The 144,179-nt window shown below is 45.2% G+C and overlaps 3 protein-coding genes and 1 long non-coding RNA gene across 6 annotated transcripts; 2 read left to right on the plus strand and 2 right to left on the minus strand.

Moving 5' to 3' along the window:
- The first annotated feature begins 10,292 nt into the window (after window positions 1-10,292).
- Window positions 10,293-23,654, plus strand: LOC119394356 (origin recognition complex subunit 4). The gene is made up of 12 exons (XM_037661656.2): window positions 10,293-10,555; window positions 10,674-10,764; window positions 11,303-11,378; window positions 11,484-11,569; window positions 11,673-11,721; window positions 12,093-12,241; window positions 14,560-14,733; window positions 17,209-17,295; window positions 19,895-20,003; window positions 21,423-21,518; window positions 22,075-22,136; window positions 23,225-23,654. The coding sequence occupies exons 1-12, from the start codon at window positions 10,386-10,388 to the stop codon at window positions 23,408-23,410; spliced, it is 1,335 nt and encodes a 444-aa protein (XP_037517584.1). The 5' UTR covers window positions 10,293-10,385; the 3' UTR covers window positions 23,411-23,654.
- Window positions 23,655-31,576: 7,922 nt separating this feature from the next.
- LOC119394357 (uncharacterized) lies at window positions 31,577-41,279 on the minus strand. The gene is made up of 2 exons (XR_005184116.2): window positions 40,255-41,279; window positions 31,577-40,075 (listed from the first exon to the last, which is right to left on the minus strand). It is a non-coding gene; the product is annotated as an uncharacterized LOC119394357 (long non-coding RNA).
- A 3,010-nt stretch (window positions 41,280-44,289) lies between these two features.
- On the minus strand, window positions 44,290-87,258 carry LOC119394358 (activin receptor type-2B). 2 transcript variants are annotated; one of them, XM_037661659.2, is made up of 10 exons: window positions 86,669-87,258; window positions 77,035-77,241; window positions 73,122-73,277; window positions 71,395-71,714; window positions 69,816-69,983; window positions 60,594-60,833; window positions 57,787-57,949; window positions 49,497-49,627; window positions 47,630-47,756; window positions 44,290-45,188 (listed from the first exon to the last, which is right to left on the minus strand). In XM_037661659.2, exons 1-10 carry the CDS (start codon window positions 86,787-86,789, stop codon window positions 45,064-45,066), a joined length of 1,758 nt encoding a protein of 585 aa, XP_037517587.1. In that variant the 5' UTR covers window positions 86,790-87,258; the 3' UTR covers window positions 44,290-45,063. The 2 variants fall into 2 exon arrangements, with proteins under 2 accessions (XP_037517587.1, XP_037517588.1); XM_037661660.2 differs by having other exon boundaries at window positions 57,787-57,925; window positions 86,669-87,251.
- An 852-nt stretch (window positions 87,259-88,110) lies between these two features.
- LOC119394361 (D site-binding protein) lies at window positions 88,111-91,487 on the plus strand. Of its 2 annotated transcripts, XM_037661661.2 has the most exons (5): window positions 88,111-88,222; window positions 88,338-88,428; window positions 88,615-88,791; window positions 89,331-89,644; window positions 90,058-91,487. In XM_037661661.2, the coding sequence occupies exons 3-5, from the start codon at window positions 88,632-88,634 to the stop codon at window positions 90,565-90,567; spliced, it is 984 nt and encodes a 327-aa protein (XP_037517589.1). In that variant the 5' UTR covers window positions 88,111-88,222; window positions 88,338-88,428; window positions 88,615-88,631; the 3' UTR covers window positions 90,568-91,487. The 2 variants fall into 2 exon arrangements, with proteins under 2 accessions (XP_037517589.1, XP_037517590.1); XM_037661662.2 differs by having other exon boundaries at window positions 88,141-88,428; window positions 89,472-89,644.
- The last annotated feature ends 52,692 nt before the right edge of the window (window positions 91,488-144,179 follow it).

The following is a 144,179-nucleotide window of genomic DNA, read 5'->3' on the forward strand; positions in this document are numbered from 1 at the left end:
CTAAAATTTTTTTTCGTGACCGTAAAGTGACAAAAAAATCAGTTTTGTTGCTACATACATATGGTTTATTCGTAGTAAAATCAAGCAGAATCCTAAAAAAAGAAGCTTCACAGTTTTTTATGAATAAAAATTATGCATTGTATTAAACATAGCTCACAAACATACAAAAATAAGCGTACCAGACTACGTTTCCGGTTAAAAACCCTCGTGCTCAAACACTAAAAACTTTTCAGCGTGTGATAGTCTTTGAAGCATGGCTCCCCGCGCACGCGTTTCAGATGTCGCTCCTTGATCGTCATCGGAGTCTGAACTCGTCAAAACTCCTCGTCTGACGAACTGAAATCCAATGAATCAGATTCTGATCGGCAATTGGGGAATAGTCCGCATCGGAAGAATCGCTGCTCGACTCACCGGCAGCAGCGCAACCGACGCGCGCTTCCATAGCGTGAGCGAACTGCGTTAGTGAGCGCACGGAAGAAAACTCTATGGTTCTGCGCCCGTCCGGAAAGCAAAACGAGTGAAAAAGCTACAGTAATACTTCGTCTTATCGCCAACAAGACGTAGTTAGTTTTTCCGAGAACCCAAAACAGGAAACGCAATCACGGCGGCGTCGTTTGTGTAATTTAGCGCCGCGCGGAAACAGATGTAATCACGCGCCGGGGTGCAATAAATGAGAGAGTAACAAGCGGTCACCCTTTGAGAGATTAGAAACCAAACAGCCATCCGCTCTGCGGGCGCAAGAAGCGAAAACCACCCGAAGGACGAAACCGAAACGAGCCGGACCGCGTGCGCGCGTGCTGATGCGAGACTACAAGCCGCCGCGCCTCTTTGGAAAGAAAACAAAAAAAGACGGAGAGACATTGGCGCATTAAAAAAAATTACACGAATTCCCGAAGCGTGGCAGCACATTCCAAGCAAGAGAAAAGGGAGAAGGCGCGCGTTTGAAACCAAACCGCGCCGCGGGCGCTCTCGGTTGCGCAAGCGATAGCCGGCGCGCGGCGCGCCATTTTGCGAAGCATAAAAAAAGCAACAACGGAGAGACATCGGCGCATGAAAAAAATTCCACGTATTCCCGAAGCGTGGCAGCACATGCCAAGCAAGAGAAATCATCGAAAAAGGCGCGCACTTTAAACCAGCTGCACCGCGAACGCGCTCGGATGGGCAAGCGATTGGCGGCGCGCCGTTTTGGGAAGCGAAAAAAAAATACAACGGAGAGACATCGGCGCATGAAAAAAATTCCACATATTCCCGAAGTGTTGAAGCACAGGCCAAACAAGAGAAATGATCGAAAAAGGCGCGCGTTTTAAAAATAAACGCTATGCCGTACATGTACGACGAAAACCCTTTGGTACCAGGAAGCTTCTGCCGTACATGTACGGCGAAAACCCTGAAGGGGTTAAATGACAATGAACCTTCTCCTGCTACCTGCAGCGATATGTGAAGCACAGTACAATTAAAGCACAGCACATATCTTTTACTTTCAGTTCAATACATGTGGCAAGCCAGCTTTCAGAATTGAGTCATTGTAAGACATTGATTTCATATATTAAGCACTCTCGTGCAAAGCAAATAGAAGTAGAAATGGGCCAAGCATGCAGCACTGAGACTCTCCAGCCACTCATCAGGAGGCACGCATGTGGAACAAAAAATAATATGTGCATTTTAAAGACACCCTTCTTTGTGCTGGAATTTCATGCATGTAACTATTTTTTTGTTGGTGAGCTAATACTCTTCGTAGGAATCTGGCGGGCAGAGGTAAGGTGGAGCTAACGTTCCTATTTTGCGTGCAACTTTAGTACTCTGTGGGATTTCCTCCTCAAAGGTGGTTGAATACGAGGCTGAGCCAACGCTCGTGCACTTTGGCTGACATAATTTCTTTCTTAAAGGAAGAATCTAGCTTGTCATCTTGCTTTTTCCTCATGGTGTTGACACACTCTGTCTTTCTCACAATTTCTTTTACAGGATGATACCTATAACGTGAACTCAAGGAAACGACACAAGGCACACAAAGAGGAGCGTCCTTGTCCTGAATTCGCGCTACATCATGACATACTAACTAGCCCATACCTCCACCTTTCTTTTACAGCTCACAAAATTGCCCACATTACATCATGCCATCATCTTCATGCATGTCACAGCACACCAGACATTTCGAGACAGAAGTTTCTCGGTGAGGTAGCATTCGAATCCACATACCAATGATTTGAAGATGTGTGTCGTAACCACTCAGCTATCCAGGCATGCTAGTAGAGCATACCATAGCCTTTTATAGTACAGTGTAGGAAGAGGGCGGGAAAGGGAAGTGAGGAACAGGGAAAGAAGGAGGGGAGAGGGTAAAGCATAGCATAGAAAGAATTATAGAGAAGTGCTGAAAGAGAAAGATTCAAGAAGAGAGAGAGAAAGGCGAAGAGAAAAAATTTATGAAAAAAAGACAGGAAAAACAGAGAGAAGAGAGAAAAAGAAATAAAGAAAGGAAGGAAAAAAAGTGAAAACTGAAGAGAAACAAAGAAGGCCGCCCAGTTCCGCACTTCCTTCTGGCTTGGCACTACTAGTGCAAATATGCCTCAATTTTTTGTAACCTTGTTTTGATCTTTGAGGGTGCACAATTCTGCTGTGGATGATGTGAAAACAACACATGGGCACTGGTCACAGGGGTCTCAAACACGTGTCCCATGGACGTTTCTTGAGCGACTCAGCCCGCACATGACTGTCTTCATCCTCATCATAAAACAGCTCACACACAAAAGAAGAAGGAAGAACTGTAGAAACAGCGCTAAAAGACGGGACGAAGAAAGGACACAAACCAAGTCGCTGACTAACAACCAAAAAATTTTTTTGGTTGTTTTTTTTTGTTGTTGTTGTTAGTCAGCACCGTGGTTTGTGTCCTTTCTTCGTCCCGTCTTTTAGCGCTGTTTCTACAGTTAGTCTTGAACGAACCAGGCCAAATGCGTACCTCATTGAAGGAAGAACTCATGACGCGAGTGCTTCCTTCTTTTGTATTTGTGTGTGTGTGCACTGTTTTATGATGAAGTTCGACCAACTCGCCCAGATAGCTACCTTGCTCTTGTCTTCATCTGATATTTTACCCTAATTAAAAAGTCAGCTCTCTGATTGAGGATGACTGATGAGCACCTGTGATTGACCACGAGGATCGTCTCTACACGAGAAGTTAATGTGGACACTTCTTCTCGCATCACAGCTAAGCTTTGCAAGGTATCAAGCCAGCGTGTTTAGAACTTCAGCAGTTATTTTGTATTTCGCAAGGACGAAAGTTGTGTGACCTTGCTAAATGGTACTCACACAATTTTCTCGCCTGTTGCACCTAATAACGCTTTGTTTGGGTAAGCTACACAGACGTGACTGGTCTCAAGCATTTGTTCCTGGAGCACTCCATGCAGACAAAACAACAACGTGGAGTAAAAGCTTTTTATTTTGTAGTTTTAGCCATTCTGAAAGTCGATATCGTCATCTTTCTCGAATCTTGATGACAAATCTCCTTCAGAGATGACCCATATATGAGATATGGGAAAAGGCTTGCTACTACTACTAGTTGTTCTTGGGGGACAAAGGAAAAGGGCGCTAATTTCTGTCTGCCCATTGGCGACACGGCTAAGCGCCCTGTAGGGGTAGGGGTAAGGTGGGAATAAAAGAAAAGCAGAAAAAAATAGGAAAGGTAGTGATCAGAAGTCGACAGGCGCGATGAAGAGAGGAGAGGACAGGAAAGATTGGGGAGCAGGTCACAGGAGTTCACGGACGGGTCCACGATTCAGCCAGGGGCACAATGCACGTCGGTGACGAGGCGGCGAAGGCCCCGCCGATGAGAGGCGCACGGCATGACAGTCGAGGTAGCCGTCACGGTGCGCCGACGGCGAGAGGCACGAGCGCGTCCTTTCAGGGCGAGCGGGGCATCGCGGGCGACACGTCCGTCTCTCGTGAAATCCTCCGAGCAACTTAAGGCTTGCTTTTAAGTGACAATACTTGACATTTTGCCTCCCCCCCTCCAAACGAAGTGTTGAAGTTTATACAGATGAAGTAAATACAGATCGATTGCAAACACTGCATGGTCCCTTAGCCGAAGGCTAGTATTGGGGCCATTTACAGACATGTAATTACCGAAATGTAAATTTACAGACATGTAATTGATAGTTTCGATCGTCAATGACAATACAAAAAATTAGCAATAGCAGCAAAAAAAGGAAAAAAAAACAACAAAAAATATAACAGACAGAATATATAGTAGAACAAAGAGACAGGTCATTTTTAACTTAAGTGTGGTAAGCATAACAGTGAGAGAGAGAAAAAGCAAGAAAAAAAATCATATGTATGTATCTACAGGTTGTGCCCGTGACATGTGTCTATACATGCCCGGATGACATCTGCTGTGAGTGAGTGAGTGAATAAACTTTATTAAAAGTCCGGACGAGGCGGGGGGAAGAGGGGATTAACCCCTGTCCCGTCCCACTCTCCGTCGATGATGGCGTCAGGTGACGGCTTGAAGCCCTTGCACCCGGGCGGCATCCTCGGCTTGCCGGACGGCCCAAAGTTGGTCGGTCAGCTTGTCGCTGGTGAGTGCCGCCTCCCAGCGGCAGCGACGCCGACGCAGCCGATCCTCAGCAGTGACCACAGCCGCGGCGGCGGTCGGCCCCTGCCCTCGCGCGGTGGTAGCAATTCGCCCCTGTCTAACATGCGTCGCGAAGTGAGCGGCGGCAGCGACATTAACTCTCCCGGCACATTCCCAAAGCATGTGCCGCAGTGTGGGCTCTTTCCCCGCACGCTTTACACGCGTCCGTCGGGTACAAGCTCGGATAACAGATGCGTAGGATCGCCGGGCTGGGGTAAGTGTCTGTTTGTAGTAATCTCCAAGTTACGGCCTGTCTTTTGTTTAATTTGTCGTGTGGTGGAGGGTATTTGCGTCTGTTTAGTCTGTAATGTTGTGTGATGTCGCTGAATGTGGTCAGGCGATCGCCCCACGACCATTCCGGTTGCTGTTGTGTTCTTACTCTCTCTGGGATGGAGTCAGCCGCGGCTCGGTGAGTGAGACCTCGAGCCGCGGTATGGGCCGCCTGGTTGCCTGCAAGCGGGACGCTGGTGTGAGCCGGGGTCCACAGGAGAAAGACCGTCGCATTTTCGGTTTTTGAATGCGAGGACGGTGACGTCGGGGCCATCGTTCCTCGAAAGTCGCCGCCGTCCCTGCTTCCATAGCGAGTCTGAAGTATGCGGGCCGCCTGCCACGAGATGCGGCCGCGCGCGAAGCCACGGACGGCAGCCTGCGAGTCGCTGATCACGACCGCAGCTTCCGGTGCCGCGACCAGTGCTAGAGCGATCGCCGCCTCTTCGGCCGCCTCTATGTGTTTCGTACGCACCGTGGCGCTCGCGATGCATTTGCCCGTGTGATTCACAACTGCGATCGCGTGAGCACACCTTCCCTCTGGGTATCGCGCGGCGTCCACGTACACCGCCTCCTCGCTGTTGCCATACATTCTTTGCAGGTCGCTCGCCCTTTTGTTGCGGCGCCCGACGTGGTGCGTCGGGTGCATGTTCTTGGGGAGCGGCGGGACGGTGAGACGGTCGCGGACTGTGATCGGAACCATTGTCTTCTCCCCGCACTGTGCGTGGTATATCTGCTGTAAACATCTGCTGTAAACTGAATTTTTTTAACCAGAGTGAAACGTTCTTGCTTTGTTTTCTCTCAAGTGGTACGTCGTTCCGTATTTTTATACCAACAATAACTTCCACTAGTCTCTAGCCATATAAATTTCTAGCCAATGGTATATTAAAGTTGCCAATTTTTTTGTTTCTTGTTGGACGATTGGGCACATGCAATATTGGTATGTTCAAGAGACAGTTGTCCTTAATTATACTACTAATGCACTTCGCCATACTTATTTTGCGTAAGAAATAGAATGGTATGATTTGTAGTTTAGCAAAGATTGGTTTACTTGCTTCACTTCCCCGTGAGAAATTATTAGATCGGATGGCTCGTTTCTGTAGACGTTGAATAGGTTCTAGGTACGCATTGAATGTCCATGCCCATGACTCAATACAGTACGTTAGGTGAGATTGGAAAAATGAAAAATACAAGGTGCGGAGAATGTTCCTTGGAAAATGTTCCCGTGCCTGAAAGAGCAAAACAACCAGATGCCAACTTTGAACAAAGCGCTTTCATGTGACGTTGCCAATTTAGATGGTGATCGAGAATAACGCCAAGATAGGTATATCAGTAAGTGAGTTCGAGTGGGCAGTGATTTATATGCAGTGGGACAGAGCCATTACAGATAATTTTTGAACGTGAGTGGAAAGCGGTATATTTAGTTTTTGTAGTATTAATGGTTAGTTTATTGGCAACGAACCATTCGGAAACAATAGCAAGCTTGATTTGGGCTTCTTCCTACAGTTCCTTCATGTTGTCACCTGTAATTATCAAAGCGGTGTCATCAGCGTACATTGATATATCAGCGAATTGTAAAGTTTGGGGCAAGTCATTTGTATAAACTGTGAAAAACAGGGGACCAAGTACTGAACCCTGCGGTACTCTTGTACTAAGATGCTGAGGGCATGACATTATGTTATATGTACGATTTGATTTCGATTACCAAAATAACTGGGAAAAAAATCAAGTTCACTGTTGCAAAACCCATAAGCACAACTTATTTAGTGAGATGCCATGATCGACAGTGTGGAAAGCCTTTTTTAAATCAAGAAAAATAACTGCCACTAGTTGGTTATTATGAAGAGCAGTGTTTATTGTCTGTGCTAATGAATGTCTGCACTGGCCCGGCCTTTGCAGGACTAAATTTTGTAACTGCGGCCCGCTAGCTCAGACGAGTTTGAGACTTCTGGTTTGCTTCTAATGGTGAGCTTTCTTATAAAGTTGGTTGCAAGATGGTGCTGTGGTATGTATTTCTTCTTGTGTTCTCGTTTTTTCGTGCTGTCCATTTTAACATGTATAAAATGCATCCATGTGCAGACTTAAAACTGCTCAGCATGACAGTTGATAAGCAACACAGGTGACACGAGGACAAGCGCAGACTTCCAACTGAAATTTAACACAACACAATATATAGCCTACACCCAAGATAAGAACAACATGCTTATGCTAGAAACAAATAACATGAAGTGAAGGATGATAGTGCAGTGTAAATATAAAAAAACAACTAAGGCAGAATACCACATGACAATGAATCCAGGTAAGCGAGTTCTTTATCAGATAGGAATATTGAAGGTTTACTGACACAGCTTCCTTTAGCTATTCTTACAACATCAATGCCATCATGAAGGTGAGCTGCAAAAGCTTGTTTTCTTAAACAGAGACTGGCAACTACATTCTGAACAATGAGAAGCCAAAAAAACCATCCCTATCCACGTTTTTTACTTTTTGAAAATGTTTCTGTAATGGTATATTTAGGCATCTACCTCTTTGACCAATGTAGCTGTGTTCACAGGACAAAGACACGCTGTAAACGACGCCTATTACGCAGTCAACAAACTTTTTACAGTGCATAACTTGGCAATGGCTTGAAGGTCCTTCTACGGCTCTAGTTCGAACACATAACTGAGATTGCTTATTCGGTGCTTTGGTCAAACAGGCAGCTTCCTAAGCATATGATTACAGTGGCAAAAAGTAAAAAATATGGGTAGCAACGTTATGGATAGAGAAGTTTTTATGGCTTCTCATTATTACAAATACGGTTGCCAGCCTCTGTTCGAGAAAACACGAGTTCTTGTGGCTCACCCTCATGATGGCACCAGCAACCTTCATTATTCTTATCTGATAAAGAACTGGCTTATCTGGATTCATTAGCATGTGCTGTACCGCCTTTGTTGTTTTTTTTACGGTCTCACTGTGCTTTCATGCTTGACCTCTTTTTTTTTTTTTTAGCATAAGCATGTTGTTTTATACCCCTGTCACACGGCCACCACCGAACTTCGTTAAACTCCATCAATGTAAAACTCCATGATGGAGTTCGACGGAGATGGAGTTGTGCCCATGTCACACTGCAGTTTTACGAGCTTCGGACAGAATCCGCAAGGGGTCCATTAGGCGCTGCTGCACCTACGTCTGCATGCAAGATTTCGCGTCTAATCACGCTGAAAACATTCTCAATGGTATGTGTGATTATAAAAGTATAAATTAATCACACCGATACAAATTTTTTTTGTCTTTATCACATAAACGTGTACCTGCAAGTATGTTGGCAGTGATTTTGACAGGAGTGCTGGCAACCCTGCACGCTTGTTTTGGTACGCGTCTTTTCTACGCGTACCGATTGTCAAACACACTGCAAGTTGTCGCCGAGCTCTTTGAAGTGGCGCTACCAGCCAGATCACGTTGTCCTTTCCAATTTCGGTTGAGCACAGGTCTAACGTCCAGTCCACGAAGCCTTTGCTGCGTATGGCTCCCACAACAGTCTGCATGTACTGCCAGCACGAGTGCCGGCGTCGACGAAGAAGGAAGAAAACCGGCGTCACTCACTGTTATGACTATTGGTAGTGTTGAAGTAGAATGAAGGGCAGTGCAATAAGAAGGGAACGAGATGCACAGACGTAAACAAGACGATGCACACGGACTCGGAGACACTTATTCAAAATGGCGGCACGACGATTTTTCTCGAGGCATGGTGCAGAGAGTATGTGCACTTATATGCGTATTTCTTTTCTTTAAACGCACGTTATGAATGGATTAGGCAGTGAAATATCTTTCAAAATAAATAAAATTCATTATTGTGTTGACTGCGGCTGTTTTGTGTTTGCGGTTTTTTCCGTAACTACAGATTACTGGGGGCGAGAGTACTCCATTCGGCCGCTAATGGAGATCGCCGAACTCCCTTGGCGAAACGACCCGTTTAACTTCCTTGGCGTAAGGGAGACCGTGTGACACGGACCGCATCTCCGTTGACGTAACGACGAGGGAGTTACACGGAGTTAGCGGGTGCCCGTGTGACAGGGGTATTAATCTTGGGTGTAGGCAATATATTTGAGAGTTGTGATAAATTTCAGTTGGATGTCAGCGCTAGTGCTCGCCTCACCAGCGTTGCTGTCTACTTTCGCGTTGAGCAGTTTTAAGTATGGAATACCAACTAGCCCGCTACCACACGTTGCTCCATGCGTAGAACCCGTGGGGTGCGAGCCGCATGCTCTTACGAGCAACGTGATGGTGACGAAGTCGAACGTATTGACACATAGAACTATCGATCGTGTAGCCGTGGATGTGAATAGTGAGGCTTGCGCATGCAGTGATCAATACGGGTGTCACATAGGCACTTTCTATTGAAATCGAAATTCTGGACCGTGACTGACTCGCCTCCGCATCTAGCGCAAATAAGAAAATCGCGATTAGGAAACTTGGACTGGATCGACATCGAAATTACATCGTGTGATGCCCGTACTATGAAATCGAGGCTGGTCAGTGGCTTTTCTGAACGACGAAGTGGTTCAAGTACCGTGCATTTAACAGCTAAACCACGGCGAGTTCGATGCCATTACGCCTATAAAATTAAGCTTTCGACGAATATGCGCAAAAGCACAACGCGAAGCAGGTTGCCGAGCGGGTAAGAACGGCCGTGCAACGCACAAAACAAACTTCCCTTTGTGCAACGCACAAAACAAACGGACTACCACAATGCTACCACAGTCCACGTACCGCACGAAAACAGATCAAATATGAATCGCAAAGAACACCGAAACAGGTTCATGAGAGCCCTAGACATCGTAGTGACCACGCAAGCTCAGGCGAACCACAGCACCGGTTCCAAACACACTGATGCGAACACAATCCAACTATTCACGTTCAAAAAGCACACTGGCAAACGACAAGCACAATCACAGCGTCCGCGCCCACCACACAAACACCGCGCCGATCACAAATACGCAAGAAAACATCCCCAAGCGCCCACAGGTTGCCTGAACCGGCGATGTAAACTTTCAACGAAAAGCCACAATCTTTCACAAATCCAAGCCAAGTTGCGTGAAAATAGCGTTTTCTTATTCTGACCCGGGTCAGAATAACGAAACGCTATTTTCACGAGGGTCGCAGTAGGGCCGGCCGTAAACATATTTAAAGTCGATACGAGTCGGTCGTAGCCATGGAGTGGTCGTAGCCAATATTTAATGATGCTGATAATGGCTTTGTGCAAAATAGTAAGACTTCATTGAATTGCAAATATATGTTCGTTACAGTAATTTATTATTTGTATAATAGTGTAAAATAGTTGTACTAACAGATTTTAAAATGCCGGCTTTCATTTTGTGTGCTGCAAACGCCATTTTGAGAGCCAAATTACGTGACACGCTGTCAATCCAAGTCTAGCCAAGTCAGCAAGTAGCGGAAGCGCGGGAGCAGCGAACGAAGCAGACAAATTTTGCCGATTCCCAGTGGTTTTCTCTGTATGAGCTTACAGTACACATTACAAATGACGTCAGGCCGCGATGCCGCTCGTAAAGGTGTTTCGTCGAGTGGCGTTGGGACGTGGATCTCTGAAGTGAAAAAGTGTCTCTTGAGAAACCTCGACACGCAAGCAAAACCCGACCTCTTGAGGTCCTACGGCGAGCAAAAGCGGTGAGCAAGTTTAGAACGATATGTCGAGTCGCATGCGCCGATTCGATACGACATAAATACTGCAGTAAAGAAATCCACTGTGTTAATCGATTACGTTGCTGTATTTTTTCGCCTGCAGTGTACTGGAAGAATTGTTGTCAAGAGCGGTCAAGCTAGGCGAGAGCAACTCCGTTTTGGTAGTTGGGCCCAGAGGATGCGGGAAGACATCGGTGTGTTCGAAGATTTCGCTTCTGTGTTAACGCTCGCTATGCACCATTGCATGTGTAATGGCTAGCCCATCCCCTACATGAAATACGTGCAATACCTCTGTTATTCAATCAAGTCACTTTATTTATTCCGCATACAGTTTTGGAATGGATGCTTGTGCGAAAAGCTGATCAAGGATATAGCAATCGTGATGAGGCAGCTTCGTAAAGGAATGCAGTTTATAAAAATATAAGGGAATAACAGAAGGTTCAGCAATTTACAAGCTAATACGGCAATTGCGCAATAGCCATACATTTATAGTCTTTGCAGTGCAGATAGGAATGACGAAACTGTCAATACAAAAAATTTACAACACAATAACAATGTATACTGCTCTAATAAAATACTGTTATTACGCAAGTGTTAACATGTACAACAATTGTGATAAAGTGACAAAAATGATATAAAAAGAAATTTAAGACATACTTGAAATATCCTAAAAAAATAAATAGTTAAAGGACGGTATTTCATTATGGGCATCTTGACGTGTTTATTTTTCAGTTGATTCTAGCCGTTTTGGACAGTGTGTCCGAGCGCAAGGACATCGCTTCAAACTGTCTTCTCGTAAAGTTGAACGGTCAGTGATTTTCATACTTTTTTGTCGCCACTGTTCTTTGATACAAGCTGTGCAACTGTGTCAGCATCGAGACCTACAAATTGACACATATGTGTACCCACACAGGTTTCACTCACACAGACGACAAAATTGCTCTGAAAGACATTACGCGCCAAATGCATTTGGAGAATGTCGTTGGTGACAGAGTATTTGTGAGTATTTGCACAAAGTCATTTTTTCGTCTGCTGTTTTGTTGTGTTGAAAGTGTTCGGGCCATGAGTGAATCGATGTGCTTTTCACCGACCATCTTTTCAGGGCAGTTTCTCCGAGAACCTTACATTTCTGCTAGAGTGCCTGAAATCAGGTATGTCATGTGGAACTTGAATTCATATGGCTGCTACTTCACGTATTGATATCACTACCAACATCCAATTGCAGGCATCCGTTTGTGGAAACATTTTGCCACAACTTTGCCACGTTGCGGTATTCGTGTCAAATGCATCATTTCAGCACACACTATTTCGTGTACCTGAGAATACACTCTGTCGTATTGCTATATCTACATAGCAATACCAAACAAATCTGTTTTGTTTTATGTCTTTGTGTTCGTGTCTTCACACTACGCCGTGACTATCAGCAAACATTAAATAGCCCAAGAACAAGTTGTCTTGCTATATAGCAAGCTTTTGTTCTTAGTTTTATGACGCACACTGTCTTATTTGTGTCTTCTTTTAGGTGACGAGCAAAGCAAAACAATTGTTTTTGTTGTTGACGAGTTCGACATGTTTTGCTACCATAAAAACCAAACGCTTCTTTACAATTTGTTTGATGTGGCACAATCGGCTCAAGCACCCATTTTGGTTATTGGAATCACCTGCCGGCTGGTAAGTAACACTCGTTCTTATTTTCTTGCTCCAGGTCTTTCAGTAATGCGATGAAAGGAGCTAGTTGGTTCATGCTGGCTTGGCGATGCACTTACGGTAGGGAGACACTACGAAGGACAGACTACAAAGAACACAGGACACAGTTTTACCGAACGTGCGCAAAATTTGCGCTCGTTTTGTTAAACTGTGTCATGTGTTCTTTGTACGAGCGCATCACCAAGCCAGGTCTTTCAGGTTAGTCAAATTTTAACCAAGCACATAATTTGGTAACTAAAAAAAAGGAAACTGTGAAATGTGCCTGGTACTGAAAGGTTCTGGTTTACTGTGCAGTAACTCACATCTCGAACTTGTTACAGTGTGGCAAATAATTGGAAGTAACAATCAAGGGGGTCCAAGAAAAAAGAAAGAGAAGTTGATGCTCTTTTCTTCCTTCTTTGGCTCCTTGGGCCATTTCCTCCAATCCGCTGCCACACCTTAACAAGTACAAGCTTTCCCAATCTTAAACACCAGTCTTAAACACAAGTAGCTTCTGTATCTGCTAATTGACCATGAGTGGTGCTGGATAGCACCCTTAGGTGTAAAGTTTACGTGTAGGTATTCGCATTATGGCAGGTAAGACTTGTGAGAATGCTGAATTCTTCATTAGTCAGGGGGCATACCGTGTACCAGTTTTTGCAAGCTACACACTCATCTCTTAAATTACGTAGTTTCATCCATTGATATAGCAGGAATTCGTGTTTGCAGTGGAGCTTATGTTCCATAATCGTTTCTCACTGGCTGCACATAAATGCCCATGAAAATTGCAGAGACAGTTGCCATGGCTCAATTGGAAGAGCATCACACGTGTTACATAGGTTGTGGTTGTGGCTCCCATTGGCCACAGTGTTTCTTTCAATCCATTTTGACAGTTTCTTTTACTTGAACATCGACATGGAGTCCACTGCCTGCAGTTGAAGCTCATTACCATAAAATCCCGAGCAAGTGCCCCCTTCCCCTTTTTGGGAGATCTGAAATATGCGACAATGACCGAGCATGCGCCCCCCCTCCCCTCTCACCATTTTTTTTCACCCTGTTCTCTGCTACAGAATCCTGCAGCAGCGGTTCCTAGGAACCCATGTTCTGAGTCTTTAGATACCTGCACGATTTCCTAGTACTTCTACAGTGTGATGCCTTGAGGTTGCATTCTGAGTTGTCCCAAATTGTCGGAACATTTGAAGCACGTCTTTCCCCCTTGGTCATAACACATGAAATTTCACACGAGGATTCCTTCCGGTTCAGTAAAAACAGTAAATGCATGCGTATTCAATAAAGCATTTCAGTGGAAGCTCATGTGTGCATTCTTCTTAGAGGCTCTTCTGTCGCCATCTTGAATATTGGTCCGCGACTGAGCAAGGGCCCCCCTCCAAACCTTGTCGAATTATCTTTCGCCGTAAGGGGGGCGCTTGCTCAGCATTTTATGGTATGTGAAATATTCTTTATGGGCAGTGAGGTTTGTGATTGCTGCACAACCTGTCTGCGCTGTGAAAAACTTCAGAATTTTTATTTGCATGTTTTCGTTGCAAAGTGTGGTACTATATTGGTGTGTGTGTTGAAAATGCAGCTGTCAGTGACTTCCTGTGAGTGTGTTTTGCATCCAAGTATTAGCTATACTGCATAGGTAGTATTTTTACAGTGAAAGCTGTTATGAGATCACAACAACAGCCGATTTTGGTGGCGTTGTTCGCCGCCGCCGCCAGTGTCTGTAACCGCTATCGTGCAAAATGAGAACCCGGGCCCCTTGCGTGGCGAGCGAGTTTTCTACCACAGAGCCAGGCCGCTGCTTGAAACTCCTTTGGAAAAAGACTATACAAGTGTCATGTCGGGCAAGAAATTACGTTAATATGTGTAATATAGTGTAAATATGTGTAATATAGTGCAGAAGAGTAAAATAACAACCAGGCATCACACAATGCAAATTGCCTAATGACTGGGTCATTTGATGCTTCGAACGCATTAAAAAGGGCTCAGCCATAATTCTTTGTTGTCATGAGCGACAGTATCAACAAAGTGCACATAATACCTTACAGATGTGTAGCGGGTACCTTGCTTCTCCACAGAATGATGAATAATGGCATAGTGGATGCTTTCCTACTTCACAAAAATTATTATGATTTATGGCATAGTGGCTACCTAAGGCCTCTCTTCCCAGCTTTCACTGTCAGTGTGCTGCGTGTTCCGCGCAGGCCTGGCGTTTTTTTCTTCTTTCACTTTTTGCACAGATTACATGTGCGTCAAGACTCTTAGTAGTTACGAGTTAAACCGCATGTGACACTTTTCAGGATGCCGTTGAACTCCTCGAGAAGAGAGTGAAGTCTCGTTTCTCGCATCGCCAGCTTCACCTGTTTCCCAACTTCAGCTTCGAAGAATACCTTGGCATCATGGTTGATCACCTGTCCTTGCCTACCAACTTTCCAAATAAGAAGCTCAGAGAGGAATGGAACGCCTCTGTCAAGGTGATAACGAGGTGTCTTTTGATTGATCGTATTTGATTGATCACATTGCGACACTCGTAGTTCAGCATAGCCCTATTCACCGCGAGATCAGGCTATAGGTGGCAGCACCATCGTCGCGTTTGAGTGGATAGGTGGTCGGTGTCGCGTATACAAGTGTACGCAGTGGCGCTTTGCAGTAGGCGGTTTGAGTCAATTGTCGACGAATAAAGCGCGTTGACTGCAGGTGATGTATACGCCCTCCATTGCCAATGCCCGAAACCAGCCTAAGGTTCTATTACGTGTGAGAGAAGCGCAATGTGCCAATCAGTGGGGTACTGGCCTTCGGTCACATTTGTGTTTTGCACTGTGCTCAATGTTTTTTCTTTGCTTTATTTGCATGTGTTTAAATTGTGTTTTGCCTATACCACAGTATAGTGTTGCGTGGCTGAGCCAATTAAGTATTTACTTCTTGCTCTAGCAGCTACAAAAAAAGGGAGCCTGTATTTCTGCGTAATTAGATGAAGTAGAACATTGTGCACTTTGCTTTTCTGTTTGCATGAATACATGTACTGCTATAGAAATGCCTGGCTTCAGGTGTTTCTTACCTCTAATCGGCCTTTGCAGACGCTAGTTCATGCTTTGCGCTATCACAAGGATTTCCAAGTCGCCAACACTTCACGAGATTGTGTCGCTAAATTTCTGCATTCACACCTCGACATTTAGTACCTTTCTTTTTTCCGTTTAGGACGACGTCAAATGCACTATGTGATGTGCTTGAACGACAAAGTGGTACCCACTAGAGCACTGCACGGGCCGGATTTTACAGCCCGGGCCTGGCCCGGGCCCGCTTTATGAAGCCCGTGCCCAGCCCGGGCCCGTGGCTCCAAGCGCGGGCCCGGGCGTACTTGACTGTACCCAGCCCGAGCCCGGCCTGGGCCCGGGCGTTCATTACTAAACTAATCCAGGGCGCGCTTGTTCATGACCAAGTCTGACCCGGGCCCGCTAGAGGATATTAGTTGTTGATGATGATGATTAATGATGCCGTGCGCTTTGTAGCGGGCGATCGGACGGAAAATTCGGTGTGTACATGCATCAAAATGTTGCTTTGCCCGCGGTGGTAGCTCAGCGGTTAAGCTGTTTCGCTGTTAAGTCCTAGGACACGGGTGCGATTCCCGCTGCGACAGCGGCCGCAATTTGATGGGGGCGAAATGCAAGAACACCCGTGTATATACTTACCTTTAGGTGCACGTTAGAGAACTCGAGGTGGTCGAAATTGATCCGGTGCCATTACGGCGGTGCCACTACTTTGACAAAGCCTGGTCCCGCAGACGAAACGTTAGTGAAAATATACAGTGCCAATCTATATCTACACTGGTGAAAAAAAATAGCACTTCAACTGTTTTTCTATTTTTATTGCTAAGCTTTACTAAGAGCCAGCTCTTTGCATGTGTCACTTCAGCTTGGCGCAGTATACCTTAGACCATGCAATGCATAACGTTCGTGTGTGCTCGAAGGCCCGACTTACGCCTTTTAATGAGCGGGTCCGAGACCGCTCATTTTAATAAGCGGGTCCGAGTCAGCCTCAAGCCCGGGCCCGGCCCAGGCCCGCAGCTTCAAGCCCTGGCCCGGCCCAAGCCTGCGGCTTCAAGCCCGGCCCGGGCCCGCACTTTCAAGCCCGAGCCCAGCCCGGGCCCACCAAAAAACGCTTCGGACGGCCCGGCCCGGGCCCGTGCAGTGCTCTAGTACCCACACTGAAATGATTTTGGCCATTGAATGGTACAATGGTTAGACCTAGCGCCATACCGACACGTGCATGCTCTCACTTTTATTAGAGTGCATACAAGTCTCGTAAGGCGAAATGCTTATGTATATCGTGTAAGCATACGTACAAGCATTCGATAGTGTCCTAGCGCAACAGAATAAGCTGTAATCTGAGGACCTGCATGACGTACGCACACATGCGAACACGGTGTGGCTAGCAGACGACACAAGGAGCCATCCACACCACGAGGTTTCGTTCGCTCGCCTCTAGGTGCCGACTCTGCTCGATCTCGCGGGCAATAGCAGTGGGAGGTAGAAACCTTTTCTCTCTTGAAGTTGTATTTTTCCACCGACAGATAGGCACTGCAGGTAACGTACTGACGTGCGTGTGCTAGTTCATCTAATCGATCGTGCCTAGCAATTGTGCCATAAAAATGCCCCGTCTAATGAGTGCATTCTAAAAGAATACATCCCATGTAAAGGGTGCATATCTTACACTGTGCCCTATTGCTTAAAAAATTTAACTGAAGATTTGTGACTAGACACAGTGAAACAACAATACACTTCAAATGCCGAAAGGGAGCCAAGTCTGAGTGGACTTTGAACACGCCCACAGAACTGTTGGTGTGATTGAGCAGTGGTAGATGCCGTCAACGTAGACAAAACACTTGTCACAATACAGAGCCTTGTGCTTTCTTTCGTGTTTTGTTTTTTGAAAGTTAGTTTACTGTGCAGGATTTTGCCCAAGAGAGTGCTGTGAGAACAGCCTTGCAACGGCTGTACTCGACCAACAAGGACATTCGAGCTATGCAGTATCTGTTGGTATGATTTATCTTCATCATTTATCTTCTTTTTGCGAATGCTTCTGGCCATGCTTGTCCGGCTCATATCGAACAAAATTTTTGCCGCCGAGATTTTCAGCCAAATTGAAAGATCTAGTGCTGAAATCTGTAGGCCCAACCTTTATTTCAGGCAGAAACTAGCGCAAAATAATGAATTTTATGCATTTTTCACAAACTGCCGTGTCTAACGGCCGCACTGTGAACTAAAGGAGGTGATGTTTAACGTGCCAGCCATTACAGGCGTCTCTAAACTGGCTCCGCTCCCACTAGAACCAGCACGATCGGCACCGGCAGCGAACAATGCTCGCAGGCGGGGTAAAGCCCCTAAAGGGTGGACCCTTGTGAAAGGGGGAGAGTTGGATGTAAAGGTAAAGGCGAGTGGCCGGAGAGGAAAACGTGCACCCTGCATCCGCCATGGGGACATTCGACGTCATGGCCGTCGACGCGCAGCCTCTCCCGCACTGGCGTGCAGCCGCGGCATGCTGACAATCCTCTAAAAATATAGCCAACTGTTCAAAAATATGTGAAATCAGCTATTAATTGGAACAGTTGTGCCTTCTGAGTGGTATTTTGATGTTCTCGTCATTTTTTTCCTATTTTTGTTCAGTGTGCCTTTAAAAAACCTCCTGACAAAGGTGTATGCAGAACCATCTCTGCATTGAAACTTGGTGTGCTTTGGGTGTGTCGTTGGAAGGCCAAAAATTTTCTTGCTCAATTTCGTATCCATTGATGAAATATTTATTGACAGTGACTAATTACAAAACACATGCAGAATTCCCAGAACTCTCCCCGAGTTGCATAACATTAATGGGTCTATATAGATTAATTTTTAAAATGTTACCACAGTGCGTTACAATCTCATAGAGCAGGTTCCTATATAAAGCAATAATTGAAAATGGGACCTTATAAAAAAATATGTGCCATAGAAAATAGCAAATTACCGTTGCAATCCTTGTGCTTAAAGGGGTGGTGCCACCAAATTTGTGGCTTGCGCGTTCTTTGCTGTAAGCATTTCCTATAGCTCAAGGAAGCATGATGCACGCACCAAGATTCATGTATTCTCGCTAAATAATTTAATATCGCCTTTTGATGTGGACAACTTTCGGTTTCGGTTTCTGGGCGCCGAGGTTCGGCAGTGACGTAGAAGTGTAGGAGGCGTGGTCACGTGACCACACGAGGCTGTGACGCACTTAGCCAGGAAGCGATCGAAACTCGGCGAGTGATGCAGCAACCGATGCTTTGTCAGTACTATAGTCAACTAGAATATATTTTAGTTCACTGCAGCCGGTACGTACGTTGCGGAAGTGGCGGAGGTCCGGAGGTCACTCACGTTACTACAGCAGATTTTGGTGTGACGTCACTACAACTTTCGTTGTCCATCCTACAGATCTACGTCAGTGTTGGCGCGCTAGCGATGGGTTTCGATCGGGAAAATGGGCATTTAGGTACACTTTGGAAGTGAATTAAAATATATTCTAAACGTTTGCTGTGTCCGACCCTTCGTGTGGAATGTACTTGCATACAGAGGAAACCCACAACAGGCTTGTTATAGCCTCGAAATTTGATGGCACCACCCCTTTAACACATGAACCATTTTGTTATGTGCAGCTGTTTATTTATACTGTGGCACATAACAAAGCGTTTCATATCCTAAATGTGTTTGGCAGAATGATTAGTGATTTTATATATCGTAGCATATGCAACGAAACTGTTCTCGTTTATGATAGATTTGTTAGACACAATAGGACAAAGCTCCCTAGGACGGTGCTGAAACACCCCATTGCGGTCTGATTCTTAACGCAGCATTTGCAGATGAAACAGCAATATCTATAAGTATCAGGTCCGACCCATTGTGTTGAACCATAGGTAGCAACACTGGCCATGGGGGCCACATTTTCAATGGAGGTGAAAATGCTTGAGGCCCGTGTACTTAGATTTATGTGCACGTTAAAGAACCCCAGAAATTTCTGGAGCCCTCCACTACGCTGTCCCTCATAGTCCTATCACGGTTTTGGGATGTTATACCTCAACAATTAAAAAAATTAGGCAGTAGTTATGTGCCATTGTGGCTTGCTCGTAGTTATATGTGATACAATGCTTAGTTTTTGTAAAGAAGCTTATTTTGTGCTAATTATGGCTAACAATGTTCAGGTAGTGTGTAATCCACTGTGCCAGAGTATTTCGTAATTAGCCTTAACTAGAAATTTCCAAACAAGGTACAAAAAGCAAACCTAAATGACCCAAATCAGTTGTTGCCAAATGAATTGCATACGGTCTGTAATTGCCAAATGTTATTATGATTAAAAATGAAGTGTGTGACGCTGCATTGTCATAGCAAACCACAAATTTCTGTCTCGGCCTTCTTGTGTGTCTTGTTAGGGGACTGTTCACACTGAATGACAATAACTTTCCAACAGGCTGCCGCAATTGGTCTAATGCATGTTTCTACAAGTAAAGACATCCACTTCAGTCTATTAGCTGCCTGTTAATAGGATGGATGTGTTTAGCTCTGTCTGTGTCTAATTTTCTGTGGCACGGCGTTTAAAAGTGGAGCTTTTTTGTGTGATATGAATTTCCAGCTGCCACCTGTTATGCGCCTCTCGGAAGAGAGTCCGAAGCTGGACGCTGTCCACCTCCTTGAGTCTCAGAGGCAGCAACTTGAAGACTCCAATGTTGCCCTTCTGAAAGGTATGTTGACATGCAAGCACATGCACACACACACACGTGCACCACATCACTATATCCTACTGAGACTACGTTCACTCTCTTGTATTAGTTTTTTGTTACCACTTGTAATTGTTGCTCACGTTACAGGGGTGAGGAACCATCAAGCTGCCTAGATTGTGGCTTTTATTTCTCACTTCTTCATGCACTTCGTGACATGAGTAAACATTGACTGCTTGATTGATCAATGTATTCGTGAGATTCTATCACATTGGTGCATGTTGCCAAACATTTAACAAGGAATAGACGCATGCTTTTCTCAGTATAGTTCTGTGTAGCAGGGTAAAGGTTATGAGGTCTGCAAATGCAGGTACAGTCGCCCAAATCTTTAAACTAGTGTGCGCGAGCAGCAATTTTTTCTGCATGTCTTCGCATTATGACTGAACTAAGTTTCAAAAAGGGTGTGGGAAAGTGCATGCCCACAAAACAGTTTTGCGTAACTTCGTTGCATCATGAGGCGCTGACACACAGAAAAGTCGCTGCTGCGTATGCTAGTTAAAGATTTGGGCAGCTGTACTTGTGGGGGCAGCAAAGAGCAAGGTGACAGATTGCAGGCAGATATACTTTTAGATGTGTTTGTCCTCCCGATTTGTTGAGACGTTTATAGCTTCTACAGGAGTGCACGGAACTACTGAGAGAGTATAGGTTGAAGTGTGGGGTGCATGGTGCACTTGGAACAGGCTTCTAAATCAACATGTGGTGAGCCTCTTTTGTGTTTCGTCATAAAGTGCCTAGGGGCAGCCATATTAGGAAAAATCTCATCCTTTAAAGGGACCCTGCAACACTTTTTGAGCATGGTCAGAAAACGAACAAGCAAGCCAAACATCATAGCGCAGCATGCGGACTGGAATTTACAATTAATTCTCAAAGTCGGCTAGAAATCGCTCCCTCTTCTCTCTACAAATGATGCCATATACCCAAAGTCCGCAGTTGTAGGCTGATTTGAGCATTATGAGCTGCATAGTTACCGTGACCACCGTAGGATGCCACCACGTGCCCGCGCGCGCGCTTGCGATCACTCTGAAAGTGAGCTGCACGTTCAAAGAAAAAAAGAAAGAAAAGAAAGTACTCACGGTCATGACATGTGCTCACAAAGGAACACATCTTCTTGCCCCTTTGTCATCCCCCTTCATGCGTAGTTTTCAGCACGCTCACTGGTACGAAGGGAGACAGAAAGCGTTTAAGCATGCGACAAATCCCTGCAACTCCGCTCGTACTGGACGAATTCTACAAATTTTTTGTGGCATGCGATTCATGAAGCGCCATGCACTAATAGGGAGACTATCCGATTATAATCCAGGAAAGTGTTGCAGAGCCCCTTTAATGGTTCACTAATTCGCCTCAGTTAGGTGTGTATATCTTACGTGCATCATTGGATTCCAGGGTTGTCGATGCTAGAGCTGTCGCTGGTCATCGCAATGGTGCACTTGACAAAAATTTACGACGGAGAGCCCTTCAACTTCGAGATGGTTTATAAAGGTAAGGAAGAACTTCCTGGTAGTTATTGAAAGAAAATAATTTATTTTGCGCTTCCATTTAGAAGAAGAAAAAAATCCGTTGTTGAAGGAGCAGTACAAAATTGTACACACAGTACAGACCGCAAGGAACACAGTTCATAGGCCTGCTCCCCCCCCCATCTAAATAAAATGCTTCAGCAACTTGACTTATTACAATAACAGGAGGCTCCCACTGTGGAAACAACCACATTGCTAGCTTGCACGCTTTCTCCGCGAATATTGGCACCAGCTTCTCAAAAACATTGTGGCAGTGTCCTCGGCTGATGAAATACATTGCTTGTTTTTCGAGATATGGGCACCCACTTTCAGTCTAAATAGTGCACACAACCTTCCAAGAGTTGCAAAGCACTAAAGTTGTGCTCAGTGACTAGTGCACCATAATTCCGCCTGAACATTGTCGCAAGAGCGTGAGCTCAATCTCTAGTGATATTTATGGACAAGCATCTTTTTCTCCCTATGGCACTGGCAAAGCCTGGCATAAAGGAAACTTTTTTTTTTTCTTTCTTTTTCCATTGCAGAGTTTTTAAAATTTGCAACTGGAAAGTCATCTCTGGAAACCAGCAAGCCCGTGGTAATGAAGGTATCGCAACTTATGTTACTTTTTCTAATCATAGAGTGAGCCTGAATTCTTAAACTTAACACACAAAAAAAGAGAAAGTTTGGGAGATAAGAAATCATTACATTGCTTTGAAAATTCCTTGTCTTACAGATTTATTGTGTTGCTGTTGCCAAAGTCATTGAAGTGTCTGAGGCTGTTCGGTTGCCGGCGTACCCTCACATGTTTCACTTGATTGCAGCACTACAATGCCACAGTGCTGTAATCTATAGATAGAGGCCTACATTGTGTTTATCATGTGTTCTGTATTCCAAAACTGAGCAAGCTTCACTTATATGGACATACATCAGGGATGCGTTCTGCATAATCTTTTGTATACCGACAGTACTGATCCATATGATTTGAAATATGTATGAATGTTATTGTGATGTAGCTATAATGCTAAGATAGCATGTGCAGTGTTCCAGAGTGGTGTTTCTACAAATAAACTTTGAAAAACCACAAGTTTTGGCTGCACATGGCTGCATATTAAAAAAAAACAAAAACGCAAAGCCTTTCACGGCAATGTCCGTGACATCTGCTGCATTCTTGTTTGCAATATCAGACGCAGTTGGTCATTTGCTCAAGCGAAGTTGTCTTTAATAAGCGCAGCGCTAATTCTTTCTTCCTGGCCGACACCGCATCATGTGACCACTGCGGCAGTGATGAAACTATTCAACACGTTCTGTGCGACTGCCCACAGTACTGTTCACAGAGACAGTCACTTTGCAACGCGCTCGACAAATTGGACGACCGCACTCTGTCGGAAGAAAGAATCCTGCGCCATCGAGCGAACCCAACGTCACAGAAAATGGTTGTGCAAGCGCTACTGCGCTTTCTGCATTCAACCGGTGTTCTCAGAACACCTCTGACTGGAACATCTTGCGTGTGTGTGCATGTGTGCGTGTTTTTTTTTTTTTTCGTTTTCATTTATCTCCCTCTCTTTCTGTCCTCTTTCTTACCCCTATTTCCCCACCCCTGTACAGGGTAGCGAACCGGTCACTTGCGCCAAGTTAACCTCCCTGCGTTTCCTTTTCATCTATTTTTCTCTCTCTCTTCCTTGATCTTCTCAGGCATTCCAGCAGTTGGAGGCATCGGAGTTTGTGCAGCCCGTGTCTCGGAGCCTCGCCAGTGTGCAGTACGAATTCCGGCTCATGCAGCTACTAGTTGACCCATCACAGGTGCACGAGGTGGTGCACAGGTCGTCGTCCCTGCCTACGGAACTTGCCCATTGGGCAGTGTCTGTCGTAGGAAGCTAACAGCTGCTTAGCATCGCTACTTGGAACTCGTGCATAATGGTGTTGCTACCGATGTCGAAGCCCAGGTGTTGTGCTGGTGTTCAATGTCCTTTCTCGAAGATGTTCCAAGCTTCGGAGAATGCCGCCAAGTTACGAGTGCTGGAGGATCTCTGTGCTATTGCCCTCTCCTCAACTGAATGTGTTTGCATACATTCATGGCGTTTGTTTGCAAGGGTTTGCTGTACATAAATAAAATCAATGAAGAAGTGCATTGGTGTCATGAGTTGCATGTGCGAGTGACCACTGTCAGTCACAAGCTAAGGATCCAGAAAATATTTATCTGCACCTGAGCCAGGTAGTTGGATGACACCTGGATCACAACAAGGGAGCTTTTAAACAAGTAAAAATGCGTTGGAGTGTACAGTCGCACTCAAAATGACTTGCAACGCGGGAGCGTGTGGCCTCACGAGTTAGAAGATTGCGCATGGCTTCAACTTGTTTCTCTTTCAACAACTAAATGATATTTTCTTATTTGAGGTCACACCCAAGTGAGGGAACAGTGTTTAGTTATGAAAATAACGGCTAGCAGAAGCCACGCACAGTCACGCACGAGCGTACGTGACCCGCACTGTCGAGTCGTTACTGGCAGCTTACCAATACCCTTGAATACAAAAATATGCAGTGCTATTCCCAACTCCAGTGGCCACATTCTGATAAGCCTTGGAGCACGGACACTCCTAATTTTTTTTCCCTTTTCCTCGTGTATGCTTGTGGTATGCTTCGGATTTTGCTTGAAGTTTGAGAAATCTCGGGATGGGGGGGGGATTGACTGTTGGGCTAGGTAGTCTTCCATTATCACTGTGTAGGTAATGTCAGCCTTGTTCTTTTGCGTTGATTTAATTTGCGTTAAATCGATGTAGTGATATTTGAGGAAGTTGTTGAGGCACATGTAGTATCAGTGCTTGTCAGCAGGCAGTGTATTTGGGACTGGCAGCTATGCGTTTGTGCGTTGAATGTGGTAGATCACCCAAGGTCGGTCCAAATAGGTCGAGAAGCTTCGAGCGAAAAGCGGTTCAGAACCCATTGCCAGCAACATCAACAAGGGAGTTATGGGTGCAGCGATTGAAGCGTGACTATGTGTGGACGGAACAAACACTAATAGCGAAAAACCAAGCTTTATTCAAGGACGAAGCAATCTTAATGTTTTACAAGTGACATATTTTTTCCCGAACAATATTATGTAGGATTAATGTGAAAATATTTTATGACAGTGTCTAATTACGAGAAACCTTTTTCTTAGTGCCCTCTGAAGAGACGTGCATGCCATTATTGTTCAGTGCAGCCCTTACTGAGTCTGAAAAGGCCTGCTCGTAAAGTTCATCCACACTTGTACGCGTTCTCTGAATTATTGTAGTGACAATTTCATTTTTGCTGTACGCGGAGTCGTGAAGTGCATTTCATCGTTGGTGAACGTGTTCAGGACGGTGCCCAACGGGCAATGGGACGATGCGAATAACACTTAACGCCGAGTGCTTGCTTCGGTACCCGCGGGAACCACCATGTGCTGTGCAAGGATGCAATAGGAACACACGTATGCCTGGTGACCCATGTCTTCTAGATAAGAAACCGTTAAGGTTCGGAGTACTGTGCTCGCTCGATTTTCGTGAATCAGTATTCCCGCAGCCCGTCTTCCTTCATTAACACGCAGTGCCTCGGTGAGCATATCGCCAACTTATGTATTGCGCTACGATTCGCATGCCTGCATACGTTATAACAGTAATTTATCGGAACATAAGGCAAAATATAGTGCACGTAATGTCCGGTCACTTTTTGTACATATTGCGACACTTGGTGCTCATTGTGTGCAGTGTAATAAAATTATTATTATTGAGGTTATTGAATAAAACTGAAATGTCATAATTTTGGCGTGACTAGGCGTCATTTTTTCTTGATAGAACTGAAGCACACAAGCAATGTGCACTTTAAGAAACCTGCGTATGTGCGAAGCAAATAAGCAACGCTGCAAATATGAGGGGTACACTGCTGGTTGCTTTAATCCGACTGCGGAAAATGCCATGGATGCCGAATGAAAGTTTCAAGAATAAGTTTCCTAGTAAAACCAAGACGAATTAAACAGCAGTACACTTAAACACCACTGTCTAGTCATGAGTCGATATTAGTTTAGCTGGCATTGACTTGAAACGCACTAGTCATGGACTCGTCAGTTTGCCTTAATGCGACTCCTTAGCGATCAGGGGCCTACGAAAACAATTTTTAGATCAAATTTAGCGCTAGGGCCAACAAAATGACGTCACTTAAATAACTGATGATGCGTCACATCCGCTTTATTTTTCGTTCCGCCGGAAGTGTTCCCTCCTCACACAGATGGCGCTAAGCCCCATGAGCCGCCATTTTCTGAACGTATGGGTTTCTATGGAAGCTTCGCTACCAGTTATATTTACCTTGGATCAGCATTCTGTAGTGATTGCCATTTTCAACAGCAGAGCGGTTCAAATTAAGCATGAGGTTAGGCCGTGTAGAGTGAACGTAAACTATCATTATCATGATCGGCCTCTACCTACTAGTGCGTTGCACGGCCAGCGCGTACTCCCTTCGTCGTCTTCTTCATCCTATTAAGACCTTGCCAATTAAGCTAATTGTTAATTAAGACATTGCTAATTAGTCGCTCATTTCACGATTGCACTTTGCCAAGAAATATAGTTCTACGCTCCGCATAGCGAAGCCTTGCAATGCCTAGCCAAACCTAGCGATGACTTATTTGAGCTTGCAGAAGCCAACAGAAGCTAGGTTGGCTTTAAGCTCCACTGTTAGTCTAACCTTGCACCACTTGTCTGCATAATCCACGACATTGATAGGCCCATGTCGACAATTTGACTGTGAACAGTGTATGATTCTGTATGAACAACTAAATGGATCATGAGAAAATACCACACCCAAGCTTTCCAGTAAAAAAAAGATAGTATGTCAAACAAAACAGGTATGGACAAGTATGTGTGAAAAATATGTTGCCAAACTGTGTGTGCAGTGAACCATATGAATGTGGTGCCGGCAACAGATGCAAAAGGAGAAATTCTATGAAGGCTTCCCTGAAATGTTTCGTGATGGTGGATTCAAATCCCTCTCTAGGACAACATGTAAAGCCAACGTAGAGCATTGTACACCCTAGGAAAATTGCAACTTTGCGAAAACTTAATGCTGCACAAGCGTTTCGGTGATCGCTGCATGCGTCTTCCACTGGGCCATTCCAGACGCTAACAAACAGCTAGGAAGAAGACAGAAGATGCCGCACCGATGCTGCTAGATAACACTGTCCAAGGAAAGGCATTAATTTGATGCGAAGCAATCAGCAAAGAGCAGCCTATGACATATTTTTCGTTTTGAGTAAAGCGTTACGGAGTGGATCGACGTCTGTGCCAATTTAGTAGTTGTGCGCACATCATGGGCTTGCCAGGCACATTGATTACAGTGGCGTGTAAAGGGTAGCTCATGGTCCGACATAATATTGTCACTCACGTTACAGCAGAGATGTCAGTTTTATCACAATGAAGTGCACGCTGCAGTGCATTAATCAGGGTGTCAACCGACCGGGAAAACCGGGAATTCTCGGGGATTTTGGGTAGTCTAGAAATTCTCAGGGAAAACTCAGGGAAACTGTGCTCCCATCAGGGAAAATCCACAGTAACTTTATTGAAAGGCAACGAAAGTCGCGGTAGCGCTGGCTCGATATTTTGTGAACGCATTTTTCAAATCAAACGGCCGCTGCGGCTGCGGCGAAGTGGCGCACCTCGATGCTGTCATCGCCTTCGGAGCGGTGGAGTGGGAGAGAATCAGGCTAATGCGCGGCATGCGGGAACCATGAATCACGACACATCGTATCGCGCAATGTTGTCAGGGTGTTCTGTGACTACGCGGTGTAGTTCTGTATGCTTTCTCGCGCGTGCTGTGCGTTAGCGCCCGATATGGTGTTTTTGTTATCGCCGCGTGTCAAGTAACAAGCATGATTAGTTGTAGAAGCGGTAGCAGTAGATGTAACGAGCTTGAGTTATCTTGCAAGCTATCGCGATCGTTCAGGAAGCGGATATCTTCGACATGCTGGTATCTGGCAAGCCATCCCGATCGGCGAGAAAAAAGACGACGCTTGTTGGCTGTTATCGGAGAGCTCACTCGCTCGGATCCCGAGCTTCAAAGATGCTATTTAGGACTCCGTGAAGAATAGAATAAATTTCCAGGCAAGAGCTAGCGTAACTCACAGCAAGTGAAAGCTTTTTTTTTTCTTTTTTTCCCGATGACGGCACATGCCGAAACAAGTTTTAGGCAGTCGACCGATATTTTGGGGGGCTGCAGCTCGCAATTGCCAGCCACACCACGTGGATGTTTGCTACAAAGCCGAATTACAAAACTTTTCAGAGCCAAGACATAGCGGCGACCGAAATTCGCGACACCAGCACGGGTCCCATTGGCTCGATTCGGCACGCGATGTCGGAAAACAGTAACGTTTCCACCATAATCGGATGTGCCGTAATTCAGGCTGTTGCCGTGCTTTCATGAGATCTTAGCCCATGTTGCTTTTTTTTTTTTTGCGACAGCAATTGTATAGACACTCCGACGTGAATTTTATGCCTTCGCCATGACCTTCCTTATCAAGTCCAAATCGCGATTACATCACCTCGCGCGTCGTATGCTCCATGCGCGAGTGAAAGCGCGCGAGCGCTGCCGACGAACGGGGCTTATGAAACGAGCCGACCGCAAGCGCCTGTCGGGCAGATGGAGATAGGAGCCGGCGGGTTGGTGGGGGGGGGGGAGGTGGCTGCGTGAGTCGGACAGGAAGTGCGTACTTTGTACCAGCGGGCGTGGTCACGTGTGCCGCGGTATCTTTAGCGGGGATCAGCAGACGGCTCATACCTTTGCAGGTGTTGTGCTCTAATTGCAAAACTTCCGTTGAAGCCATAGCAGTGGCGGACCCAAGGGGGGGGGGACAGTGCCTGTCGTCCACCTCCTTTGTCAGGCTGCCTGTTGAGTTTGCCCCCTTTTTCAGGTTGCTTTGCCTGCTACTGCCCAAAAGGGGCAAAGAGAATGTTGTCCCTGCTCTCTACCTCTCTCATCGCTCTACCTTTTCCTGCTTCCCTATGCACATTTACAACGAAGGCTTCTTACGCACCGCCATAATCCCCTCTGGGCTGTTGTAAATATGCGTGACCCACCTAAAATGCACTGCTGAGCGGGGGCTTCAGCTTTTGTAACCCCCCCCCCCCCCCCTATTAGGTACCTGAATCCGCCCCTGAGCCATAGATAGGGCACTTCTCTCAGTGCAGCGGCTGCGTTTTCTGAAGGAGCGAGCTGCCAGCCTATATTCATATAAAATTCCTCTTTGTTGCTATCGGATTTACTGTTTTGCTCTCGCGGTGTAACTGTGCCTCTTTTTTTCTAACGTGGGATGGTTTTCGATGTTTTGCGTTCGTGGAGAGCAAATGGTTCGGCTGGGCAACATGGTAGCAAAGGCGTTGCATTGCTCCGGGCAACGCGCGAGAATTTTACAACCCGCAGCAGCAGAACAAGCGCAATTCCACAGTGCACTGCATTTGTTTCGTATATATACGTGACACTCGGCAAGGCATTTAACTGTGATTGCTGCACTTCAGGCTCAACAAAATTGTTTTTTTTTTCACGCAAAAAAATAAAAAAAGTTTTTTCATGTAGCCATATTAGTTGAGCATTCTTGTGGCATTTTCAGTTTAAGATTCAGTAACTATGCCTTGCATGAAAGGTCGAATTTCAGTTTAACGAAGTTTCGATATAACGAAGCGAGTTGCCGCTTTTACCAACTTCGCTATATTGAGGTTTAACTGTTCTATGTACTATTCAAATGGGATTAAGTCGTTTTATTTTCTAACGTGTGTATTAGAGAGTGACATCACCGAGCGATATGGTCTCTACCCATCTTGACATAAAACAAAGTTCTGCAATTCACTCAGGGAACTTTAGCAAAAACACTCAGGGAAAACCTGGAAAACTCAGGGAATTTAGAAAAGTCACCTCGGTAGACACCCTCATTAATGTGTATATCATAAGTGTCAATTGTCGGCATATTCGAGCGATGCTTGACAATAGCTTGTGTAGTCAATGTTTATTACATTGTTTTAAAAGTGGATAGCCAACACTGCAACCACAATTGGTGTAACCACAATCGGTGTGGCTCGGTGGTAGAATACTTGACTTTAAAGCAGAATGCCAGGGTTTCGACATTGGCTCAAACCATGCTTTATATTATTTGTTTCTATCATGACTTTTCACTCATCGACAACGGCTTCAATGGCGGCACCGGATTTTCTACGACACGAGCTCCTTAACGCTTTCGCGTAAGGATTGCCAAAGTGTATTCTTGCTGTTCCCTGGGTTGACATAGACCGAGTTTTCTGTTTGGGCCATCATTTTGTTACAAATATTGCTGTAAATAAAAGCTCCTATACCAAGCTGTCAATTCTCTCTAACTCTAATAAATCACTATTATACTATTATGCACACCGCACCTATTGCGTTACCTGCTAAGACATCTAAACAAGACAGAAATCTTATGGCTTTTTAGGGAGGTCGTCTGAGAGCACTGTGACCGTGTTTGAAAGTGGCAAGTTCAAAGTCTTTAAAGCTCTACAAGAACAAGCAGGTATGCAAGTCGCATTTCTCTTTCCTTATCATAAATTGGCACGATTATTTCAGTAGTAACGGTTAGTTGCTATTTTACATAAATTTTTCAGAGCCTCCGGAGCGCTAAAAAATGACAAGTCAAATGTAGCATTAGTGTTGAGCAATTATTCAACAGCAAATGTTGCTGGAGCCAGTGTTTCAACAAAGCGATTTATCATCAGTGCAGCAACTGCCTAAACACAACTTCAGATATGTATTTTATTGATGAAGTTTACTGTTTAACATATTGATGTTCAGTAACCCTTCCACACTGCTAGTACTTTACTAATCCAAACATTTTTATCTAGCCTATGTGTTACCATCACACTCCAGTATGGGCAGAATGCAAAAATTAATGTCCATGTTGATATTTCTGTCTGTTGTGTTTGCACAACTCATATTTCTGAAGTGCTGGTCCTACGTTGCTTCCATAGGGTAGCTTAAATGTAAGTCAGCACTGTTTGTGTCCTTTTTTCAGGTGCTCCGTCTTTTGTGCCATTTTCTTTCTGCTGTGCCATACCAACACACCCAAGCATCCACTTTAGTTACAATAGTGCTTGTCATAATGAGGCTTCACCATAATTTGCAACATTATTACCTAAACCTTTGTTGAGATACAAGGGGATGACACGCAGCAAGAACGGGGGGGGGGGAGTCCCGGCTGCCTACAAGGCATCTCAGAATGTTGGCATGTCAAGGAGGTGTCACACCTCAGGAAGGCACGAGGCGAGAACAACAGAAGCCAGCGTTTGTTCCTCAGCAGGACCGCAAATGTTTGTATGCATGACATTCATCCCGTAGTGGAAGGCAGAAAACGGGAGTCTATTTGCACTTCAACAGCTCGCGGTCACGTGACCAAAGCATAAGCATAACGTATGGCATCGATGGTAGAGCAGTTGCTATTTTGCCAGTGTCGGTGGTTGGCCTGTGTCGCAGGGGGCCCGGTAACCTACTCCATGCTGCTTTGCAGTTCACCGACTCGCAGCGTCTCCGCTGCCAGAGCCAGGGTCGACAGAGACGTCCCACTGACACCAACGCAATTATTTCCTGTAAGCAACAGACTCAACCGCTCTACGAACGACGTCATACGTGACTTTTCTGCTAAGATCACATGAGCACAAGCTGTTGAGGTGTAAATAGACGCTCCCCCTGAACACTGCCCCATATCTACTGCAGAGCCGATTGAGAAAAGCACATGTCGAACACTTTGTTGTTCTTGAAGCCAAACGTACTTCACATTTTGCGAGACCTCGCAAACCTCCCACGTGTCGGCCGTGTATGCACTGCCTATACAGCAGAGTGCCAACACTGCAAAATGTCGATATTATCATTTGCTGTTGCGACAAAATAAGAACAATATTAAAGCAATTCCATAGTTTTTATGCCTTTATATGCGAAAATGCAAAGTCGAGACGCAAGGTTTGTGATGCGATGTTTCAAGTGAGTGAAAAAAAAAAAAAAATCACGAGACCAGAGCAAACTGTCTTTAGGTCATCTTTCTTTTATTGTAAATCTGCTCGGGCAAATAGACAAAGCATGCAAATTATTTTGGTCTTTAAACAGAGTAAACACAGTATGCAGCAACAACAAAACAGAAAAAAAAACGGTCAGAGAGGAAGAAGTTTTGTAGGAGGCAATATACAACAGGGAAATGTGATGAATGAGCACATGTAAATGAGTGAAATCTGTACACTGCAATGTGGTATGCTTGTAGCAGCACCTTCCGTTTTCTGTTGTTTTTCTTTCGAGACGCGTGCTCCAGGCGCCATCGTTTGTTGTTGTTTTTTCTTTACAGGGTGAGGGTGTGTTACTTCTCATCGACGGTTGAAGCAGCAACTACCACAGCAGTTTTCGACAGCAAAGCTCGCCTCGCCGGCAACTACAACAACCGGGCAAACCAAGGTTCGAGTGTGAAAAGCCTCGGCCATTAGGGTGTGCGTGGGCAGGTGTTGAAAAGCTCGGAACACTCGCTGCTTTCAGGCAGACCTTAAGGACGCGGGGCCAAAAACACTGCAGTGTCTTCCACGTGCACTCTCTCGACTGAACTACAGGGGGGGGAAAGCCAAAAACTGGCACCCTTTCTCACGAAGTTGGGGGAAAAAAACAGACTATTCGGTAAATAAGTCGCAATACGCTAGATTACACGCACCACAAAGCAACCTGCTCTAGGTGTACAAGTCAAAACTCTTCCACTCGCAACAGTGTCTCACTTCGTGTGCGGGGGGAATCGCCAGACACCAAAGTACAACAGGTTTACACCGGAGGTGAATGAGAATACGTGCCTTTGCTGCCTTGAGGGAATGTGGATTTGCCTCGCACTAACTAAGTGTATTTGCCAAGCGCGACATCCGACTCCTTCCACACTTCATACACCTTGACACAGTTGAGTTTACACGACGAAAAGGCCTCTCAAACATGTGCAGTCTACACTCCAAACCAAGGGAGATATTCTCAATTTGTCCCCCCCAAGGCGTGCCTTTAGGTTTACACGAAGAAATGTTTAGCAATTGTATCTGGAAGAAAATATTACCAATTAACAGTGCCTTGATGACGACAACAGTTCACTGCCAAGCACGATCTGATGGATTTGGTTCCCCGTCATACCAGCTGAACTACGATCGGGGTGGAATGCAATTAAGATTGTGTGCCCAACATTGCACATGCATTGAGGATCCTTAAGTTGTCGAAGTTAATGAAAAGCCATCTACAAGGCATGGATGATGCCCAGTTATGCAAAACCACCAGTCGACGTGAACAGAAGTGATATCTTTACGAGTGATCAATTGAGAGTATGGCCTCAGATTTGACAAAACACGACATAAGACAGCTGCTGGCAATTGGGAAACGCAGCGAACATTCCATACCGAAAACAGTACAAAAGACCACAAGACGACATAAGTGCTCGTCCCATGTTTTCAGAGCTGGTCATGGCATGGAAGCTACACAGCTAGAACTCGTGCAAGCATCCAGCGCAGCGTGTGAGCAAGTTGTTCACAGGCCTATCTACGATGCAAACTGGGCCAATTGGATCCCTGGGCAGCTCCACTAACAATGCCCTTGAAAGGCAACAAAAGTCCGAAACGAAGCCACAGAGGTGCCCCGATTTACTGTACAGTTTACTTTGGGTGTCTGGGAATCCATGGCACTTCACGCCCACTTCTAGTGTACATCAGTCAAACATTCAGTGACAAAGCCTTGATTTTAAAAAGAAGAAGAAAGAAAAAAAAAACTGCAACAAGATGGGATGACTGCAAGAAAAAAAAAGTTAAGCACGCTACCAACACAATGACAAACCTATATGCTCTCACCTAAGATAATGCACACCTCTACAGATGTCAATCACAAGACTTACAAAAATCTACAGTATTAAAAATAAAATTTTGCATCTCTAGAGCAATGATTACAATGCATTTTTGCTTTGTGAGTGTTCTAGGAGCAGCGCCAAACTAGCCTCTCTCAAGAAATGTCCTTTCTCAGTCTAAGCTATTCCTTTCCTCGTGCAGGAAAGCCAAGTCTGGCGTCTGTGTTGCCAACCTAGAGCTTTTATATTTTTTTTGTGTGTGTTGTTTTTCCCCCCTTTCAAGCACAATAGTGCGCTTGCCCAGCGGAACGCAACTGTCAAAGAACACAAAAGGCACTTATCGTAACCTGGTTTTTCGTCTACAAGTGTTTCTTTACCTTTTCGATTTCGTTCGCATGAAACATTGTTGCGACAATACCTGCCTGTCGCACGTCCCGATAAGAACTATTAGTAAAAAAAAAAATTAAAAAGAGAAACGCAAGAGAGCAAGCCTTTTCGCTTGGCTTTCGTATAGCGATGCACATTGAGACACCATTCACGGGGACAGGTAACAAGAGAACACTGTGTAGCCTGGACACCCCCCTTAATATCCACATATACAGCACGCACATACAAACAAAACACTTGCACTAATTTCCTATTACGACAGGGCACAGGCTTGACTGCGAGATACTGTCTTAATGAAGGACGCCAGGACTCGTGCAAGCCATTTCTTCCAGAGCTGTCTTAATGATTTATGCAAAAACTTGCGTTCGAAGAGCACAAAGAGAGCATCGGTATGCATATTATCTACAGCCGGGAAATAATTTGTACTTGAGCTGCCGCAACATGGAAGAAACAGGCTGACGTCTAAAGTTCTTTTTTTTTTTCTGCCTCTCTCCACGAGAAGGAGGTCGACTAATCTGTAGTCCATAGACAGTCTCTCTTCAGCCTGTAGTATGTACACTGAGAACCGAGGAGGGGAGAAAAATGAAAAACGGAATCTCACGCGAAGTGATTTCCGACTCGTCACTCTAGTGTGCCCGTCTAAGTGCAGACTATTCCCCCTCCAGAAACACCACCGAGAACAACACGCATCTCTAGTCCTCCGCCCGACGCCGGACATCTTGAGAACGTTGCACGTGAAAGAATCCGGTGAGCAAAAGTCTTTCCCGTCACCAGACGCAGCTGCCTTTCGTCGTGACGTCTTCGACTCGTGTTTTGTTTCTATACCGCCACGAGACACAAGAAACGCGTCGCACTTTAAATCACTCATCCACACCACACATCCAATCTCTTTTTAAGTAGTGATCAACAAACACTGGCTTGTGTTGCAGTGCTTGGAAACATGTACATGTAAGAGCACGCATTCACACACTTTTTTCTTTCTCTCTCTCTCTCAACAAGCGACAAAGAGCTGCAAAGAGTCCAACCACCACAATCGCGCCATCTCCGGTCGCGGGAGGACGTTACCGGTCGTCTAAACATGGAACGTAAACACAAACGTGATGGCCATACGTGCACAAAAGGAGAGAAAAATACGGCGGCCATGGGCGAGAACGGCGAAACCATCAAAATAGGAACTGTGGTTCAACATCCATTTGCACGACCACCACATTTTTTTTTTTTTTTTACAGTGTGCCCAATGAGGATACCCGTCGGGCTTCAAGAGATGATGCCATGGTCAACAAAAAAGAGGCGGAGGGGGAAACAAAGTTCCATTTGGCACATTCGGAAACAGCAGAAGGTTCTTTTTCAACAAAATGCTGGGTTCAGAGAAAAAGGTACACACTCGAGACTGCAGACAGTTTGACTGTCGAGGGAAGTTAGCAAAATGAGGTGTGTTCAGAGTTCTTTTTTTTTTCTTTAGGGAATGGCTATAAGAGAAAAAAAAAAGTAAAAATTAGAAGAAAGCTCGCCTCCACAGTGCATTAGAGCCCAGCTGCATGAACACTCAAAGTTCAACTATTGAAGTGTTCTGTTGACCAACACTGCTTAAATTTAAAGGAGACAAGAAGCAACAACACACTTTCTAGTCAGCCGAGAAGGTTTCTCTTTGAGAAATCCGTACGGATTTCCTTCGCAGCTTCATGCCACAATTTTTTTTTTCACAAACCTTACTCCACTTTGAGTGCTTCGGAAGAACAGATTTTCCTGTTAGCGTTTAAAGACGCAATGCAGGCGATGGCCAGGAGCCGGTTAAATTGTTTCTGTCCAATAGACTGAATGGCCCTTTCAGCTTGACATAAAAGATTGCCAATCAAAGCATTGATCTAGGGTATTTGCCTGCTAGTAAGTAAACTAATAAGCGCGAATTCAAGGAACCATGCCAAGCTGTCTGATAAAAGTGTTCTGGAAGCGTTCATCATCATCATCGTCAACCGATCTATTGTCCAATGCAAGACAAAGGCCTCTACCAATGATCTTCCTGCGCAGCCAACTCCTCTTTCTTACTTACTGAAAAATGTAAAAAAAAAAAAAAAATCTTTAGTTGATTACTCACTCCCCTTTACGTCAGCGCAGCATCGTTTGAGGTCAGTGAAATGGAACTAACGTCCTAAGCAAATGTACTTTAAACTTATCTGCACTGAAGAGACCGGCAAATAACAGAAAAAAAGAAGTTACTACAAGTGACACAAAAGCCTGTGCAACATTCCGACTCTGCCTTCCAATAGAACTGCAACATTTCATCTCCATCAAAATGCGATCGTTATGGCTGGGACTGAACCTGTGTCTTTCAAGTCAGCAGTTGAAGGGTTACATAAAACTGCACTAATCGATAATATAATGTACGAAGACCTTTACTGCTTGTACTTCAGCAGCTACACACCTTCGTTTTGTAGAGAAGAAAAGCCCCCTATTTTGAAGCCGACTTCATAGCTAACTGCAACAGATAAGGACACGCCCGCTAAAATGATAACCTACTGAATAGCAACAGGTCTAGCTACACCACTCGACTTTGTGACCATTATAAAAAGTTCCTGCACTTACAAAAAAGCAAGATCTACAAGTGGCGCCTAACATTTCTACGCTAAATGGGCCATAGCCCGAGTAACCTTGCAAAAAAGCCAGAAAACTACTAAATTAAGGGTGCCAGGTTCCCAATGAATTTTGTGCTAGATTCCCTATCAATTTTGACAAGTTTCCAGACTTTTCATTTCTCTTAAGTCATGGCACATCAAAGAGGTAACAAGAAATTGTGAGCACAGTTGAACACTTCAAGTTCTTACAGATGCCAATAAAATAAGCATGTACATCTCAGCAGTATGCGTCACCCCCATACGAGTCGCTTCGATGCTTCATGCAGCTGAGCTGGGGCAACTGTTTCAGCAGCATTTATTATTTTTTTAAATGTTCAACCACCTTTTACAGTTTTAAGTAGCACACACAATGACTCCATCGTAAAACTTAAAAAAGTACAGGTAGTTTGTACACACAGGAATGTTGGCAGTGATTGTGTGTTTGTTTTTTTTTCAATCTTTTTTTTTCTTGTCTTTTGTACCCCAACAAAATGATCGCCTTTTCCTGAAGGTTTGTCCCAGAAGCTGGGTTCCACCAACAGCGCATGCTAAGCCAACTTGGGACGTCAAACATAACCTGACAAAGGACCTCATATTTTCGCACGAAACATCCCAAGTATAGCTGGATGCTCTGTGAAAGCTGCCTTCCAGAATACCTGTACCACATGGAAAGCTACTAAATAGCGAGACCTGTGCATTCGATGACAGTACCACACACATTTTTTGTTGTTGTTGTTGTTGTTTCATCGTCAACCAGAGTGAGCAAGTGATTTCTATGTTGACACGGCGACATCGACAGTCCACCAGAAGTCATGGTGCGTTTCGTCTGCCGGCGGTAGCAGACGAAATGCAGATCGAGGTGCCGTTGGCAGACGAAGTACGCTTTGGCTCCCACTGTGTGCATTTCCCGACACTGCCTCTTGGCAGGAGAATCGCACTCTCACGAAACCAATGCCAGCTCCGAGAGCAGAGATGAGAACAAAATACTAAAAGACCGATTGGAAACTCGGGAGTGAAGAGGAAGAAGAGTGAAAGACGGAACACGAGAGAAACGGAATCCGAAAACGAAGAAAACTGCGATCAAGTTTGTCGCTACCCGTAGACACAGGTTACTCCCGGCTCACTCACGCTTTCGAAGACGGGAAAAAAAAAAAAAAAAATGAACCGAGAGAAACCTAGAAATTTGTTTTCAAAAATGTGTGCCTGTGCTGGGAGGAAAACAAAAAGCAAAGCAACTATCCTAAGCAGCTGTTTTGTCTTGCCTCCCCACAATGCCTGCCGTGTTGAAATCGAGTTGGCACTACAGTCCTTCGAAACACAAAATTAAATACATGTACAGTATTGTAACAGAAAAGTCGTCAGCACAAAGAATGACAAAACAAGCATAATCGAGGTATGTGTCAATGAAAAATATGTCTCCTTCAACGCAAACAAACAAAGTAAGAAAAAAAAAAACACGGCACAATCTACCTTCTGCTGGGATCACGTCTTAACACAGTTGTCAATAAAAAGAGAGAAAAACTATACTATATATAAAAAGAAGCATACTCTGTCCTTATCTAAACAAAGTTGTCACATTTTAAAAAGTTTATGCAATGCATTAATGAAAACGTACAATTTGATATCAACTTATACATAACGTGAGGAGGAGCAACACTTGTACTTTTCTCGAGGGGCACCAACGCCACGGACACATACACACCAGTCACACACACTCACACACACGGATTCTTTTGCTCATTTTTCCTGGCCGCTGTCTTGGCCCGAGAGAATGAACTGACAGCACCTTTTGACCACACGATGTTAGTCTTTTAACCGCAAAAAAAAGGGAGTGTTTGGCTACATACTCGTCAAACGCGCTTTTCAGTACAGATTTCTGGAGACACATTTCGTTGAGCCTCTCATCAGCTAAGAAAACTGTCACTTTACTGAAGCTGCTGTAATACAGCCCTTAATCCGGCGTGGCTTGGCCCAAAGCAAGCCAACAAAAACGGCACTCTTACAAAGACGTAATTGAAGCAATACTCGAAGAGTACACAGACTGCACGTCAAATCAGCGTTTATGCCAGCCTAGTATTACATACACCGTTGTATATTTTTTAGCAGGTACGGGCAAGCCTTTAGTGAATCATAGCAGTACACTTGCAGCAAAATGCCTCTCAAGTTTTTTTTTTCTCTTTTTTGTCGCAACGTTAAGCCTTGAATAGATCCTTGCTCGGGGCCATATCTTCTTCCCTCTGTGTTTACACACTACGAGAAATGTGAGGAGTTGTTTCCTGCCGTGGTTTTTGTAAAAGAGAGTTGACGATGCGCCAGCGCTGGCGCTGCAACGTGCGCGAGGAAGTTTTGCCAACTATTTTTCCAACTGCGCCTACCGATTTGTCACGTAAGCGAGGCTGGTCTCTCATAACCGTCCCAGTGGCTCATCTGTGATTGAGATTCGCAACATTCTTGGTGCATTTCGTCTAGTACAAACGAGTCTTGACATTCCCATTTGGATGAAAGTTTAGTTTGCTGCACCCAAAATTGGTCATAAGGTGAAGACGATAACAACAAAATTAAGTTACAATTAACAACTGTGTTCGAGAAACACCTGAGCAGTTACTCACAAAAAGACGCAATGAGCCGCTATTATACAGCAAACCGACCCAAGTCAAGCTTTAGGACAGCGGAAATATATTTTTGTACACCACCACTGGAGTCTACGCATACTTCGTAAGTTATTTTGAACGAAGCAGTAGACAGGTTCTGCATTGAAGCAGGATACCAAACAAAATGCACCACGAACTGCCACCTCTAAAAATTTCACAGTGAGCGAGTCGGTATTTGGGACACCAGCTTGCGTCATTGTCCCTTACACGAGCTGACTAACGATCAACTTGATGTAGGCTTTGAAGACGACGAAGAAAAGAGCACCAAGAGCAGAGACGGAGTAATTCTTGAACTATCCCGGAGGCACAGTGCAACACGCGGCGTATTTCAGCCTTCGCCGTAATTACAATACCACGGGCAGTAGTATCGCTACGCCTCGCTTTAGAAGTTTGACACAGTGTCTTTAACAGGCTGGTTAGCCATACCATCAAACGTGAGCCGTCCTCACAAATCGTAACGAGTCGCATCAGAAAGTATTAACGAGGTTTGAGCTTTAATAGTGGCACCTCAACTACACGCTACACCAGTTTCAGTACAGCGTATGCAAAGATGTTCAACTGGGTATAAAATAGTACTGTACTCAATTGTTCTCGCAAAAAAAAAATGAAATGGGAAGAAGTTTACGCGTTGTTTTCTTTGGGGGGAGATTCTGCATTACAGGCTTTGCGCAACTCGCAAAGCTTCTGTGAAGGCGCATTGGCAACAAGGATTATTTTTACAAGCTGAATTGAATGTTGCTACTGTTGCATTAGCAAGTCATTAATAAAATTAGGTTCTCAATTTATTGCAAGAATATTTCACAATGATCACCTGTCACGTCTCTGAAGCTAGCAGCCATTTGAGTGAACGCTGCTAGGCCTAGAAAAATGCGCCACCATAGTTGCAGGTAGCTTACATTTCTGTCTACCAGATTGTGCCAAAATATTTAGCGTTGTTTTATGCTACATGCTATGCAAAAGCAGTTATATGTTGCCCACTTCGAATCTGGAGCAAGCCAATTTACCAGCAATGCCTGTTGCATGAGCTAATCACCTACGAGAACGGAAATCTGGGCGAGTTTGTAAGAATGCATCATTGAGCAGGTAGCGCGAAAGCTATGTTGACACAAGCCAGGAACATAAACATGAGACGAGGTAGCGCTCGTCTCCTGTTTATCTTCCTGGCTTGTGTCAACATATTTTTTGAGCTACCTGCTCTATGGAGCTAATCACCGAATTTTGAAAAGCTCATTTACAGTGAGCTCCTGTAGAAAACATCTCGTAGCTGTAAATGCGGTCACCTCTCTCTCGTTAAGGATCTACTGCTGCAAAGTGCATTAGAATGGGCACAGCACTAACAGAGCGGCACAACTAGCAGGCCGTACTCTGAAATGACTGCTTTGCTGCGACGCGGCGCATGGTTGCCATCTCTATGTAGTCTTTGATGTGGCATCCCTGCCGGTACGATGACTTACCCAAGTGTCATCGCCACTCAAAAATGCTGCCAGAACACTGCACCAAGTGTGCCACTACACTACGGCCATCAGAGCGTCCATCTTACCCATGAGACACTGCATCAGCACTGTACTGCCGTGTGTGAAGAAGTGCATTTACAAGGACTCAAAGGAAACACAAAAGAAAACATGACACTCGCAGCACTCACAACTATTTCATTCAGAACAAGCACTTCATATTTATGTACCAGTGCAAGCTTGATGTTAAACATATGCAACAAGATAAAGGCACTTTTTTAGGCTTGTGCGAATAGTAAACTTGAAGTTCGAAGCGAACTTGAAGCGAATAGTGATTTAGTCGAATAATTTTGAATCAAATTTGAATAGTATCTATGACATATAAAGAAAATTGAGCATGTTTGTCATGACCCAATTAACCTGCGCAATATTTTTTTAAAATTGAAACAAGGCATGTGCAAATGTCATTCTTTTTGGTTCAAAGGAAAGTGGAAGCAACATTGAATAGTAGCAGGATTTGACTTTTGGTAGAATGCAAGTGATAACCTGTAAAATATGTAACGTTTTAAACTTTACTATATTAGAGCATATAAGCTGGTATGTATAACAAGCTTTTAAACTTAAATAATGATGAATCAATGCGAGGGTAATATGTTCATTTAACCTTGAAGTAGGGCTTCGCTGCAGTGGAACCACCTTTACAGGGTGTTACATTCTGTTTATACAGTCAACGTCCGATTTTTCGGACTCCCTAGGGACCGCTAAATCGCCCGAAAAATTGGGCAGTCTGAAAAAACGAATTCATGCCTTTTTATTCCGCTCAACGGTCAAATCGCCACAGCCACGTCTGAAGTAGCTTTAATGCCTCCCAGTACAATTAACAGGCATTTTGGTGCGCGCCCAGGCTGTCGCAAATACATTGGCACCTGCCGCGAACCGCGCTTGTGTGCCAACCGCCACTTGCAAGTTTGCATCTCGTGATGAGCGCCGCTGATACCAGCAAAGCGCAGGGATCTCTCGCATGCAGCGTTTGGAAACGATGACGCGGAACACAAAGACTGGCGGGAGAGCGGACGACTCGTTCGGCTTTCCCCTATGCGTGTGCGCACGAAAACGATGCATACACACATCGCCGAATCTCCGACGATACACAGCATCTGCTGCCGTGCGAAGCCAATCGTTTCTAGTTGTGTGCAGCACATCGCCAACTAAGCTGACGCCATCACTGTACTGTTGCTGTATCGTACGCACGCATTTATCATGAAAGTGTTCGTGATGCGCACTTTGTTCCTGACCGCACACGGGCGCGGCAATGGCGAGCTGGTTTCGTCCGTGAAGGCAACGCGTCCGTGCCGTGCACTTAGCAGTCTTGCACAGAGGCAGCATGAATGGTGGCGCGGGGCGTTTGGGTTCTCGCCTATTAAATGCGTGCAGTATGCATACAACTGCGCTAGGCCACATGCACTACCGGGCAGTTAACTGAAGATGCTTATCGTAAGCGTTGTCAGAGATTAAGCCGTACTGGCGCGTTTGCCAGTTGCTGCCATCACGCCTCTGTGCATTTCCGCTGCTTATCCGTAAAGACATCGCCGCACGGCAACGTGATAGTGGCACCTTTGAATTTTTGGACTGCTTCACCCCATAACGCTTTGGCATTGCGGCAAAGCTGACTTTCGGATTCTGCTACTGTAGCAAACAGATTGACTCGCGAAAGCGCTGGTTCGAACCTACGAGATGATAAGACGCGGCAGAGGTGGGGGCTTCAAATAATGCCTTTCGGACCTGCAATTTGGGCAGAAAGTCCGAAAAATCGGTTGCGGAAGAGTTTCAGCGCGCGCAATTTCGGACGTTCTAATACATTGACGTCTATGGGGCTGGTGACGGTGCCGCGAAAGCGTCCGAAAAATCGGCAGTTGACTGTATATGCCAATTTGTTCATTTCGAATAATTTACATTCGTTTCGAAGCGAATTTGAATACCGTAGTATATGTTAGAATATTTGAACTGCTCGAATATTCGCACAAGCCCACATTTTTTACATCTTATGTAAAACGCTTCAATGCTTGAGTGTCTATGAACATACAATCTAAAAAATGCCTTCATCTTGTCGTTGCGTATCTTTGATGTCCAAGCTTGCAGTGGTATATAGATATGAAGCGTTCATTCTGAGCTGAAACAGTTGCTTGTGCAGCAAGTGTTGTGTTTTGTCGAGTCTTTCCACTTAGTCCTTGTTAATTCACTGATTCGCACACCCTGATGTGATTATCAATAACCAACTCACCCAACTATCCACTTAACTCAATTGCATGAGCACTGTTTTGGCAACGTAGCGAGAAAACTGCTCAACTCAAGAGTTTCTGGTCAACCTAACCTTAGAGCCATGGCAAATTTTTTTGATGCCGTTTCAGTGACGCTTATAGCCTGCGAGTTGCCCTGGTAAAACTCCTTAAGAGACTGACCGAGCTGAAACCCGTTTTGTGCATTCCACTTCGCTTCGGTATTCCTTGAAAGAAAAGTCCATTGACTGCCAAGTTTCGCTAATGCTAGGCTTTGAACTACACAGCTTCCACGAGAAAACGCTGTGGGATGTCGGGAAGTACGCCTCCTAATACAATCATTTCAGAATACGGCCCTTGGAACTAAGTGTGCTTCGCTAAGGTGCATCCATTTGCGCCAGGTATTTTTGAAAAAGAGAGAGAGAGATTATCCGATGGACTTTTGCACTGCACCCCGACATGGAACCCGAATTGTCACCTACGGCCCACAAATGCCGTGTAACAAACCTACAAAAGTTTAGCTCCAGACAAAAAGACTAGCCCCGTCTCAAGTTATGGACTGAAGCATTGTTAGGCTGTGCTCTGGAGTAGCTGGACATTTTGCTTTAAAAACGATTACCGCCTTTGCAGAAAAAAAAAAAATATCGAAGCAAAGTACTGCCTGGGCCCCCTCCGTTTCAAAACATTTTTTTTTTTAAGGACCCTGTTTAAAGCTTCTCTATAGAAAAGCAAGCAGTCGAGAGGTATTTTGTACAGTTGCATGTTGAAAGCGAAAACAATAACAAAAAAAATAGAAGGCTTCACTAACGTCAATAGAAGCATATCTAGGGGCGAAATTTTCTCATTCATCCCGTAAAGAGGCAGCAAAGTGTTCAGTGCCGGTCTCCCCTATGGAGGGAGCATTAAATATATAACATCTGCGAATCTTTTGCGATACATAGAAGTATATATATATAATATATATCTTTCCATCTTAAAAAAACTGACAAACAGAGAACAGAACGAGCGAGAGAGAATGTGGAGTAGCCTCTTCTCGTTTGCTCGACGCGGCGAGGCCAACCCCTTTTCCGAGCGACGTTTCCCCAACTGAGCAGTAGAACACTGCAGTCAATGTGGGGAAGGCTCGTTTTGTTACGCCTCGTTTAAGGTATGTCACCACCTTTTTAAAAATCTTTGTAAATTCTGATCCAAAATCAATTACACTGTGCCTGCCATAGGAAGGATAACTTAGACACTTCAAGCGTGTTGAGTAAAAAACAACTTTAAACTAATTATAATATAATTACCAAAGTTACCCAGAATACGGCCATCATGCTAACAGTCATAACTACCAATGCTACCACACAAAAATGAAATGGCTTGGTAGCAGTATAGCTGTGTATGTAGGCTGTGCAATGAACGAGGATCTTTGCACTGTCATCAATATAAAATATAATATAGCCTAAAAACAAAAATTGAGTCATTTTAGGATGTTACATTCGCATAACATCAAAACTTATTCATCCTATTATCCTAGTTCATTGCACACGGTCATGTCTCAGCAAGAATCCTGAAAAGTTTCATCACAAAATATCGATTTGTTCAAAAGCTACGAGCTATTGCACAACAAAAAACAACAGAGAATCAGGTTTTGAGAAAAATGGGAATTAAGTTTTCCGAACGTGTCATTTTCGGTTTAAGGGCATTCACAAAAATGATCATAACTTCTGAACAGAACCACATAGAGAGGTAATTTTTAGTGCACTACAATTCTGAATGTCTGTACATATTTCGAATGTCAAAAATAAAAATTCACTTTTTTTATTGAAAAAAGAAAATGTAATTTTAGAGGGTGGTGACATAGCTTAATCGGTTTTCGTTTTAGGCTTTTTTGTTTGTTTTCAGTTGATCCAACATGCTCACACTGCCTGCTTGACTAGATGTTAAGACACCCGTGGAATTTTTTTTTTCTTTTTTACAATCACTCGCACACCCAGACGCACACACACTTCTACGCAAACACACACACACACACACACACATTTGAACACTCACACGTTCACACAAACACGTGCAGAAAGGCATTGCTCATCCAGTAGACCGGCGGCGTGAGGCCGGTCGTGTCGTGGCTGTCCGCGGGAAACACTAGTTTTCTCGATTGCGTGGCCGGTTGCAGTCGGAAAAAAAAGAAACCGAGCATTGTCTCTTGGCAAGCCAAGCCGGCCTCGTTGTCGTGGTGGCCTCCGAGGAAGCACACGACGACACTGCACTCGCCCGATGGCAGCGTAGGAAGAAGGCTAGTCGTCATCGGTGCCTTAGATGCTAGACTCCTTGGGTGGCAAAAGCACGGCCGTTTCAAGCGCGCTCTTGATGTTCACCACTGGCACGTAAAAATCGTCCATGCCCTTCTGGTCCCCTGATGGCAGCAACGACAGGACATCTGGAAGAGGATGATGAAACGATTAGCAGACGATGAAGATGACAATTGGCAGTCAATGAAACAAATGGCTGTCCTTGCAATGAAAACAGAAAAAAGTAATAATCTGTGGGATTTTATGCACCAAAACCACGATTATGGATTCAGGGTTCTGGAAATTTTGCCAATCTGGTGTTCTTTAATGTGCACCGACATCGCACAGTACATGGGCCTTTAACATTTCGCCTACATTCAAAATGTGATTACTGCAGCCGAGGTCGAACCCACAACGTTCAAGTCGGCAGCTGAGCACCGTAGCCACCGTACCACCACGACAGGCATTTTGGAAAAGGGAACTGGGCAACTGCCATGAACATTTTCCATCACCTGTGCACCCTCCTGGTGAAACACCATCAGTATTATCATCACTGTGCCAGTAAGAATTATAATAATAATAATTGCTGGGGCCTTACGTGCCAAAAACCACGATGTATTTTCGAGGCACACCATAGTGGAGGACGCTGAATTAATTCCAGACACCTGGGGTTGTGCACCTAAATGCAAGCACATTTCGCCCCATTGAAATGTCGCCGTCGCGGCCAGGAATCGAACGCACCCCCTCGAGTTTGGCAGCACGACACCTCACGAGCTAAGCTATCAGTGATGATTATCAGCATGCCAGTGTTGCCTTCAGTATAACGCTAAACATTGCCATAGCTTTCAATGCTTTGCCTTTTATGCGAAAGTGACAGTTCTTTTAATTGCAAAGATTTTTTCGGCGAGATTATTCTGGCCAATTTCTCCTGCCACTGTGCAAGATGTCAATATACCGTATAAACGCGTGTAAGGGCCGCACCCGTGTAAGGGCCGCACCCCGTTTTTTTGAAGTGCATATTCTAAAAAAAAAAATCCGCGTAAGAGCCGCACCCACACTTTCCTCAACCAATACGTATTCAAAATGCGTGCGCGCATAAGCTTGTAGGCGTAGTCAATAGATGGCGCGAGGAAACGCAACCATCATCATCATCACCAGAGTATATAGATATATATTTTTGGATTTTATTCGTGTTAAGATGTTCGTGAAGTGGGCTAAAAATTTTAACTTTTTATTAGTATCCATAGGCTTGCCAACTAAAGGTTAAAGCAGGATTTTATCTTTAGCTTCTCACATCTCTATACAAACGCGCTATCGGCGCTATCCATATCGGCATTAGCATCACCAACTTTGGCATGGCGTTCGCGTTGTTCGGTTTTTGCAGTTCAGCTCCAGCCGTTTGCTGTAGTTTTCTGCACTGTTCGATGACCTTCGTGCTAGCTTGTTTTCTACTCGGCGTTCACGTTTTGGCAAGATGGGCGAGTACCTGAATAGCTACACTGCTGGCTATAAGTTGAAGGTGATCGAGTATGCTCTCGAGCATGGGAAACGTGCCGCCGGCAGAAAATTCGACGTTGACGAGAAATGTGTTCGACGTTGGTGTGCTCAAAAAGAAGCCTTGCGAAACACCAACAGCACTAAGCGCGCTTTCCGAGAAGAGCAGTGCAAGTTTCCCGATTTGGAAGAAGACTTGCTCCGCTATGTGACTGAAATGCGGAATGATGGTCTTGCACTCACAACGGACATGCTGCGTGTGAAGGGACTAGCCTTGGCGACTGTACTTGGGTGGATCCCATCTGCGTGGAGCTCGGTGTCGACGGACATTGTGTCCCGAAGTTTTAAAGTCGCCGGGATATCTAACAGCTTGGATGGCACGGAAGATGACTGCATGTGGGGTGACGGCGCTTCGCAGCACACCATCTCATCTCAGACTCCAGGTCTGAGGACTCACCGAGTGACGATGATTGAGCACGTATGTCGCAAGAAATGTCGTATACTGCAATAAACGCTCTTCGTTCACTAACTGGTGCGTTTTTACTTAAAAAAATGTCGCGTGTATGGGCCGCACCCTGAAAATTGGCCCTCATTTCTTGAAAAAAAAGTGCGGCCCTTACACGCGTTTATACGGTATGCTTACTTGAAGCAAGTGTTTGAGATGTACGTTTAGCATTTTGCATTGCAAAAAAGAAAAAGAAGAAAGAAAGAAAAAGAGGCTACCATCAGAATTTTCTTTTGTAGCATCCTTTCTTCTCCTTCCATACAAGCGTTAGCTCCCAAACTTTTGTTCTTAACGAGCATTGACGAGTAGCTTATGATCACAATGGGATTGACAAAGCAATGGTGGATCGACAATCTTTTCGCAAAAAGGCTTAGCAGGCGAGAACTTCGCTGGTAATACTGAAACAAGCTTCCATGGCAGCAGCCAGTGGAAAGGTTTCTGTGACGGTGAAAACAATTTACATAGAGTGCATAAATTGATCTGTCAATGACCGAAAGGACCTACGGTACAGGTTTTGCAAGATATCATCGAAACCATTTTCAGTGTCCCTTTTAACAGAAGGGAACAGCGTCGCAGCACGAGCCAACGCACCAGTGGGAGTGGGCGGAACGGTCTTGTAGAGACAGGAGATCCTCTCTTCCACGCAGTTAGCAGACAGTCTGGCCTCGGCGTCATGGTCCCAGCACTCCTCTATGGTGTCGATGATCACTGCTAAGCCCTGGAATAAAAAACAGCAGAACAGAAAGAGTTTAACCCTCCACTGTATAAAGGCCTCAAAGAATAACCAGAGTTGCACTTCTGTCGGGGAAGCACGTTCTGTCGTAGCTCAATCAAGTAGAGCATCAGACGTGTAATTCGAAGCTGTGGGTTCTGATCCCACTGACGGAAAGGGTGATGTTTCATCCACTTCAATTCATTTCAGTTTATGTCACAGTCAGTACACTACAGTTAAACACAGCAATTAGCGTCCTCTATACTCTCCCTGGCCTAAATGTCCGTTCGATTGATTTGGTTGTGTTTAACACACAAATGAGCTTCTCGGAAAAAATTCCCCATCTTTCATACTTTCATACAAGTGGCTTAGAAAGCAGGGGTGGAACTTGTGTCTTGGAACAGCTCAGGAGCAGCGAGAATGCCATTCCAAAGCAAGTAGAGGGCGTGTTAGACTACATTACATTAAAATTAACGGGACTGTCGAAATACTGATGAAACGCATCAGACCATGGTCTTCGAGCTAGCACTCCAGTCCTGCACGATAACACTTATCTTTGCAACAATGCAAAGCCTCTGTGCGTAAGCACCTCAACGTCGCACCTCAAAGAGCTAACAAGACACTCTTGAACGCACGTTTGCAGGATTGAAACCCGAAATGGCAGCAAGGAAAGAAAAAAAGCGAGTCACTGAGCCAACATCCGGCACAGTATTGAAGTACAAGTCAGCGACATTGTTGTGGAGAAGAGAAGCAACGGGCAAAACTGATAAGTGATAAGCCCGTGCGACAAGTCGTTGGGTTACAAAGGGACCGATTGAAACTCTGTCGTCTGTCTATTTGCTGCTGACGACACATGGTGTTGGCTCAACATGCACTTACAGCCGCAGAACATTTTTTCTCGCCTTCATTTTTTAGTGCCTTACAAGAGAAAATCCATAAAAGGTAACACGTGCACAAGTTCATTATATTTTCAAACACAACGCACAATTTTTCGAGCAGCCTGCAATCAAAAGGTGACTGACTAAATGAAAAAAACAAAAGGGTGCCCTTGAATTGAATGCTAAAAAACTAGCACTTCTGATGAGCCCGCTTAAGAAATATGTGCAGCTACTCACAGTGTAGGGAGTATGGCAATCTCCCTTCATTGCTTTTACAGTGGCTTTCAATAACAAATTCTGACTTGGATAGATGAAGTGAGCATTGACTCCATTTTTCGGTTGGGCTACACCCCATTACTTCACTCTAAAAACAGTTGCACCCCTTTGGGGCATCTTCCTGTCAGACAACAGTGACCGTGGTCAACCTCATGCATACTTTTTCTCGCTTGAATGCCGTGCCCGGTACTTTCGGGTCACGAATGATGTACGTGCCGTCAATGCGACCCGGTGTACTTCATGGGGAAAGTAGCAAATGCAAAATTGTCAAGACAAAAAAAAAAAAAGCAAGCAAGCTGGATGACAATTATTGCGAGACAAAAGGACACACCAAGGCATGCAATTATTTTAACTAAAATTTTGGCGCTTTGTGGCACAGGAAGGGTGGTGATGGGAGCAGCTAAACCCATTTAGATGGAGCCAACCATTATGCCATCATAACGATGCACTGAGACGACAGAAATAAATCCTAGTACGCTGCTACGACATTTTCATTTCTCAGTCGTCCCTGTGCACTGATACGCTGGCCGAACCCGTCGACAGACCGCGCACGACAAAACGTTCCTCCCGAGGGCTCTGCCCAAAGACTGACCGGGTGCTTCCTCCAGTGGTCACGCATGCGTGGTCGCAGCTTCTTGTGTGCCACAGCTTCCTGCATGTCTTCCAGGGACGGGTGCTGGCCCACTTCCTCTTCGAACGGGAGCATGTACTCCTCCACAGGACCTGCACGCCATCCCCGTCACACACTGTAGCTACAGACCTCATTTAAAGGGACACTAAAGTGAAGCAGTGAATCGTTTTTGATTGATTAGTTTTACTCTAAAATCTCTAATGCCATTACCTTCACCTTCTCGTTATAGAGGAGAAAATCATGGTCAAAGTCTCATTTTTAAATTTCGCGGCAAAATCTCCGCGTGTGACGTCACGGATTTCAAAGCGCATTTTTCATATTTTGGAGACACTGGCCCAACAAAATTTCCTGAAACTTGGTATGCTAGGTCTCTGGCCCCCTCAGAGGACAATGTATTTCGTTTTTACCGATTAGGAATGGCTTAGGTCTTAGCAGATGCCGTCGAAATTTATGACGACATGGCAATTAGTGCGGGAACTTCAAGGTGGCGTCACCACCCGCATTTTCTTTTCGCGCGTTTCCTCGCTTACCAAGCGTCTTCTTGCGGTAAGCGTGGCTATTTTGGTATTGCGAAAGAGTAATTTATTAATACGAGCAAAATCGGTTTTCTCTTTAGTGTCCCTTTAAGGGGAGACACTGGTCTGGGAGGCAGAAAAATTTCAAAAAAAAAAAAAAACAATTTTCTAAAATATTTTTTTTTGATAATCTAGAAGGTCTAAAAAAGCCATTTCTAAAATATTACAGACATGTAATGCATACCTGTCGAGTTATTTGGTCTTGAAGTCAGTTTCATGACAATTTTTGCTCACCAAAGCACCTCACAAAGTCCCATTCAATAGCCCACTGTGCAGGAACCACATTAAGTAGCACAGCCATTTTGGTCTCATTTGAAACACACACTTTTCTATTAGCTGTTCTTAGCACAAGAACGCTTTTTATCAAGCAGAGGCGAAGCCATTGCGCTTAAAAAAAAAAGTGCTCGCACAGCATTGGTGCATTTCTATCACACGGGGTAAATTATTCCTTCCATCTTGGATGTTTGAGGATGCATCTGCTAGACAGTGGTGCATCGTCGCATTGTCCGCCATCTTGCGGAGCTGCCCAACTGATGACAGTGCAATGGCAGGCAGTCGTTACAAGTTCAGAATTGCTCATGCATCCGGGAGGAAGTGGTATCGGAGGCTGCAAGAATGTAGCATATCACCAGCAAGACCAGAGTGAAAAGAAATCCTACTAAGAAGAAAAATGATGACTATGTTCCTGGTGGCTTCTACTATCCTAAGAACACCAATTCAGGCCTTTTCCAGTTCAAAATAAGTGCCCACCATGTTTCTAAACTTCTTTTCTCATTTTCTCAAAACCAAATTTTTCATCACATTATAGGCTGTTGCCCACAATATCTTTTGATGTAGTGGTCAGATTTTGATAATTTTTGCGGTATTTGAAAGCTTCTGCATTGATTAGTGCAAGAAAACCAAGAAATTACAACATTTTTATTTATAACTATGATTTAATTAGCATTAAAATTAAGCAACAGTTTCTGATTTCTCATGAGTGTACTTGTTAAGGCCATAGCTTTTGAATGGATACAGCTAAAAATTAAGTAATGGTTATGTTGCACTCTCTGGTCTTTATAGGATGCGGTGATATCAAATTCACAAAGGTATTTTGTGAGAAAGCTGTCAAAAGTCTGGGCAGAATGCAATTGTATGGAACATTCAATATCTTAAAATCCGTGCATGATAGACAAAAAGTAATTGCATATTTGTTTTCAGCAGTCTAAAATACATATTGTGTGTAAATTTCAGCTAGAAATACCAAAAATTAAGAAAAGCAGTTTTCAGACCAGTGTCTCCCCTTAAAGAACGTGTACGCGTAGTACACATCCCCGCACAGGACATTACAGTCGACGACCAATAATTCGGACTCCACGGGGAACGTAAGTAAGTCCGAATTGTCGAATGTCCGAAAAAACGAATGCGTCAGAAAAAAAAAATACTTTTATTGGCACTTCAGGGTCCCGGTGGCCGAAAAAAGTTGTCAATGCATTGCTGCCCGCACTTCCGCTTACGTGCAACCAGATCCGCCTGTATCTCCGCCAGTGTGATGTGATCGCTGTACGATGACGAGCTGGTTTCGTTCGTGAAGGCAACGCGTCTGTGCGGCGCACTCAGCGGTCGCACAAAGAGGCAGCATGAATGGCAGCGCGGCGCATTTGGGTTCTCGCCTATTAAATGCGTGCACTACGCATGCAACTGCACCAGGCCACGTGTACTATCGAGCAGTTGACTGAAGATGCCCATCGTAAGGCTTGTCAGCGATTGAGCCGTACTGGCGCGTTTGCCACCTGCCGCCATCACGCCTCCGTGCATTTCCACTGCTTATCCATAAAGACATCGCCGCACGGCGTCGTGATAGCGGCCCCTTTGAATTTCCGGTCCGCTTCAACCCATAACACTTTGGCATCGCGACAAAGCAGACTTTTGGACTCTACTACTGTCACAAACAGGTCTACTCGCGAAAGCGCTGGTTCAAACCTATGAGATGATAGACGTGGCAGAGGTGGGGGCTTCAATTATTGCCTTCAATTATCAAAATAAAGGCTCATAGATCACCAATTAGCTTTCGTTTTGATCTCTGAGGCCATACTTTGTATGGTACGGGTGCGAAGGGGATAATGGCTGGAGATTCGGCGTGCGTGACAGTCTCGGACAGGGTCTGGATTATGAATGTAGATCTCGCAGCTGTCCGAAATATCGGTCGTCTTTACACATTACTTCTATGGGATCATCGGCGGTGCCGCGCGACTGTCCGAATTACCGAGCATGTCCGAATTATTGGTGTCCGATTTATCGGTTGGCGACTGTATTCAGGAAAATGTTCCCTGATACAGTCGATCCCGGATATATCGAACTCGGATATATCGAATTATTGCCTATATCGAACAGTTTAGAAATCCCCTTGAATTTCCCATGCAAAAGTATCGGGCTGGTGTGCACGTATATCGAACTCCCGCACAGCGAAACATCCGCTATATCGAACGCTGCCCCGCGTCGAAGCCCAGAAAGTGCATTTTTCATAACAACTATTGATCATTTTTCGGCCGCGTTCTTGTAAGTTCCAATCCCTCGTCGCGCGCAGGTGACGAAATTGCGTTGCTCTAGTTCGTTGCGCAGCGCTTGTCAGTTCACCGGTATATTTGACGCGCGGTCCGCAGGTTTTAACGCATGGGCTAGTGTTTTTCAAAGAGGCTGATTGCCGAGGGCACCAAAATGAGAATTCGAAGTGACTTGGCAGCCTTGTTGTAACGTCTGCATTCCCTTCCTTGTCTCTTCGTGCAAGATGGCATGCGGGCCCGCAAAGCATGGCCTTCGAGATCCGCAACCTCGTGACGTATTTTTAGTGTTTTCGGTTTTAAAATGCTGATCTCAGAGGCTACGCTTTTTTTCGCATTATCGCCAAAGTAGCGGCTGCCGTCTGCAAAGCCACAAGTGCCATCGGTATCGCCAACATGTCGACGGTGGAGAAATGTTTCCAATGTGTCTTCGTGCAGCATCTCTTGCAGAATGTGTACTTTCCGCTTTGTTCTTGGTAAATCGTCATTCGGGAGTCGAACTAAGCATTGTCCCGCTTGTAGCGATAAAAATGATGACCGGTGCTTGGAACGACGTCAAGTAAAGCACCGTCGTGCACTGTTTCCTTACGGGCCTTGGTGCCAGGTGACGACTTCGGGCGCGTCATGACCGCCGACTACGGCGTACGGTGCGTCAGTGAATTTTGCGACTTAGCGTTTCCGGGCGCCGTATCAGACGGGAGCACGGCGAGTGACTTCATCGGTGCAGATAACAACGTAGCTGTTTCTTACTGCATCGATGCCGAGATCATAGCTGACGTTGCCGGTGCTGCGGAAATGGACCCGTGCGGTTTGAAGATGCCAGCCGCCGTTGCCACCACTAAACCCTCTACCGCGCTACAGAGCTCGCATCAGCGTTCAGCGTCGATCACCGCTGTTGTGGCGGAAGGTGCTGAATTTACCTATTTGGAAAGCTTCAATAATATTGACGATGACTTGATGAATTCACGGCGCGCAAGAAGCAAGACAAGTTGACGGACTTTTCTCATGCGAAATAAAGTGCGCTAACTTGCAAAAGAAGTTCTCGCCTTGCTCTTTAGGATATGTGAGCGAATCGTCATGTTCGCGCTTTTTACGATTTCAGAAAACTGTGTCGAGGCCTGCAGCGCTTTAATTAAAGCCTTACATACGGATATTTCGTATTTCGAATTATCGATATATCGAACTATTTCGCGGTCCCCTTCGAGTTCGATATATCCGGGATCGACTGTCGTAACATTGAAAAACTTATGGTACGTTATTCGAGATAATAATCACCGAAATTCAAGGCCCTGATCCAGGCGAAACTGAAACCAAGTGCACCGGGCGCATAGAAAATCTGTTATCCCTGTCACATCAGACTGGAACTCACGTGACAAATTTTGAAAAAAGGCCATGGTCAGGAAAAACGGCAAGTCATGCCAAATACCCAAATGGACCTCTTATTCTTTGTTTGATGCGTAGTGCTTATCCGTTTCTTTGTTAAACTCGAAATAAGTGCAAAGAACTTGTTCGCTTGTCTGTAAGAAGCAGCTCCGCAGTGGTTGCCGCCTAGTTTTAAGCTGCGCAGTGAAAGAAAAAGTGGAAATTGTGGTTTCCTCTGGTACAGCTTTCATAGGAAGTTTCAAGAAATTTGACAGAGCCAGCACGATCAAAATAATAAAGAAAGGAGAAAAAGAAACTGACATTCACATGTTTCGGAGTTAAATTCAAAAACCAACGTTTGACCTTCAAATTTCTTCTCAAATGATGAAATTACAATAGTGAAATTAACAGTGATAGAGTCCTCAAAAAAATAATTTGTCAGCTTAAACTAACTCTGTGTTCAGCTTCAGTGTCCCCTAACCTGCTTGACATGAATTCTTTTTCATGGACGTTTGTAGGTACGTACCATGGTGTAAGAAAGAGTTAGGTGCTGACACTCGCCGCTCCGCTTGAGGAGAGGGCGCGGGCAGATTGTGTTCGCCGATGACCTTGAGCCACGAGCAGTTTTCGCGGCGCGCGTTGAGATGGCGCTACAGTAAGGGGTCTCAGGGGCTCGCGCGGCGCTCATTCTGAAATTCGCGCGCAAAGAAAGATCTTCCTGAAAGCTTTGTGTGCATCACCTTCTGTAATTTATAAACGCCTTGCCCTGTGCCTGTGATCCCTGTCAGTGCATTTGTATTGCTAATTCGTGTATTGTGATTGAGTGCACGTATACCTCGACGCTGTGTATGATGCCGAGTACCGTTTAGCGGCCTTGTCGCTGGCTGCGCCTTGAAATGGGCAAAAAATGTTTTGTCCCGAATTGCAAGTCAGGGTATAGAACTTGTGCGGAGCGTGTGTCGCTTTTCAAGGCTCCGCGTGAACCAGAGCGCTTAGATAAGTGGCGACGGGCGATTCCGAGAGCAGACTGAGTATTGGAGCCGACTGACCATGTGTGCGCGAAGCATTTCCAGGAAGAAGCGATCTCTGCAAAATATCATGCAGATTACAAGGGAAACGTCCTGTTGCACGCTCGAAAGAGACATACGCTCTCTTCGGGTGCTGTGCCTAGCATTTTCGACGGCTGCCCAAAATACCTGACCGTGCAGCAAAGAACCAGGAAATCTCCGCGAAACAGCAGGCTCTGCTGCCGCCTTCTCGGAAGCAACGGGGGCGAAAAGGTTCAACTGCTTCGGAAGTGCCTTACCCGACCACTGAATGTACGCCAAATGTATTGCACGTACAGACAGCGACTCCACGGCATGGAGATGCTGAATCAACGGGCACGCAACGCAAGAGGCCGCGCTTCGACTTCAGCAGCGACGAGCGTCCTCCACGTGAAGAACAGGTGGCTTCTGAACACAACACTGACAGTGTGAGTGGCCTATGCGCTACAGACTCACATCGTCGTCAAGCCGGAAAGGTATTTTTTGTTTTAAATTCATATGCCACTTTTTGAGCTGCCTCATCTATGCCTATTAGGAACAAGAAACATTAAATGTTGTAGAACAATCAATGAACAGAAATCATTGTACATACTACTTCTCTGATGCAGTCGCGTTTTTTTTACGTTCACGGTATTCACGTGATTATAATCAGTTTGCCAGGAGTTGACCTTCGGGACCCAATGAAGTTCTTCACACCATATCATGCAGCTGACATTGCCAGAGGCCAAAATGCAGCAAATGCGAGACGCTAACCGCAAAACTGGCAGGGGTCGCGTGTCGATTGAAGTTTTTAATAGAACGCGTGTAAGTTTCGTGATACATTGGTTGAAACTTGTCTGACAAAGTTTTTTTTCGTTCAGTTTGCTAAGCAACCAGAGCGCAACAGCGATATCTACACGCGGACGCTCACACACACACACACACAAATGCACACACACGCACGCACACATGCCCTCACACACACGCACACATGCACTCACACACACACGCAATACGCACACACATGCACGCGCATGCACACAAATGCACACACGCACATGCATACAGACAGGCACACGCACGCACACACACAAATGCACACACGCACACGTCCTTACACATGCACACATGCACTCACACACACACAAACACACATGCATAGACACGCACACATATGCATGCATGCACGCAAATGCACACACATGCGCGCACGTGCATAAACGCGCACACGCGCACGCACATGTCCTTACACGTGCACGACCAGCACTCACACACGCACATGCACACAAGCACGCGCGCACGTAAATGCACACACACGCAGGCACATGCCCTGCGCGCAAACGCGCATGCACGCACACGCAATACACACAGACACATGCACGCGCACACACATACACACGCACGCAAATGCACACACACGCGTGCACAAGCATATGCGCAATACACACAACACATGCACGTGCACAAATGCACACACGCACATGCACACAGACACACATACGCACGCACGCACACAAATGCACACACGCGCACGCACATGCCCTTACACACACACACATGCACTCACACACACGCAGGCACACTTGCACGCACATGCCCTGACATGCACGCACACATGCACTCACACACACGTAGGCACACTTGCACACACACACGCGCACACGAGCACGCACGCACACTATCGCCTTCCTTATCGCTAGCGTGCCTTTGCTCTTTGGTGGAGACTGCCTCAAGGTAAGCCAAACCGCAAACGCCCTCGAGCTGCTATGCTTCGAGTTGCTATCCTTATAGCAGCTACCTCGAATTTTCACTCACGGCCAACGCTGCTTCTTTGCTCAGAACCAAAGATGCTGACGCCGACGCCGCCGACACCGGAATTTCAGCGAAATGAGCTCTTTAATGCGGTCGCGTTAAAATGCGACCACACTCCAGACCAACGCTTGCTGCTGTCGGAACATTTATATGACAAGAACGCTGTTGGGAAATAATCTTCCGATACAATTAAAAATCAATTTTGTTACTGCAGAATCTCAGTGTACTAATTTATTCACCTCTATGTGCATAAGTATATCGAACGTAATAAACAAGCGAGGCTCCGCAGCAATAACCTACTACGCGCAAATCGGCGCCTTTCCCCAATGAGCCCCCGTCTGTTAGCGCCACCTGTCACAGCCAAAGGAAACAGCCAAGGCGGCGAACACAATCTGGACGCGGCGCCGGCGGCAGAGTCATCACCTAACTTATTCTTACACCGTGGTAAGTACATACAATGAAGTCGGTTATAACAGGCTTTTGTGCTATAAAATGGCAAACCTTGCACCAAGTCGTGCAAGGCATGAAACAGCAAAACTCTATGATTGTGAAGTCTAATCTGGTTGCTTCTAGGTTGTTTTTAGGCTTTAGCTAGGTTAGTCACGACACGGATGACTAAACTCCAGAACCGAGCGTTCGCACCTCTCATAGAACGACCCTTTATCTCTGGTTTTTTTCTCTCTCCTTCTTTCTCTTCATTTCTCTCTTGATCTTTCCATTTTTTATCCATCTCTTCCTCTCTCTTTCTCTGTCTTTATTCCCATTATTTCTCTAAATATTTCTCTCTCTCTCAGTGAACCAGTGGTGAGTAGTGGGATTTGCCCAACTGCTGTGGCACATACCCATTCATGATCATGATAGTTTTCTGATAGGCCGCACAAATTACGTCTAGCTTAAGCAGCTTTGCTGTTAAAAAACAAAACAAAAAAGAACTTGCCATCCTGTGCAGAGCAGCGCGAGATGAGCTCCCAGAGGACCAGTCCGCAGGCGTACATGTCGATGCGCAGGAACTGATCCTGGTTGAAGCTGATGGCGCCCTCCAGCACCTCGGGGGCCATGTAACGACGGGTGCCCACCTGCGCATGAAGAGCCTCTAAGGCCTTTCCCCGAGCATTCCTTCATGAGGGTGTTTACTAAGGACACTCTACAGACAACTTCCACAATACATGCCAGGCAGGCAAGTCATGCTAACATCATTTACAATGAGCGACATCTGTTCTTGATGTCGCGTGTTCGCAGCCACACGAGAAAGCTAATATTTCATGAAAATTGCCTTTTAAATCAAATGAGCTCACCGCACCGATTTGTATTTGATCTGGGACCAAATGCGTATTCTTGGTGCCAGGGACGTCGTTAATAACTCGTGTATTATTTTCTAATCAACGTAATTAAATAGTGTTTAATGCCAACATAAAGAAAGTTATGCTGTTCCCACACTCCATGATGTCATCAAACATGTTTTTTTTTATTGGGCTCTTGGTTTATGCTGGGCAGCCAGGACAAATCGTGTGAAACAGCCAAGCATATAATTCTAGAGCAATTTTTGATTACGAAGAATGATTATTTGAAGTATATACACGTTACATGCAAGTTTTCTTAGCTGCCCCCTCACTCTCCAGGTGATGGCACAGGGGGCTATGGTTGTAGGGATCACTTTCAAATTACATTTGCTTTCAATGTGCCGAAAAATTACATTAAAGTTAGTATTCATTTAACAGAAATGACATTTGCCTCCTAATAGGGGCATAAATGATTATGCATACAATAAAGAGTGTAGTAAGTGCAAGTAGAAACATCACAAATGACATCATTGGTAGGGCGGCAGGTCGCTGTCAACTCTGGTTCAGGCAGTAGTGATGCTGGCAAAATACTGAGAACCGAGAAGCGGCACAGCTTTACTGGTCCCCCAGTGACACGGGACAAGCAATGACACTGGCAAAATAGTGATACAGTGGAACCTCGATTTTACGTCCCCCGGTTTTCCGACGACCCGCATTTTACGACGAATCAGTTTGGTCCCGGCAAAACCCCCATAGAGCTAATGTATTTAAAACCTTGGTTATACGACGTAATTTTACGCTGATCCCGCATCTTACAACGGCTTTTCGATTCCGTCCCGAGAGAAAACACCACCTTTACTCGAATCGGACGCCGACAAAAATATTCCCGAGTGCAAAATAAGAACTTAAGTTCACCTAGGTTGTCGATTAGAAAAGTAGAGAGTGAGACAGTATGCCTTCTTAGAATGGAAAATTTATTCTCCAGGCAGTTCATGCGCTTCTGTGATCCAGTTTCCCTGACTTTTAAGATCGCTTCAGGATACGCCTCGATCGCGTGAGTATCCAGAGTCGTTACCTAGACAAGCTCTATCTAGTACACGGAGAAGCTTCAACTGGCCATAAAGCACATCTTTGAGATCCGGGTATTTTCACGTTTTCGGTCCGTGGAAACTTTTCCTGGTCTACATCCAGCTGATCTCCTGCCTTTGTTTGCAGCACTCGCAGTCACAGGCCTTGAGCACGCAAAAGGACGCGACGCAGCTATTTTCACAGTGCAAAATAACTTTCGCTTGACATGGACGTTCATAATAACAGCGGGACATCACATAAGGGACTTCACAAGGGACTTCACAAGGGAACAAATATGTTGCACAAAGCTCAGTCGCACACGAAAGTATTCTACGCAAACTCGTGCTCCGTAGCCATTATGTGATGGCGATGACGCTGTGTCCGACTCTTCTGACGGGAGGCTGTTGCCGACGCGGTTTCGGTTTCGTTTTCACGTGCAGGCACTTCTCAGGCTCGATTTATCGGGAGAAAGATGCGCGTTGGATTCGATATTTTAAAGTTAAGAATAACGACTCGCTCACACCTCATTTAACAATGTAATGCTGCCATTAGCTGCCATTTTCAAAAATAATTTAATCTACCATCCTTGGAGAACCTCAGGGTCGTGTCATGGGCTATTGAGACGGTCTCTTCCCCCCTTTTGGGCAAAGCTGTCTGCCACTGCCAATATATTTAGTTTTTCGATTATACGACGGTTTTGCGTGGTCCCTCAAAGTCATTGGGGTTCCACTGTACTTACACCACGCCAGGTAGAACCTTTCCCTTTCATTCGAATTTCGGTGGTAATATGACGTCATACGTGATGTTTCTGCTCAGGTCACGTGACTTCCTCGCATGTGACGGCAACAGGAAGTTCCGCTGCTGTGCTCTTTAAAGGGGCCCTGCAACACTTTTCCACATAATTGTGAAATGACCTCACTTTTAGAGTTTATTGCCTCACGAATTGACTGCCGCAAAAATTTTCAGAATCCGCCAAGAACGAGCGAAGTTACAGGGGTTTGTCGCACGCTTTAAGCGCTTTATCTCTCCTCTCGCGCCAGTGCGCGTCACGAGCTTGAGCACTTTTTGTCACCGCAGTGGCCGCAGTAACTATGCAGCTCACGACGTTCAAACCAGCCAATTGGCCGTGTCTTTTGGGTGCGTGACGCAATTGATTTCGGGTATATGGCATCATCTGTCGAGCGATTTCTAGAGGACTGAAATTTAATTGCAAATTTCCGGCCACGTCCTGCGCTGTCATGTCTGGCTCACGTGTTCGCAGGAGCCTCGACTACCAATAGACAGCATGTTCTAACCGCGTTCAAAAAGTGTTGCAGGGCTTTAAGGTACGAAAACACCCTGCAGAGTCCTTACAATCATCATGCGACCATCGAGCACACTGGGGAGCCGTAATCACCTGTCCGTGTGCCTGCCTTGGCGACACCCCGCAGGGGAAGGCCAGGGCCAGGCCGAAGTCGGCGATGCAGGCTGTCATGTCGGCCTTGAGCAGCACGTTTTTGCTCTTGAAGTCGCGGTGCGCCAGCGGAGGCTTGTAGCCCTCCAGCTTGTTGGCCGGACGCTCCCCGTGCATGTGGGCCAGTCCCAGGGCGATGCCCTCGCTGATCTTCAGCACCTCGCCCCAGCTCACCAGGTGAGCCTGTGGGATGACAACACACCATTCGCGACACGCTCGGCATGGGGCCTTCCAAACAAGTAAACAGGGTTCATAGCAACTGTGAGAAATAAAATTCAAGGGTTTTCAAGGACTTTCAAGGACCTTACGAAGACTTTTCAAGGACCTAAAGTAACACTTTAAAGGGGTCATGAACCACTTTTCCAAGTAATGATCTAATGGCCTCAGTATCGGAGTGTACTGCCTCCCGAATCGATTGCCGCAAAAATTTCTCGAATCCGTCAAGAATCAGCGGAGTTACGGGGGTTTGGCGCACGCTCCCAGCGCTTTCTCTCTTTTCTCGTGCCGGCGAGCGCACTGGAAGCTAGACAGGGAGGGATGGCATGGGGGAAAGAAGTTACGCCAGCGCGCGTCATGAAACGCGATCGCTCTCCTGCTGTGATTCGCTTGCGCGAGTGCGGCTACCGTGTACTGAGGAGTGCGGCGCCGGCAAGTGGCGGCACTCCGCGGCAAGAAGCGCATCTGATCCGAACGCCGCTCTCGATTTACGTCGGCTATCGGCCAATAAGCATGCTATGTCTCTTGCTACGTACAGCGGACAGACGCCCCGCCCACCGACGAGAGTGAGAACCGGCCTCTGTTTGAAAAGAGGGTGCCTGGGGAAACGGCAACTTCGCGCTCCGCTTGTGGCCATTACACGGCGCGCACGACTGTAATATTTGGCAGAGCAGTTCATAGCCGTGTCAGCTTTCCGCAGGATGTGTTTTTTCAATCAGCCCAAGGGGTGCTTCATGACCCCTTTAAATCGCAGAAAAACACGCCACTTTTTACAGCATAAAAATTCATACTTTATTTCAGAGAAGCAAAAGCAAATACATTTTTACAATCAATACATATTGCACCTTGCAATTAAAACATATTGCACACACAGACACACACACACAAAGAAAAGGCCATCTACAGGTAGTGGACTAGATATTAAGTTCATGAAGCTTTCCTTTTAGCTTCTCATTCATTTCTGCAGGTTCCAAAGCCTTTTCTTTCACCATTTTTCTGAGGCTGTTTGACTTCACAATAAAAGAGATCTCACTTGTAGCTTCTGCCTGCTCAGCGTAGTTGTCAGCGCAAGCTGTTAAGTCAGCAATCGTTTCTTCAAGCTTCCGCCTCTTTACTTTCATACTGTGAATCTCTTCAACATGGCTTCTCTTGGATGCCTTTACCTGCTCGTTCATCCGTTTTTTCGTCTCCTCCAAGTAGGCCCGATAGCGGCTGTGTGCAGCTGATACAGATCTACGCAATTCCTTTGTTATTGCAACGCTCATGACACCACCAGCCTTGCTTACCTCATCACAGACAATTCGCTGCGACACGTGAGATCTCCTTGAGGTTTTCAACAGATACCTGTCGGTTGATGCTAAAACCTCTTTCAACAGACTAGAAGAAGTCGTACAACCTTCCACGGGTGCATATATGATGAATCAATCTTTAGCAGCTCAAGATAAAATTCATCCAGACTAGAAGAGTGTTTGTCAAACTGCCGCAGATTGGGCTGCTTCTCCTGCAGAAGTTCTGCGTATTCACCAAGTACCGCATCGCGCTCATGCTCATCTAATCGTCCAACTGCAATGAGTGAGTCTAGGACTTTTCTGAAGCTTGGAAGACACTCATCAGGCTTTGAGGCCATTTGGCGGGGGTCGAGCGAAGACAGGCTCCTAACCAGCTGATATGTTAGTGGGCTCTTCTCCTGAATTTTTTTTTGTTGTAGCTATAAGGAACTGTTTGCATTCCATTCGAAAGGCAAATACTTCTTTGGCGCTCACCTTTGCAGCTTTGACTATTTGTTCAGCAGCATGCCCGATGTCAACCTTCCCAGCAGACACGTGGTTACTTGGGTCTGCGAGGTCCATTTTGAGTATGCTCATCATTCCTGTAGAAGCTGACAGCACTGAGCATTTCACGAACCTCGTGAGCAGTTTCCTCAAGAGACTCTCCAGATCCCTTTTCAAAAACAAGATCAGCGGTTTGTCCAGCTGGTATTCAGTGAGAGAATAGGTTGAAGATCATTGCAATGCCAAGCGCACACTTAAGTTTGGCCAACAGCAGCGGGTCCTGGCAAAAAGCTGTGTGTATGATGCACACCTTGGTGTGTTCACGTCTTTCCTTTTTGTGCATTCCACATATTTCTTCACATCATCCCACAGTGCAATGGCACGTTCAGTCACGGCTACATTCTCAGCCCAGCGATGTGGAGCAATGTTCCGAGGGAATGTCTCTTGGCTTGTGACAGCGGAGAAATCTTCTCTGCATCATGAAACATGGCACTGAGGCTTGACAGAAGATTTTCTAGGCCCCACTTGCTGGCAACAACACCCGCCCTGTAAGCGTTATGAATGGTGTGTAGTCCGCAGGTGCCCAAATTCAAACATTGAACTTGATGGTTTTTTTGCAGGTAATCCTGCATTCCTCTAAAACACTTCAGGTTTACATTGGGGCCATCCATCGACAGCTGGACGGTTTTCTCCAGTGGCAAATCTGTCAAGGCACCTAGAAGTTTCTCCTGGAGTTCTTCGGCAGTCGAATGTCCCATGAAAACAGACGTGTAGTATCACGTCGTTACGTGCTCCGGCGTTGCGCTCCAGAACCGCAAGTGGATGTCCATCTGTTTTTTCTGTAAACAGTCGTTCAAAGACTCGTCGAAAAGAATGGTGTACCCATCAGACTGCCCCGCTTCGCGTTTCAGGCAAGAGAGAAAAAATGGTCTTAGACCATAACACACAACATACGCGGACTTCTTTTCCTCACAGGAGAATGCCTTAGCAATGTTACTATCAGGGAACATTTTCCTGAATACAGTCGCCGACCGATAAATCGGACACCGATAATTCGGACATGCTCGGTAATTTGGACAGCCGCGCGGCACCGCCGATGATCCCATAGAAGTAATGTGTAAAGACGATCGATATTTCGGACAGTTGCGAGATCTACATTCGATAATCTGGACCCTGTCCGAGACTGTCGCGCACGCCGAATCGCCAGCCATTATCTCCTCCGGCACCCGTACCATACAAAGTATGGCCTCAGAGATCAAAACGAAAGCTAATTGGTGATCTATGAGGCTTTATTTCGATCGCTACTTTATGCCTCAGAGATTTGTGATTGGAAATGCCAATCTTGGAGGCACTGGTCAACTGTGGCAAATCGGTATCGACATTGCGAACATCCTACATTCCGGTTCCTGTATCCCTGCGCTGCGGTGCTATCCCCGCCGTCCTCTCGAATGTGTCTGCGGTAAAGCGTTTTGCGCGCGTGTTCATTTTTATCTTGAGACTTGCTTTACTGTACGCTCTGCTGTCTCAAAAGATCTGAGTTAAATGGCGCGAACGGTGTCCTCACAGCCAGCGCCGACAACGAAACGCAGCAGACAGTCAACTGCAGATTTTTCGGACGCCCGATTTTCCAGACATGCTCGAAAATTCGGACGCTTTCGTGGCACAGTCACCAGCCCCATAGACATCAATGGTCAAGAACGTCGGAAATTTCGGACAAACTCTACGGCGTCCGATTTTTCGGACTTTCTGCCCAAATTGCAGGTCCGAAAGGCAATAATTGAAGCCCCTACCTCTGCCACGTCTATCATCTCATAGGTTTGAACCAGCGCTTTCGCGAGTAGACCTGTTTGCGACAGTAGTAGAGTCCGAAAGTCAGCTTTGTCGCGATGCCGAAGTGTTATGGGGTGAAGCGGACCGGAAATTCAAAGGGGCCGCTATCACGACGCCGTGCGGCGATGTCTTTATGGATAAGCAGTGGAAATGCACGGAGGCGTGATGGCGGCAGGTGGCAAACACGCCAGTACGGCTCAATCGCTGACAAGCCTTACGATAAGCATCTTCAGTCAACTGCTCGGAAGTGCATGTGGCCTGGTGCAGTTGCATGCGTAGTGCACGCATTTAATAGGCGAGAACCCAAACGCGCCGCGCCGCCATTCATGCTGCCTCTTTGTGTAGTGCGCTGCACAGATGCGTTGCCTTCACGAACGAAACCAGCTTGTCATCGTACAGCGATCACATAACATTGGCGGTGATACAGGCGCACTTGGTTGCACGTAAGCGGAAGTGCGGGCAGCAACGCATTGACAACTTTTTTAGGCCACCGGGACCCTGAAGTGTCAATAAAAGTTTTTTTTTTCTGACGCATTCGTTTTTTCAGACATTCGATAATTCGGACTTATTTACGTTCCCCGTGGAGTCCGAATTATCGGTCGTCGACTGTAAATCCCCTGTGCGGGATGATGAGTCACCATCTTCAAAGTCCACAGTATCTCCGCGTCGGTCACACACTCGTGCGCTTGGCAGACGCTGCTCACATCGGACGATGATGGAACTGGCTCTACGCGTTGCTCATTAACGGCTGGCACCATGTAGATCCGCACGTTACCATGGACCGTAATCGCTTTCGTGTTCTCAATGTGTCTTGCACTCTTCATGTGACTTTTAAGGGCAGACTCCCCCATTGATGACACATCGAAGCTCTTCCCACATGGCCTACACTTTGCCCGATGCGAGTTTGACGTACAGTCGCCGACCGTTTATTCAAACGCCGAAAATTCGGACATGCTCGTTTATTTGGACACCTTCGCGGCACCGCCACTCGTCCCATTGAAGTAATGTAAACTCACGACCGAAAATTCGGACGCCCCACAGCCCGCCGTTCGATTTTTCGGACTCGGGCTGGCTGATAGAGTGCGACGTGGAACGCCATAACAAGCTGTCAGCAATGTTTACAATATTTTTACTAGGTTGCCAGCACTTAAATGTTGCACTGGCTATAACTGGAGATCGTGCCAGTGTCAAAAATCCACGCAGCAGTTACCAATCTCGAAGGCTATGTTTGTTGGCTACATGTAACGGTTGCCTTTTGGCTTTAGCCAGTCACGTATCCATTGAACGGCTACCACGGCTAAACAGCAGGCCAAGCCAAGCCAAGCCACGGCCGGTCTGGAGGCGCACGCTCGCTCCTTCCTTTATGGCCTGCACACGGGGGGCTGTTGCTACCTATGGCCGCAATTTCGTGGGGGCGCTCCGAGCCAACTGCTCCCTAACTCACTCCCGGCCGTTGCGGAGGCTAGCGCGCGCAGGGAGTGCTCGGCTTCCGACATACCGTGGCGCTTTCTGAAGTTACTCTATATGGTATTCATGGTACCAATGCGATAGAAACATGGTAGCAAGTATATATGATGACTCTGGTAAATTCCGCTTTACAGAAGTGGTGGCGCAGGCCGCTCATAAGCCCGCTTCTGTTGCTCGGCAAAGCATCGACGCGGTTATAACACATCCTTGTTTTTTTTTAGGTTTCTGTAACTTTGAGAATAAGTAAGAGGATGAACATTGCATTTGGTTGAGGAAACGGTTTAATCATGGTTTAGGAAATGTTTATTTCAAATGTATGTGCCGGCCGTCGCTGTACTTGAAAATAACAAAATTGCACATTTTTTGTTGAAGGCATCTTAATTCATGCTTTAATATTGAATCAAATACTTCAAAAAAGTGAAAGTCACTGCATAATGGGGACGGCCACGCTGCAGACGAAGAGGAAACATAAAAAACTTTCAGAGAATCCTTTCAATGGGAAACAGAATGTTTTCCTTGGTACTACAACCATATGCGCATGGAGAACTGAAAAAAAATCACTGCTGGTAAAACCCTGTAGTGACCATCACAGTTTAAAGGAGTCAAGTCCGTCACAGCCTGATATGCTTCCGCGAGGGCTTGTGAATAAAACCGGAAGGCCTGTCATTCTTATCTGTTTTTTGTGTAGTTAATAAGAAGAATCCGGAGAAACTTCTCAGAAATAATATGAGCCAGCACTCTCGCGTGGCTCTTGTCCACACCTTCCGGACAGTCCAGAAGTGGCGAATCTTCAAGGTAAGGCTCAACAGTCAATTGCAGTCTCTCAAGGATTTTCGTTCGAGGAAGATATTTGACTGCTTTCTCGAAGAACGTCACAATTGTGTCCAGCATTGATAGTCAACTCCGGCTTTGGGTAATGTAGATCATAGGCTTCTTGCTGATGGAGAAGATGATACAAAGGACTGCTCGTTTTGTTTGTCGTCACTAGCATGGCGCATGATTCGCAACCGACATCAGTGATGAGTTTGGCAATGTAACCACCTACATACACCAAGCCTGAGTAGGCAACAGAGTTCGGTGGTTTGCGAGGAGGTTCTCGCAGAGCTGCAAGTTCCTCAATAACAGAGGCGTAGCCAGAAATTTTTTTCGGGGGTGGGGGGGGGGGGGGGGGGGGGGGGGGGTGGGGGGGGTTCAACCATACTTTATGTATGTTCGTGCGTGCATTTGTATGTGTGCGTGTATATATACGCAAGCAAAACTGAAAAGTTTCGGGGGGGGGGGGGGTTGAACCTCCCCCTTGGCTACGCCCCTGCTCAATATCATCTTCCGGAATAGACACCGCCGCTTCTTCAATGTTTTCGTCGCGAATGCCCATGTCTTTTGAAGGTAGCGCCTTTTCCTTGACAATGTGGGTCAAAGCAGCTGTGACGGCTCTTGCGTCTAGCGCGTCATTGCCCCCGCACATTGCCCTCAATTTTCCAAACAATGCCTCTATAGGATCACTGTTAAATTTCTTCGTGAGCACATAGTTTACTCCTTTTCTCAGAAGAAATCGGACTGTCTCCATTGTGGACTTTGTGGTGAAAAGCAGGGCAGTGTACGTCTCGTCTGTAAAGTTTCCAACGCCAGCAGCGACAGAAGAATCCTGGATGCGCTTAATGTAGCCTGAAAATTCATTTTCAAGCCACAGCAATCTATGCACACGGGCCTCAGGCATATTCGCCTGCATCGAATATAAGGTGGTCGGGTCTTAAAAAATATTGTTGTTGCTAGTAGCACTACGTGTGCGTCTTCTATTGCCGAGTGCCGAGAAAGGCAGACTGTCCCCACACGCACCCGTACTTCCTTCACCGCTTGCTACAACCGAAAGAAGTAATTAGCATGAGAAATTGGCCGTGCACAGCTGGTTTACAACACGAAGCGCATGCGGTGAAACGCGCTTTGGGCGGTTGGCTCGCGACGCCCTCACGCGGAGCGCGCCGTCGTGACTGTATAGAAAAAGTTCCATTGTACTCCTGGCGGCTGCTCAGGCCGTAAGGGAAGGAGTGAGCGCGCGCCTCTAGACCGGCCGTGGCCAAGCTTGGAATCTGCTCTGTGCGGCGTTTGAGGTGAATGACAGCGCGTACGAGTACGACGCGGATCCTAATTTGGACAAAGAGAGTACGACAACAGATTACAGAAGCGCTGCAACATCAACTAGACCAACGTCGTTTCCTTTTGGCGTGCGGGGGTTTGCGTTCTCAAATGTTTCTGTGGCTAGGCCTGATCTGCATTCCGAGTTTTGTGTCCTGCTCGTGCGAGGCCTGATCTGCTGAAATTGCTCCGACGCTGCCCATTCCATGTGCGCCGTTGGAACTAAAGAAATGCACCAACTACAAGGCCCTGACGATGGCGAAAAAAGTGGCGATTATTCACCAGGTGGAAGTTGCTAGGGAGTTTTCGCCGAGTTGGGCGGTGAGATCATCTGTCAGCTACTTGAACCAGCGCATGTGGACAGTGCCTGACGACGCACCTCCCACACCACAGCCATCAAATGCAGATTTAGCGTAGGCCGTTGCAGTGCTATTGCCGACCATCAGGGGTGGCCAAACATTGGCTGAAATACAGGCCGACTTGGTCGCGCGTAAGCATACATGTGTACAGACGCGCACTAACAAGTTTTTTCCGGCCGCTGGACCAATAAAAGTGCTTTTTTCTGGTGAATCCTTTTTTTCGGACTCCCGATTATTCGGACTTTTCAACGGTTCCCGCCGAGTCCGAATAAACGGTCGGCGACTGTATCCGGTGAAATCCACTCCCTATAAGCAGCAATGCATAACCACAACGGCTGAAAATTGCACTTGCCCGGCATAGTGCCGCCATCAACGACGCTACTGCGAATATCCGTGCACAGTTGCACACAGTCTCCACAAAAAAGCTAGGCTTAACTCCGTCGTTGCTGCTGCCTTGTACTGGGATCACACTACTGCGTTATGGCTAGAGAAAGGGATTGGCTTGGATGCTTTGTTGGCTCGCGCACATAGTTGCCAGGCGCTGAAAGGAAATCCGCTAAATTAGGGGCTGAACGTACTTCATTTGACGAAATTCAAGGACTTTTAAGGACCTCAGACAAATTTACGGGTTTTCAAGGACCACTACGAACCCTGGTAAAGCTCTCACGGAGGCTAGTTGGTGCGATCTCATAGCTGAATGCGCTGCTATGATTACACCAAAATACTGTTTGTCTCAGAGTGTCGTCTCTTCTAGTTGAAGTAAGAATGAACCAACACGCCCATACTTTCAGGTGAAAGTCGTGACGACAACGAACAAAAGGGGAATGTGATAAACACACATGGGAGCGCTCTGTGTGTGTGTATCCTCTCCCTTTTGTCTTTTGTCGTCGTCGTGCCTTTCACCTCAAAGTACCCTTCCAGTCCTTGTTCAAAACTTGGCAGCTACGAAGCCTACCCGACACTCATTGTGTAGGGAAGGCTTCATAGCTTCCCTACATTCACTGCATTGTGGGATTGCAGGTTACTGATGTTTTGTTGTAAAAAGATATAACAAGCTTTAAATCACACAGGCATTCACCGGGCACCCAAAATATTTCGTTGCACCGAGAATTTTTTTTCATATCTGAATTTTGCTATTGCAGGGCAAGACTGCACATCCATTTTTAAGAAAGGTGAAATTGCAAAGAAAACACACATATAGTGCCTGTGTGCGTCTATGTATGTGTGCCTTTTTTTCATCCACGTATTCCTTGCGCTGTTACAATTCTTAAAAATTCACAGGTGTGTTCTTTTCCTTTTCGCCCCCCCCCCCCCTCCCCTCACCACCATTGAGACTCAATTTAACGACCATCTTGCATCACCAATGTTGATGGGAGCGAGCAGCTCACCTTGAGGTGATCGGAAAGTGATCCCCTCTCGTGGTACTCGGTGACCAGCCAGTACTCTGTGTGGTTCAGGTCACCGTGCTTGGTGGAGCCGAGGAACGCCAGCAGGTTTTCATGCTTCATCTGGGGCATCTTGAAGATGTCCTTCTCCACCATCCATGAGGTCTTGTCCTGCATTGTTCAACGACACACCACTGCTTTTACCCCTGCCAACCATTTCTGCAGAACTCTGGCCCCGTTACGCAAAATACAGTTGAACCTAGATATAAGGAAGTACCGTATTGACACAATTGTGGGTCGACCTACAATCGTACAAATCGTACGATCAACTACCCCAAATTAGATCAACCTAAGTTGGTGGGTTGAACTACAATCAAAACTGAAACATGTACTGCCAGTAGTGGCAAGACAAACAAGAAATCGGGGACGGTACCGCACGATTACGACACTACGTTTGCTTTCCGACTTCACCCATAGCATACGGCTAATTCCATGCGTCTGTTCAGAAGATTCTGTTTTCTTTTTTTCTTTTTCGAATATGTACGTGAACCCAGCGCACACCGTCTATTGTGCACGTGGCTTTTGTATGAATGGTGATCAAGGTAAGAAGAGCTGCTGTACCGATCAGCAGCAGTACTCCTGCCAGCAAATGGTGGTGATTTGTTTAGAGGGTACCTGTAGCTTTCTTTTCAACTCTTTGAGATACTTTTTTTTTTTAACAGCCACAAGCTACTGTTGAGCTTGATTGCCGTGACGAATTGTCATAAGTGCTCCGGGCCCGCGAAACTTCTGGCGCTCATTTACAGCACTGCTCTCGAGGGCTAATATTCTTTATGCTGAAAAACTAACTGTGCGTCAAGGCATAAGCCTGAAGCTTCTGAACAGGTGGTAAGGCAGTCGCGACTTTAATGTAACCAAATTTTCACATGAAACGCCAAGCATGGAGGTTTTCACAAGATAAGGTCGAGATGTTTTCTGGAGCTCGCAATATATGTGACCAAATGTGACTGTGCAACTAGTTTCTACTCGTGACAAACGAAATGGTCATGCAGGAAGCCCACGTGTGAAGCACGAATACCAAAGATGCACTTCACAGTGAGCAGGGCCATGTGCATTTAAGTTCATGAAGAGGACAATGACTGTAGCGGCGATAAGTCAGTACAGTGAGTGTGTTAATAAACTTCCATTATAAAATGCACTCGTGTGTTTTAATCATTCAAATTGCTATGTGGCATTACCTTGCAGCGACAAAGGGCCATGGTTTCACTGTGTTTGTCAAAAAATTGGGATCAGGAATTTCCACATAGCACCCAAATTTTTAGAATTAACCAGACTGGTTCAGGCTGATGCTTTACATTATCCTGTCAAATATATGTTAAATAATACAGGACTGCAGGAATCCTTCGTATTAAGTGAGACTTCAAAATAATAGAGTTCAAATTATGAAGGTTTTACTGTAATCTCTCTCTCAAAATAACTCTAAAATCTCGCATGCCAAGGAATTTGTTAAATAAAGGTTTTACTGCAGTGCAGCGAGGGGCTCTACGGTGCCCCGCTACCTATTAGGTCAGAGGGGCAGTACCTGGGGTGGAAAGATCTTGACTGCAACAAACTGCAGCCCCCAACGCGCCTTCCACACTGCCCCGAAGCGACCCTGTGCCTTGACCTCCACCAACTGGATGGCCTTGGGTGCGAGGGCGGGCGAGGGCAGTGGGGTGGGGTCTGCTGTGGGCACCTCGGCAAAGTGGCCCTGGCGCTGCTTGCGCCGTTGCTGCCAGTACACTACCACCAGCGCCACGGCCACCAGGGCAATCAGGGGCACCAGGACGTAGGCCACCACTGTCTCGGTCCGGTAGCCACCGTGGGGCGCCAGTTGCACGGGAGGCGACATTTTCGTGGACGCTGCATTGCCGAAAGAAAATAAAAGCTCGTCACGCAATTGTCCCCATTATCCTTGGCTCATCCACATTGTTCGATGCAGGACAATGGCCTCTGTCTGTGATCAATGCCGACTCACGGAGAGAAGCAGTATTAGAGGTGCGAGTTGGGCTAGTTGGTGCGAAGCGACTTCAGACATATCTAGTAATTAGCGCAAAAAAAGACAAAGGACATGGTGAAGAAAACGCGCTGCATCCTGTCTGTTTTCTTCAACATGCCCTTTGTCCTTTATTTGTGCTAATTATGTCTGAAGTCAATTCACGGAGAGAGTCGGCCTGACTCTGTCCCGTGCCAGTAAATTTTATAATCTCGGACCGCCAATTAGTCCTCCCCATTTACGTCCACTAGGCACCCGGGTTTGTTAACACAATGCACCATAGGTTACCTATACTGTATTCTGATGTCAATGTGCAAAGTAATGCATCAGTTCTGCACAAACAAGTTGACAGCCCGGCCATGTCAACAAGCTCCCGTGCTTACATGGTCTGGTGTAGAGAATAAATTAGTCACCGATTACGACTTTATGATGCATCTACATCTAGGGTGCCTGCACAAACCTTGGTTTGTGAGAACAGGTCGCATTATAAAAAAAAACTACTTAGTTGACTCTGGCATTTGCCAGTATCCTTCAACCTTTGTTTATAACACACCCAAAAGAAATCCAAAAAATGGCAGAAGTTCAGGCGAAGATGGAAGTTTGAAGAGATGAAAAATTCTTGAACACAGAGTGTCGCTGCAGCCAACATTTCGACAAGCGGACTTGTCAGAACATTTAGCCTCGAAGAAAACAAGTTCACTTGACAAAATGGTGGCGCCAGCAAAACACAAAAATGGTCACGTGGAAATTTCACACCAGTATTCCTGGATGACATTAAACGTGCATTAATCAAAACCAACAGATAATGAAGCTGAGGAAGGTGTGGGGGACACTAATTGCACTGTTTTAAGTGTGCTGTAGTAATTATGATATAAATGCGAAGAAAGCAAAGTGGACGACAGTGGGCACCGAACCTGCAACCTTCAGATAATGCGCCAGATGCTCCCCTAATTGAGCTACGGTGGCAGACGTCCTCTCGTCCACTTTATCGGGTATTTAAGCGCATGAAAACCTGGGAGTGTTAGTCAGCGCTGCTCGTAGCCATGACGGCGAGTGTGGAACACTTTTTCTGCCAGCTAACACCACATAGCACGTTATCTTTTAACAAGCGGACAGCTGACCAATAAGTCCTCACATGCACGCACACGAAATGCATGCAACAAGTACAAACAGGCGCATGAACAAAAAAAAAAGAAAAAAAAAAGGAGAGGAAGAACAAGCAGCATTCCGCACTGAAGTTGCCGTAGATCACAAATGCTGGAGAGACCACTTACAAATCGTAGTTGAAGTGACAACGGCAGATGGCTGCAGGTTAGCATTGCACAGGTCGCCCACGCAGCAGCAGAACAGAAGCTGGACGCTCGGCTCTCGGCGCGTTTCAGCACAGTGCTGACTCTCACTGCAGTCGTGGTTGTTGCCGACCCAGCAACCTGAGCGAAAAGCGTGAAACAAGGTGTAAGACGTGATGTGCACATATTCGACAGTGGTAATGTAATTGGCACAATTAGTGTCACATTATTTTGTTAAAATTCTCTATTTTTTTTTATACACAACACAGTTCAAACAGAGGGTCCTAATAAGGTACTGCGGAGAAGTCTAGCATGCAACTGTAACTGTCATCAGCATATTTCCTGACCACTATGGGAAAGAGGCATCTTGTGAATATTGCAATTAAATACTCGTACTGCAGCATCCGAGTGCATCATATGCCCACAGGTTTCCTGATCTCTAATGCCACGTAATACTCTGCTGTCGTCCAATTGCATCTTGCTTCCCTTGGCACCAACACCTTCCAGACACACGAGCAAGTTAACCTGAATAAACAAATTAACTGCGTAAAAATTTTTATGAGTTGTTTACTTTTGACCCACCCTCCTCTAGCTTTCCTTGCTTGCTGTATGTAGAGAAACTGCCTACGAGAAATGGCGGCACTAAGAAGTCAGACAAGGATGATGGATTCTTCGAGTGCTTTCACAGGAACTAGTGTGGGTTTCTATAGCAGCTCTGTGCTTTCTATTGGACAACTCTGAACCGCACCTTTCCATCTGTCACGAGGAGAAAGATAACATCACAAGTCCACTCTGAATGTCCTCGTACCGTTGATCCACTGACTTGGCGACAAACTGAGTACTGCTACACGGGAAGCTACAACAGCCATTGCATTAGCAGTCTATTATACTAGGCCTCAGTACACAATTGCCGTTCTAAACAATGCATTCTGAGCAAAACGACACCGTCTTTGTTATTCAAGAAATCACTTTAGCTTTAGTACGAGTCTGTTGTCATGCTGCAAGCAGTAGTCTAGGGCCTAACTCCCAAAGTTTAGAGACCATCTGATGCAACCTCGCAAGTTTGTTACAGTGTAATGAAGCTGCACTTGACACAAATAAGAAGTTACCTAATCGCTTCCAGACCTATTTCACTACTTCTAGTAAGTCGCAACATGAACTCAGAGTTACAATTACATTTCCCTTGTCTTGTTGCCACGTCCCGATGGTTTCCATTGCTGTGAAAGCTATAGACTGAATGGGGTCACAATGTTGACCCCACATACAGTCGAATGCCTGTATTATAATGATTGCCTGAGTAATCAAATAACCTATGAGACAACATATCAAGGCAACCGGTCATCGTCCCAGTGGCCTCCCCGGATTCACAAGGGTGGATACATGGACCATTCCACTAACCCTTAATAGACATTATGCACAAATTCAACTTGTTTGTTTACGTGTAATGTGCCTCTTGCAATCTTATGTAAATATGTTATGCATACTAAGGGCAGCCTCTAATAAAAAAATAAAAGGGGGATGAAGTCAATCCTAGCAAAACTGCTACCTTTCAACACCTCTACAGGGAAGAACATAACGGTGAATTTGCCCTGTACACAACATAACAAACGCAGCAAGTGGAACCCACTACCACTGCAATCCATAGAAACTACTGAAGTGTAGAGTCCACAAGGATCACACGTGTGCTAATGCCAAAGCAAAGGACCACTTACGGTCGAGTACAAATTTAAAAAGGCAAAAGCCTTGCCCATGTGACCGAAGCGTGGCAGCCTACTGCCTCCTCAAACAATGAAATGGGACTGTTCAGAAAATGTTGCCATGCTTCTAAAATGCATATTTATGGGTGTAAATAAGAGTCAATATTTTGATGACTGGTTCTTTAGAGCTCTCATGATGGAACTACTACTACGGCATAAGCCAATTTGAGGCAGAAAAATAATCTTGTGCCTTCTGAAATGCTACATGTCCACCACGCTGCACGCCGTCTGACAACATTGTCACTGGCTGTCTGGTTCGTGACATCAGTAGAGAGTGTGTGCCCATTCATCATCAGCTTGACTGAAAGTATAACAAAGTATAAGCAGGGTTACAGGTTTATTGTAGACTCTGAGCGCTTTCTTTCTTTCGTCACGATGAGCGTTCCGGAAGTTGAATGCAGGGGGAGAGATGGCAGAGGGCCAAGAAGTTAGGTAACTGGGTGCCATCCACCTCGAGTATTTTCTATTCAATTGTTCTTTGAACAAGTTGGCCACCAATTTCAGTTTGCAGAGGAAAGATTTTAGGCTTTTTTTGACACGGAATTGTAAGTTCCCTGCTGCATGCAGTGCAGTAATACTTGGCTCACATGTCCACAGGAGTCTTAATTTCTGATCCACAGCGTTTTCTAACTTTCAGAAGTGTTGCGAGGCCCCTTTGTGATAAGTAAAATGTTTATATTGGTGAACAAGCTTGGTATGGTCTACTGCCACAGCTACAGTGCATAATTTTTATAATGACATCAGTCTGAGCAGCTTTGTTATAAATAAGCACCGTAAATAGGACGGGAACATGGCGGCCGGCAATGCTTATGCGAGCTGTACACATTCCTGTGACGGCAACAGTTCTGCCATTGGCCATGCATACGGCTTTAGTTGTAGCAGACGCGAGGACCTTTTTGAGTCGGCAACAGAGATGAGCACTCATTATGGACATCTGAGCTCCAGTATCAACTAATGCCAGTCAAAGAAATACCGTCCACGTGCACTTCAATTAAGTTCTTTTTCGTAGGGAGCGTCAACAGGGGATTTGGGCCAGACAAAAATGATGCAGCAATATGTTCAACTGCACTATTTTTTTTTTTTCTACCATCTGACAGCCAGGTGAGCTCAGTCCCAATAAACGAATGTACCGGAAGACACATTTTACTCCGACTGCAAAGTTTTGTTCCCGAGGAATTTGAACTGGTTTCCTTTTGTAGCTCCTTCGTGCTGCGTTTAGATAAGCGATGGCAACCGTCTCTTTCGCAAAACACGACAGCCATGAAAAACTATAGGAAGCCACGCACCGCTCTGGTATCCTGTGATGTTACAAAATAGAGCAGGAACAGTATTTTTTCCAACCGCAGTAAGATATTAAGAGAAAAGGAAGTATGTGTGGCATGCATTGTGCTCACGTGGCAGGCGCACCCCCTACTGTCATCCTGCAACGCCCACTTCCCCTCAACCACACCTCTGGACACCCCTACAGCCAGGAATGCTTTCCTCAGTCATGCTACATCAGAGGCTTATGGAACTAAAAGTTCACACTTCTACAACAGCGCTCCAACAGGAAAAGAGAGTCAGGCATAACTGCATGAAGACATTTTTTTTTATAGTAAGATTTATAACTTACAGTGCTGTCCACTGCTAAAATAAAACACCAAGTTAGTTTACAGAACTATATTGGCTTCTGGTTTTGTCTTCCAGCACAGCTTGCAAGATAAAGGGGTAAAAAAAGGAAAGAAATAAACAAATAATAATATTTAGACAGGGACAAGTGTCACAGGAGCACAATAAAATAAAAGCCTGCAGGCTTTCTGAACACTTCTGTCCGGCACACAGTCACAATAGTATTGAGTGAAATGTGCCATTAATTCCACAAAAAGTTATCTAACTATGCCCGAGTTGCTGTGCAGGCTTCTTTTACCCGAAATCTAATGTGACGCTTTTTAATGTGACACACGACATGGGAGACCTAAGCCCGGGCCGTTAATGTGCCGGACAAACAATAAAGTTCTTTCATCCATGTAGGCTTGCTGTTGTTATCACGCGCGTGACAATGTCTGTAGGTTTCGCGGAAGCAGGAAGTGGGGCGCAGGAAGCGACGACATGACAACCACACCTGATCGAGTACACTGTCCACGGGCGTATGCATCACGTACCCTTGAGCTTGACGCTGAGCACGCCACTGTTGTTCTGCCAGAGGACATAGCAGAGGTTGCCCTTCTCGTTCTCCCCGGGCCGACACTCCTCGGAGCCGTTGCAGCCCGGAAGGGGCAGGCCGTCGGCACCCGGCGAGCCTTGGCACAGTGTCTCGTTGTAGTACTCGCACCGCATCAGGCTGGGTGGTGGCCGGTCGGGGCTCACGGCTGCAGCAGAAAAATGTGCGTGGAAGTGGTCAGACGACGCTTCATACATTTTAGAAGGACGCTAAAGAGAAAGCCAATTTTTTCTCGTATTAGCAAATTACTCTTTCACAATACCAAAAACACTGCGCTTACCGCGAGAAGATGCTCGGTAAGCTAGGAAACATGCAAATAACAAATGCAAAGCCACCTTGAAGCTCCTGCACCAATCGCCAGGACGTCATAGGTTTTGACGGCGTTTACTAGGACCTACGTCGTTCCTATTATGTAAAAATAAAGTACGTTGTCCTCTGAGGGGGCCAGAGAGACTTAAAATACCAAGTTTCAGGAAATTTCATTGGGCCAATGTCGCCAAAATGCGAGAAATACACACTGGAATATCCGCGACGTCATGTGCGGATATTTCGGCGTGAAATTTAGAAGACTTTCACCTTGATTTTCTTCTCTATTATTAAAGCTATGATGGGGAAATTAACTACATTAAAGTTTTCAGGGCAAAATTTATCAAATTGATTCCCTGTTTCAATTTAGTGTCCCTTTAAGTGTGTATAGCATTTCTTCAGCTACTTCCCAGCCACTTGGGCTGACCAAACGACCGGGTATACTCAAATGACCGCAAAAAAACTCAAATTACCTCGTGCACGTGCACACAGAAATACGAGTGAGCCCACAGCACATGCACACCAGATAAACCTAAATAAACATGTTACGACAGTGGGATTTGAGCTCGAACCACTACGCTATAGGCGTGCGCCTCATGACGTGCAGTAGAACATCCTTAGGAATGTCCCATGTGCAAATGCGAGTGGTCTAACCCACAGATGTGCCAGTTGCCAACTCTGTTATACAATTACACTGTATAGCAAACTCTACCTGAACAAACTGAGTGCAAGAAACGTATGTCGTCAACAGCTCATTTCCTTGAGCAAAGTATACCTTCCTGCAACACCTTACCTGGCGTTTCTGGTTCACAGCTTGCGTTGATGAAATGCTACATTTTTAAACTTTGACAATCATCATTAAATGGTTTCTGCTGTAATCTTTTTCTTGCACGCTTTCATCACTATAACTAGTACTGAGTAATCAAATACTGAGCAGTAATTCGTAAAAAGAAGTGAATAATTGCCTTAAAGGAAGCAGGGAATCAATATTCCGTTTCCTCACATGTCATTATAGAAAAAGTTACCAGAGGGAGTAGTTGAAGCGTATACAACACAATCGCTGGCACATCTTGTAAATAACATTGAACTGTTTAAATTAGTGTAGTATACAATACCAGTGGCAACTTATCAATGCTTGTGTGTGTTTCGCGCTAATAATTTTGAACCACAATACGTAACAAGTGAAATTTTGAATGTAGCTAACTACTGTGTATGCACACTGCATTGCTGCTTTGTTCTCGTGCGGTGCATTCTATCACTCCGGCTTTGTATTAAGAGTCAGATTGATCAATGATAATTCTACATTTCAAATGAGCATTTCCCTGCATTTTCTCTTCGTAGCCGTTTCTTACGTTGCACATGTGCCAGAATGCTTGCAAGGATGCAAGACTAGTGATTTTTTTTTCACATTTTCTTATTAAAGAGGCCCTGCAACATTTTTTTTTTCGACTGCCTCCTGTAGTACGGAGAGCATGCAATATTGGATACTGAGATGACCACAAAAAGCATTATAAAAATTGATGCACAGGAACTAAAGTTATTTGTCTCTTCATAGTTGAAAACCCGGAGCACAAAGCAAGAGAAAACATTCCCTTTTGCATTTCCCTCTGCCAGTGGCGTTACTGGTTGTTTCCAATGAAGGTGTGCCTCTTGCAGAGATATACCGGAAGTCTCGCCTGGCGGTGGCCTTTGCAAAACGTTACACAGCGCAACTCATATCGTGTTGCAACTGTTTTCAATGTATAATATTTAAAAGCAGATATCCTTTAGAACCCGATAAAGTATGCAGTACGTTTTTATATTTTTTAGCATCTACATAGTGTGGCCTGGCTGGTACCACAGAAACATTAGGTGCAACTAGCGTGCCAAGCCAATCAGAGGGCACACCCTCTCACATTAATGTCATATGACCGAACATCACTTCTGACGCCAAAAATTTGCACTGTGTGTTGCTTTAGTTGAACCAGAAGGTGGTTTTTCCATTCAAATAAAATTACAACTGCTTCATGGTTGTGCTACCATATCGCCACATTCCACGGTACCAGAATAATAATAATAATAATAATAATAATAATAATAATAATAATAATAATAATAATAATAATAATAATAATAATAAATAAATAAATAATTGTTGGGGTTCAATGTCCCAAAACCATGATATGATTATGAGGGACGCCATAGTGGAGGGCTCCGGAAATTTCGACCACCTGGGGTTCTTTAACGTGCACCTTAATCCAAGCACACAGGCCTCTAACATTTTCGCCTCCGCCAAAAATGCAGCCACCGCAGCCAAGATGGTACCAGAAGCAGCTATGAAAATGATGTCCTTAACTTGAATCGCAGGGCCCCTTCAAATAGCCTGTAAATAGTGCCTAACCATATAATGCATACAACTGATCATTAGCGGTTAGTGAATGCGATGCGAATCACAGACCAAGGCCTCATAGATGTACAGCACGCTGCGGTGTTGCCCAATCTCAGGGGTCATGCAAGGAGCCAGTCATGCCAATTTTAACTGTTCTGGATTCTGTGTCATTTCTGGCATTCGGTAAAAATACTATTCTTAAACAGTTAGAGCATAAAACGTTATCTGCTTTTGCTACCTTTCGCAATACATCAATTAATATTTCAAGCGCATGATACTTCCTGGAGGCTGCTGTATGGCTGCACCATTTTAAACCAAGCTTTTTCAAACAATTCAAAGTTTTCCTGCATTCAGACCCCAAGTGGCCAGAAAGACAGAGCTTCACAATTGTTATTCATGATGCTGCCTTGACTAATAAGAGAGAGCCTGATTGCGGTTTCCAGTCTCGTACATTACCAATGTGACCACAAATGGTGTAATCATAACAATGAAAATAAATAGTAAGTAGCAATAGTGAAAGATCAAAAGCTGTAGTGTTCAACAAAGCAGTCAAGAGCAGCGAAGAGCAAAGCGGAGCGACACAATAACAAAATTTACAGGTAGAGAACAAACTTATGCCAAAACATCACAAAGCTATAGAAATGAGGATCACATAATTATGACTGCTTGCTTAAATCTAGAATATTATTGAAAAGAATTGATCACGCAGTCAGTGGAATTTAATACACATTTAACCCTTTAACTTCCAACTGAACTTCCAAAAAACGTACCAAAATCGCCAATATTTTTTTAAACTAGTCATCATTTTGTCCATGCCATTCTGATTCTGAAAATTTATTACATCATCGATTTCTGTTTACAATTAGCACAAAATTAAAAAAGAAGAAAGTGCTGTTGAGGGCGGCTTTCCCTCAATGCCAAGGCATACATTGAGGGAACATACTGAAAGCCGAAGTATTTATTTGATGCAATACATGGTAACACACTGAAAAGTGCACAGACGTTGCTTGCACAAGTGGTGGGTTATCAGTGTTGATGCGCTGCCACACACGTGCACTGCTCAGTGTGTCACCGTCATCGACAACGCCCGAGTCGCTGTCAGACACAAGTTCCATGTCGTCACTAACGCTGCATTCTGTACGGCTCCAAGAAGCACCTCTTTTTTCTTGGAGCATCGCCGCCACCGGCATTCTTCTCGCAAAGCGGCCTTATGAAATGACTGTTGCCAAGCTTAAAACATGTGCGAAAGGCACGAAATGCGGTTTTTCGTAGACAATGGTCGCCATCTAGGGTTGAAAATTGCAAGCAAAGTAATTAAACTGACAACCGTGATGCGTCTTTGGCGGCGGAAAGAGCGGAAAATCAGGCCACACGAGTGTGACTCATTGTTGCCGATATTGGTACAAACTCATGTGACGAGTACAGCTCGGGGTTGGCAGCTAAAGGGTTAATAAAACCCACATAAACCCAGGAATCAAGATTGTGTGTAACTTGGGATAACATGCAGCCAGTCCAAGACTTGGGTGAACTTGGGTGACTCAAAGGTGCCTTGTAAGGAAAGTAAAATGCTGGGCTCACTGTCTTCATGTGTGCTCTCTCTGAAGCAATGACACTTTCTGCGGCAAGAATAGCTACGTGCTTTCAGTTTGAATTGGTCAACCGATGAGGGAATGTGAGCAGGCTCGAAATAGTAATGGTAAGCTCAAATCATGAGCAACAGGCATCACACTTGAAAATACATACCATCAAACTGTCAGGTATAATTCTAAAGCATTCTATTCACATTCAAGCTAAACATAACAGCCTGCTACAAACTGGGTCTGTATTTTTTTTCAGCATTCATTTAATTTGCTACTACTTTTTCGTTGCCTGTCACGCTGACTTCATGATCAATCAAGACAGAATTTGGGAGAGTGAGTTCAAAAAGAAAGACTGACAATACAAAACCCCTGAACAATGACAACAGCATATGCCAATTTAAGTGCAAGGTTTTGAAAGGTTATTGAACCGTGTAGTTTGGCAGTTTTGGCAGAATGCCGAGCTACAAATATATGTATACTAAAGCCGGACATGCATAGCTCTATCTACAACACATAAAGTTATAAGACAGACGTGAACACCTATCTACTTAAGTTAGTCTGTGTGTCATTGCAAGACAGCCAGCACACAGAGAGCATTTGTTTCCAGCCAGCCACTGCCACATGGGAGTGCAATGAAAAAAAAGCAAAGTAGCTAAAATAACATTGCAGTTTGACACATCCTGTACAAGTAATTGATGATGCTACTCCATATTGTTACCTACCCCTCCAGCTTTCTTTTTGACATGAATACCAACGTTTCTCGACTAAGCTGGTTGTAGTTGTACACAACACTTCAGACACAAGAGGTTTTACGACACCAAACCATTATCAACAATAGTGGAACATCAAATAAGCAGGTCAAGTAATACCTTATACACATCGTAGCAGTGACAGTGCATAATAATTAACTCTAAACTGAAATGTGATGCGCTGTGAACATGTTTCAAAGCAGTGCTTAATGCTAAAAGCTTTGTGGCAGAAAATGCACTATAACTGTGCAACTAGTTGGGCAGTTGTTTTATGCGAGAATGCCTCTACAATTTCTTCTATTTCATCCACAAACAGTTGAGCTAGTACAAGCATTGCTCACACACACCATGGATCATAATGATAAAAACTTGCCACACAACTTTTAATATTAGCATAACTGTGCATGCAACACAGATTCTTTTGTTTAAGCTAAACGGAATTTCTTAAAATCAACTGTAATGACTAGCACAATTGTACTCCTTCAGCTCGATCACTTCAAGCACAGGATATCAACCACATGATAAATGTAATTACAATTAACCAATTACTTTAATTAATTACTTACAGTGCACACATTGTGAACCCCTAATGGTAGCTGGTTGATCAGCAAAGAATATTCCTTTGGAAGTAATTCTGAGGACAGCGCAAGACATAGACATTTGCCATCAATCAAAAAATGTATCGATCCACCTGATTACTTTTTAAATGATATTTTAACAACTGAAGCTCATGAGTAATGAATGCCCGTGTATTTCACAGTATACTTTAAAATAAATACGTTGAAGCTGGTGACATCAAGAATTTTTAAGTGGATACACCTCGCAAACTTCCTGGCTGCGATCAGCGAATTCCCAGGTGTAGCGTAAACTAGTTATTTAAATTTTAACTAGTTAGGTAGCCTAACACGTATTTCAGTTTCTCGTGCAAGTGATGGTTGCTGTTTTTAGAGATCTAGCTCAAGGACTGCAATTATATGCTTTCTGTCACAGATCGTTTAAACATTCCTGCATGACCTTTTCACCAGTAATAAACGAACTTAAAATCTACCAGCAGTGGCATAAACTCTCATATACAAAAGAAATAAACCCTGGGATAATTTTTTTACCTCTTTTCTGTGCCCTTCATGTTATACGTCAGTTATCATATCACCAAAGCCCGAGCGGCATAGAGTTTACACCTACGCTTAGTTTTGTAACAAGCAGCACTGATAAGACAGCTACGTCAGATGTAATAATGTGTTCAGCTTTGCAAAGCTGGTATCAAGCTGCTTTTGCGCTCGATTAACGACACCAAGACATGCCTATCTTGCAAAATTGCTGCTCATTCTGGCAATCTATAGAACACAGTGCACACTGCTCATTAAAGGGACACTATAGTGAGAAAATGAATCAGTTTAGATTGATAAACTGTACTTTGAAAACTGTAATGACATTAATTTGACCATCACAGGTTTATGAACAGAGAAAAAAATCAAGGTTAAAGTTTCATTTTAAAATTTTGCGCCGAGGTCACCGCATGTGACATCACATATTTCAAAGCGCATTCCTCATATTTTGGTGACATTGGCTCAACAAAAAATTTCCTGAAACTTGGTATGTTAAGTCTATGGCCCCCTCAGAAGACAATGTACTTAACTTTTACTGGTTAAGAACAATGTAAGGCCTAGTAGATGCCATCAAAATCTATGAAGTCATGGCGTTTGGTGCGAGAACTTCAAGCTGGTGTCGCCACCTGCATTTTCGCACGTTTTCTCGTTTACCAAGCGCCTTCTCGTGGCAAGCATGGTGATTTTGAAATTGTGAAAGATGAATTTACTAATACGAGAAACATCGTCGTCTCTTTAATGTCCCTTAAAAAGGCTCCTCAGGAAGACGGTAGTATAAATTAAGAGGACATTAATGAGAAAAACAATAGATTTCAGTCATATCTGTAAATAATACTTCCACAATATCAAAAAGACCACTTGTACTGTCAGAATATGCTTGACAAGTCAGAAAATATGTGGAAAAAAAAAATACACGTGGAGCTGCTGCCGCACCACCTCACCGTGATGTCAGATACTGGTGGCATCTACTAAAGCCTACGTAATCCTTTATCAATAACATTGAAGTACAATAATAACAATTACAATAATTAACAATATGTTTCATGGGAGCCAAAGACCTAACATGGTAAGTCTGGGGAAATTTTTATTGAGCCAATGTGGCTAAAATATGTCATAAATAAGAACAACCATGACTTCATATTGAAACTCAAGAGGTGGCATTCTGATGTAATAAAACATTCACATTCACTTTCCCTTTAAATGACAAAACTATGATCGCAAGATTAATGACAACTGTGCTGTCAAATAAAAATAATTTGTTAGTCCAAACTGATCAGTGTCACTTTTTCTTTTTTTTTTTTTTAAGTGACAGGTAATCTTTTACAAGTCACGAGATGCATAGAAGACATTTGAATTCTGGCAGTTGCCAAAACCACGACATGATTATGAGGCGCGCCGTAATGGGGAAATCCGGATTCATTCTGTCCACCCGAGGTTCTTTAGCGTGCACCTAAATAAAATCAAAGTACACAGGTGTTCTACCATTTTGCCCCGCCGTGGCCGGGAATCGAACCCGCGACATCGAGCTTGGCAGCGCAACGGGATGGTGTGAATAGACACAAGACGGGAATAACTGAACGAGGGTTTTGGTTCTGCAGCACAACTAGGCTCCTGTGGTACAATGTCAAAATATTTTATGTGAGCTTTAATTTCTAGGTGGGTAGATAAGGCGCTTTTCAGATGACAGTTTATGTTTCCGTATCTGACACTCCTGAACAGCTTTTGCATGAAGTCTAACTTTTGTGACCGGGAGGAATTTACGTAACGACACTGAAGTTTCAGCGCGAAATTTAAGACGGCAATGTTACGTCGTTTTCCTGTAATAGCCCCTTTTTAAGCTAAACGAATACTAAATAAAATAACACGGAAAGTTAAAAAAAAAAAAACCTTCACGGCCTTGGGGGTGTAGCATGTTTTCAAATGTTCCCATCTCAATGCTGCTGTCATACCAAAACAACTCATAAAGCATGCGTCAAAAAGTGTGCCTGGCGCGCACCGCTACGTTTATTGTAGGAAGAAAATAATGCGTAATCTGCGCAGCAGAGGAAATTGAAAAATGTTAAATGAAGAGCGGGGCGTAGATGTTTTCAATTCCCCATAAAACCAGCGGGAAATATCTCCAGGCGGAAACAGCGTAGTTAAAAATTTACAACTCGTTTCATACGAAGAGCCACTGCAATCCGCCACCACACCTGTATCCACCGATTCGACTTCCACGGAATTAAAAACGGGCGAACACAAAGTAAGACGGGCGGAATATCAACAGTTTTCGCGAATAGCGAACCAGTGTCAACAGCAGGGGCGTAGCCAAGGGGGGTTGGGGGTGGGGGAGGTTCAAATCCCCCCCCCCTCCAAATTTTTCACTTTTGCTTGCGTATATATACACGCACACATGCAAACGCACGCACGAACATAGAGTATGGCTGAACTCAAAAAAGTTCCTGGCTACGACCCTGGGCAACAGCAAAGTAGCTTGGTTGTTTTTCGCTATTCGCGAACAGAACTTCCAACATCGCGCCAACGCGCATGTCTCGGGGCGTGGAACAACACAAAATCAAGATACGTGATTAACACCGATCGCGCATTTGCGGTAAGTAATGATAAACAAAGGCAAGGCGTGGGAAAATTCAAGGCTATTTGCACAGCGCCTCTGGCACGACATACGTGCTACGTGATTACATCGATGCACCAACGACACCCTGCAAAAACGTAAGCCGCAGCATGAACGGGGATGATTGGGCAACAAATACGGCGCTGTTCCCCGGAACAAGGATTCGAACGCGGAAGCTTAGTAAGGTTTAGTTACATCACTCGCTTTTTCCATGCCGCTGCGAGCGAAGCGAAGATGCCTTTTGGGCACGAATACGTCAGCAGCGACGATGTGGACTCGGGGCGTTCGGACTACGACATCGCTTCCAAATGTGACCGCCGTTCAATGTGCCCTCGTGGGCATAACGGTAACACTAGCTCTTTTTTCCTGGTTACGTGGTGGACCATTCACAACGGGCTCTCACACGGCCGTTCCGCTAGCCCAGTTTCTCAAAAGGGCGCTCGCTGCCCGAAGGAGAAAAGAAATGCACACGTGACCCTTACAGCCTTGATAAACCGTACGCGAAGAAATGGGGCGATTAATACGGCGCGATCACGGGGGGCACACACGGGAAAGCAGTATCCGTATTTAGAAAACACACGCAGCCTTCCGGAACAGTACGTAGTTACGGGGAACACGACCCACACGCACGAAAAACAGCACAGCCTGTGTCCAAATCAACGTATCTGTGGAAGCTGCCCGCGAGCGATAAGGCGACCTTCACTAACCGCGATGTCGCATGAACACTACTGCCTCGGCAGACCACGTAAAAGACTTCGTGGCTCGAATAAAATGCCGCGAACGGGTCAACGTGCAGGAGTTCAGAGGTGCCAAGCGCACTAAAAGGGTTAGGAAAAGTAGCGAATGCGACCTTACCCACTGCGATACCGAAGCAGGACGTCACGAGTAAACAAACAGTCCAACGATGGTTAATCCCGAGTGTTTCGCACGGCACGCGTCGACTTCGGCGCTCCATCTTCGCTCGTTTCAGCCACATTGATTAGCGCACATCCAGAACCAAGAGTCTGCACTCGGTCGTCGACACGGTGACGGGAATGGAAACAGCCGGACAGCCAAAATATCGCTCTCACGAGCGAGTCCTCACTTCGGCTTCAATCGTCGTCTCATTATAGCTACCGAAAACCCATCTCGGCGCACAGATTACGTCGACTCACAATCGGCTGACACACCTCGGCGAGACGCAAACCTTGTCAACGTCATGACATATCACTTCGATCATCGGGAACCACTTCGTTTTAGTTTACTCGGGCTAACACTGTCGCACGCAGTAACAAAATACACAGTCCCAATATGGCGGACCTTTTTGCGCCTCCGGAACAAGTACCCGGATGAACGGCCTTCTTTTTTTACTTTTTTTTTATCTGAACGACACGGCGTGTTTTGCTCCGTACGTACGTACGCGTACGGATTGGTTTTTAAGGAGTACGGTTAACGCAGCGAGATGTCGCGTACGCTTTTGTCCCACGATGAACGATTATTTTTTTCTCGTAGGCGGAAAATAACAAAAACTGCAACAAACTTGACGTTTCCGGTGTGCGATGTTTATTTTAGAAGCGCGCTCCGTGGGGGGTAACAGACAGGCCGGCGGGCCGCCCCCCCTCCACCTTTGAGTAAAATGATTTTGTGCGGCGTAAATCCGTCGCTGTGTTTATTGATAGTTTCGGTACAAGCGCCGATGAAGTTTCTAGATCATCGAACGCCGAAGCTGTCGAGGAAATAGCCGAGAAAATGCCGCCGCGCGCACACCCAGATCTCCACGTTAAATGAAGATAGTGTTCGCGCACGATCGTGTTTGATGACTCGGCTCGGCTGCAGCGGTTGTATAATAAGCTATCAAATTTCTGATAGGTAAGGTGCTTTGCAACTTTGCCGTACTGCTCGTTACGACCCACCGCCTTTGTTTTATTTTTTAACAGGCACCGATCCTCTCTCACTTATTCTCTCCCATGTTCTCTCCACTTGCCAGCGCCTCCATTAGTTTACGCTGTTCCCGTTACCGTTTGCACCCAAAGATCGTCCCACATAACGGTAAGGTCGCGTCCAAAACTTAATTTATATACTCCACTCACGTTTAAACGACAAACAATGAGAATTTTGTGAGCTAGTTATTTGTAATGTTTACTTTAAAATTTAAAACGGGGAGTAACAGCGCTTCGCTGGCTCGGCGATTCCCAGAATCGCGAGTGAAAAAGAAACTCGCAAAGAAACAAACCGACGGCTTTCCATTGGTGCGTTCTGACATCACTTCTGCGGCGCTCGCCATTGGCTAAACAACATGATGTCAGGTCTAAGAATACGCAGACGCGCATAAAAGCGGACAACGTGCGCTCCGCGCGTCATTTTGCCGCCCGTTGGTGTCCTAAGTGCGTGAAGCCAGCGGTCGCTTCGTGCTGCAACAAGTGCGCCAAAGTAAGCCGGCATTTTGATTGTGGTGTAATATAGGACCAGTCGATTGCGGATTGTTTTTGTTTACGGTTGCGCAATTCAGAGTCAATTGACAGCTGACGTTTTACTTGCTGCCCAGGTGACTGATTGCTCGCGCTTGGCGCTCAACCCCTTCGGCACAAAGCTTCAGTTCGCAACGGATTCAGAAGTGTTGCAGCCCATCCTAGCTGGTGAGTTGAAGTGCTCAACATCGTCGATCGCTTCTAACGTGCACAACGCAGGACCGTGACACACCCTGTGGATTAAACGCGGCTGTCGATTTTGTAGTTTTTTTTTTTTTTTTATTCCCGGATTTCTATAGTTTCCGAACCTGAAGTTACTGCGAGCTTTTGTTCATCTACTTTTTTTTTCTACAGGCGACCCAAACACTACAATGCTCAGTTCTTGGTCTGTGACTGGGATGGCTAAGAACCACCACTGCATCAGTGTCGTCTACAGGGATACCACGCAGGCCGACTACGACGCCTCGGGCGATGCCATCAACCGCTCATCATCCAGGCACGCCAGCACAGGCAGCAATCATCTTGACACAGGTGAGCACCACTCGCTGCTTCACTAACATATGTCTCTCTACAGCAGACAACAACGAGAGGGTACAGCTGTAAAGCCGGCAGAGCATGAAATAATTTAAACAGCTGCTTCAACTGCCCCCGGTACATAATTCAAATTCCTGCTGCTGCCATCATTTGAGGAAGCGTTAGCATATCGAGGCATTGCCTGCATTGGTTAATGTGTTTAAATTCAATTTCCGACAGCCAAATTACTTTTGTGTTCTCATGGACAGCACTAGTAATGAGCCAAAAAGTTGCAGTAACTAAGGCAGCTCTTTACACTAAATGGTCATTTGATCTTGGGTCGCTGTTGAACTGTGCTAACAGAAGCCAAATCTGCAATCTACATTTTGCTCATTCTGTCACTCGAATAAGACATAGCAGCATGTTCACAAGGCCAGACCTGTGCACATTTTTGAGCATATAAAACATGAATCTCAGTACCTGGTAAATAGGAAGTTAAACAAGCATGTTAGTGCAAGACCTGTGTGACTCACTAGTGTTTTGTTCTTCCAATGCAGGTGATGCCTCGTTTTTCTTCGATGACCTAGCAAAGCCATATGTGGAGAGCAGCAACCTCAAGGAGTCTGCTCAGCCACCCTTTGTACCCCTGGATGACGCATTTCTATTCGATCTTTCTCACTTCGAAACCTTGCCGGTAGACCTGAACTCCCCGACGCGGATGTACAACGGTCTGGCTCAGGACAAAGTGCTCACGTCCCTTGACAAGCCCACCGCTGAGACTGGCCTTCCGGGCCAAGCGTTCTCCCCAGCCTCAATCGAAATGTGGGAGCAGAACGAGACCTTCCAGGACCTGTCGGAACTGATACAGGAGGTGAGCATCTGTCCCTGCTAGGCTTTGTACAAGTGCATAGTCTTTATGGGACAGACTTGAGATGTCGCATTCTCCTTGGCATTTTTGCTGCGTAAGGAACTATGTCATGTTAGTAGTGCGTAGCAACATCTTATCACACAAAAGGACGCAGGAATGGAACAATGACAGCACTGGGCCATTCGTTCTGTCTTGCATTGTGTAGGGCACCAAAATCTTCACAGTAGCATGTAAGCCGAGAAATGAAGCTGCCAGGTTCCTCCGATACCAAGTTTGTCTGAGGATTGTGAGTGGGTCGAAGTGGAGTTTGACATGCACGATTCCCCTTCAGGCAGATTCTGTGAGGTGCAGTCTACCGACTTGTTCGTGGCGTCCCCATACTGTTCTGATGAGAAATCTTTTTATTACCCACGCAGGGAAAGGCCCCAGCTGTTCTGCCACCTGCATCAAGCCAGTCCTGCTACACCCTGCCATCATCTGTCCCGAGCCACCAAATTTCGAGCACCAGCAGTGGCACGGTGTCGGCTGCTCCTTCCAGGAGCTGCAACAGCAGTCCCAGTACAACGAGCCAGACAACATGGCAGCTTCAGCCGCCACCAGCATCAACGGCTACCACCACCACAGCAGTGTCCGTAAAGCGACCGCTTAGTCCAGTCAGTGAGCCGGGCCCTTCTCATGCGAGTGGGCGCTGCTCTCCCAAGCTGCAGAAACTTGAGGAGCCGCCGCGATACACTGACATGCGGGTCAAGAACAACATTGCATCCCGGCGGTCGCGGATGACTCGCAAGGAGAAGGAGCTCGAGATGGAGAAGCGGGCATCCGAGCTTGAGCAGGAGAACGAGCTCCTGAGGATCAAGGTCAAGAATCTGGAAGAGCTGACAGACAGGCTCAAAAAGCACCTCATCAGCTCCATTGTCAAGAAATGAGTGCTGGACACTCGTTTGTTCACTTCTCCATATCGTGCTTGTCCACGTGGACTGCTGGACAAGTCGCATTGTGTTCTTTGCGTCCTTTCGTAGGCGGCATATGTTTTTTTTTTTCTTTTTGTCTGCCGCCATCTTAAGCTCATGCCATCCCTGCTGTCATTTTCATCTCTAACTGCCCCAAAAATGTTGAACTGGGTGTACTTCAGCCAATACCAATGTGGCGGTCTTCTAGGGGAGTAATATGTCAGTGTTAATCAAACTTCTCGCATAGTTCATTGACTCTCAAGTTTCGATGTGGGTTCGACACCTCGTTGTAGAGGCCACATTTCAATAGTGGCATAAGTTAAGCCTGCGTACTTAGATGCATGTTATTGAATCCTGTGAGAATCCGGTAAAGACCAGTGAGGAATCCCAAGTTCCACTATACATGTGCCTTACAATGATAATAACAAAAAGGGAGGAATGTCTGTTGGACACAACTATGCAAGATTAACAGTTTGTGGCACGTAGAACCCCAGAACTAAATTTGTTTATCTTTACCACATCCTGATTTTCAAATTGTAAAAGTCACTGCAAAACATGCATTGAATAATATATTCTGTAGTGCCAAAAATCTTTGTGTATCTTGCATGTCATGAGAGTATTGGTGCAGAATGTTTGAATGCAATGAACCATTGTTTCCATTGCCATCACATTAAGGAGAAAAAGCTGCCAATTGTGCCTACTGCTTTTCTGGTTCTTACTTTCTGCCCCCCTCCACCCCCTTCAATATTTAATGGCTCATGAAGTGCAGCTCTCTGCATTCTTCATCTATTCCCAGTGCACATGGTTTGTACATATCTCATTGCCAAAGTTTGAGTTGGGTGTGTGTCTGTGTGTGTGTAGTACAGACTGCTGGGCAGCTGTGTGTGATTTAAAAGTGCCTTGATTTTGCCACAGGAGTGCAATATTGCAGATGTGTTCCAAGGCACATTCTATTTGTACATAAATGTACAATAAAAAAAAGAAACCATGAGAATGTTTACACTCTTTTATTCGAGGAACTTCAAGTGTAGTTGTAGACTGACTTAATTCATGGTAAAGGCTTAGAGAAAGTAAAAGGGACACAATACTGGGCACCTCGTAGCGCCCTAGGTCTTGTGTTCTTTTGCCTGTTTTTGTTTGCTATACAATGGTTGCATCAAGTATCGCAACCCGCTAACACTAGGACATGTTGCATTGTCACTTGTCGCATGCAGTGCATGCCTAACCAAGTAGCCTGGTTTTGTGCCTTGGGAGCATCACTTGGCATTGGTTATGGTGCTTGACTGCTCACCGGTCGCGGGATCGAATCGCGGCCGCATTTTCGATGGTGTATTTAGATTTAGGTGCGCACTAAAGAACCCCAGGTGGTCGAAATTTCCGTAGCCCTCCACTTCCCTCGTAATCATATTGTGGTTTTGGGACGTTAAACCCCAATAATTATCATTATGTATCTAGTGTTCCCGACATTTGCAGCACGAATGGCGTCTGAAAAGGGGCGATCTTGCGCTGCTGCGAAAGAAAATCTGCGTCGCTCATCGTCGAAGTTTTCGCAACGCTCAAAACGCAGAGCGGCATATGACTTCACACGCGGCGCTGGTAACTGCAACCGCCACGTGGCAATGAACGGCTCGTATCCATTGTGAACGCTTGTCACGTACACCGAAAGTCTCGTAAGCTCGCCGATAGTTTACAAAGCTTCAGGAGAACTTGTTCATGGCATAGTTGGTTCTGCTTGTATGACACTATTATCACTAAAGTGACGCAAGAACGCAGGAAGGAAACAGACAGAAGAACGTGGAGGCACTTCCAAATGATTTATTTCAGGTGCGAAACCACATACGAAAACTCGCGGCAGAATGGCAGTACCAAACGGGGCGAGCAGCTTTCAAAGAAACTGATGATTGATCTCCTATTTCTCCTGAAGCATATGTCTATTACAGTGGGCCCATCTTTCGGCTGCTCTACTGAACTGCATGTCGCAAAGCGCTGCTTTGAAGCCGCTAGCGCGTTTTTAGGTTGTTGTCACGCTTACAGCACTTCAATTTTTCGCGGACATTACCGTTACGGATGTTATTCAAAGACGCTATGTCGAGTGTCAGCTTACCCTCTACACAGTTGAATTAGAAAAAAAAAATAGCCTGATTGAAGTTGGCATGACGGGCAGTATCTGACCGTCACCGTATACTTGCGCGTAACAATTTTGTTGTCGCTTCGAAGTGAGCGCGAGGTGCGCTTCAAACGCTCAGGGGTGCCGTCGCATAGCTTCACGTACTCATGGATTTAAACATGACGATTTAGGGCTAAGTAACGTACATACTTTCGTTTCCACCGCAGTTCGGGTCATATCGGCGTAATTTCGACTCGAACGCGTAGATCAGAGCCAACATTATATTTAGAGGCCAGATACGTCGCGACATGACGTGGATATCTCGAGGAATTGCGCATATTGGCTGTTACACACAAAAAAAAAAATTGATGTCACGTTTAAATATGTGAGTACTGTACATCATGCTCTATATAGCGTCACATATGCATCATCCATTATTAAGGCGAGGAATAAGCCTTAGACGCCTCATCAAACGCGAAAATTGACCGTCGGCGTCAACACGAGTGATGCTAAAAATCATCACGTGATGACGGCACACGTCATGACGTCACAGATCGCCAAAATCGGTGTCGTCATCATGACGTCACATGATGTCGTCATCTTATGACATCGTCGCCGAGGCAGCGCAGAAAGCTTTCGGAGGGGGCGGGGAGGCATCAATACATTGACTGAGAAAAAAAAAAAAGATGACTTTCGCCTTCCACTCGTCTTAGACGAATGCGTAATCGACCCTGTGAGTTGTTTTTTTTTCGCCCTGTAGGTCAAGGGACGAATCCTTTCAGCGCAAGAACAGCCCGTGTAGTATGATTCTGGGAGACCTGAATACTGATCTTAGCTAAATGTCCTCATCAACTATTAATCCAAATGATGTACTACTCTCGTGGGGATTTTATAACGACAGTGCTCGTACACGTATTACGCTTATACATTTGAGACGCTAGTAGATATATGCTCGACAAACTGAAATCTAAGCCAGGTACAGTACTAATTGATGCAAGTTACCGTTTGCAAGTTTAATTCCAAGAAGTTCCATTTGACAGTCGGCAAATAAATTATGTAGGTGACAGTACACGTTGCAGACGAAAGGGATCGACATATAAGATTTTTCCGACCTCTCGTAACGTCAGTTAATTGCATAAAAATATTAGTGGGTGACAGTGTCAACGCTATGTTTGCTAAGCCTTTCAAAGTAAAATAATATACTGCTTTACGACCGTGCGTTTTCAAAATAGGCGACAGAGACAAAAGAAATAGCGAAAACCTTCGATAAGCATGTGAGCTTGAAAAAATTTCAAGCTTGTAACGCGCTACAATGAAATTGTATATTGCTTAGAGATATAAAATTCATTAAGGAATACAAAATGAAATAATTATGTGAGTGAAAATTCGTAATAAAGCTGGTATTACCGATTGCACAAATGTGCTTACATTCATATTCACTGTTATCATTCTACCTATGTAACAAAGAATTCCTTCGGCAGAAACGCAACCTATCTGTGTGGCGATTTTTGAATGCCGTACGCTGATATCATAGTTATTCTGCCAGATATCTTGTTGATGAGTTCAATAGACTTATTATAAATCTAATCATTAGCAGTGAACAACAATGTCGTTAGGTATGTCAAGTTTAACGTACAAAATTCTATATTACTTTACGCCGCCACCTCTATACTGAGGTCAACAGCAGTATTAAAAGTTTGAAGGATCAATTGGTCACAGTGCCACTGTGGCCAATTTGATGAAAATCTCCGGACTCTCCAGTGTGCCTTGAATGGACTCGATGACCGGCCCCTTAGCAAAGATCTTAGGAGCCTGGTCGCGCAGCACACCAGCCCAGAAAGCCACACGAGCCCTCCTGCGGCACTTGAAAACAACTTCATTGAGCGACCGCCTGTGAAACTCGACTGTGTGTGTGATGTGACATGTGTCTATATTTCTCTCTCTCTCTCTCTCTTTTACTCCCCTATTCCCCGTCCCATGTGTAGGGTAGCAAACTGGACGTATAGTCTAGTCAACCTCCCTGCCTTTCCTACATTCCTTCTCTCTCTCTCTCTTGAAGGATCAATGCTATAATCGCGATGACATTAAGTCTGCACTAATAAACGCCGTTCCTGACAAAATTTTTGAGCTTGTGTAGTTACTCTACGAAAGATCTGATCCAGACGTAGGCGGCTAGATGGATAGAAACGTTCAAAGTTCGCATCTAAAAATAGGCGGAACGTGCACTACTGAAATACACAAGCAACTACAGCCATAAATGTACAAAACAAAAAAGCTTTGTTATAGTCTATAATTTGCTTAGACCGCTATAGCATTCGATTCTATCAAACACACCATACTTTTAGACGAATTCCCAATATTTGGCATACGAGGCCCCGCGATGTAATTCTTTACCTAATCGGTAGCGGCAAATAATGCGGTGTCAGATAAACAGCAAAGCACATTTGGTGTACCCCAGTGATCTGTTTTAGGTCCGATCTACTTCTTATATATCAATGACCTTGTAGGTATCCCTCGAATCACACACACACACACACACACACACACACACACACACACACACACACACACACACACACACACACACACACACACACACACACACTGCTTAAAAAGACCGCTCCCCGTTCCTCGTTTTGTTGTGTATTACGTGCAAGGCTGCTGCTCTCTATTCTTACGATGCCGAATTTTCCATTGTGACTACATTTGTTTTGTATAGAGTGTTTTCGTTTATTTATTTATTTATTTATTTATTTATTTTTTATTTATTTATTTATTTATTTATTTATTTATTTATTTATTTATTTATTTATTTATTTATTTATTTATTTGTGTGTTTTCTTGTTTGTGTTCTGCTACGTCTGTATGATAGCAATAGATTTGTTCGCCAGAGCCAGGTCGAAACTGTTGCGCTGCATGCGTGGTGGCTCCGAGGCCCTGGTAAAATGACCAAAAGTCGCCACGGATGATTACGATTGGTATTGCTGAGCTTCTTCGTGTCAGCGAATTATCGAATGCAACCACATTTAACCACTTTTCAGTCGTTGAATTGAATTGTGAGTGCTCTAATAAAACGCACAATTAATGTTAGCATCGTTAATTATGTTCAATACTGGCGTCACTTTAAAGCGCCCGCGCGAAAGCACGCGAAGCTAGCACTCCACACCGGTGGAGAACCATAAGATCACGCGCGGTCGAACGCTTCGGAGAGCGCTTTTTGAATCGGAGCGCCGCGTGCGGCAAGAATGGTTGGTTTTGTTTGTGCGGCCAATCGGTATCAAACCCAAGTCTTTCGGATCAGAAGCCGAGCACTATAACCACTGGGCCACCGTGGCGACTGATGTACGAGAAGGATTTTTTAAGAGAAACCGTAGTGTCAATCGACGTGCCCTGCGCGTGGGTGAGCCCCAAGTGCAAAACCCCATGAGCCGTGGTCGCCCTGCGGTCCTGGGAGTTTACGCTAAACAGTGAGCTTTCCCACTGCTGAATGGTTGGGTGGATGATTTGGGTGTTGGCGATCATGAGCTGACATGCTCAAATCGCATGGTAAATCGTAGCAGGGGCATCGCAATCTGGATATTGCTGCTGATATTATGTGGGATAATGAAACGACTTGAGTGCTGTTAGCGTGTGGCACACCAGACACTCTTAGGCGTTTCCATCTAATGGAAGGAGTACCTCATTTCTTGGATGTTGCACGGAAGCACAGAGGCTGACGCCGCTGCCTCGGCAATGCACTTTTCGGTGGTCACGCATATTTATAACAGTCCAGTGGGGAATGTGGCGGCCCACAATTTGCTCTTGTTGGAAAGAAAAGCATTAACTTCGATGTCAAGAGTGTGTCCCTTCAGAAAAAAAAAAGATTCCTAGTTACATGATGAATGAAGAGCAAGAGAAAAACGTGAAACAAGACGAAGAAAGCTACCGGACAAACGCATTCTAACAACAGAACCTTTATTGAAAAAAAAAAAATAAAATAAACGCCAGGCCTGCGCGGAAAGCGCAGCACAGTCACAGCGAAAGCTGGAAGAGCGGCATTTCTAGAGCCCGTTATAAACTCTCTTGTGGCTACTAATACAAGTAAACTAGCAACGCACCCACTACGCCACAAATCATAATTTTTGGGAAGTTGGGAAGCACCCACCACGACATTACTCGTCATTCTGCGGAGAAACGAGCTACCACATGTAAGGGATTACGTGCAGTTTGTTGATGCGACGGTTGATGACGATGAAGAATTATGGCTGAGCCATTTGTAATGGGTTGGAAGCTTTAAACGACCCTCTAGTTACATAATTCACATCGTGTGACGCCCGGTCGTTATTTTACCCTCCCACCACGCTATATAACATAGGTCAACGTGAAAAAGAGAGAGACAGGGAAATAACTTTATTGAGACCCTGAGGAAATGCATCATGGGAGCATTATGGGCTTCCTTGGCAACCTATAGAAGTGCACTTGCGAGGAACCCACTACGCTATAAATGGTCATAATTTTTTGAAGTATTGGGAAGGAGCCACTATTTCATTTTTCGTCATTCTGCGGAGAATCGTGGTACCCGCTTAACACCTTTAAGGCATTATGTGCACTTTGTTGATGCTGTGGCTGATGACGATGAAGAATTATGGGAGAGCCCTTTGTAATGGGTTGGAAGCATTCAACAACTCACTCGTTGCGCAATTCGCATTGTGTGACGCTTGGTTACAAAAATCGCGTTTTGTGACGCTTGGTTGTTATGTTATGTTTCTACCACGCTACAATACATCTGTTAATGTGGTTCCTTCCCGACATGAAGCCTATATAGGGTCTTTTTGCAACGCAGTTTCAAGCACCGGCATGGCTCTGAGGTAGAACATTGGGCTCCCACGCAGAGGACCCAGGTTCGTACCTCGTTCCATCTTGGAAATTTTTTCCTTATTTCGTTTTTTTTCCTTATTTCGAGCGATAGTGGTTACGGACACCGGCGGCGGCGGCGAACAACTACGGCGCCAAAAACGGCCCTTGTGATATAACAGCTTTCGCTGTAAAAAATAATAAACGTCTTGTCCAACGTTTCTTTCGCGCTCTTTCTATCCATCACGTATTACCAACTGGCCCAACAGTCTATTCATCTAAGTTATTTCTGCATACGCTCCTTGATGGTGTAAGCCGCCAATACCACCTGGAGTGAGAGAGAAGGAAGCACTTCATTGGCGGGAGGTGGCAGAGCGAGGAAAGCTGGAAGGTGAGGTACGATGAGCCGGATGAGCGCTCCGCAAACTTGTCTGTGACGTCGACAATATTCGCGGAAAGGACGAAGCTTCACAGGAAGTCCGAGCAGACGCGAGGTGCTGCCAACTCAGACTGACGCTCGTGCTTACATAAAAACCATATTGAAATATGGTTTTGAAACGAATACCTTCAGGGCTGCATTTGCTGCTAATACGCAGTCAAATGTATCTATAAGGGATCAAGACAAACATTTCAATATTGAGTTTATATTGTCGCGGGTTCTTTAGAGTTTCTAATGTTGGTGGTCTCTCTAGCATATTCCATTGTTTCGGGGTTCTTGTTGCATAATGAAACAATTTGATTATCAGCCGACTGTGCTCCAAGATTAGTATGATACGTTGACCTTACCAGCGCTACAGTACGCAAATTATATACGACACTCCTGTTTACGTATGTGTACGAAAATATTTTGACCATGCGTATTAAAAACATTTCTTAAATATTAGGGCAGCTAGTTAGATGCTATATCACTCCAGAAACGCCAGGATGCATCGTGCACGCGAGAAAGATCGAGGCATGTTTTTGTGGACCGAGGGATTGCTATTAAACTTAATGCAACTTTTCGGCGAGAAATAAGCCTATCTACATTGTCAGAAGTTGCTTAGACTAGAATGCAATGCATAATTAATGAGCGAATAAAATTAAATAAAAGCTCTCTTCTAACTCTTCCCGGAAGAAGACTATATGTTATTAAGCATTTTCGTTATTATGAACATTGCTGTGACCCGGATTTGGGGTTGAAAATTTTATATGGCGGGATTTTAAAATCATTTTCAGTAAAATTGGGTAAGTTGGTTTCAGTAAAATCATTTTCAGTAAAATTCACCACTGGAGACGCGGGTGCTGCAGTCGCTGGGACGTGCAGGATCACGTGGTCTCACCTCGTTCTGGTGAAGGGAAGCGGACGGTTGAATGCGTTGTTTTTAACCGCGATTTCGTGGCGTTTTTTCCTTTTGAACAGCCAGGGGCGTAGTCAGAAATTTTTTTCCGGGGGGGGGGGGGGTTCAACCATACTTTATATATGTTTATGCGTGTGTTTGTATGTGTGCGTGCCTATATACGCTAGCAAAATTGAAAAATTTCGGGGGGGGGGGGGTTGAACCCCCCCAACCCACCCCTACGCCCCTGTGAACAGCGTTGTTCTGCTCTGACTTCATGTGCGCGGATATCTATAACCTACACAATCAGGAAAAGTGTCGTAAACGTTATCGGCGGCACGGTACTTTTCTGCTCTGTGCCACAGTGCGCTGAGCCAGGCGTAAGCTTTCACTTTTACCCCTACCTTGCTTTGCAAGAGCATGATGCCGCTGTCACCTGTCTTTCTTTTATTGCTATTTCAAGCCCACGGTGTTAAAATGGACACCGATTACGAATATTCACATAAAAGCAAGACGTTTCGGCTCCGGCACAGCAGCCTTGTTCACAACGAAAAATGAATGCGCAAGCAGTCCGGTTATGTATGTTTTAAAATATGATGTAGGCAACGTGCGTACATGTGTGGAAAGTTGCCGTCATGGCGGTTAAGCGTGTGCGCCGTTGTCTGGATTGTCAGAGATTCAAGATAAAGCCGAGAAGTCGAGTTCCTTTCTCTTTCCGTTATCTTTGCCATATTCTAGTCTATTTCATGGCCAGTTTCTTCTGCGTGTTCGGCCACCACGTTCGATGAAACCTTCTTTCCTACATCATACATGTACTGCTTGAGTCTTTGCTGAAAGTTACCTGTTTCGCCGACGTAACTTCCACCACAGCCCGTAGCCAGTGTCACTTGTTCTTCTCGATGTTGTTTTACGCTACAGGCGAAAACGTGGCCCGCTTCAAACATTATTTCACCTTCTAACAGCGGCCGCGAAGTGTAATACTGCTTATCAATCTGTTAATGCTGGCCCCTGGTATTTTCACTGAAACACAAAATTGCCATTTAGGCCACGGTCAGCCACACCTTGCGCTATGATAATTCAAGCGCGCAAAATAATACGGCCGGCTGGCACACGGTGCATCGCAATCGAGCCCGATGGGGGCCGTATTTTCGATCACGATTGGCGCCTTCGCGCAAGCTGAAGAACGGAGTCAACTCGAAAATGTTCATCCCAATGTGGCTCAGTGGCGATCTAAAATGCACCGTGTGACAACCTTAGAAAATTCGCGCAATGAGAAGCAACAGACGGTTATTAAAATCGTGCCGCACACGAACTTATGTGTAATGTTATCTATAGCTACAACTCCGATAAAGGTTGCGATACGATAAAGGTTACGATAAATCATACGATAAAGGTTGCGGCTGCACGAAGCTCTAAGCATGCTGGATTGCTTCCCACAAAGCGGAGAAAGCGCTTGCGTCGTGCTTCATAGGGCTATGTGTACTAAACAGGAATGTAAATTTGCCCATGCCTGTCGTGTCAATCGCAGCCCGTTTTTAGATGCAAACCCACAATGAATGAAGTTGCACGGTTGCACGCATTTCTTGCAGCAAAAATATGTTTCCTTGCGGCAAGCATGCGCTAAAGCTGATTTGAAGGTTAGTTTCAATTCGACGCAGAATGATTTGTTACCTTTTACAAAAGCAGTCTGCTCGGCCCCCGTGGTTTCCATATCGGTGGCCATAGCAGACTACGCCAGCAGTCAGGGCATTGTCTAACGCATTATGAGGAATTTAACATTTTTTTTCTGAGCAGATATTTAGCATTTTGTAGAGTCAATGACCAAGCCGCAGCAGTATTTTACTGTCGTCGTTAAAGTGTAGTACAACAATAATAATAAAAAAATTGGGGAACCCTTAAACTTCGCCTTTAAGAGTTGAACGCAATAGCGAAATCCGGCCCCTAGTGCGCACTTCAATCACTAAGTGCATACTTATTAATTTGTATTGTTACACACACACGCACACAGACACACACGCGCGCGCGCGCGAATGGTACAGGTTTTTGATCTAAAGCAAGAGTCGCATGGCGGCTGCCGGTTGAGTGGGAGAGGGCTGGCGGAGCAATCCAACCTTGCACGTCACAGGGATGCCTCCGCATGGCGGCGCCACGGTATGTCCTCGCGCCCAATATCTGGATAATGAGGCTGCAAGAGCAATCGATTAAAATTCATCACCGGGGCGCCGCGGTGTCTCATTGGTTACGGTATACTGTGCCGCTCATAGGGATGTGCGACCATTCGAAAATTTCGAATACCTATTCGAACAGCGTTCTGTTCCATTCGGTACTCGAGTCGAAAAGTTTATATTAGAAATACCGAATATTTTTCGAATAATAAGCACCGACGAAAAGAAAAAAAAAAGACTCAAGGGAACGAAACGTGGGAACAGAAAGGAGTAACGTTCCTTGTTTTACACATCGAATTACCAAGATGCATGCAGCCCAAGATTTTACGGGACGATCGACGCTATATTGATTACAGGATGATGGTGGCTCATGAATATTGCTTAGTATTTATGTATCAGTTCTGTTTAAAAACTGTTGACGAAGTTCCACCTTGAATACTGTAGTTACTGCTGTATGTCAACCTGAAGTCACAAAATATTTCGGAGGGTCTGTATGCTGCTGTATACGTATAGCTTACCTCAGTTTACAAAACTGTGTGTGTGCGTGTTTTGTCGGTTAAATGTAATCGTAGTGTTCCTTTGTTACAGCTAGTGAATATGTGTTTCAGATGAAATGCTGTGGAATTATTGTGCTTTTTCGAAAATGGTTAAATTACCATTATAGGGCTGCTTTGAAAATAATTGCCTTACTATTCGAAAACTATTCGAATAGTATTCGATTCGGTTTTAAAATTCACTATTCTCACACCCCTACTGCTGACCCGAAAGACGTGGGTTCGATCCGGGCCACGGCGGATGCATTTTGATGGAGGCGAAAAGCTGGAGTGATTTCAGTGAACGTTAAAGAACCCCATGGGGTCTAAATTACCCGCAGGCCTCTACTATATGACGTCTTTTATAGCCTGAGTCACTTTGGGACGTCAAACCCCGTAAGTCAATCAACCGAAATTCGTGACTCAACGGCAGTAGCGTAGCCAGACATATTTTTCAAGGGTTTTTATATGCCATCTGTAAAAATAAATAAATATAAGAAACACGGCCTGCGCCCAAACAATATCTTAGTCATTATAATATCCTTGTCATTTTAATATATCGGTGCGGTGTGTAAAGAGCATGGGCGAAAGAAAGGTCGAAGGGAGGGGGAGAGGGGTTATGCAGCGCTCGGAAAATTTCGGGAGCCCGTTCTGCCACCGTAAAACTTCCCCGCCCCCTCGCCTTATACCTGCTGAACGAGGATGAAACACAATTCCCACTTCACGGTCGAGAGCGCGCCGCCTACAATTCCTGCGTAAACCACTCGTATCGCTCCAACAAATCACCGCCTACGATCAGACCAGTATCAGCTCGCTTCATTTGGCCACTTTATTCACGCGAAGTTAGTGGACGGGAAAAAGAATGTTTCGCATCAGAAAAAAGAAAGATAACATACAACCACTGTCGCTTTGTTCGCGTCCCTGGTGTATACGATATCATGTGCTCCTAACGAGCAGGCTGTGCATTCGCGACTTAACCGGTCGCGACCTCTGGGATTCTGGAGGTGCACTAAGTTTCTCGCTCGATTAATGGACGAATGGCTGCAGAGGGCGCACGTGCCATGCGCGGCGCTGTGCAACGCCCTCGAAAAAGCTGCGCACACGTGCCGCGTCTCTTCCTACATTTTTTTTTTTTTTGTCCACACACGGGACAGGAAACTGGTTCAAGGTTTTGCATCGCCCGTGGCAGTTGCTCGCCCACGCAAGCGGGCGTACTCACACACGTGGCTGCAGATCGCTTTGTAAGTACGTGCGAACGTCAGCCGCAAACATCGCGTATCGAAGGCAGTTTCTCCATTTTCTTTGTGCGATATTGCACGCTCGTACCTTTTGACCGCACCTTGTTCTCATTTTCCTTGAATAACGTGACGGCGATTTGAGTTGCTGAGTGGCACGTTATCTGAACTCCCCAAGTATATCGACGTCCGCAGTCCGACTCTGTTGAGCCATGCTAGCGCAACACGACAGTGAAAAGCGCAAACTTGAAGTTTGCACTCAGGAACGGCTTCTCTTTGATTACGTGATCACCTGTTGCGTAAATGTCTTGGGATGGCGCAGCGTGAATCTGTTTTAATGCAACAACAATGGCGGCCTTTCACATAGATGGCTACTGCATAAAAATCCTTCTTCTGAATTCGTCTGATGTTAAAGTTGAAAGTTGGGCAAGTTGGTATTGGCTCATGATGTTGAACAGAACAAAGGACAAGGGACAGTTGGAAAGAGAACAGGACAGCGCCTGTCCTGTTCTCTTTTCAACCGTTCCTTGTCATTTGCGCTGTTCAACATCATGATGCATGGTTGACTGCATATGGCGGGATCTTGGATGAGATCAATTAGGACACGGAGGATATGTTTAATAGTAATTTCGGGGGTTTTACCTGCCAAAACCACGATATCATTATGAGGCACGCCCTAGTGGAGGGCTCCGGGAATTTCGACGTAAATCTAAGTACACGGGCCTCTAGCATTTCGCCTCCATCGAAAATGCGACCGCCATTGCCGGGATCGAACCCGCAACTTATGGGTCGAGCAGCTGAGCAGCGTAATCACTAGAGCACCAAACATGGCTTGGAGGCCATGTTTGCAGAATGGTTAAATGACGGCTTCCATAAACGAACCTGCTTACAGTATATTTGCTCCCGGTAGACGGAGGGCGTCAAAGGCGAGATAGCTGGACAGTTAAGTTTTCAGAGGAGTACAACTCTGAAATTGATTAGGGAGCACTGAAGTATCTGACATCCTAGCGTCAGTGGAAAAAAAAAAAAATACGTTGACTTTTGGCCATACTCAGAAGGGTGGATACCGCGGAATAGACGAATTAAAAAAGGTTGGCAACAAAGATCAAGGTAATTGATTTTGTAAATAGGCAAGAGCCGCGAGAAAGAAAGTTATGGAAAGAATAATCAGCAATACGGATGCCTAGGATGAAAACAATCGCAAAAAAAAAAATAACATAGAGATTGGCAAATTCGACAGAAAACAAATCAGAAGCGAGAATTTGTATGGTAAGAAAATTAATGGACAGCATTTTGCTATTTTAGGTAAGCTTGATGGCTGAAGACAAGAAAGCATACTGGAGTATAAATATTCGCGACGGGATGGGGCATGTGTCACGCTGCAATAAAAGCCCGGAAACTACGCACAACATTGTAATGAAATAGCAGGATATTCACCCAGCGAGGCCCGTGAAAGGCGTTCATATTTCAGACGCTCTTGGAATGAAACTGGATATTTGTGAGAGAAAAAAAAAAAAGATAATGGAAGAGGTTAATAGAACCAGAATCGTTGCAGGCATAGCTGACAGCAAAAGTAAAGGTTTGTATGAATAAATAAAGAAAATAAATTTAAAAAAAAATTAGCGCGGCCTGCACCAAGTTGCGCAAACAGACGAGGTTGCCAGACTTGTGTCGCCGCCCCGCTTCAAAGCTATAGGTGATATCGATAAACCAGGCCCGTAACCAGGAATTTTTTTTTTTTGGGGGGGGGGGGGGGGAGGCACTTACTGAAAAGCTTGACTATTTGAGAAAAACGCCTATTTTAAATATTTATTTTTGGTAAAAGCGCCTACTTCACCAAAATTTCGGGGGGAAGGGGAAGGCCCTAGCCCCCCCCCCCCCCCCTGGCTACGTGCCTGCGATAAACATATCAGCATCATCAACCTAATGTGGTGTCGACGTCCTCACGAAATACTTCCTCGGCGGCTGCCAATACATCCGTGAGCTGCCATAACGAGCGGCCTTCGCTTGGCGGCTGCACTCGAAAAGGTGTCCCACGCCTCCGTCAGGTATATACCGCGAAGTCCGGGAAAACCCAGACGGCTTTGCCGCGTGTTGTCAACAAACAGATCAGACGTGCGGCGCTGCGGTCGTTCGACGCCGCTTCGAGCGACGAACACTTGTGCTGTGTCCATGACTGTATGAATTTTATATAGCGCGTTGAGCAGACATGATTATGTGTTTTTTTTAAGAAAAGGAAAAAAAAAACTGAGCACGTTTACCAGACAATCCCCCCCCCCCCTTTCCAGACATTATATGTATATATAGCGTTCGGCTTCCCCATGTGTGAGTGTGTGCATAATGCACGATATATACTCATCACTGGGCGTCAAAATTTTCGGTTGGGGTGAGGGGGGAGAGAGAGAGGAGGAGTTTAAACCTTTAAACAACCCAGTCTGGCTACGCCAATGCCAAACACACGCAAGCGAATGCAATACAACGAAATTCAACATAAACCAGAAAATTCAACAAAATAAACTGTATGAACAGATCTGCACCGAAAAACCACACTACAGTTTACGAGAACAAAGGAAACGAGCACCTAAAATAAGAACTCATTATAGAAAAATGCTGCGTACCAGATACCTCATGTGTGGAACATCCTTACAGATAAATTGAACTTCACAGCTGGCAGTGCTGCCTTAAAAAAAAAAGAAACAAGCAAATGGCTCATTAATAACCGCAGGCCTACAGTATAAACATTAACTATTTTTGTGCCTCGACCAGTGCTTAAATCGTTCATGAATTAGTGTTCTGATTATTTCATTGTACAATGTCTTAGCCGTGCATCCTCATGTACTTCGTGTTCCTCGTTTTTGGAATTTTCATTGCTTCGTTTGGTTGCGCATTTTGCCATGCGCGATCTCTTCTGTACGATTGTTTCAAAGATGTTGTGTAAACCTTTTCTTCTGTTTTTGCGTGATTTTTTATGTGTACTCTCACAAGTGGCTTGTCTATTTTCCTGAAACTGATGCATTACAAAGTTTTTTTTTTTAAGTGTGCTGAACTCGAAGCTTGTGAACTGTCACTAATTGCGATAGGAGAGGGGCCTAGGCTTGTTTGCCTTTAGCACTTGTCCCTGCAGTGAGCTTTGTAATTATGCTTACTTGTAAGTGATATACTTAAAATTGCACTGAATTGAGACGTATAATCGCGTGTAAGGATTTTGCTTGCAGTCTTTAGCGCAGATTATACTGAAGGAAACAGGTGAAGATGAGAGTAAGTTTTCATGAGCTCGTAGTCTCCTTCATCAGTCACAGAAAGCCACGAATGCTTGACTGCTTAGCGCGTGGCGTTTTTCAATGACTGCCTTTTACTTACTTATTTTTCTTACAGTACCATTTAGTTGCTTTGTTATGAACATTTTGACTACGCGTCGAGAAGATTTTTTAGCATCTTTTGCCTTGGTTTACATTTGAACCCGAGGCTATTTATTATTTACATGTTGGAATAAATGGCCGACAGCTTTGGCCTGTCTTTTCTGTTTATAGTTAATCTATTTGAATGTCGCACTGATTTAGTCTTCACGTATGTCATGAATGTTAAAGTGGTATTATGTCCCGTCGTTGAAATCCTTTTCTTTGTATATACTTCTGAGCCTCTGTAGATGTTTCTTTTTGGCTTATTTGTATAATCGTTTGTTATTACCATGATACCGTTTGTCATTACAAAGTGTCCGATTAAGAAATTTCTGTATCGTAATGTATCATGATGTATACGAACCGAAGAAACAAACCCTTCCTTGTCTTTTCTAATTATCAAAGTTTTTCCTTAAGTGCACACATCTACACAGGCTTTGCTATTTCCTGCACAATTATTAGTTTGTACCACGCTCATTTGCTGCTGGACTCTGCAGGGTGCCGAAGCTTTGTCAAGCTGCAGTTTCGGCGTTTTTTTTTTAAAGACGCTAGTCTTTCTTGGGGAATTTAAACGCAAAAATTTTGGTCCGTCTGTCTTTCTGTTTGTCTGTCCGTCACCCGATTCAGCCGCCCGGCCAAAGTTTAACCACTTGCGTAACTCCCAGCCATCTTGAACTGGTAACGCCGTTCATACTTGTGAACATTGTCGACCAAAAAAACAAATGTTAAGCATATCTGAGGCGCAACATCAGTACATAAGTATTAGGTGGTGTGTTCATTTACTAGAAAATACATAGACACGTAATACTAAAGACCCTAGTGTTTCTAAGGCTGCGTAGAAAATGCTAGTGTTTTATGGGCTGCGCTGCAAATGCGACGCTATGAGCCAGATGCGGCGATTCAGCATAGAGGAGGAGGACTCATGTAATACGGCCGGCAAACGACTATCGTCTTTCGACGACATTTGCAGCGAAGCACGCAGATACGCGGCCAATTTTTTTCTCCCGTCACCTCCATATTTCTTGTGGAGCAATAAAGTTCCTTTGATTGGCTTATTTATTTATTTAGTGATCGATTGTGGTGGCAAAAAAGAAAAATACGGAAATTTGACAGTTTTCTTGCTGTAATCTGGGTGCTTTTTATTCTGTCTTTTTTGTTAACACACATTTTTTTTTAAATCATGTGTGGCGTACGTGCCACAATTCTATTTCCTGAAGCTAGATTACCCTCACAGGCGGACGTTATTTACAAGTGAAATGAAAGTGAATATATTTATAATCGGCAAGCGTGGCTGTACGTTAACCCTAAAGGTAATTCGTTTACGGTGCATATATTGTAATTTACGGACTCTAGCGGGCCACTTGGAAAGTCACGTCCACTTGAAGCAAATCATGAGGATACGAAAAGCTTCGATACATGCGTCACCAGTGTTTGCTACCAATAGCATGGTGTTCAAGCAAAGTTTGAGCTTCGATCTATAAAAGTATTTTGGTGAAACAAAGCAAGCATAACAAAAGATTATTTCTGCCGCAAGTATGACATCGCTCAGGTATTCCAAAAAGTAATGACAGTTTCGAAAATCGTTTCATGCGGATGTGTCTTGTGCAGTAAGGTAACTGACTTTAATTAGGGCATTACAATATTTTCACTCAGAACAATTGCTTACAAAAATGGATTTAGACAGTCTATAGACTGTCTACATACATTTTTGTAAGGGATGAGCTGGAAATTGATTATCAATATTTTAGAATTGGTTAGTTATGTATTTTTAGTTCAAACGTGAGTAATACTAGTCTCTTCGAGTAGAACCTCGCTTACTGTGTAGATTTTTGGTGTATATATGGCGATTTTTTTAAAAACCCATGTTACTACATGTATACTACCATGCAATAGCTCTGAAGCTACTGGATTGCGATCACCAAAAGCTCTTCACCAGTGAACCTCATACGCACAGGTTTTATACACATCTTCATGCATTACTTCATACGCTCTATATATACGTCATGTATCATGCTATATAAATCTCATAGGCATTACGTTGAATGGTAAAAATAATACATTTGATAAAAACTCAAAGGCTATATGTAATGTGTTAGGTTCAGTGATGCGTATATCCGCATAATTCAACACTATAAGTGGTTCTTTTTCTTTCTTTCTTTCTTTCTTTCTTTCTTTCTTTCTTTCTTTCTTTCTTTCTTTCTTTCTTTCTTTCTTTCTTTCTTTCTTTCTTTCTTTCTTTCTTTCTTTCTTTCTTTCTTTCTTTCTTTCTTTCTTTCTTTCTTTCTTTCTTTCTTTCTTTCTTTCTTTCTTTCTTTCCTTTGGTTTTGCTGAACGAGGTCATTACTGTCAATACAAAACGATAAGGAACCACCCGTAAACTGCCTGCGTAAACTGACCTTGACCATTGGTCAGTCGGATGCCGTTATTGCTGGTAGTACCCACTCGGCGCGACGCCATAATGTGCATAAAAAAATGAGCCGCCTACTTTTTTTTAGCAATTTTCTTCTCTGATTTTATTCATTTTTTATCACGCATTAACCGATCTCCGCGATAGCAACAAAATTTGGCCACTATCCAGATATAATCCAAGTATTACTATCGTTCTGCTATATTAGTTTGCCATCCGGTTCACGTTATCATCTTAGCGATCTACCACTTAACATCTAGAAGAGTGTAACGTGCAGTTGCAAATGCCTAGGAGTGACAATAAAGAAAGAACCTTTCTTGGAATCAGCGTATTGACAACGGTTGCTACTCGGCTTCAGTCTACAAACTTCATTACTTATAACCAAACTTCGAAAATTTCCACCTAACGTTACACTTATTGGCTACTTATATATGTACATGACCTATAGATTACGTATTCTATTACTATTCTGGATCCTTATAGTAAACTGAACATTAAAAAACTTGATTCAAAGAAAAGCTGTCAGCTTCATCTACTCTAAATATAAACACACGGATTCTGCCGCTGAACTTACAATTACTAGCTAATAGTTTAACTGCCCGAGTCGAGAAGCAGAAATTATCATTCAAACTTTTAAAACTATAAGTAAATTAATCACACAAATAAAATGATAAAAGTGTTGGCGGAGCGCCGCTCGGACCACTGCCGAAACACGAAGAGGAATATAATTGGAATATGATTATAATACAATAAGATTAATGAAATCGTTACATCATTCCCTCCCAGCTTTGATAGAAAGCCGAAGTCTATTCATAAGGCCTTCAAAGCTATTCAGGAATTTAAATTTTTAAAAATCTTTATATTGCCCCGCTGGCTGTGGAAGAGCAGAATGAAGGAGTGCGTGGCTGCTGTGGCCGAATGTAAACAGCCGTTCGTCTGCTCAGCCCTGTGCGAATTTCTCGGTGAGGCACGAAGAATTCCTTGTTAACTTATTCCTGGACAAAATTTGGTACTCCAGAATTCCTTTCATTCGTTCATTGTTTCTCACAATGTTGTATTATTCTGCTCCTTATTCCATATCGACAAGTCATTCTTAAATTTTCGTTTATTCTTTTGGCAATTGATTTATTCTCATTCTTTAGCTAAAATTTTTTTTTTAAATATCTTATTAACCGCCGGTTTCATGGCCGATCCCCCGTAGTGGGTAAGAGCCAACATAAGGAACAAGCGAGCGAGAAAGCAAGCAAGCAAGCAAGCAAACAAGCAAGCAAGCAAGCAAGCCGCTCGCTCCGAAGTGACCGCTTGTCGTTTTTTCTCGCGACAGACTGATGGTGAAGGTGTTGACAAGCGGTTCTACGACAGGTGGTTTACATGCTTTTGCAGACACGACTTTAGATTCCGAATAGAGTCAGTGAATGCATAACTTTAAAAATTAATCGCCGTTTTAAATTTCGCGATAGGCAACGTATTCTTGGCAGAGAAATTCATCTTGGTCTGTTATAGTTTCGCACTTTTGTTCCGGGATATCCATCATCAAATTCTGCACTCGGTACGCAAAGTTTCGCACTCAAACACGAACGAAAACTTACGGCGTGCGACTTACAGGATATACTTCACTAACGAAAGTTGGACGAAGCTAATGGCAACGGCGCCCCGGTGACACGAAAGATGAGGGAAAAACATGAAAGATAAGAATGATAATAAAGAAAAAATAGCAAAGAACACATTCGTTAGCTCTGTTTCTTACAGTTAGCTCCGCTACATAATGAGGCATCCAGGATGTCCTTATGTCGGGGACTGCCGCGGCTATCAATGCACTATTAGCATATCGAGCGTCAAATTGTGTGATCGAAGATCTGGGAACAAAAGAACAGAACGGCCGGAGCAAACGCCTCCGAGTGCGATTGTAAAATTTGGTATAAAAATAAGTATGCATTCTATAGTCGAGAAATCGGAAAGTGTTGATTATGACGATTTTATTATTTGCTAATAATTGTCGACGCCTCGCGTTCACGAAAATTGCCTTCTCCGAAATACTGAAACCATATCTGCAAGCACTGCGTAGCTAGAGAGATGGATAGAGAGATGGAGACTTTTTAACATAAATATTAGACCGGAATGGCCCCTCGTTGAAAAGCCGGCGTGTGGTTAAGAAAATCACGTGACCTCTCTAGCGTGACTCGAGACGCCTAACTACTCGCTCACTTTGCGTAAGTAAAAAAAAAAAAGGACACGCTTATATCACGTGACCGCGTGAGCTCCGTCTTTGCGGCGTTCGCTTGAGAAAAACATACACAAAGCAAAGGGTCGTTCTCGTGTTATAAAGTACTCGGTAAAATACCGTATTTATTCGAATCTAAGCCGATGTTTTTTTCGAAAAAAAAAAAAAAAACGATGTGCGAAAGTGGAGGGCTCGGCTTAGTTCGAGTACAATGATTAAGTCTTTTTTTTCTTCCGGCCTTGCGAATTTCGGGGGTCGGCTTAGAATCGGAGCCGGCCTAGATTCGAGTAAATACGGTAGACACACAAGGTGGCTTTCGCCTTCGAGTCGTCCTAGGCGAATGCATACGGGACCCTGGGACTTTTCCTTTTTTTTAATTGAAGCGACCAATACATTCCCTTCGAAGGTCATGTATTCATGTAACTAACCTCTCCACTTCGGTACGGGTCGCGATTATTCTAATGCGTATCGAGTATGAGAAATTAGCTTCCAGTCGCAGTGCGTACATAGTAGTTATAGAGAGAAACAGAGAGAGAGAGAGAGAGAGAGAGAGAGGAGAGAGAGAGAGAGAGAATAAAAAAGCAATACAAGGCGACTAACCACATGCTTATAGCTCCATTGCGAAAGTGAATGAGTAATAACGCGTCCTCCCTACTTACAGCGCTACAAAAATAGGCTGTCACGCAAGTTGAAGCAGTGAGGGACCCCGTGCACGTGCCGACACTGTCGGAGAACTGGTTTGCCGGGGAAAGAAATATCACCGAGCAAATGGGGGGCGGCGCTCGCTTGGTTGAGCCGTCGTGTGTACATGCGTGCGATGGCGTTAGAACAGACCGAGTTGGCATGCATGTATACAGCCGCGAACAAATAAAGCGCGGACGAAGCAATTCTTACATGTAAATAATGCGATAGAGCGCGTTCAATGGGCGTCAGGCTACAGGGCTTTCTTAACTCTTTCGTGACCGCGCCGGTGACCCGAACGCGCCGCTTCTATCAAATAGTTGCACCATCTAGCACATTCTGTAAGCACTAATGTTTCGTTTCCTGAATAGTTAGTTTTTTTTCCCCCGAACGGCAGCGATTTTTAACAGCGACTCAATGGTCGCGGTTCGCTTGGTTTGTTCGCGAAAATGGCAGACGAAACGGTAGTGAGACCCTCTCAGAAATCTTGTTCCTTCAACAATTCTGTTGAGTCCGCAAGCGATCTTTTTGCTGTTTCTAGCAGAGGTGATTCTGAGGATGCTGTGAAATCATGGAAATATAGTTCGGATGATAAAAAAAACCGTAGAATGAGCCCGGATCGTAGTCGGGTGTTGATCAGTACGTTACGCTTTCTGGCACATCGATCTTTTACTCCGACTGAAACGTCGCGAGGATGTTCGCACTAGAGGTGTGCACGGGCTCCGGGTAGCCCGAAAGCCCGAGCCCGACCCGGCCCGCGGGCCGGGCTCGGGCGGGCCGACGTATTTTCTCCTCGGGCCCGGGCCGGGCTCGGCTACTTGGAGGTTTTTATCGGGCCGGGCTCGGGCCCGGCGCAAAGCCCGACTCAAGCCCGAAATATAGAGAATGAGCGGGAATGTTTTCTAGCAAGCACGCATTGCAGCGCCATTTCCGCGACCCCCCTATTTACCGCTTTTCCTTTCCATTCGCTACTTTAACAAAAGGGGAGCAGGTAAAGCACTGCCTCTGTTGCACACCGACAAACAGAGAAGTAACACCACCTGAGCTAGTGACGGCGCCACACGTCTGTTCGTGTTAGATTTAATGCCAAACCCCATATGAGTGAAAATGCACGCGACAGCGACGAGCGACCCGACGTAGATCCACCTTCGTGTAAGCTGACGCTTGCATGGGCATACGCCATACATGTGACGGCTTTGGCGAGCGAACTCCATTTTTGCTGACATGAGGCCGCCTACTATATAGCAAAAGTGCCGCGCTGTCGCAGGTATGCAATGCGAATAAAATTCCCAAGCTTGCCAGGCTCGCAAAAAGATATTAGCAATTCCGGCGACGAGTGCAAGCAGCGAACGTAACTTCAGTTCGGCGGGCTACATAATGCAAAAGCGCCGCACTTCGTTGAAGCCGGAATCGTTGGACTGCTTGCTGTTTTTGCACGACAATTTGTAATCCGTGTAATAGAGACTGTTCGTCGTGTGTCGTTTGATCATATTCGATATGCTCAATAAAATACCAAATTACCGGAAAACGATGTTTTGTTTTCGCAGCGAACCTTCAAAAAGCCGGGCCGGGTCCGGGTTTGTGTTTTCGTACGTCGGGCCGGGCGGGCTCCCAGCCCTTTGCCGTCGGGCTCGGGCGGGCCTTCGACAGAGTCAGCGGGCCCGGGCCGGGCTCGGGCTCGGAAATACGGCCCGTGCACAGCTCTAGTTCGCACCATCATATTTTTTATTTGTAGTGTCTCAACCGTATATGGTAAAAATTTGGTGACATAACCTTCAACCAGTACAGAATAATCTTCAGCCCAAGAAGGCTACCCGGGCGTGATCTCAGAGTAGTGTTGCGCAGTGAATCGATATGTGTGGCAGGGAAAATCGGCGTCTTGGGCACCTTTTTCACAGCTGAGGTAATAAACAGGATTTGTGTTCACAAAAATGTGTGTGCGTGGTTGCAAATCCTGTAGAAGCAGTCTTATGCCAAGGGTGATGGTTCTTGGGAAATGGTCACGGCGGCAGAGACTGTGAATTTCATTTGACTGCTGATCTATATGGGCATCGTCGAGCTTCCACGACTACCCCTCCCTAAAACGAGCACATTCAGAACAAGTCCTACCAATTGAAGAAGCGGAGAAAATACAAATAGTGCCAAGAGGACAAGAAACTTGACGACTGGACGAATGCCACTTGTAACGCCTGTTTTACCCAGTGGCACACTAACCTTAGAAAAAGATTTTTTTTACAACTTAGAGCTTTCAGACATGGTTCCACCAATTTCGATAATGTCAGGCATTGAAATGTGAAGACTTCTTTGTAGCTTACAAGTTTAGAATAGTTTTATTGTGTGCGGGGAAGCCATGCTTTAGGATGCCTGTGCTACCTTTTGGTATCTGATTTTTTTTTTCTGTGCTGCTATCTAGCATAATTTGCTAAAGTACCTATGATTCAACAGCATGTTTATTGCACTTCTCAATTATGTTTATTGTATTGCTGTGTTTGAAAAACTTCTAGAAGGAAAAAATATAACCGTGCAACCTGATGGAATAATGCAGGTTTCACTGGGCAAACAAAAAAAGTTTGTAACTCATACGCTTTTTGAGCTAGGTCATTCAAACTTTCCTCTAATATAGAAAGCTGTTGAGTGAATATTTGTATATCTGAGATTATTTTTCGTTTTTTTTTCTTTCATTTTGGGAGCATAACGTGAAAAATGTTCTATGCAATGTTCAATAAATCTAGCTTTTCATAAATATTCTTACATATTATGAAGAAACTGCCAAGTTCAGCCTAGTTCTTTTTCGCCAACTGGCAACCTTGTATTTTTGCGAACTCGCTCGGCAACGAGCATTCTTATCAAAATAAATTTAGTTCTTTTGTTCATCCCACACGGAGCAGTCGGCTCTTTCTTGACCTGCGATAGTTTCCTCATAATTTGGTGCCGAAACCCGGGAAGAAGTTTTCGAACTTAATCACCAGATCCGCTGGAAGTCCATAATTGAGAAAGCGGCTTGGTGGGGCGGATTTGGGAGATAATAGTTCGTTCCGTGAAAACATCCCTGAAGAAGGTCTTGGGAAACTGCTACTGCAATTGCGAGGAGCTCACGACAGTACTAATTAAAATCGAAGCTATCATCAACTCTCGACCCTTGACCTACGTCTACAAAGACGCGAACGATTCCGAACCTTTAACACCGTCTCACTTCCTAATAGGTCAGAGACTGGCCATTCTTCCTGACAGCTTCTACACCGCTGAAGTAGCTCAGAAACCTGGTTAGTAACCTGGTCAACTCACTCGTCGCTGGCGCTACCACCTTAGAATGGCCGACCAGTTTTGGCGTAGGTGGCAAAAGGAGTACCTGACGAGTCTCCGATCGGCACATTTCGCTGTGCCGAATTCGCCAAGAGCACTAAAGCAAGAAACCACCGTCTTAGTTTACGAACATCATCTACCGAGGCAGCTCTGGAAAACCGGAGAAGTGGCCGAAGTTCATCTGGGACGTGATGGAAAGATCCGATCCTCTGTGGCGCGCATGTCGAATGGAGTCGCTTTGAGAAGACCAGTTCAACTCTTATACCCTATTGAATGCACGGATGAATGACCAGAGGCTCATTCCGGGGGGATTATGAAGAAATTGTCAAGTTCAGCCTCTTTATTTTCGCCAACTGGCAACCTTGTACTCTCGCGAGCTCGCTTGGCAATGGGCATAGCTATCGAAACAAATTCAGTTCTTTTGTTCATCCCATACGGAGCGCAGTCGGTTCTTTCTTGACCTGCGATAGTTTCCTCATATTATACCTTAATATGAATTTTTCGAAGTAATACCATTAAAAAGTACAGTCACTTAGCTTCATGTTGATATATAATATTGCAGTGTATCTATCATATTATTAATAACAAAAAATAATTACTCAAACATACCAAATGTGGCCAATTTTCCCACGGCCACGAAAGGGTTAAGGAGTAAACGCTCACAGGGTCCATTCACCTAAGACGACTCGAAGGCGAAAGCCATCTTCTTTTTCTTCTCACTCGATGATCTGATCCTGCACCGCCATGCTCCGAAAGCTTTGGGCACCTAGCGTGGTTTTGCACTGCCCCCATGAGTGGAGGCACTTCGTTGATTTTGCACTGCCTCCGTGATCGGCACCCCTTTGACCAAGCTACGATGTCGTGTGATGACGGTATCATGTGACGTTGCGTCAGGTGACGTCACGTCACACCAAAGTTCATGACGTCATGACGACGTCACATATTTTGTGATCTGTGACGTCATCGTGGCGTCATGTGATGATGTCACCACGTGATTATGATTTTTTGCAAAGAGGGAGGTGAGAAGGCTTTCACCTTCTCACCTCCCTCTGGGCTCTCTTTCTTTTTCTTTCTTTATCTCTCTGTCTATTTCTTTCTTTGTCTTTCTATCTTTTTCTCTCTTTCCGTATATTTTTATCTTTATCTTTCTTTGTATGTCTTTCTCTCTCTCTGCACTGGTTCTCCCGTCCTTTCCTTCCTCCTCAACCTCACTCGCCTTTCCCACTCCTTGCTATACTATACTACACTATACTATACTATACTATACTATACTATACTATACTACACTATACTATACTATACTATACTATACTATACTATACTATACTATACTATACTATACCATACTACACTATACTATACTATACTATACTATACTATACTATACTATACTATACTATACGATTATACTATACTATACAAGTCTATGCTAGGCTCTGCTAGCGTGCCTGGATAGCTGAGTGGTTAAGACGCTAGCCTTCGGATCGTGGATACGCGAGTTAGAATCTCGTCTCGCCAAGAAATGTTTCCCCTCAAGAGTTCTTTCTTTCTTCTGTCTTTCTTTCTTTCTTTCTTTCTTTCTTTCTTCTTTCTTTCTTTCTTTCTTTCTTCTTTCTTTCTTTCTTTCTTTCTTTCTTTCTTTCTTTCTTTCTCTCTCTCTGTCTGTATTCATTCTCTCGCCCATCAGAGTTACTGCATCCCGCGCCGGACAAAATCGGCGTACGTGTTCTGCGAGCGAAGAAGACGATGACGAAGAGAGCGCGTGCCCCTTCATGATGATGATACTTTCTGTTTTCTCTGCACGGACTAACGGTCGGCTTAAACAGCCGCGCTGTTAAAACTCATTGCAGAGTCTCGATCGCCTTCGATGAGATATAACGCTGCTATCAAGAACTATGGTCACTCGCCATGGTGGTCTAGTGGTTACGACGCTCGACTGCATGCTGACGCGAAGGTCAGGGGTCGAATCCCGGCCGCGGCGGCCGCATTTCGATGGAGGTAAAGGAGTCCTGACACAAAAATTTTCGTTCTGCGTTTTTTTGCTGCAATGTGTTGCTGAGGGCCTGTTCGTCATAACACGGCACATCGTTTGCTGCAGCGGGCGACAGATAATTAATTACAAGCTCCTCATTACCGACACAGCCTCAGTTTCGGTTTGACAGAGCTCCAAAAACGACAAGCCGCCGGGTGCAACTATCACTACCTAGCGAGTGAAACGCTCGGTCACGTGAGCACACAGAACAGTGACGCATTTCCGCGCGGTCTGTCGTCGTCGGGCTCATCGTCCTGATTTTCTTGCGGCGGGGATGGAAGAAATTTTCGACGCGGCGAATCACTTCATGCAGGTTTGACCCGCTGGCGAGGAGCGATTTGTCGGGAAGCGCGTCAAAGCAAAAATGGCGGCTACGACGTCATCATAACTTGTACCGGCTGCAACGGTTACGTAGGGGAAGTAGGGGGGTCACCTCGGGTCACCTCCGAGGTAGGGTGGCTATCCGAGGGTGTCAATGCACTAGGTGCGGCCTATAATGCTTGGTCGCGCTCGCGAACTTCAAAATTCATATAAAATACCTTCCAAGCTTTATTCGCTGTCGATATTTTGCAGATGGTACATGCACGTACACGGGAATCGATCCAGCAGGCTATCTCGGCCGCGAAATTTTGTGTCAGTACCCCTTTAAGGAACCCCAGGTGGTCGAAATTCCCGGAGCCCTCCACTACGGCGTCCCTCATAATCATATCGTGGTTTTGGGACGTTAAACCCCTGCAGTTATTATTATGAACTATGGCCACCATACTTGACACACCTAAATCCAGGCGTTCAGCACAAGTATTTTAGCAAGCTTCCGTGCAGTTACAGATAACTCACGGATGACTCACGCACAACCAGCAGCGCACGGGAAAAACACGGCAGACGCCAAACAGGAATAAATATTTACGCTTTCAGATGCTAGCCCTCACTTTTGTGATAAGGAAGAGGAACTGATGTAATAAAAACAAAGAAGAAAATAAAGAAAAAAAAGAAGCATGTGTGATGTGTTCAGTGATATAGGTGCACCACTCGAAATACATGCTTAGCTTTTTGCCGAACCTGTTATGCCTATTTGTAAGGCGCGTTTATTTGTGATACTGCGTAAGACTAAAATATAGGCGCGTTTCTAGACAGAATGATTCTCGAATTATTGTTGTTATAGAGGCTTATACGATCGAGCGTCAAAACATAGAATAAATGTTAATGCAGTCAAAAGAAATTTGTTAGCCTGGTTCGGGCATGAGCAGCAGCAGCAGCAGCAGCAGCAATATAATAATAATAATAATAATAATAATAATAATAATAATAATAATATAATAATAATAATAATAATAATAATAATAATAATAATAATAATAATAATAATCAAACGTTTATTTAACGTGCCCAGGAACAACCGTAAGGTCTTTGTACTGGCGCAAGAAAAAAAAAATCAAAAACAAAGGCCAACATTCATAATAAAATATCAGGGATAAAAAACGTTATAAAATTGCACATATAAAACTATGCGCAGGCAGAAAAAAAAAATGTCAACAGTGTACGAGGCTACGTAAGTACAGTGCAAAGCTCGGAGCAGAACAACGACTGGGAGCTGTGAAAAACATCAAGCTCTAAAAAGTGACCATTGCAAAGACGTTGTATTCTGCCAATGGTCGAATGTTCACAGAGGCAGACGGTTAGATGAAAAGGTCTATTCTCTCTGGTCAGCTAACGTGGAATTCGGAAATTAAGACAGTTGAGCAGTACAGGCCAGGATATGATACCATGCACAAGCTTGTAAAGAAATAACAGATCAGCGCGATTTCGTCGGCAGCAAAGTGATGGCAATGATAATAATCCAGCAGCGTTAGAACGAGATCCAGAGTCATTTCTAGCGAAACGACGGTTGTAAATGCTTAGGATTTTTTTCTGGACTCGCTCAATGGCGTTGCTGCTGGAATTAAAAATGGCATTCCAGATCACAGATGCATACTCAAGTTGAGGAAGACATAGCGCGGTGTACAATTTTCGGAAGGCATAGGAGAACGGAATTCTCTAGACATTCTGTAAACATAGCCTAGGGTGCGAAGACACCGCAAAGCAACACGCTTAGCGTGAGCAGAAAAGTGTAAGGTGCTATCAAAAAGAACACCTAGATCATTGATCTCACATACCTTACACAACGACACAGAATTGACAGAAGATAAAAATTGCACGCTAGATGTTTTACGAGTGAAACTCATTACCTTGGTTTTTGAAATATTTAGGGAGAGGTTATTGCTCCTGCACCATTCAGAAAAAGAACACAAATCAGATTGCAGCAAGCGACAATCGATAACTGAATGAATTTCCTTAAATATCTTTAAGTCATCGGCATACAAAAGGAAAGAATTCCGAATGACAGAAGAAACATCATTAACATAAAGTAAAAGGAGGAGTGGGCCCAGTAGCGACCCTTGAGAAACCCCACTAGTAGCTTTGTACAAAGAAGACGTTTGACCATCAACGGCAACATAGCATGATCTATCAAGAAGGTAGCTATGGAGGAGATTCACAATTGAAGAATGAATATCAAAGTGTGCAAGCTTATCCACAAGCAGCGAATGGCTGACAACGTCAAAAGCTTTGCTAAGGTGACAGTAAATAGCGTCAACCTGACCTCTCTGCGAAATAGGCGTGCAGACTTGCATCATGAAACTGGCAAGATTAGTGACAGTTGAGCGGCCAGCGAGAAACCCATGCTGATTCGCAATCAATGAATTTTTTTACTTCAAAAGACAACATTTTGTGAAGAGCTAGCTCAAAGATTTTGGATGCGGCACAAAGAAGGGAAATAGGGCGGTAGTTCGAGACGTCACTTTTACATCCAGACTTAAATACTGGGAAAACACGAGCAGTTTTCCACATGCTAGGAAAAGTTGAAGCATGCAGACACTTATTAAATATGGTAGTCAATACTGGTACAAGTATACTGCCATAGGTTTTTAGTATGGCAGAGGGGATGCCATCTGGGCCAGCTGAAAAATATGGTTTCAAGCGCTTAATGCATTCTTAAATGGAATCTTCATCTAGCGACACAACATCAGCTGTGCCAACTGCATTAACCTGTCGACCGTTACTAGCTACACAGGCTGGAGACTTATAAACAGATGAGAAATGCATGGCAAAAACAGTCAGAAACGGCTTGAACTTCTACTCCATTTGGGTCCGGTATCCTGAAGGACTCGTCACTTTTGCTCGACCGTTTGCGCACTGTGAAGAAGCACGTAAAGGCGACCCAGCGAGAGCAGACGACGGAGCGGCCGATCGCTGGAAGCAGAGGAAGAAGAAACAGCTCGTGCTTAAGAAGCGAAGAAAAAGGGCTCGCGCAGGCTAGTCACTCTTGGTATCACGGCAAGTAGAAGTTTCTTTCACCAGACCACGCTGCAGAATTCCGAAGTTGAATTATTACTTACACAAAGCTGGACTCAGCGCGTCTCCGTTATGTCAGTTTTGCGGTGAAATAGAGACAATAGAGCATTTCTTTTTTTGTTCTGTCACCGGTATTCTAATCAGCGAAAAAGATGCCTCGTCGCTCCCCTTCAAAAGTTAGGATTACAAATCAATGTTCCGCAAATTCTATCATTTGGTGGCATTACATTAGGTTATAGCCACAGGGAGGTCCACTCTGCAGTGTTTGATTACATACAGGAAACCAAAAGACCATGCTAGTTTATATTGGCTTATTTTCAGTACTAATTCCAACCGTTGTTACATCCGTCAAACATCACACCTGATAGACTGACTGTGTGCTCTGCAGAATTTTCAAGTATTAGTTCGTTTTTTTTAAATCTATTTTAGTAAAAAATGACAACGTTTATCTTTAGCCTCAAGTATTTACCTCAAAATCCTGCCGCCCGGCTCTTGGCCCATCTCCCTTTGGGGGTAAGCGCCACTAGTAAGAGGTCATCATCATCATCATCATCATCGCAACACGGTCGGAACAGACCAGAGGTCGAACGAACCCGCATTGACGAGCGGGGTTCGCGCACAGAGGCGCCTGTCTTCGGGACAGCGAGCGCCTCACGTTCTTCACGTCGCAAGATCTGTTCGTGGCCTCCTGTGTCGGGAAACCCGCATCTACGCGCGTGGTTCATCCTGCCGGGCGTCGTCAGGACAGCGAGCGTCGCGGGATCTCCGCCTGGAGCTGAAGACGGCTACCGTCGACCGAGTGGTTGGTCGCCCACTCGCCCCATGACCCTTGCTGCTGTGACTTCGCTACCACGCCCGACCACGCACGACTACGTCACCGCCGGGACTAGCAGCCCACTACTTCCCGGACTCTATACCACCGCCACGTGGGACGATCGACTGCAGTTGTACGTCCTCGCCTTATGTATTTTAGAGTGTGTGTGTGCCGTCCGAATATAATTGTCGTTTGATTTTTACAATCACCCAACGTCTCCTCCACCTGCAACGCGTTGCAGATGGAGGCACCGCGTTGCAACGCGGTGCCTCCAACGGTGCAACGGTGCAACGATTTCGTCGGCAATGAAGTGATGGCAACGATAATAATCCAGCAGTATTTGAACGAGATCCACAGTGATTTCTATAATAATAATAATAATAATAATAATAATAATAATAATAATAATAATAATAAATTCGGCAGATTCCACGCTCTGTGGCAATCGGTTTCATGCGAAGCAGTCAGTGAGTAGCTCTCCATGCTGCGTTTTTTGGCTTTGAGCTAAGCGTTACGAGTTGGGTAGACGTGTTTTTGTAAGTGGAGTAGTTGTGTGCACATCGTGTGCTTACCAGGCACGTACGCCGACTACGATGGCGTTTAAAGGGTAACTTATGTTTTGGCGTAACGTGAGCACTCGTGTTAGAGCACAGACGTCAGTATTATCGAAACGAAGTGCACTTTACGGTGCGATGATGTGAATATCATACGAAACTTTCGTTAGCGTATTTCTCCGGGGTCGAGCAACGCTTGAATATAGCTTGCCTAATCATAGGTATACATATCTAATGTTTATTAGACTGCTCTAAAAGCGGAGTCCACACTGGAGCCACAACTGACGTTAACCCGACATGACCACTGTCATGTCGGGTTAACCACTGTATCATAGGAGTACATATGTAATGTTTATGGCCCTGTTATAAAATTAGATAGCCAGCACTGCAACTACGACTGACGTTGCACCGACATTACGCTTCATCTATGGGTCTTTTTCCAGTGCAGTTTCAAGCCCTGGCGTGGCTCTGTGGTAGAATACCTGACTGCCACGCCGAATGCTTGGGTTCGATTCCTGCTGAGATCCTGATTTTAAAGCGTTACTACTAGGCGCCCGTTCCTGCATTGAGCGGCGTCGCCGTCGGTGGCGTAACCGACAGGCATGAAAAAGTAACCGACAGACATAAGAAAATACCCTGGACGAAATGCGATTGGAACCCGGCCCCTCTGCGTGGCAGACGAGCATTCTACCACAGAGCCACGCTGATGCTTGAGACTCATTTGCAAAAGGAATCGCGTTAACCTAAGTAAAATAGTGTGGCAGAAGAGTAAAATAACAACCAGTCATCACACAATGCTAAGAATGGAAGCTTGAGCGAGTCGGTATGCGTTCATCTTGGTTGAAACAGCGCTTATGAGACGACGACGAAGTAAAAGAAAGCACAGGACAGCGCCACTACAAAGTGCTCAGCCATAATTCTTTGTAGAGCGCGCGCAGGAGGAACTGAGAGCTACAACATCTCTGGTTAAGAACTGTTTATTGTTTCCCAAAAGTGCGAGCAGGCGCGCGGGGCGATGCAAAAGAGAAAGAGGAGAAATAGGAGAGGAGCGCGGTTCAACTTATCCCCTGTCTTCCCCGCGCCGCCCGACCGGCGGCGGCGGCATAGCAGGAGAGTTTTTGTTTTGTTTCCTTGCGATGCCGCAGACGCCGGCTTCGGGGCGCGACGTAAGAGGATGCGCTACAGAGGTTCCTCCCCCCCCCCCCCCCCCCCGCCCCAAGTGAGGAAGCCACTTCTTCTTCAGTGGTTATTGAGGAAAGGAAAAAGACACCTAATTTCTGTCTGCCTTGAGGCGACACGGCCCAGTGCCTTATAGGGGTGGGGGGGATGGGGATAAAAAGAAAAGTAGAAAGAAAGGATAGTAGAAAGGGCACAGCAGACGGAGAAGAAAGAGATAGGAAAGATGGGTTGGGAGCCGGTCACAAGAGTTCAGGGACGGGACCACGATCGGCTAGAGGCACGATGCACGTCGGCGACGGAGCGGCGAAGCCCCAGTCGTTGAGAGGCGCACGGTATGGCGGACGAGGCAACCGTCACGAGGCGTCTACGGCGAGGGGCACGAAGTACGTCCTGAGCGGGCGAACAGGGCATCGCGGTACACGTCCGTCTTTCATGAAATCCTCCGAGCAACTCGCCACTGCGACGAACGATTATGGTGTATCCAGACGACGGACCGACCCGCGGGCGGCTGAGACACGTGACAGTAAGAACGCGAGCGGCCCGTCCGCTTGCGCCATACACACGCGCAGTCCGAAACGGGAGGAATAAAGCCCGGACCGAGTGCAGTTCCAACCGCAAACGATGCTGCGCGCGCGTCTCGAGAGAGAAACCGCAAGTTCGTAGAGCCGCCGGCGCACTCGGCTACCGAAAAAAGAAGGAAAAAAACCTGTCTTGTTGACACCCCACCCCTCCGAGCACGCGGCCCGCAGGAGAGGAGGGGGACGGACGGTTCGTGAAAATGTTTTCGCCATTGTTGGCCCTCCCGATCCGCGGCCCAGCTACGGACTCCCTCAACCGGAAGTGGAGGGTCACGTGACGGCGAGGCCGCGGGCCAAAAGAGCGGTTTGGCCCGTCGTCTGGATGCACCATTACCGTTGCTGCGGTCAAAGTGGGCCCCAGTGAACCCTGAGCGCAGGACGGGATGTGGGTGAGGGACAAAGGGACAGAGGGGAGTGGGGCACAGAGAGGCAAGACGCCGGAACAGAAGAGACCGCGTTTTCACTGTACGCTGGCTTCAGCCAACGCGATCCATTCATGTCCACAACAAAGTTCGATGGGAGGCGCTCCAGCACGGGGAAGGGCCCGAGGTAATGAGGCTGCAGTGAACCACGCACAGGCCCGTACCGCACGAACACGTGCAATGCTCTTTCCAAGTCTGGCATGATGTAAGCTGCCCGGGCTTGGTTGGGGCGCGTCGGTTGCGGTCGAAGATTCTGGAAAGTTGTGCGAAGCAGGCTCACGTATTCGCTGGCTGTAGGAACGCTTGGGGGTGTTCTGGCGTCGAAAACGTTGCCGGGGAGGCGAAGTGTGGTGCCATAAACAAGCTCTACTGTGGCTCCCGAGAGCTCTTTGTATGCGGATGGGATGCCCAGAAGCAGGGGCGTAGCCACGTTAGGGCACACCGGGCCCGTGCCCCCCCCGAAATTTTTTTTTTTTGCCATAGCATACAGAGCAGAAAATGTCACTCGACCACATCTGCCTGCTCGTCCCCACTACAGATCAAGGAGGTGCCCCCCCCGAAAAAAATTTCTGCCTACGCCCCTGCCCAGAAGAGTGAGGGCAAGTGCCTCGACCCAATTGTTTCGGGACCCGTGCGCTATCAAAGCCGCTTTGAGGTGCCTATGAAAGCGTTCAAAGAGGCCGTTTGTTTGGGGGTGGTAAGCAGCTGTTCTCAAATGGGCCGTTCCGAGGAGCTTTAGAAGTTATGCGAAGAGCGATGACTCAACCTGACGGCCACGGTCAGTGAGTATTGTTGTCGGGCAGCCAAACCGTGCAACCCAAGTGGAGACGAACGCCTCTGCGACTGTGGCTGCCGTAATGTCAGCAAGCGGCGTTGCCTCGGGCCACCGGAGAAAGCGGTCAACGCATGTCAACAAATACCGGTGGCCTTGACAAGGTGGAAGCGGCACCACCGCGAACCGTTCATCAGGTTGCAGGAAACGGCGGGGTGGCGGTACCGGGTAGCAGTGAACTTTAGCACGCTGGCAAGGTGCACACGCGCGTACCCAATCTCGAACGTCCGCGTTCATGCGAGGCCAGACGAATCGAGCTGCGATGAGCTCTTGCGTTGCTCGAATTCCAGGTTGGGTGAGATGGTGCAATGAGTTGAAGGCTTGCTTGCGAAAGGCGACGGGTAGAAATGGCCGTGGTGTGCCTTCTGAGGTGGAGGTATCACAGACAATGGGTACACTTTGAAAGGTCACTGGCTCCAGTTGCAGGGAGGTCGTCGATTTGCTCAGATATGTCAAGTCCGGACAGCTCTCTTGCGCTGTTGCGAGCTCTCGGAGGTTGAATGGAAACGAGGCTGTCGAGCTGTTAGCTGTTCGAACAACTGTGCGTGACGGCGTCCACGCGGCTGAGAGCGTCTGCCGGGGCGTTATCACAGCCGCTGATGTGCCGAATGACCGTCGTAAACTCCGATATGAAGGAAAGCTGGCGTACCTTTCGTGGCGTGTATATGGACTCGGAACGACCGATGGAGTAGGCCAGGGGCTTGTGATCGGTTTAGATAGTGAACGATCGGCCTTCGAGCAAGGGGCGGAAATGGCGCACGGGCAGGTACATGGCGAGGAGTTCGCGGCCGAACACACTGTAGCGGGTTTGGGCGGGGCTCATACGTTTCGAGAAGAAGGCAAGGGATTGCCAGGCTCCATCAACTTGTTGTTCAAGAACCGCTCCCATCGCTGAGCTGGATGCGTCGGTCATGAGCGCCATTGGAGAGGAGCCGGTGGTGTTGCACATGCTCTTCGAAAGACGAGTTTGCTACAAGCAGGTCGTCTACGTAGGCAAACATGAACGGTAGTCCGCGTGTCACTGTGTCACTGAAGCGCTGTGAAGTTCGCGCCGCATTTCGGAGTCCGTTCCGATGAAGCGGTTCTGTCGAGCAGCGCTCTGGAGTTCCTCGTAGGGAGCTGCCGGCAGGTTCGTCCTGAAGGAAACCAGTATGTCGGAGACCTCTTCTGCTGCAGCAGATGGCAGTTGCACTGACGACGTGGTGGAATTTTTGAAGCTGAGATGTTACGCGGCAGATGTGGAACTGCGATTTCACCTGCATGAACCAGACGATTGGGTTGCGCTCCCGGTATTGTGGCAGGCGTAGGGATACCGCAGAGACTGCGTCACCGGGGGCGTCTGCAGTGATGGAATTCTGGCCGATGTTAGGAAGATCTGCCTGATCTTGTGGCATGGTGGTTCCAAGCGTCAGTTGTGCGTCCGGCTCTGCGAGGGACATAGCTCTAACTTGAATTGAGGGCGTGTATGCAACAGTGTCATCAAACTGTAGAGCGCGCGCAGGAGGAACCGAGAGCTACAACATCTGGTTAGGAACTGTTTATTGTTTCCCCAAAACGAGAGCAGGCGCGCGGGCCTATGCAAGAAGGAAAGAGGAGAAATAGGAAAGAAGGAGCGAGAGTTTACAACGGGCTCTAGAAATGCCGCTCTTCCAGCTTTCGCTGTGTGCTGCGCTTTCCGCGCAGGCCTGGCGTTTTTTATTTTGTTGTTTCTTTGCGATGCCGCAGACGCCGGCTTTGGGGCACGACGTAAGAGAATGCGCTACATCTTCATCGTCATCAGCCACATGCAGCATCAACAAAGTGCACATATCTTACATGTGCACCTACACATGTGTAGCGGGTACCTCACTTATCCGCGGAAAGACGAATAATGGCGTAGTTGGTGCTGTCCTACTTCACAAAAATTATGATTTATAGCGTAGTCGATACCTTGCGGAAAGCCAAAACTTCAAACACAGTTGGCGTTGCCCCAGCACGAAGCTGCGCTCAGAATTCGCATTAGGTAGTATCGTAATTGTCGGTGAATTTATTGTTAACGCTCTCGCATTCAAATTACCAATGTCTGTTCTCGCCGTTCATGGGTATATATAAACTGTCAATCACCTGTGGCACATACCGGCATACCGCAACCCGCGGTATACGGGTATGTGCCACACGTGTCTGGAGGAAAGGATTTGACGACGTACACGGCAAGATTTTTTTATGTTATTCATGTCATGACTAGGCGTTCATATTCGTCAAACCCTCTTTCCCTCCCAGGCCAATTTTCATCATCATCATCATGATCATAATCATCATCATCAGCCTGTCTACGCCCACTGCAGGGCAAAGGCCTCTCCCATGTTCCGCCAATCAACCCAGTCCTGTGCTTTCTGCTGCCACGTTATACCAATTTTGGTCTACACCAAATTAAGCCAGGAGAGCTCCCAGACGTAGGCGGCTAGATAGATAGATAGATAGATAGATAGATAGATAGATAGATAGATAGATAGATAGATAGATAGATAGATAGATAGATAGATAGATAGATAGATAGATAGATAGATAGATAGGAACGCTCAAAGTACCCTGGGTTTGCTAAGAAATGCTTAGCATTTAATAATAATAATAATAATAATAATAATAATAATAATAATAATAATAATAATAATAATAATAATAATAATAAGAAGAAGAAGAAGAAGAAGAAGCTTGAACATAAAGGCTGGACAGGCACAGCAGGAGCGCCATCTGTCAGAGCTTTGTCGCTGTTGATCCCGCACCTTCAATGTTATGGAGTCGTATAGAACAGATTATTTTTACTCTAACACCCCCGTTTAAAGCATACATAATCTTGACCCCAGTTGTCATCTGTCGGCGAGGCCAGCGTAATGGTTACGTCACAGCTGATGGCGAGCGAACACTGGCGGTCATCATGTGATAAGAACAGGCTGGATGCTAGCGTAACAGTCCGTTCCACGTAATCATCAGCCCCCCAGCAAAGATGGCTGCGCCCTGCAAGCGATGAAAAATTCTGGTCGATACCAACAAGGCCATATGTTGACTTTGTTACATTTATTACGTGCGCCCGATGAGGAGAATGGGCCAAGCCCCTCAACTGGCGCCTCTGACGAGGAGAACGAAAGGGCCTACATAAATGCTTTTGTACTGCCCGTGGCATTTGTTCCAGCATCATCGGTATTTAAGCCTAACCTTTCGATCTACGAACCTGGTACCGTATCGCTCAGCTTTTTGTGCTCCCTGTTAGCCATAGGTCGGCAAAAAATGCGGAGCTCACTCAGACTCACTCACGAAACATATCTTACCCTCAGGGCTCACTCGGACTCAGACTCACCAAACTTTTCCTCATCCGGACTCACTCGGACTCAGACTCACTATAATTTTTCTCAACCGGACTCACTCGGACTCAGACTCACCAAAGTTTTTATTCTCTCGAACTCACTCAGACTCAGACTCACGGCTCGATCTGAGTCTGAGTGAGTCTGAGTGAGTCGACTCATGAGTCCATTAGCATTTAATTATCCTTTTTCTACCATAATGTCAATGCTCTTTAACGCCAATATCTCGCATAATCGGTACGCTACTTAGCACCTTTTGATCTCGTACCTTCAAATAAGAGTTATCTGAGTTTGCAGTACAATAAGGACCATTTTATTGAAACGCATGACTCACACGAGATATTTATATCAGTAACTTTCCGTGAACAAGTTTCCGGGGGGAGGTCAAGGCACCTCCCCCCTCTCCCTCCTCAACTCACGCCTCTGATCAATAAATATTGAGCTGACGTATGAACGGTAGCGCGTTGAAGTATGCGGGAGTATACGGGAGTATAAACGTGAGCTGACATAGGGCTGATAGTAACGCTAAAGTTGAGTAGATAGGACCATAGGTCGGCAAAAAATGTGGAGCTCACTCAGACTCACTCATGCAATATATTTTGCCCTTAGGGCTCACTCGGACTCAGACTCACCAAAATTTTCCTCACCCGGAATCACTCGGACTCAGGCTCACCAAACTTTTTTCCAACCGAACTCACTCGGACTCAGAGTCACAAAAACTTTATTCACCCGGACTCACTCAGACTCAGACTCACGTCTCGATATGAGTCTGAGTGAGTCTGAGTGAGTCGACTCATGAGTGAGTTTGCCGACCTATGCTGTTAGCGACTAACGCAAGAGTGTCGCGCGGTCGTTGTGACACTTGGTGATAGGCGCGCCATATCGAAACCTCTCTTCTCCTTCGAGTTGCACTTGCATTTAAAGGCGAAAGCCATAGACGCCTTATCAAACGCGGACGGTGACCGCCGGCATCAACACGACATGACGCGGAAAATCGTCGTGTAATGATGTCATCACGTGACGGCACCATGACGTCACAGCTCACCAACATTCGTGGCGTCATTGTTACGACGTCAGGACGTCACAGCTAACCAACATTTGTGGCGTCGCATAAGATGACATCGTATGATGATGTCATCACGTGACATCGGCGCTTGGTCAAAGGCGGGCCGATCTCGGAGGCACTGCAAAACTATGGTAGCAAGACCACGCGAGGTGCACAGAGCTTCCAACGCCTCCAGTACCGGAGGCAGTGCAAAACTACGTTAGGTGCCGAAAGCTTTCGGGTTGTGGGAGATCGATACAATCGACAGAGAAGAAAAAAGAAAAGGAAGGAGAAGAACGCAGCTTTCGCCTTCGAGTCGTCCTACGTGAATGCACAAGGAACCGTGTGACTTCTTTTACTGCGCACCTTTCGCTCGAAAATTGCATAAGTACAAGCGAAATGCGCACGCGATATGCACGGAAGAATAATCAGGTGCAATAACGCTGATAGGTTGCGCTGTTCGTCTGGTGCGCGCTATCTTTGCGACGATATGGGTCTGGCGTCACATGCCAAGAAACGTTGCGTCACGGAAGGGCAAGAAAAATGACAAGAAACTCCTATCCACCGTCAAAATTAATGTTCGCAGGTAACTGGACATCAGTAGCCTTTCGATGTTTCGTGAAGCAGGCACGTAGGCAAGGAGGGGTCCAGCCCCCCCTCCCCCTCCCCCTCTCCCCGCCCCCGAAATTCGTGCAGCCTTCTATATTCTCGGGTGACTTTTTTCTCTATTGGCCATGGACAGACTTTCTTTTGAACAATTAGGCGTTGACCCCCCCCCCCCAGAAAAAAATAATAAAAATAATAAATTCTGGCTACGCGCCTGTCGTGAAGCGTTACTGTTCATTTCACGGACTTTCCGAGTGGTCAGCCGAGGTAGGCTCCCTTTCTGGGCTGGAGAGCTGAGGCATAACCACAAGCAGAACTTTGGTTTGGCCGAGTTGGTTGATGGTCGAACGTTTCGGAAAACATGCGCTAAATAACAAATCTTGCGCATAACCACCAGATATGGCCAAACAACTGTCTAATGCAGTATCGGTGCTCTAGCTCACCCCTTTGTTACAGGTCCACCCTGGTATCAGCGAGGTAACGGGTGAGCGATGTTTGCGAGTCCGCGATGGCGCCGGGACGTTGGCGACCGGTGTCATCGGCGTTGCGACTTGGTCCTGGTTGCAAGGAATTTTGTGGCGTGCTCTCCCACGCATGGAGCTTGCAGGCGACTCTAGAGGGCCCTCCCTTCTCGAGCGCCCGGCGACCACGTGCACCGCCTCGAAGTGTGAAAGTGTATGGGTTTGCTGGTATCTTATATAATGTTGTCGCGCGGCAAGGACAAGGAAACGTGGCAAAAGGAAACATCTGACGGCACACAGCGTTGTCGCTGTGTGTTGTCAGGTGCTCCCCTTTCCTTTGTCCTTGACGCTGCCACGCTGCTCATTCAACCAAACACGTTAACGTACCAACTCGCCCAACTTACCGCGTTAATCCAAAGTAAGGGAGCGCGATGCAGCGTTGAGTACGTGAGGCGAGGTAGGGGGTGGGTATGAAGGAGTGAGGACATCTATGAAAGGAATGGCCGCCTTTCGAGGTGAATGCCCATTAGTGGTGCAGAAATATCGATGCTACTATCGGTACTGTCGATAGCCGAGTCACTATCGAACTAGCGATGATAAAAAATACTATCGATAGCGCTATCGATAGTACAGTCGGTGGTACTATCGACAGTATAAAATCAACAGCGCGAACTCATTGCAGCATAAGCTTGGTTCCCCGCGCGCGTGGTATACATAGTGGAGCCGGAGGAGCAGGCTGAAGGGCAAGAAAGTTGACATGCTTGTGTTCTTAACCAGAGTGCTTTACTGACACATGAACATAAAGCCAAACTGTTCAGTTCTGGCGGAAAGGAAGCCGTTACGTGTGGTGGAACTGCGCGGCTTCAAATTTACACTGCATTTTTTTTATTTCAGAGTGAAAAAAAGATATCAAAAGGACTAAGTTTGTTAATTTTAAGGTAAACTGGTGCTTTTGAATATTAATTTATTGTTGGACATATTCCGCAATTTTCTCTGCCAAAATAATTCACTTCTCTCTCAAAAAATTGCTGATAAATTAAGCGAAGCTGATAGTAGGCTGTCGCAAATATTCTGGCAATATGGCCGGCCAGCAACATCATCATTACTCACACCACTATCAATAGTGTTGTCACGTGGTTGCGACGGTGAAGAATGCTGCAGCAAGACTGGGTAATACACAGCTCTTTATTTGGGCGAACTTGTGCCCAGAAAATGAAAACTCAAAATACAAGCGATAAACGCTGCGCACTGATAGCGGCGAGAACAGTCGTCAGCCGTCGAGCAATCTGCCAAGCGGTAAAGCGCGTCAGCTTTTATGCATGTGCTATCGAAGATTGCAGCGTTATCGCTAAGCTCTCAAATAAACTTGACTATTTGCGTCCAGCGCATAATCTAAACAGAATGATCTCAAACAATCGTGAAGCTTCTGAAACATTACGGCGCGGTCTGCGTCAAACGTTGCTAACAGTCTTTGTGGGTTAAACCCTAATACAATAAAACAAAGCAATAAACATGCGTGGAAGTAATATCGCTAGTAATATTACCGATGGTACTACCGATTGCACTATCGATAGTTTGTCGATAGTAGTACTATCGATAGATTGTTTACACTATCGACAGTTTCAAAGAAACTATCGATGCTGTCGACAGTCAATTTACCGATAGTCCTGCATCACTAACGCCCATACAAACCACAGCGGTGGTCATGTGGTTATCTATCTATCTATCTATCTATCTATCTATCTATCTATCTATCTATCTATCTATCTATCTATCTATCTATCTATCTATCTATCTATCTATCTATCTATCTATCTATCTATCTATCTATCTATCTATCTATCTATCTATCTATCTATCTATGTATATATGTATGTATGTATGTATGTATGTATGTATGTATGTATGTATGTATGTATGTATGTATGTATGCATCACTAACGCCCATACAAACCACAGCGGTGGTCATGTGGTTATCTATCTATCTATCTATCTATCTATCTATCTATCTATCTATCTATCTATCTATCTATCTATCTATCTATCTATCTATCTATCTATCTATCTATCTATCTATCTATCTATCTATCTATCTATCTATCTATCTATCTATGTATGTATGTATGTATGTATGTATGTATGTATGTATGTATGTATGTATCGACCAATCGATAAGTCAATGTGCGGTCCTGTTTGGCTGTAACATTAAGTTCGAGGGCGCGGGCTTGATTCCACGACACAGCGGCCGCATCTAGATAAGGACAAAATGGAAAGAAAACGCATGTGCTTAGATTCAAGTGCACGTTAAAGAACTCCACGTGGTATAAATTTATCTGGTGTCCCCACTACGGCGTTCCTCATAGTCATATCGTGGTTTTGACGCGTAAATTCCCAGCAATAATCAATCAATCAATCGATCAATCATTCAATCAGTCAATCAATTAATTAATTAATTAATTAACGTGCCCAGGAACAACCGTGGAAAACGTCAAGATCAAGAAAATTAACATTAAAGAGACTTTGTATTCTGTGAACGGTACAGTCTTGGAAGAAGCAGGCGGGTACATGAAACGGTCTGTTCTCTCTGGTTAACTTACGCGGAATTCGAAAATTAACACAATTGAGAAGTACAGGGCAGCATATGCTAACATGCATGGACTAGCTTGTAAAGAAATAAGAGGTCAGAACGATTTCGTCGGCAGTGAAGTGATGGCAGTGATAATAATTCAGCAGTATTTGAACGAGATCCAGAGCCATTTTTAGCAAAGCGATGGTTATATATGCTGAAGAATTTTTTCTGGACTCGTTCAGTGGTGTTACCGCTGGATTGAGCAATGCCATTCCATATCACGGACGCATACTCAAGTTGCGGAAGGCATATTGCCGTGTACAATTTGTGTAGGGCCATGGGATACCTTAATTCTCGAGATATTCTACAAACCAGTGATTCCACTCCTGCGCCAACTGCGCCAAAGTGCGCCAAATTGTATTTACTGCGCCATCCTGATAATATCGGCGAAATTTGCGCCAAACTGCGCCAAAGTCTCGGGTTTGGGGGCGTCTATCACCGGCAATCGCACCGCCGGCGCGTCAGAACATCTGCAGCTCGATCTTGGGGCTGCCAATAAAGTCGCAATCATGGACCAAGAATTATTCCGCTGAATAAATGGCGCTCGCGCGAGCGTTCCGAGTAAGCCACGATGCCATGCACGGTGCCGACGCAGCTTCTGTTCTACAAGTCGGCTCGACAGCAAAACGCGCTCTCCGCAGAGGCTCGTGACGTCTAGGCCTATCGGTAGCGAGAAAGTGCGACGGCGATTCATCGGCGGACGTCGTCTGTTCCAGAAACGCTGCTGATAGCTCGTTTCAAGCGTCGCACGGCACGTAAGGAAAGCAATGTTCAGTAATAACTACATGAGTGCCGCTAAAATGTCTGTCACTTCTGTTTCCGGACATCGCGGAATGAAATCTGGGATCGGTCGCAGTAGATATATGGGACAATATCGAATTTTCCTTGCTTCGCGTTTATGGAAGAGCACGCGAACGGTGGAAACGCGTTGACACTTTTCCTCAGATATACTTTATCCATGGATCTTCATCCAGAACAGCTTTTTCGTAATTCCTTCCGCCAGCACGTCCGAGTTTGTAATCACTCTGCGGTAAATACCCCCTAAAAGGCCCTGCCCTTTCGGGCTCACGTGATAGGGTTCCAATTCGAATTTTTTGCTTGCTTTTTTAAAAATGTCGTCTCACTAGTAAAATCATATCTCCTGGTTGGAGCAGCCGCAAATGCGCAGCTGTCAGTAGCGGGCCCGTCGCTTACGGCCCACAGTGAAGCGGCTACGCCATGTTACACGTCCGCCCCTCCCTTTCGGGGGTCAATAGTTAACGGTTAAAAAAACTCAGTTTCGCTTAAGAGCGAAGCAATGAATGCGATACCAAAAAATTGTATTGTGAAACGAAGTAAGACTAGCAGCTAACTTTTGGATCCGATCTCGAGTAACTCAACAAAACGCTGGTTTAAGGGAATATGGCCCATCCAGGAACCGAAGTGTTTTCTTGCTCTGAGTTCTCTAAACGCAAAGTAAGCGTTGAGAGCACAGCAAGTTTACGAGTCGTCTCCTGATGCCTCGAGATAGCGTGCGCGCAAGCGACTGCGCCCTTCGAACGATGCACCCCCCCCCCTTCCGCTCCCCTGGCGTCCCTTCATGCTCCTTCCGAAAGACGGGCGGGGCGTTTCCTCTCTGTTTGATGAGCAATCGACGGCAGGCCCGCACGCGGGAAGATGTTATCTCATGCGCTCTCCGTGCGACGGAGACAGACGGCCGGCTAGTTTAATCTCCGCTTCAGCCGCGTTCGTCGCCAGCGCTCGCGAGCTTTTACCCGCGGCTAGAATGCGCGTGGTGATGTTATTAATTTGGACTTTATACGGAAAATTACGGTACGGTACGGTCCGGAAAATTACGGTACCCTCTTAGGTGACTAGGGGGGGGGGGAGGCCGCCCCCCCTGCCCCCCCCTGTGCGCACGCCTATGCTCCTGAGATGATTTTTTCCATGAGATTTGCAATGAATCGAAATATTTCTAGCCTTCATAAGAGCCCCATAATAATACTCAGGTGCTCGAACGTTAATGCAATATGCTTCTGTATTTCACTCCAGGATGTAAAATTCGCTGCTCTAAAGTGCTCCCAGATGCAAAATTATCTGCTCCAAAGTGCTCCAAGATGAAAATTTTGCTGCTCCGAAGTGCTCCAAAACCGAAATTTTGCTGCTCCAAAAATTGCTCCAAATCAGAAGTCCTCGGTAGCATCACTGACAAACACATCCGAGAGAACGAAGGCCCCGCATAGCAGCCCGCTTAACGTGAGCAGAAAAGTTTAACGCGCTGTCAACAACAACACCAAGATCACTGATCTCAAAAACCTTGCATAAGGACACAGAATTGACAGAGTATTGAAATGACATGTTTTGCGAGTGATGGATATGAATTTTGTCTTCGAGGTATTCAGAGAAAGGTTATTACCATAGCACCATTCGGAAAAAGAGCGCAAGTCTGGCTGCAGCAAGCGGCAGTCGTTAACTGAATGAATTTCCTCAAAAATCGATGTCATCGGCATACAAGAGGAAAGAAAAATTACTAATGGCAAAAGAAACATCATTAACGTAAATTAAAAATAGGAGTGGGCCTAATACCAACCCTTGAGGGACCCCACTAGTCACTTTATACAAAGAAGACATTTGGCCATTTACGGCTACATAACAATATCTATTGAGTAGATAGCTCTGCAGGAGATTCACAACCGACAAGTCAACACCAAAGTGCGCAAGTTTAACCATAATCAGTTTGTGGCTGACTACGTCAAAAGCCTTGCTCAGGTCACAGTAAATTACGTCAACCTTCCTCTCTGAGAAATAGGTGTGGAGATCTGCGTCATGAAACTAGCGAGATTTGTGGTAGTTGAGCGGCCAGCGAGAAAACCATGTTGATTAGGAATCAATGAGTTTTTCACACTAAAAGACAATATGTTGTGAAGAGCCAGCTCGAAGATCTTTGATGTGGCACATAGTAGAGAAATCGGGCGATAATTAGAAGCATCTGTTTTAGAGCCCGACTTAAATACTGGAAAAACACGAGCAGTTTTCCACATGCTAGGAAATGTGGAAGTGTCCAGTCAGTTATTAAATATCGTAGTCAGTACTGGGACAAATATACTACCATAAGATTTTAGTATGGCGGAGGGGATGCCATCTGGACCACATGATAATGATGGTTTTGAGCGCTTAATGCATTCGCAGATAAGATTTTCATCCGGCGACAAAGCACTGGATGAGCTAACAGCCTTGGGATGTTGTCTGATATCAGTGCTAGAGTCTGAGGCCTTATAAACGGATGAGAAGTGCGTGGCAAAACAGTCAGCGACGGCATGAACTTCTACCCCATTTGAGTCCAGCAGTCTGAAGGACTCTCCGCTTTTGCTAGACCGTTTACGTACATACTTCCAAAACTCAGCCGGCCTGTCATGGGCGCTTTTTTCTAAGAATTCAATATACGAACTATGATCCCATTTATATAGGCGTTTAGAGAGAGAGTTCGAAAGAAGCTGAACTCTTCCTTCCACTCGCTGAATGGAGAACATTTAGATTTCCTGTGTGCGTGATCTATATGCTTCAGTGCACTGATAAGTTCAGATGAGAACCAGTGGGGATGTTTACGTTGTTTAGGTGTATATTGGGGAATAAAATTGCGCATGCCGCTCAGTACAAGCTCCGTAAACCGATCAACCAGGTCATCAACATTTGGTTTGTCAGTAACCTGTGACCACTCAACGGTGGACAAGTGATGATAGAGGCCCGTGTGATCACCTCGTTTGAAGGCAAATCTCGGAGATTTGTTTACGTAACTGCTGAAACTCGTTGTTTCGGCCGATGCGGATAATGTTACGTTAAGTGGTGGGTGGAATTTGTCAGGACGTACAAGAGAGATGTCGGAGCGGGAAACTTCAAGGGGTTGGTCGTTTGACACACACAGGTCTAAGACGTTGCCACTGGAAATGACGACTGAGTTATGTTGCAGTAGGGAATTAAACGCCAGAAAGTCCAAGAGCAGGCTGCAATAATAATAATAATAATAATAATAATAATAATAATAATAATAATAATAATAATAATAATAATAATAATAATAATAATAATAATAATAATAATAATAATAATAATAATAATAATCAATCAATCAGTCATTTATTTAACGTGCCCAGGAACAACCGTAAGGTCTTTCTGCTGGTGCACGCAGAAAAAAACAATAAAAATAAACAATACAATACAGACAGTTTTCAGAATGAAAAAGATAATAATAATAATAATAATATAATAATAATAATAATAATAATAATAATAATAATAATAATAATAATAATAATAATAATAATAATAATAATAATTTAACGTGCCCAGGAACAACCGTGAGGTCTTTGTGCAGGCGCACGCAACAATAAAACAGTAAAAATAAACAATACAGACAGTCTTCAGAAATAATAAGAGCAAAAACGCGTAGACAAAGAGAAATGGACACAAAAGGGGAGGACTAAAATAAGACAACACGAGAAATATTGAAGGGGAATGAAAAATTAGCATATATACAAGTATGCGGAAAGACGGAGAAGGGAAGACTTTGTACATTGTGCCATACTGTGTGTTGGGGTCGAACTTCGTACGTTCGCCGAATACCTTCACATTGTTACCCGCCCCGCGGCCGGCGTGCCCGCGCCAACACGGAAGCGGTAGTTCCGGGTGGTGGAACGAATACTGTCTGCTGGTCACAAAGGATGCAAGGACTCACGTCTCCCGAGGGGTTCAATTATGGTGCCTTACAGGAGACCGTGGCCGAGCCGGGCTACAGGGACGGAAGGTACACTTGCGCCTTCGCGGTGACAGCCAAAAGCACCGGCAACGGCGACAATGACGCACGGGCCAATTGTATTGATGGCCCGTCAGCCCAGCATTGCAAGTACGTACCCGGATGTGCTTTCCCCACGACCCGTCAACGATTCAGAGCCTGAATGTCCAACGAGACGGAATGTCCAATGGGTCACGTGACCGGCGAGACTGAATGTCCAACGAGACGGAATGTCCAACCGAGACGGAATGTCCAATTTAGAAGAGATAAACGTGCCCTCGTTTGAAATTTCTCAGACAACTGATTCATTGGGTTAAGATAGCCTAACGGAAGATCGAATTTTTTGTGTGTTTTGCAAATATCGACAGTCTGTGGCGTCGGGCGTCGTATTTTTGTTTCCGTATTCGCTTTACTACATTTATCATAATTTCAAGTTTTGTTAGTTTTATTTCTATTTTGTATTTTTAGTTTTCATATGCATGTTGAATATGTTACTTTATTGCTTTATTTTGTTTGTTTGCATACTTTGCTGTTCCTGTTTATCTTTGTCATAAATCGGACATCACAGCCCCTTAAAAAATTACGAGAGAGGGTGCTCCCTCGTCCACATTGTGCGGTATCTATGTGCGTTTAATCCCTGAGAGTGTTACCAACGCCACTCGTAGCTAAGGCGGCGAGTGTGAAACACTATTTTTGCCAGAAAGCGTCACGAGGCAGGACGAAGCCTTTGCTATGAAAGTGCGAAAGAAGAATAGTTCAAGAAACTCAGTTATTTGTTAGAAAACCAACAGCCAATTAAGCCAAATAAAACATTGGGGACATTATTTGTTGCTTTTTTAAACTGCGATGTAAAAATTATAACATATTCAAAGGAATCCAAGTAGACGAAAAAACACCCTTTCCATCGGTCGGATCCGAACCCGCAACCTTATAATTACGGCGACGATTTGCGCTTGCTAACACTCCCAGGGATCAAGCTCACATAAATACCCAACAAAGTGGATGAGGGAGCGCCCTCCGTCGTAGCTTAATTGTTAGAGCATCAAACGCGTAATGCGAAAGTTGTGGGTTCGAATCCCACCGAAAGAAAGTGTGCTTTTTCGTGCCATTTAAGTCCTTTCAATTTATGTCATATTCGTTACACTACAGTTAAAAACATCAACAAATAACGTACTTATGCTTTCCTTGGCTTCATTGTTGGCTTTCTACGAGCCCCTAGAACAATTCTTCTTTCCTCTTAAAGAATGCGGGTCGAAGAAGCTAGGGAGGAAATTTTCCTTTAAAATTAAATTCTTGGGTTTTACGCGCCAGAACCACGAAATGATTATGAAGCATGCTGAGTGTGGGATATCAGTTTTAGTTTTGACTGCCTTGATGGAAACATGTCATGGCATTTCGGCTACAAGAGAACTGCAGGCCGGTCTAGGAAAGACCATGCCGTTAAAGAGGTGGTGTCACCAAATTTTGAGGTTATAAAAAGCCTGCTGTAGGCTTTCTCTGTAAGCAAGGACGCTCGGCACGAAATATTGCACGCAGCAAACGTTTAGAATATATTTTAATTCACTTCCAAAGTATGTATAAATGCTCATTCTCGCGATCGAGACCCATCGCTAGCGCGACTGACACCGACGTCACTGTGTAGGAAGTGTAACGAAAGTTTTAGTGACGTCACACTACATTAGAATGACGTGCAATGAGCGGTGACCTACAGCTCCGCTGCACCGGGCCAGTGAAGAGAGCATCAGGCCATCCGCTGCGAACTGCTCATTTTTATCTGAGCTTATTGCCGAAGTAGCCAATCTTGCTCGCGTTTTGCAAAGCGCTTCGCGCGAATAATTTTTCATTACAACACATAGCATACAGGTAACCGTTGGCGACAATAAAACCGTTTTTATGATGTTTAAAATCATTTGAAGACTTTTCAGAACCGGCCTGAACACGAGCTTTTCTATTACTCTTCCAATGACGGCGATATTAGTGCTGTGAAACTCAAGTGAAAAAAAAAAAACTGGGTCGGGAACAGACTTTTACGCATTACAGTGAAAGAGCTTCAGCGATTACAATTACTTTTTTAAAAAAGCTAACGGATTACGGAGAAAAGACTGAAAGCTAATCGATTACTCAACAAGGTGAGGTACCGGGCTATTTGGTTTTGCATAATTGTTAAACTGTGCTAAAGTTACAGGTACATATTTTAAGGGAGGACGCACATAACAAAGGCATGAAAAGCGCAAACTTTCAACTCGATCTGTTGAAAAGGCATCAAGTTATATGAACACGAGCAAACGGGTGCAAAAGGGAGTTCTTTAAATATTTTTTTCTTATTTTTAAATACTTCTTTTTTGTGTCTTGTGTCCTTACTTTATTCGCTCGTATCTTTGCGCTTTCTCTCTCTCTCTCTCTCTCTCTCTCTCTCTCTCTCTATATATATATATATATATATATATATATATATATATATATATATATATATATATATATATATGTATATATATATATCCCTGTCATTTGTACAAGCCTGGTATCGAGCAGTATTACGCGCCGTGCGTAATGCGCAGTCTCAGCGCCACGTCCTATCACGACGAAACGAATTTCACGCACGTCGCAAATGTTAGGGCACATTCGGAAAACTTTCACAAAAAATATTGGGATGTGTGGAACTAAAACGGAAAAGCGAAATTTGTGACCGGGACGGAATGTCCAACGAAACGGAATGTCCAACCGAGACTGAATGTCTAACGAGACTGTATGTCCAACGAGACTGAATGTCCAACCGAGACGTAATGTTCAACGAGACGAAATGTCCAACGAGACTGAATGTCCACTATTGGACATTCAGTCTCGTTGTACATTCCGTCTCGTTAGACATTCAGGCCGCAAGCGCCCGTCAACGCCTGAGGCCGAACATTCCGGAAACCGGGGTGAAAGGGAGCTGAGCGGCGGCGGCGAACCGACGAGTGGACGAGAGGCGGTGATTCCTGCGAGGAGAAATCCGGGCCTGGTACTTTCAGCGGCAGCCGCTGGATTTCAAGCAAGACGGACGTGCCGGCCGCGATGTCCTGGATTACTCCTCGTACCTCTCGCTGACCGGCGCCCCGTGACGGACTCCTCGCCCGCTATGCCGTGCGCCGCTCATCGTCGGGACCTTCTCCGTTTCGTCGATGTGTGCACTGTGCCTCTAGCTGTGTTTCGCGGACCCGTCCCTGAACTCCCGTGACCGTTTCCCAATCTTTCCTGTCCTCTTTTCTCTTCGTTGGATGGATGTGCTCCTCTCACTTTTCTCTCTATTTTCCTACTATTCTTTTATTCCCTCCTTGCCCCCACCCCTACAAGGCACTGCGCCGTGTCGCCTATATGCAGACAGAAATTAGGTGCCTTTTTTCTTTCCTGATTAACCCTTTCGGCCCTGGCGGTGTCAATTGACACCATCACACAACATTTACCCTAGCACCTCGGAAATTAAACCAAAACTGCCCATTCTTGGGGGAATACTTCTTCAATGATCCCCACTGCTATTGACACCAAAATTGTGACATGCTTGCGGAGCTGGGCGCCGCAAAGAAGAAGAAGCTTGACCGATGTCATGGGTGACGCCGTGGCGGGTCAGCTGAGGTGGGTAAGCGCCATTTTCGGATCGACGTACCGAAGCTGTTTCAGTGAATATCACACTGAAAAATGAGACGTGGCTCACATTTTGTGTACTCTAGTGAATAGCAGGAAAAAAGATGCCATTTTACTTATTTCACAACCGCTGAGCCCTTATGACCTAATTTGATGTCATGTCTGTAGATCAATTAATACTTGCACCACTGGCTCAATTTTTCGTTTTTGATCTTCTGAGGTCATAACTATTAGGAAAATAGGCACAAAAAAAGTCCCCGACCAAAATAAAAAATTCAGGGCTGAAAGGGTTAACCACTGAAGAAGAAGAAGAAGAAGAAGTCAAGGAGAGAGTTATTCCTGCATTCCGATTGGACTGTAAGAGTGTTTGAATGGGGAGACAGGGAATAAAACTAGGGGTGCAGCGACAGTAAGGGGGAGAAGAGAAACGAATAAACGTCTCTATCCAGAGCGGTCGTTTCCTCGGAGCGGTCGTTTCCTCAAGGTGCCAGCAGATGAAAGTTCTCGCCTTCGGCTTCCTTGGCGGCAGCAGCAAATGTCGCGCAACCAGCGAGGCGAGTGGAAGAAACAAGAAGAACCTAACTCTATGTCAACACAGTGCAAAGCTAGGGTAAAAACAACGACTGTGGAATATGAAAAACGTCAAGATCAAGAAAAATAAAATTATAGAAACTTTGTATTCTGTGAACGGTAGAGTGTGGGAAGAAGCAGGCGGGTACATGAAACGGTCTGTTCTCTCTGGTTAACTTACGCGGAATTCGAAAATTAACACAATTGAGAAGTACAGGGAAGGCCACTACACGAATAGATACACTGAATATCGATGATACTTCTATAGGCGGCACAGAACTTGCAGACCTAATCAACGATTTCTTTGTGAAAGTGGGATGCGTAGATCACGACGTTCAGCCCACATTGTATCTAATCTCGTTATGGGAGTCTCTATTTCTAAAGCCTACTAACACTTCTGAGGTGATTTCGACATTTTTATGTCTGAAAAATAGCCGCAGTAGGGATATGGACGACTTAGAAATCAGACCAATTAAGTATGCCATAGACCTTCTCGCTCCCGTTATAACGCACATTTTTAACGCGTCCCTGTCGACTGGAGTTTTCCCTCGCAATATGCAAGTAGCGCGAGCAATAGTTATACATAAAGGGGGTGATAAAAACAATATTGGCAACTATAGACCAGTTTCTATTCTTTCTATATTATCGAAGGGCCTCGAAAAAATTATCAACGTCCGTATTGATAATTTTTCGCAGAAACATAACTTGCTAACCGAGGGTCAGCACGGTTTTAGAAAAAAAAAACGGTCTACGGAAAGTGCATTAAATATACAAAAATATCTTATTCATCAGAACATTGAAAAAAAAAAAGCTTCTAACGTAGGGTTATACTTAGAAACTAGAAAGATACGGCTTCCGAGGAATAACACTTGAACTTATCCGCTCTTATTTAAAAAGTCGACATCAATTTGTTGAAATTAATGACAACAGGTCACAAACGAAACCGCTAAGAGCGGGAGTGCCTCAAGGTAGCATCCTTGGCCCGGTATTTTTTCTTTATTACATTAATGACATCGTAGAAATTAGTGATATGTGTAAGTTTGTCGCATATGCAGATGACTGCTCCATTTCCTTTAAAGGAAAAGACTTGGAAGGAATAACGCCTATAGCTAGCACTGTCCTGTAACAGAATTCAACACTGGTCACGGGCGAACTGCTTGATTCTGAATGAAGCCAAAACAAAATGCGTCATTTTCCGTGCCCAAGGAAGTTCTACTACATTCCCAGATAACATTGTTCTAGGTCCGTATACGATTACCATTACGTCCTCTATGAAAACACACGGAGTTATATTCACAGCGCACATGTCCTGGAATGATCATGTTGGCAATGTTTGTGCGAAAGTGCGAAAAGTTTTTGGTCTTTTAATTAAATCGCTATCGAAATACATTACCCTTTGAAATTAAGCGCCTCATTTATCGTGCTCTCTTGCACTCACACCTCACTTATTGCTCACTAATATGGGGTAACACCACGGCACAAAATATTCGGATGCTCGAAACACATCAAAAGAAAGCAGTTCGAGCTATTGCGAATGTTTGTTTCTCCAAACATACGGAAGAGCTTTTCCGGCAGATTAAAATAATAAAAGCTGGTGATATTTGGAAAGTGAAAACTCTACAATGCTACAAGAGTGCTATGCTAGGAAAACTAGATTCATTTCTAACCCTCGCTGATCTACAAGAAAATAAAAGTACATATTCACATCGCCGTCAGGCCCCATGGCAAATCCCTTTTTCGTGTACAAATTATGGACAACAGCGCCTTTGTCATACACTGCCTTCCCTACTTAACCATTTCAACAGACAAAGTGTTGATGTGTTACCGCTAAACAAAACTAAAATGTTGAACTTGTTCCTGTAGCGGCTCATTAACAACATGTGATTTAAAAAAATCGCACTGGTTCTTGATAGCATGCTGCTGTTATTGTACTTTTCTTTCCATGTTACAAAAGTAATTGGTAGTTGCTGTATACTTGTTTTAAATGCGAAGCATTTCTTAGCGAACCTTTGGCACTTTCAGCGTTTCTATCTATCTATCTATCTATCTATCTATCTATCTATCTATCTATCTATCTATCTATCTATCTATCTATCTATCTATCTATCTATCTATCTATCTATCTATCTATCTATCTATCTATCTATCTATCTATCTATCTATCTATCTATCTATCATCTATCTATCTATCTATCTATCTATCTATCTATCTATCTATCTATCTATCTATCTATCTATCTATCTATCTATCTATCTATCTATCTATCTATCTATCTATCTATCTATCTATCTATCTATCTATCTATCTATCTATCTAGCCGCCTACGTCTGGGTGCCCTCATGATCGCCTCCTTAACTTGGTGCAGACCAAAACAGGCATGGAAGGGCAAGAGGATTCGGCGAATATGACTGTCCGGTCACGACATGAATAACGTGAAAATCATGTCACGTACGTCGTCAAACCCTTTCTTCCAGACACGGGTGGCACATACCCGTTTACCACGGGCCACGGTGTACTGGTATGCGCCACCGGCGATTAACAGTTTATAT

The sequence above is a fragment of the Rhipicephalus sanguineus genome, chromosome 5 (genome assembly GCF_013339695.2).
Source record: "Rhipicephalus sanguineus isolate Rsan-2018 chromosome 5, BIME_Rsan_1.4, whole genome shotgun sequence".
Taxonomy (NCBI): domain Eukaryota; kingdom Metazoa; phylum Arthropoda; class Arachnida; order Ixodida; family Ixodidae; genus Rhipicephalus; species Rhipicephalus sanguineus.

What these genes read in the sequence shown, in the direction of transcription:
- LOC119394356 (XM_037661656.2), top strand. Translation starts at nt 10,386, where the DNA reads ATGAGCTTACAGTACACATTACAAATGACGTCAGGCCGCGATGCCGCT. An exon ending in GCTAGAGTGCCTGAAATCAG is followed by an intron (nt 11,722 to 12,092) that starts GTATGTCATGTG and finishes GTCTTCTTTTAG; the next exon opens with GTGACGAGCAAAGCAAAACA. An exon ending in GCAAGCCCGTGGTAATGAAG is followed by an intron (nt 22,137 to 23,224) that starts GTATCGCAACTT and finishes TGATCTTCTCAG; the next exon opens with GCATTCCAGCAGTTGGAGGC.
- LOC119394358 (XM_037661659.2), bottom strand. Translation starts at nt 86,789, where the DNA reads ATGTGGCTGAAACGAGCGAAGATGGAGCGCCGAAGTCGACGCGTGCCG. An exon ending in CAAGGCAGGCACACGGACAG is followed by an intron (nt 57,950 to 60,593) that starts GTGATTACGGCT and finishes GCTCGGGGAAAG; the next exon opens with GCCTTAGAGGCTCTTCATGC. An exon ending in CGTTCCGCCCACTCCCACTG is followed by an intron (nt 45,189 to 47,629) that starts GTGCGTTGGCTC and finishes ATCCTCTTCCAG; the next exon opens with ATGTCCTGTCGTTGCTGCCA.
- LOC119394361 (XM_037661661.2), top strand. Translation starts at nt 88,632, where the DNA reads ATGCTCAGTTCTTGGTCTGTGACTGGGATGGCTAAGAACCACCACTGC. An exon ending in CAGCAATCATCTTGACACAG is followed by an intron (nt 88,792 to 89,330) that starts GTGAGCACCACT and finishes CTTCCAATGCAG; the next exon opens with GTGATGCCTCGTTTTTCTTC. An exon ending in TGTCGGAACTGATACAGGAG is followed by an intron (nt 89,645 to 90,057) that starts GTGAGCATCTGT and finishes TTACCCACGCAG; the next exon opens with GGAAAGGCCCCAGCTGTTCT.